The following is a 144,179-nucleotide window of genomic DNA, read 5'->3' as shown; positions in this document are numbered from 1 at the left end:
TACTACATTTATATTTATGAACTCAGAATTTTCTTCTCTTTCATTTGACACCCCACTCGATACAATAGCAAAAAAATTTTTTGGAGAACCCTACTTTCATTCATGTCGTATTCGTTAGGTCAATTTTTTTCGTATAAAATGTAGCCTATGTCACCCGGACCTTTATGACGAATCGATTGACACCTCATTCATCAAAATTGGCCCAGTAGTTTACGTGCTACGGTGGAACACACAGAATCTGGATACAAACATACACACATACATAGACTGCTAAAATCATAACCCTTCCTTTTGGCTTTGCCGCAGTCGGGTAAAAAGCATTATATATCTGTCTCCAGGAGACTAGTAATCTCTGAGCTTTCTGTCAAGATCGCGTTGGGTCATTTAAATGTAGCAGATAGACAGACTCTCTTTCGGATAAACCATAGTTTTATAGATATAACTTTAATTTAATTTCATTAGCAGCGCGAGTGAAAAGGCAACATGAAAGTATCAAGTTATAATTTTTCTACTCGGAAAGTTGTAATCAACTGTGCCTCTCAGAGTTTGCAAGCTTCAAAGGCTTTCTTGAGTTTCCATACAAAGTCAAAGTAAAAAGGTCGTTTCCTAGTTCTGAAGTCATAGGTACTTTTTATACATTTGTTTTTACCTAGGCATCTAGGCATGCTAGCTGGAAAGTTTAGAGCGTTTTTGTACGCATGTAGGTTTACCTACTTACATTTTTGTTTTGGTTAAGTACTGTTTGACGCGCATCTCGTACATCTTAGACGCGCTTATAAGTCTGAGCTCGTATACCTACGTGTGGCCCGCTTCCTCGTTAAAACCCATTATACTGATTGACCCGCAGATTCGAGCGAATACGTCGAAATAAGCGCATGCATGCATGTTTGATTTATTGAAGCGCGAAATGCAGTGCGCGTGGAAGCGCGTATCCTAAAATGACCGCAAACGAGCAGGGGAAACGCTAGCCTGTAACCGCATTGTAGTATTCTGTGCCTGTATGCAAGAATTCATATATTTCATATTTTATGACTCTAAATTTCAATTTTCAGAACGTATAAAAAACTATAGGGAAACTATGAATAAAAAAATATTATCCAGAATATTCCTATTATAGATAACTGTTTTTGGTGTATAAAATGTATCTCCATTCATAAAAATGTGCGGTCCATTTGTTAGACTGTCCTCCATTCAATTTTCCATTGTGGTCAAGGAATAAAGGCAGAAAAATGATCCAGCCTTTGTATACAGATTAAAAAAGCATTACTGCTATTGACGTGTCAATAAAGTGATTGTATTCAATGAAAGCAGGTGCTGAACATAACATATGTATGTATGTATGTATTTTTGTTCTCATGTTAGCCATAACTACATATTTACTAATAATATAGTTGACTCTTAGTTAGTATTTTTATATTGATGTACTCGAAGTCGTATTATATTGTCGCCTTTTTTGGTAAAGTAGGTAAGTAATTGCTGAGTGACTTGCCGGCTCTTCTGTTTAGAATCTTCATCCCACATCGGAGCTCGAGTCTATCTATCATAAGCGTAAATATTGAATTCATAATTTCTGAATTATTCGGGTCTGGGTGGAAGCTTTCGTATATCTACTATACCTACTGATTCTATTTTTCGCGGTGACTAAATTCTACCCTACCGATAAATCTGTGCCACCAGGTGATACTGTGCCATCAGACTGCATAGGTAATCACTTATTTCTATGAGATCGCAGTCAACCACTTACTTCACATTGAATAAAACAAGTGTAAATTAAAAATTTATAACAACACCGACAAGTGAAGGTTACAGTAACTAGAAAAGAGCTGATAACTTTCAAACAGCTGAACCGATTTTCTTGGATTATAGCTAAGAACACTGTCAATCAAGCCACCCTTTCAAACAAAAAAAATCAAATTCGGTCCAGGCGTCCTTGAGTAATCGGGGAATAAATACATTAAAAAAAAGATGCAGGCGAATTGAGAACCTCCTCCTTTTTTTTGAAGTCGGTTAAAAAAACACGTACAGTCAAGTAAAGTGCGAATGTTAACCGCACTAACTGTCACCTCTTTCAGCTTAGTGACACGTTTTGTAGCTAACTTGTTTGCGATTTATGGGTCATTTTCCAGCACTAAAATTTTCTATTTCCCATTAATATTAGATTTTCATCTTGAAGATAAAATTGAGTTACGTCCAAGAGTACTACAGTACGCTTTGAATAGAATCCAGGGAAGGCACTGCTCTACTAATAAATCTTTCTTAGATGAAAAGATCAGTCCAACTCTCCGCTCTCCGTAAACCGCTCTACACATCGAACGTTCCATAGACCACATAAATAGATCGATAGATCGACACAAAACATGAAATAACCAAAGCAAAACAAAGAAACTGAAAACAATTCAAACAAAGCAAAGGCGGCCTTATTGCTCAGAGCAATCTCCACCAGGCAATCTTTGGTGAATGGAAAAACTAGGTGTGTTGGATAGTACTTACACGCAATACACAGAATCTTATTTAGTCGTTTGATATTATATATGAATGAATATTAATTATATTATTAAACATAATAAATAACTTTAAATTATATTATGATATTTAAAGAAGTTTGTTCTTTAGTTAGTGGTGACGATAGAATTCGCCGTGAGCCTTTTATGAAACGATTTATTAATCCAACAGTAGTACCTACCTAACTTCTGTAACATTAACATAAAAGTTCTGTAACAAATATCTAATGCGAACATGAAAGCCCTGACCCAACGAGTTCTGGTAGGTTCGTTAGTATACTCATTCAATTTCAGTTTACTACAGATTTTAAACTGCATGTTTTTGATGTACGTCTCGCGATTTTACCCACCACTCTATAAAGTAGGAAATATATGAGAAACCGAGTGTATCACACACTAGAACTTAAAAGCAATCATTAATAACCACACACTGTGTATGGTTATGGTTAATAATAATAATAATTGCCATAGAAATAATGTTTAGAAATTCCACTGGCACGAAGCCGGACAGGGTCAGCGTTAAATGAATAAAGAGGATAAAAGTAAATATTTTTAATTGCATGTACCTACTTACGTTTTCTTTAGCGTTCATAGCGGGTTTGGGTGTATCTTGTTTAACTAATCGTATTCAAGTCGTGTTCTTAATTTAATTAGCGTATTCGGTAATAACTTCAGTGGATTTTAATATGGCTTTCGCAAGCTTTTAAAAGGAAGCTTTATAAAGTCGCAGGGAACTACTAGTAGTTACGAGTACATACTCTAGATTGACACATAAGACTTGCCACAGAGATTATTGTAACGGGATTAATAAAAAATCTAAAAAGTCGAAAGTTGTTAGCGAAAGCTCGTTAGGTATATTCGAAATGATAAATTGAATTATTTGGTCAGTCAATTAGTCGAGTGGCGAGAGCTAATTAACTCTGCCAACAAGGGCTAAAATCCGATTTATTTCTCACTAGATAATGCCCACGATTCTGTCCGCATGAATTTAGGTTTTTAAAAAATCCCTAGAGAACTCTTTGATTTTCCGAGATAAAGATCTAAGCTATCTCCGTACTTTTATGTCAAAATTGGTTAAGCAGATTTTTAGTGTTCCGTACCTCGAAAAGAAAAAAGGAATCCCCTATACACTTTGTTGTCTGTCTGTCTGTCTATCCGTCTGTCCGTCCATCTGCCCGTCTATCAAGAAAATCGACAGGGTATGTCGTTGACCTAGAATTATAAAATTTGGCAGGTAGGTACTTGTGCTATAAAATGTTGTTAAATGTACGTACGTTAATGTAAATACGTTGGTATCTGTTTCCTTTAGGAAAAAATCCAAGTACTGTTTTGAAGTTAAGTACATCATAAAAAAATTATTAAAATGTGTTCATGAAAAAAAATCAACTAAATCACATGTGCACTTCGTCATTTACTTGCAATGCTCTACATAAAAGAGTTAGGATATTACTTGTACGATGGTACGGAACCCTTAGTGTGCGAGTCCGACAAGCACTTGGCCGGTTTTTATCACATCAAATAGCTTTTAACTGTTTCTCTCTGAAAAATTTTCGGTCCCATCTCTGACATTTTCCTTTTCTGAACTTCATGAAATACGTAAGTAACTGTCTGATTACATAGGTTGACTGCTGGAAATAAGTGTCTTGAAAGCAGCCCAGCTGCTACCTGCGTCTGTTTGAAATGAAATAAATTTATTTCTTTCATGTAGGACAGATTCTGCCACTGACGACAAGATACATACTATTAAGTATGTCAAGACTGAATGTAATAATATGAACGTTAGACTGAGTCCACACTATGCGTTTTCGGTGCGTTGGGGTGCCGCTTCGCTGCGCGGTGGATTTTATTATTGGGTGCCGCACGGGCACTATGTTACCGCTCCCGGCAAAAAGTATGGCATTGCAACGCACCACCCCTGGTCCCAAGCCCGTTGCGCGTGCGGTGCGGCGCCGCACAACGTCATAACGCATCGTGTGGCTTGGCTTCACTCTTTCATGTCTGTGGTATGATTAAATGTCATTGGGGCTACATCATCTGACCTTAACGTGAGTATTCCATTCATCGAGTAATTTGATCTTTATTATCTTCCCAGCCCGGCTAGAATAAAAATAGATAAAAATTATATCCCCGATTATATCCACTGATTTCTATGACATCAGTGGATATAATCGGGGGTATAATTATTATAATTTTTATCTACTGCCCATGCTAGTCGGGCAGAGATATTATTTGGTATTGCTCTGCGTTATTGTATTGAGTTGGAATTGATTTTTCTCCTACTGGAATCTAGGATGGTTTTCACTTAGCAAAGCAGCACCGACCTGTCAGCGTTATTTAGCTACGTTTCGTATTATTGTGTAGTGATCGGTTAGCGCCAAACGGTTAGCTTGAGAATAAAACCAGCCTGTACTCAGTTACAATATAATAAACTCAGTACTAATCTGCCACGCAAATGCTCCATAAAACGCCGTCTCTTCATCCGCATCGAGCCCCATTTGCCAGCTTGGAGGAATTTTATAACACTTAAAACCTTTTTTTATTTCCCTTGCTATAAAAGCCCTCGGCTGCAGAGAGTTGTCATATTACTAGAGGCAGATGATGCCCCGCAAAATGGTTTTAACATAACCGATTTTTAGTCATTCAGTAAATTGAGTTCGCTAATATCGCTATTTTTTTAAATATGACGCAATTCACAGTTATGAGTATAACAAGACTAATACAATAGGCCTATATTAAAATAATGCATACTTAATTTCTTTATTAGTTCCAAGCTTGTAATTCTCTAAATGATTGCCGCCAAATATTTCAGTACTAAAGCATTTCAGGGGTAACAGAAGGGGTGTGATAATATAACAGTGCTATAAACCTTCCGAGCTATCACGATGGAAGCATCATAGAATGGGTCGTCACTTATTATTACCGTGAGATGAGCAAGCAAGCATTTATCATTGAATACCTAATAAAAATTTGCTTAGGGTGATGGAGGCCCCTTCTTTATCGCCTGAAAATATATATTATGACATTAACGCCTCCAGATAATAAACATCTCTCTGCTCGGCTCAGTGAAAAACGGTTTACGTTTAAACAAGGCGCGACCTCGCCGTTTATTGTTTTGTAAATTACATGATTGTTATCGGAATGCAAATGGCGGCTGGTAGTTTAACGATGCGATATTATAATGTTAGTGAAATTACTATTTAGGCTTTTACTGCGCGTACAAAATAACAAACTACTTCACCTGGACAGAAGAAAACTCAGGAAGGTGATGGGACTGAGCAAACTCTATTAAACAAATATTTTTGTTAAAAGTGTCTCCGACAGTAATTTTTTCAGAGCTATGGAGATAGATAAAACATCGATGTACGTGTTGCTGAGTGCATGGGCGTGGTAGACTAACGCGAGTGCTACTTGAGATCTCCAGGCTCACTCCGGGAAGCCCTCAGCAAACTGGGTAGTCTGATTGGCTACTGGAGCGAGCTTCGATTGCTGGAGTGACGAATCTGGTGGAGAGGGACATTACACATTAATAACTACTATACGTTTAAGGTCACAAACCTAAAAGTAGGAGATACTTCTGAGTAACCTAGAGCTTTTTGAGAACCAAGCCGATGACTACGCCGCCCACTCGCCTCATGACTTCAACAGGAAAAGATGGCATACTTTATCTTATAGGTACTATTAAAATTCTTTGAAGTAATCAATAAAATTGAACCCGATCCTTCCTTTTGACTAAACCGCCGCCGCCCGTCCTCAGTTCCCGTAAATACAATTCTTTTCTCGTAGCATTATTGGATTTCGTAGCATTAGAGGATCTCGTAGCTCGTAGCAGCTCCTTTATTTAGCTTTATTGAGGAGTTAGTTTATATAGAGGTACCTTGTGCCTCCTCCAAAATACATTGTTTCTTTTTTAATAATTTCTAAAGTGGCAAACACCCATTTACATAGAAAAAAAATTAATAACTCGAAAGCGATACACTTTTACATTAAGCTCTTTAGGAGTTGTTTGATAGCTAATGTCCTTTACTATAACTCTTTAACGGGATCGCAACATATTTCCCTGTAACCCTGTATATTGATTTGTTTGTAAACCATTGAAAAATTGAAGCTAATATTTTTTTATTTTTTGAATGGGATTTCGTACAGCATCGGTAGCTGCACTTGACTGCACTTGACGATTCAAAAGTTTTTGAATCGTCAAAAAGACAACAAAGACAATTGTAAAATTTTGTTGAATAAAAAGTCTTTCTACTTCTATTTCAATGACATGCAATCTCTGAATATGATTGCTGATAACATTTTGCAGCGTTTTCAAACATGATGAGCATCACGTATCGCCTCAATTGTTGCTTAGTGAGTTCATGTTTTAATTATGGTACTCAAAGTATTATAAATTAATGTTGAGCTAATTTTTTAGAGGTTTCGCCAACGATATCTTATCGCTTTTCATAATTATCGAATTATGTCGTGACCTGGCGCCCTCCGCTCATAAAATCGTTTAGTCTGCGGTTATCCAACCCTTTATAATGTACCCTCAATTTGCAAGATTAGTCAGCTACGGGGAAGATTAAACGACTAGGTATAAGTTTATGCAAAGCCTGTAATTGTGTTACGATTTCCATGCTTTGCTCTAGACAGATTTTAGGTGAATTTGCGTTTTTACAAAGTCATCTCAACCATCAATATTTATGAGGCTATTCAAAGAGCGTATCAAAAACTGCTGAAAGCCAGCATCAAATTGGTGGTTCTTCTGGTGCTGCAAATATTCATGGGCAACAGTGAATTAATATCAGGTCTGGATTGTTTGCTATAATTATTATACAAAACGAATTACGGTCACCCTGTAATTACAAAAGACGTACATACTTACAACTTTTATTTTATCAAGCTTTGCGAGTTTGCTTAGTTCTTCTGCAGGTTTAGCAGAACCAAGCAAAATCAGATTAACTTGCAAAAAAAATAAGACCAACTTTAAAAGTAGATGAGTGCTGGACAAGATTTGCATTTTCTCCTTTACTAAATTTCCATATTTTCAAAGTTTTTCTTTTAGTTGTTAATTTTCTTTACGAAGACGGAGGATTAGGTACAAGTTAAGCAATTTTTACATAGTGTATACCTATTTGAAGAGTTTTACTTGGGTGATTCATATTACTCCGCTAACATTCTAGACCAGCAAAAGAAGTCCAAGTTGAGTTTCAACTGAAATAATAAGAACAGCGTTTGGCTACACTGTGCGAAACCAATGAACATTCCAGTCCAATAATTGAATTTCATTGCCAGACTGATTTTCAATCATTTTTGTTACCTAATTCTACTGTGAGTTGTCTAGCCTGGACTAGATGGTAGATAGATACTGGATGAGGTATTTTGGCTGGTCTACTAGAATCTAGAGCATAGTGTTTTCAACTCAGTGACTTTAAGGACGGGATGCTGGACTACGCTGGTATAAACTTACGGGGTTCAGCTTAAAGAGTCATTCGAGGCATGGCGGAACGGTTGAGACCAAATATCTACAGATTTTAACTGTCACCTGATTACCGACTTGGCTCACCGTTGCTTGACTAGCCCAATCAATTGATATATTGTGATGTCACAACTAGGCTAAGCAGTTCTGAAACACTTAATACAAGTAGATTTGAGGGATTTTCTGAAACCCTATTCAATGTTATCCTCATTTAAACAGGGAGGGACCAAGGATTTCAATGTTTTTGTTTTGTGTCTCAGTTGTCCTTTGAGAGCTTACATTCATTATTCAAAGGCTTTTAGTCCGTGTTTAGATATTGGTTCACAAACTGAAGCTAATACATTATCATAAATGTATCCAAGCCCCTAAGGTGTTAAAATTGTATAAACTGGGCCTCGCACGTGACTCCATCTAAAAATAGTAAAATAGAGAAAATAATTTGATAACGTGTGGGAAGAAGAAGGCGAAAAAATAACATTATTGCAAACTCAAAAACAAAAAGCATCTAGCACCGATCCATTTCATCACCGTCAACCGACAAATTATTTTATTAGACAAGTGTAAATTAAAAATTTATAACACCCCCGATAAGTAAGGTTACAGTAACTAGAAAAGCACTGATAACTTTCAAACGGCTGAACCGATTTTCTTCGATTATAGCTGAGAACACTTTCGATCAAGCCACCTTTCAAACAAAAAAAAACTAAATTAAAATCGGTTCATTAGTTGCTGCGATGCCACAGGTAGATACACAGATACACACGTCAAACTTATAGCACCCCTCTTTTTAAGTCGGGGGTTAAAAAAAGAATATTAGCCATCTTAATCATGATTAATATTCCCCTTTCCCTTCCAACTAAGTGTAAAGCTTGTGCGACAAGTGAGTACGACAAGAATGCAACGGGTGGTGTTTGAACCGTCGCCGAACTTTCGGATTTCAGTCCACTTCTTAACCGTTGAGCTAATGAGGCTCTTACTCAACCTTACAAAAATTAGGTCTCGTTTGATGTCATCTGTCTATATAATGGGGTGTCTGCCAACATTGCACCACTACAGGGTCGCTATTCTGCCATTCTAGTACCTTGGGAACCTAACGATCGGTTTTTCATCTGTTTCTGTACTGCATGTTTAGCTGTTATATCATAAGATTACATAAAATAAAGGCCCACAACGACTTTTTGTATCGATACACCCACGCGTTTCTTGAACAAGATAGATGTGTCGCACTGATTATGCTTAAGCTGCTGACGAAACCTCATTAAGGCTTTACAGTTTTAAGTTTCGAGAAAAAAGCTAAATTCTATTTTTATTCAGGTCTACAAGACCTTTGTCCTGAATTCGTCAAGTTTTGTTGATTAAAATCAACAAACTTAATTAGCACTGATTATATTAATTTATGAACAGGTCACGTGAACAACTATAAGGTAATTCAGAATAAAAATAGACACGGGTTATTTCGACTTTCGAATCATTTTCATTTGGTAATAATTTTTTTCTTCACAGTGATTTCACAGGCGATTATTTTCATAGAAAATGATAATTTATTTATTTTAGCACTCACAATAGTATGTTACTTACGTTAATTTAACTAGGAATTATGATCAATCAAGATCAGTAGCGCTGATATTTTACCGTCGCATTTTCACGGAAAGTAAATTCCACTCCCATTTACAATCGTTTGTTACATTGATTTAATGCTAGATTGTTATCATCTTAGAAACTAGCATGAAAGATGGGCTTGCCATGGTGTCTGGTGGCTGGGCTACGGCCGCAGACCCGAAATATAGTACAATACTATATATTATAGTACGGTTGGCAACCCTAGCTACGGGATAAAACTCGTTCGAGCAACCCAGCCACTGGCGTCTGCTGAGGTAGACTCCCAGCACAAACTTGACGCTTTGACGGACGGATATTAGTTACGATTAACATGATTCATACTTATTCTTTAAAAAGTGCCCTTCATTTGACCTTTAACTTGAACTCTCAGCATTTAAAAACGTGTCACAATTTTTCATACCGATAACAATCACGTAATTTACAAAACAATAAACCTCGAGGTCACGCCTTGTTTAAACGTAAGCCGTTTTTCACTGAGCCGAGGGGATACTGACTTCTACTAACCCAAGTACACTGGACCTGCGATTGCCCATCTGTTTTTCAAGCTTGATTTTCGCCATTTTGGCGCTGAAAGCAGCACCTATTGAGCGTCATTAACTACTACACTCTCGGAACTAAATGTTACTGATGAGACCATAGACTTATATATTACTTCGTATGGACCCGGTCATTGAACAAACAAAATGGCACCGATTCCTCGGTGCTAAAATGTATAAGGAGCACCGAAGCGAACTGTGACGTCTGGATTTCTAACACGAGCAGACTAGCTAGAGTAGCTTTGCATTGCTCAAATACCGACTTCATATGAGTATTTGTGAGATGGCGCTGATTTATTAATTAATTAAACCGTGTTTTTTTGTCACATGTCAACATTGTATCAACCCGAAGATCATTTGACAGAAAGTATCAATTTTATTTAGCGGTAGGTACGCTTGGTAGGGCACCTCGAATCGGCACAAAAATAACCGTCATTTTGTATGATACATCTCGTCCAGCTTCCACTTGTATATTTCTATTTCAGTGAAAAGGAATAAAAAAGGTTTTAAGAGCTATAAAATTCCTCCAAGCTGGCAAATGGGAATCGATGCGGATGGAACGAATGACTCTTTTACTGAGCTTTTATGTGGTACTGGTGACGATGGTGAACTTACTTGTTCCGCTTGTCCTACACGTACTTTACCTAGGCTGCAAAAAGATTCCTCCTACTTTTAACGTTTCACTACTACTGTATACACGAGTTTGCTGTTATATTTACTTACAAATTTATTTCATCATTATAATCATCATTTTAGCGTGCAGAACTTTCCCAAAGAACACTACCACGCCGAGTTCCCAGGTTTCCTAATTCCGTCACTTCGCACCACCCCGTCTTTATATTGTCGGTCCATCTTAATGGAGGGCGACGCTTCCTTATTCGCGGTCTCCACTCAAGCACCACCGGTCATCACTTCTACGGCAACCATGACCTGCAAAAATATTTAAGTAGGTAAATATTTTATAATCTAGTGCTCAAATTATTGTGTGTACTTTTATATATTTTATAACAATATATCACAACTAGTTCTACGTGGATCTTTTTTTTACCTTTTAGATCACGAGGGTTACGTTCACCCGAAATATTAAATCTAGGGACTATTATTAGATTGTAAGAAATTAATCTATTTTTCTTCTTCGTCACAGTCTTCGCAGAGCAGCCGTGGTAAAGTGACATTTTTAGGGTTCCGTACACGAAAGATGCTAACCGGACCATATTACTAAGCCTCAGCTGTCCTCAGCGTGCCTCAGCTGTCTGTTAGTCCGTCATCTATTCATCAGTCTATCAGCGAGCTGTACCTCCCTATTTTATGAACCGTAATAGGTAGAGAGTTAAAATTTTCACATACTTAGTGTGTATTTTTATTGTCGATATATTTACAAAAAATAAAACTTTTTGAATGGACATCACGCAATTTTTTTTTAAACTTAGTGTTATAGTATCATGTACTCGTACGATGATACGGAGCCTTTCGTGTGCAAGTCTAACTCGCACTTGACTAAATATTGCCAGTTAAAATTATTCCTTAAAATATCTACTTGTCTAAATGTAAGAAGTCTACATTAGTATTTTCTGAGCTAGTTAAACAAGGATTAAAAACTGGGGTAACTAAGATTCTTGCAGTATTCAAAGAGAAATAACTTGAACCTCAAGGCTTTACCGCAAGGGTAGTTCTTGAGCGTACGTACGTGGTAAGTTTGCATTAAACGAACTTAACTAGAGTTTGTGTGCAGTCATGCACATTCAAATAGCTTGGATAGCTAAAGAGTTATTATTTTGTTATTCTTAAAAAAAAGAATATAGAATAGCCACGTTAATGATGACCAATATTCCCCTTTCTCCTCCAACTAAGCGTAAAGCTTGTGCTAGGACAATAGTGCAAAGGGTAGGATTTGAACCGCCACGGACCTTTCAGAATTCAGTACGCTCCTGTAAGCGAGGAGTTATTGAGGCTATATTGTTGAAGACTTCAAATATTCTTGCTTACTTTAAACAAAATAAAGTTCAAGAACTAAAATTTAGCGGTATCAAACTCGGTCTGTTTATCCCATTTTTATACTTGCTAAATCCGCCATATTGGATTTATCATGACGTCATAATTATAATAATATAATATATAACAGAACAATAAGCCGAAGTTAATGACATTTATCTATCAAATATTATCAGTAGTTTGGAGATCGATAGCGTACTTGACTTTACTTACCCAGACTTTATACTTAGAGATTGTTTGAATGAATAGAGTAAAAGGCCTGGAGAGTGCCATAGGTTGATGCCCGTGACTCCCTCCGCGTGGATTTAGAATTTTAAAATCCCGTGGGAACTCTATGATCTTCGATCGATATTGGCTCGATCCGATATCGGCTTGATCCGATATCGGCTTGATCCGATATCGGCTTGATCCGATATTGGATCAGAAAATGCTCGCATTGAAAAGCGTCGTCACGTCGAATATTACAGCACGTCCCGTTCTATGCTCTTATTTCACCGTTTTCCTCACACACAATCCGACGTGTTACTGGAAAGCACTCGTACTCGTACTACGAGTACATAATAGATTAAATTTTGCTAAAATATTGCTCGATCTAAAACTATGGCGGCGGCTCTTAATTTTCCAGGGTGACAATAATTATTAAGGATTCGACTCGCAGCTTGCTCTACCATGCCCGGGATTGCAACTACTTATACGGTTTTTAATTATATTGTAAATTAAATAATGAAAAAGAGCAACCGCTGAGTTTCTTGTTAGTTTTTCTCGGTAGGAAAGACATTCCAAATCAGTAGTTGATTCAGTGAAAATTCAAAAGTACTCGTAAATGACCACGAAAAAGGTACCACTCTCCAGTGACGCAGAAAAGTGTGGTTGATGCATGGTAAAGTGTAAAGTCTAGTTTAATTGCATGAACTTATAATAAAGTTAGGTAGAGCTAAACTTTCAAATTGAGCAACTGAAAACTTAGATTCAAACAATAATTACCAACAATTAGTCCTTTGTCGGTTAATGAACCATCCAAGTTCTAAACTATCCTGGACTCATCGATATTAGAAACTTTAGGTAGGTACGTCCATCTCAATTTGACGCCTGGGTTTATTTTCGAATAATTATTGATTATAATCAGCTGCACTTTATATGAAAAAAAGCGGCCAAGTGCGAGTCAGACTCGCGCACTGAGGGTTCCGTACTCGGGTATTTTTTCCAACATTTTACACGATAAATCAAAAACTATTATACACAAAAATAAATAAAAAATCTGTTTTAGAATGTACAGGTAAAGCCCTTTAATATGATACGCCACTTGGTATAGCTATCGTACTTTGAAAATTGTAACACATTTTAATTTTTTTAAATGATGTAACTACAAATTCGCAGTTTTCAGATTTATTCCTGTACTTGTGCTATCTACCTGCCAAATTTCATAATTCTAGATCAACGAGGAGTACCCTATAGGTTTTGATGACAGACTCGACGCGCAGCGGACAGACAGACAGACAGGCAACAAAGTGATCCTATAAGGGTTCTGTTTTTCCTTTTGAGGTACGGAACCGTTAAAAAAGTAGGTACCTAAAAAATATATAAGGTTCGTTTAGGTAAATTGATCGCCCGAAGCAAATTAGCAAGAAATACAATAGCCGTAATCCACGCCTACCTGAACGTAGGACAAGGTAAGTCAAATCAATTTTTTAATTGCAATATCATGTACTTAATTTTTGAATAAATTAGAATATATCCATAAGTTATTATTTGCCAAAGTATGTCTGTTTGTCTGCTAGCCTTTCACGTCCCATCTATTTACCTACTCAGGACACAGGCTAATTTATCCCGGAAAATTGAAAAAAGTTCTTAAAGTCCATCCGCTTAACCGAGTTTTCGGTATAGAGATAGCTTGCATCCCGAAGATTGCCATAGACTACTTAGTTTTTATCCCGGAAAATTAAAGATTTCTCAAGAGAATATCCGATTATTTAAAAACCGATATCCACGCGGACAAAGTCGCGGGCATTACTTAGTGTAAGATAATTTAGCTATTTGACAAACAAATTAGTAATAATTAAGCTGAATTAACAGTAATCAAATAATGTTTCAAGTAAATGCCGCGAGCAACACGCAATTCTTTCTAACCTCGAAAAAATGAATGATATTTTGTTATTTTGTGTGTCGGCTACTGGGGGACGATTTGATCTCGAATGTTCGTAACTACCTCTAAAAATCAAATTAAGTGGTAGTAGTAAGTCTAGCGTATATTCGATGCCATAATTACCACTTACTACTAATTAGGACTTTTCATTTCAGTACTCCCTTAGGTATTACTATACTGAAAATGTGTTGCTTGCATTATGCATAAGTATTGCCGTTTGTGACGGTGTTTCCTTAATTAAGTAAGTTTAAGGAACACCGTCACATTGGTTCTGGTGCATTAAAGGGAACAATAATAACCTGTCAGATCACTCAAGGTAGAGTCAGGAAGAGTCAGTTAACTCAAATTGCGACGATCAGTGTAGGATGATTGTCCACTTAAGACTGTTCCGACGATCGAGTAGACTTGCTATGCATTTTGTTTAAAAGAGATACGCGAGTATATTTACGAATGTTAATTAACTATGCTGTTGCTCAGAGATCGAATAATCATATTATACTCGTAAGCACCAAATGATGGCCGCAACTTCGTCCGCGTGGATTTGGGTTTTTAAAGATCATGTGGAAATTCTTTGATTTCCGGGTTAAAAAGTAGTCTATGGATATCCCCGACATGTGAGCTGACTCTGTACCTTTCATCAAGGCCGTGGCCCATGACGGCCGAGCAGACAGAAGGTGGACACGTTTTCTCATTTATAATAGGTATAAAACTATAGCATGAGAGAGCTGATTTATTAATATTATTTTAAGTACCTATGTTATAGGAAAACTATACGTTAAATCATTTTATTCTGTGTATTCAAGAAATGTTTGTACAAACTGCAACAAAAACGACACTTAAGACCCTTGTACGACTTGAAAGGCAAGTAAATAAAGCCAATTATGAGATAGTTTGTGTTAGAGTGAATGAAGCATAGCACGTTTTAGAATTCATCTAGATAAACGCCCTGATATATTGACTCAGACGAGCTGGCATTGGCTTCCAGTTTAACGTCTGTTTATATACAGGGTGGCCAGAGAAGTGACGTCCAAAAGCAAAATTTGGGTGCTTCATATGGAGAGGTATCCAAATCACCCCCATGTATGTTACGCGATTTTTTGTAGTTTTCAAGTTATGATTTTTTTTAATAGGTTTTTAAAAATTTCGACCAGCACGGCTTTAAACATTTTTTTTAAAAAAACCAAGACCATTTTTTGCAGTTTTTTTTTTGTAATTTAATCGTTATGAGCAGTGCTTTAATGCTCAAAAATAATCAGGTTCGTAGCGTTAAGGAAAACTGCAAAAACTTTGAACTAAATCAGAAAAATTTCGTTCAAGCGAGTAGGACTTGAATTTTCAACATTAAATTAAAAATTGAAAACGCTGGTTTTTTAGTTTTAACGTAACTTTAAAAACTGCGCTTGGCTCTTAGGTTTATTAATAATACTAAAAAAAAATGTACTTAATGGGTGTTATTTCGCTGAAATCAGGCATCAAAGGTACTGAAGTGGAAAATTCGTAAAAAAGGAATTTGATAAAAAATAATTTTAATTGCTGATTTTATTATTCCTGGCGCTAATTATGATAGAAAATTTGTAGATTACCAACAAATAAATGAATTAAATTAAGATTTCGAATCTTACGAATAACCGGTGCAAGCGCAAATAAGAATCACGTCCCTCAGTCGTTCTCACCTTGTGTTAACTGCTACTCGTCTCGTCACTTACTCTTTACCACTACGCTCGCTTTGCTTACGGATTTCGCTGCCTACTTATCTGACTATTGTGCTCGTTTATTGGACTCTGTTTTGCCTAGTGATTTGGACTTTGTTGACTTGGAAGTAGAGATGAGCTTTTTTGTTTTTTTTTTCGTTTTTTCGTTGTTTCTTTCGCTTACACCAGTTCTAGCCGTACCAGAGAGTGAGAGAGAAAGCAATATTCTTTACCTGGCCTATTGTTATTCTCGGTAAAAGGGATACCGTACTGCTAAATTTCCGAGAACAGGCCCCTCAACATTCATGATAAAATTAAGTAAAATTGAAAATGTTCAATCTTCATCTTCCTTCGAATCTTAATTTAATTCTTTTATTTGTTGGTAATCTACAAATTTTCTATCATAATTAGCGCCAGGAATAATAAAATCAGCAATTAAAATTATTTTTTATCAAATTCCTTTTTTACGAATTTTCCACTTCAGTACCTTTGATGCCTGATTTCAGCGAAATAACACCCATTAAGTACATTTTTTTTAGTATTATTAATAAACCTAAGAGCCAAGCGCAGTTTTTAAAGTTACGTTAAAACTAAAAAACCAGCGTTTTCAATTTTTAATTTAATGTTGAAAATTCAAGTCCTACTCGCTTGAACGAAATTTTTCTGATTTAGTTCAAAGTTTTTGCAGTTTTTCTTAACGCTACGAACCTGATTATTTTTGAGCATTAAAGCACTGCTCATAACGATTAAATTACAAAAAAAAAAACTGCAAAAAATGGTCTTGGTTTTTTTTAAAAAAATGTTTAAAGCCGTGCTGGTCGAAATTTTTAAAAACCTATTAAAAAAAATCATAACTTGAAAACTACAAAAAATCGCGTAACATACATGGGGGTGATTTGGATACCTCTCCATATGAAGCACCCAAATTTTGCTTTTGGACGTCACTTCTCTGGCCACCCTGTATAATCAAAGCAAAATAATCGGCTTAAATTTACAATAATTACAGCTCCTTATTATCGCTAACTTTCAGCATCACTCACAATTAATTTACCGTCTGAATTCCATAACAAACATTAGATTACTATCTTGATTCTGCGACGCTCGAGTTTATGCTCTGTTTTGTGACAGTTAAAGTTAATATTTCAATAATTATGTGATCGTTTGTTTGTTTTAGTGCACGTAGGTATATACTCGTAAGACAGTGTGGAAACGGCAGTGTCTTTTGCGTGTTGTTTGTTTATATGACTCTCCGCTCTAGCAATGGTGTTTACAATAACTAAAAATGTGAATATTTCAGAAGAAGATCGTGGTTGTCTTCTTAAGCAGTATGCGTTATCTTTTATAGGTAAGTGTGTTATGTATTTTATGAATGTAAAACTTGTTTTGTTTTATTAGATTTTACATTGTACGGTGATCAAGTGTATCTTAGGGAATGAAGGTATCCATATAAAAACGTCGGAGTAGGTAGTAAACAAAATACTGATAATGGTTTGTATCCATACACTTATTCCCTTCCTTATGTCTTATTTCTTGTTTGAGTGTTTTCAAAGTAAGATAACTATATAGCAAGTGGGATATCGTAAGAAAGGGATTTACCTGTACATTCTAAAATAGATTTTTATTTATTTTTATGCATAGTAGTTATTGAATTATCGTGCAAAATGTCGGAAAAAATGGTGCGCGAGTCTGACTCGCACTTGGCCGGATTTTTTGTTAAGGTATATCTATACCTACTTACCTATCTAATTCATAATCCATACAGGTTGGCAGGGCTAATTCACAATTTCCGATTTTTGATAAAATTTGGTGATCCAGTAAGTACATACTCGGAACGAATATCTGCATTCATTTTTTAATTTAAATTTTAAACAATATAAAATAATGTTATAATTTATCAACTATGACGCATTTTGGAGTGCGTCATAGTTGACATTAACTAGTTAATCTGCAGATTACCTACTAGTTGGGACGCTAAAGTGCGATTTTTTTTCATTTCCCAGATTACCTATTCATTGATGAGGTAATCTTCGTTATAACGACCAAGCATATTATATTAAATTAAAGAAAATCGGTTCTTTGTTGGAGTAATTCTTAGTTGAAGTGATCTGTTAACGAAGCACCCCAAGTCCATGCAGTCTGTCCTGCCCCTACAGTGTTTTTATGAGGCGCGAAGCTAGAACATAGCGAAGGAGGTCTATAGGTGTCTATAGTAAATATACCTACGTTTTGGAGACTACAAATATGTAAAGCTGCATGCACATCAACTAGGTGAAGTTCAGAAATTTACTACTTCACGTAAAATTCCGCACTTTAATAGGTTTATTGAACCTGGTAATCTCAAGATTGTCTAGTTATTTATGTACTAGAGTACCTACCGCTAGAGTACATATAATAGGTTCTCTCTTAACAAACATAGAATCCCACTAAGAAAAGATTTTGAGAAATATTAATGGGATCCTTAGAAAACCTAAATTCACACGGACGAAGTCGCGGGTAAACACTAGTTATTAAATAAGGTGACAGAGTTGTATCGAGTGCTCTAGATTGAATTGAAACAGCGGAATTGCTCCTGACAATTTGCAACACGAGGGCACCGAGTTCTCTTTGCGCGCTATTTCAAATTTTCTCACACAGACAGTTACATTTACATGACCTATATTTTCTGGCCAAATGGGGTTAAGTATAGCCAAAAGCTTGGTTAACTTGGTATACTTACTTAACATAATGTAACATCTATTTGCACCGCGGCAAAAAAGAAAAATACATATCTTGTCATAGAGGAGCGTACCCACCCACCCACCTTGTAACAAACCTTTTTTCAAGGTTTTATTTCCTGTTAACACAGTAACTATTTATTATTTTTATAAAAAAGCTTGCTTAAACACAGATTTGAAATTTCTAAATATTAAAAACAGCCCTTTCTTTATACCTACCTCTATAATTCTCTTACACTTCTTTTAAACTTCTTTTTGTTGCTCCGTAATCAAAAAAGTAAGAGACAGCACATTTATGAGTTGATTACCTTCAAGTCTGTCCATTTGTCCGTCACTGCAGTTATATTTCTATTGACTGGGTTTTATTAAACTCTAATAGATATCGCCTTGACCTATAAAAGGATTTATTATGTCACGATGATAGCAAACTAAAATGCGAAAAATGATACTAATAGCACCGAATAGTTCAGTAACATACATATGAAATAAGTCCTTATTTCTAAGATTTTAAAATACGACTTTCTTTGTTTTGCACTAGATTTTCTTTTCACATGGCACGAATACCATCAATTTAAAATATCATTTCGTTCTAGTCACTTTAACTCTAGATGTAAGTGAATCGCCACAGCAGCTGTGGGTGTAGCGTAGCATACCTACTCCACACAATCATACTTTATTTCGTGTCAGTTCCTTGATAATGATACATTTTATATCAAAAAATTATTAGTACTTAACTTAAACTAATTTATTTTGAAACTTACGACGACCCTTGAAATATCTTTATTAAAGGCCAAATTTTGAGTCAAGTTTGTGCGTAAATAAAACATGTAAAACAACAAAATCAAAACTAACGGCCTTTTAAGGAAAACTGTATGTACTTCATAATAATTTGAAATTCACAGATGAATGTGGACTTAAGGTCTCTTTAAAAGTTTTGATTAGTTGAAAATAATAACGTACTACCTACGTTAAAGAATTGTCCATTTTAATCTTGAGTAACATCCCGTTCGACTCGGAGCAACCATGGAGAGAACTTTAACCTTTTTATTTGGATATTGATGCCTGTATCTGCCCTTAAAGCTTTTGGTACGGCAATCGATTTTTCCTGAAAGCTTTTTTAAGTGATAACATGACAAAATGGTGGGCGAAAGGGAGTTTCCAAATTCAATTCTTGATTGGGTCAATTTTGGAATTTAATATTTCTTGGCTTATTTGATATCTTGCTTTTTCCTTTTTTAACCCCCGACCCAAAAAGAGGGGTGCTATAAGTTTGATGTGTGTATCTGTGTATCTGTCTGTGGCATCGTAGCTCCTAAACTAATGAACCGATTTTAATTTAGTTTTTTTTTGTTTGAAAGGTGGCTTGATTGAGAGTGTTCTTAGCTATAATCCAAGAAAATCGGTTCAGCCGTTTGGAAGTTATCAGCTCTTTTCTAGTTAATGTAACCTTCACTTGTGGGGGGTGTTATAAATTTTTAATTTACACTTGTTCTCTCTGCAGTGAGCCTACCATTCTTCACCAATGGCGTGGAGAGTCTTAACCTCACAATTTCAAGCCACGCGGGTCACTTCACCACACCTGAAGAAATACCTTGGACGCCTATGGGACTCATACTTGGAACTATCGTCAGCGCACTAATGTACAGTTATGTTATTGACAGGTGGGGAAGAAGATTGGGTATTTTCGTAGTTGTATTGTTGCAAGGGGTAAGTTTTTCTTTTCAAAATTTTTAACTAATTATTATCCATTATTAATAATTAAGAGCGGTGACAACCTAGTAGATAAGAGTCGGGCTCCTATTCGTGCGTCGGGGGTTTGAGTTCGGGCACGCATTTTTAACTTATCAAAGTTATATGCACTTTAAGCAATTAAATATGACTTTTTTTTTTTTGTTGACGCTGGGGAATACATTTACGCATCCCCCCGGAAGCTAGCCAGCCAGCCGAGGGAGGGTATGTGGGACTCGCCGGCCGAGAGGCGACCGGAATACCCACTAAACCCCAGCGGCGCTACTGCGCGTCGCCTGGCGACGGGGTCCGGACCGGCCCGAACACTGCTCTTCCCCTCGGATGCATCCAAAAGGGACCAGCAGCATCCAGGCACACTGGGAGGTTACCTGGCTGGCACCCCAATTAAATATGACTTGGATTAACGTGAAGAAAAAAATTCTAAGTTACGAATCTCTAAAAAGATTAAACAATGTAGAATTAGAGAAGATAATAAAACATACATTACATAGATGTAAGAGTCGAGTATGTCGAACAGTGATTCAGTCACGTATGAGATTACTAAATTATGTAAATAATTATTTTAGTTCATTGTGTTAACTACATATTGTATTTCCTATCGGTATAAAATGTGCCACTATCTACTACCGTTCTTTTGTCCTACAGTAGGGTTTTGCATGTGTGTATGTATGTTTGTAGCTACATATATGTATTGTTTTGACAGTTCATCGGCTCTTTAGCTTTATCCTTTGTTTCGTTGTTGCGTGAAAGAAGGTCAAACCACCAAACACGCTTTCACATTTTGTAATATTAATATTACGGAAAAATATTTATATAAGTAACTAACTTTTTCCCGTGACTTCATTCGCGTGATATAATTAATAGCCCGTAGCTTATAGCGTAGGCTGTGCGTTGAAAGATCAGTCAGTCAGTTACGCCAAGCCTTTTTATATAAAAAAATGTGTTCTATATTGTTTCAGGTTTCATGTATACCACTTCTGATACCACCAAATGACATAGCCTACATAATCCTTCACGTCTTATCGGGGATCTCAACCGCTGGTCTTTTCATATGCATACCAGTTTACATACGAGAGACATGTGATGTTAAGTGTCGTGGAGCCATGATGTCTATAATGGTGTTGATGACCACAGCAGGGTATCTGATGAGGCTGGCGCTTGATGCTGATAGTAGACTGTATTTGATAGCTGGTGTGGTTTTTGTGCAGTTTGTTTCCTTATTCATGATGGTAGAGTCTCCAGCTTATTTGGTCAAGGTTGGGAAGATTCAAGTAAGTAGAAGTGATTTTTTTTCTTCCCTCAAGCTACTCGACATTGTTTGATGAATAAGAGATTGTTTTCAGTAAATTCATGATGTCCGCGACTTCATCCGTGTGGAATTTAGGTTTTCAAAATCCCGTGGGAACTCTTTCATTTTCCGGGATAAAAACTAGTCTATGTCCGTCTACAGAATGCAAGCAGGATCCCGTTGGATCTCTACGATTTCCCCAGACCTTTGACTAAAAGTAGCCTATTTAAGGATTGAGCAAGTCGATCTGTGCTGAAATGGAGACCCTGATCTATGTTTTTGTGGAAAAAAACATTTTCCACAAAAAGATCGACCTATTTTAATCCTTAGTTTTAATGGGGTTTTCATGTTGTATTATTAAAATCGATTCCATGAAACCCGATTTGCAGTGTGCGAGAGTTTAACGTTCTACGTGCTGTAATGTAACTAAGGCGTAAAGTATATGATAAAAAATTACCGTAAAACGTAATAACGTCGTTATGTAATTATATTATTATATGTCTTAATTATTATTATTTCATACTAATCAAGTATTGATTCTGTAATATCCATTATTGTCTGCTGTAATATTCATGAAACGTAGGTAAGCTATATTATCTCTACATGAAATTAGTTACTGACTTTTATCAAATAAAAGTTGGATTTTGCGAATTTTCCTAGCAATTTTTGCAAAAATATTTAGCAATAAATAGAGCACTAAGTAGGTAGGCTTCGCATAATTTTATCGGACACTTTTATTAACAAGTTATTAAACGAATTTCATTTCAATAAAAAGTTAAAAAGGTTACGATATTCGACCGTGACAGGACTCGAACCTGCAATCTTCGGATCCGAAGTCCGACGCCTTATCCATTAGGCCACACGGTCGCTTGGTGTTAACGACGAATTTATAAAATAGTCGTGGAAAACGTTTTTCCTACACAATAGAGATTACTTAAACTTAAAATTGGACGCCCAGTTCCTTTGTTGTGAAATATTTGTTAACCCCTGACCCAAAAAGTATAGTTATAAGTTTGACGTGTGTATCTGTGTATCTGTGAATCTGTCTGTGGCATCGTAGCTCCTAAACTAATGAACCGATTTTTTTTGTTTGAAAGGTAGCTTGATCGAAAGTGTTCTTAGTTATAAGCCAAGAAAATCGGTTCAGCCATTTGAAAGTTATCAGCTCTTTTCTAGTTACCTTCACTTGTCGGGGGTGTTATAAATTTTTAATTTACACGTGTTTAATACTGAGGAGTATGTAGAGGGGCGCCGTTAGAAATAGTAAAAGGAAAAATTTAATCGTTAGGTATTCTCCTTAGATCCCAAAAATACTATGATAAATGATAATTCTGTAATATTTTCAGGCGGCACAAACAAGTATGGGCAAGTTAAAATGTCTATCTGAAAACGATACCTACATCGTTAGCCAAATAACACTTCTGAAGGAGGAAAGTGAACATGCCAAGCCAAATGGAGTCTTACGCTGGTATAAGATATGTAAGTTAATTCATCCAGAGATATTTAATAGAACAGTATTTTGCCCAAGCTGGAGGAACCTATGATTTATTCATGTATAGGCTTTTAAAAGCTCTTTTGAATCGTTCTGTCACTTTGCGAAACAGGGGAAATATGTCTCCTTATAAAAATAAGAAAGAGACTTCAAAAAATTATTAATTATTTTACCGTTGCTTTTAATCACAAATCACTGAGTTCATTGACTTACTATACCTGGTCTATTACCTACTCATGTAAGTCAATGACCGGGATAATTTTTTCCTTCACTTTAGTTAACTTTACCTACAAATACCAGAAATCGTCATGCTAGTTACAGTGTCATATCGTCAATGCAAAGTACTGGAATCCTTTAAGGGATCGAGTACATATTATACACTTTTTTACTAAATAACATGACTCCAAATAATTCTCAGATTTACCATTGCATTACACAATTGACGAATTTGGTTGCATACAACGGTCAGGTTAACATTCAGCAGTCTACGAGGTAGTGTAAATAGCCCCTTATTGTATTAATATTTACATTATTTATGTGTATTGATGAAATAAATGAATTCAATTTCAAATTTCAATAAACTCAATTGAACTTTGCATAAAATAGTACAAAATAACTTTTCGTAAGTAAGTATATTAAGTTGGTACATGAGTTAGTTTTGCTTTAAATGGACAAACATATTTCTGTAATAGATTCAGGAGGTACATACGCTAGCACAAAATTGAATAAGTAAGCGCCAAGTTTCTGATGTCGTTCCTATGAATTTAGCTAAAAATTCCGCTTCAACGTGAGTACTTCTTTCATATGAAATGATGTAGCGAGAATACAATTTTCCTGTAGCTTGAAATTTCATTAAAAACCTACGTTAGGATAAAAATATTTATATCATCTGAAAATATTTTTAACTTCCTTAAAATAAATAAAATTGGCAGTCAGTGGGGACTGCAAACAGAAGTGAAAACTTAACAGGGCTCTCTCCGTCCCTTACTCCATACAATCGTAGTTCCAATTTCATTTGAATACTAAGCAACCCAAGTCCATGAAACTTTGCAGACATATTCTCGAAACTAATATCTGTTCCTATAGTGTTTTAGATTTTTCTAAAAATATGTAGTTTAAAAATTACAGGGGCTCAAAGATTTGTATGTGAATTTTTAAGACCGCGTAACTTTGAAACCGAATATTTTAATAGAAATCTGGAAAACCACAGGCATAGATATTAGTTTCTAGAATATGTCTGCAAAATTTTATGGACTTTGGTTGCATAATATTCAAATGAAATTGGAACTACGTTTGTATGGAGCAAGTGACGGAGAGACCCCTCTTAAAACAACCACAAGCTGATTCCTATACCTAGTTCCATGGATACGATAGTCAGTGGCTTTTGGGGTTTCAAATGAATTGCGGTATCAAAAATTTTACTTTTGCTCGAAAGAGATATGAGTTAGTCGCACTTAAAGAAGTTTTACTTCAACAATCTTCACTTACCCATTAGGCTAGTACAACAGTTGAATACCAGTACCACTGTATAGTGCTATTGAGATATACGTGTAAGATGCTCTTTGGATAACAAAGTGCATACGTGGGTGTCACAGGCAGGTTGTCTACCATGAATAACTTCGTACATTGTTGGCCCAACTGTGCGCGAATAAATTGACAATTGCACGACCCCGGTACGGCATAGCTCGTAAACTAATCGTATCGTGCAGCACCCACTTTGGGAAAACTACCGGGCGTATTTAAAAAGAAAATATTGTTACAGTTATGTTATATGTACGCAGTTTTGAATGAGTGAACGACAAAGCATAGAAATATTCTGTGTGCTTCATTAAAGCAAAACGAAATATACCATTGTGTGGTGGGCGATGCATATACATATTCATAATATACTCTACCAACCACACGCGTCTTCAATCCGATTGTAACTTAATAACTGTCACTTTAAATTAGCCAATCAGCGGCCAGTGTCACATGACGTACAGTACGAGCCAATCATGTGCTTTTTCCAAATATACCGATTGGATAAAGTAACTTATTATATTATAACGGACGTAAGTTTGCAGCCTCTAAAGAAACTTGATTTAGGTATATGCTTTGTCGACTTTGCCATTCCTGTTGAACAAAATAGTATTGTAAGCTGGTGTTGTTATTATAATGCGAGTTTGTTTCAGTTAAAAATCAAATTTGGCGTGGCGAGATAAAAATAGGTATTATGCTTTTCACAACAATAATTCTTAGTGGATGCATTATATTCCTTGATCAAGACAAGGTTTTGATTCAGCTGAAGACCTCTACCGACCTTGAAAACATATTGGTGCCTATTTGTTTGTTTATGGGGGCGCTAGTTTGCGTAATTCTAGTAAGGATATTTGAGAGAAAAGTAAGTAAGTATTCCTTTAAATAATTACAATACTAATAGTGTAGAAAAGTCTAGAAAATCGCAACAAAAGAGGTTTAAAAGCGCATAATACCTGTCTCAAATGTGATCAACGGATTTTAGTTGTTACCGATGGATACTCTCACCAATAGATGGATAATGGACATACTCATTCTCAGAAAAGATTGCATAACCATCCCCAGCTTTGAGAACAAGTTTTCCTGAGATTGAGAAAGGTCTTAGGCCATGGTCCATCATGCTCGCTAAGTGCAGATTGGAAAATTTTATACAAACATACTAAAAGTCCATGCGGGCATCATCAATTCTACCTAGTAGATACATAGATACATATTAATCCTACTAATATTATAAATGTGACAGTGTGGATGTTTGAATGTTTGTTAATCACGCAAAAACGGCTGAACGGTTTCGGATGAAAGGCATGGAGATAGATTATACCCTGAATTAAGACATAGGCTACTTTTTATCCCGAAAAATCAATGAGTTCCCGCGGGATTTAAAAAAACCTTTATTCACGCGGACGAAGTTGCGGGCATCAGCTAGTATTTTATATTATCAATATGCTTAGAGCGAGGCCAGGGCATGCCAACTAGTTAGCTTGTACAGTAAAAGACAGATTGATGATGGTCAAAACTGTTTCAAGAACTTAGTAAAATTACTTACGGTAGGTACGCAGTATTCAGCGTTTCAATATCACAATGTGATCAACCGAAAACGAACCTTTCACAGAAGGTTGTCTGTAAGAGATTGCTTAAAGAAATAAAAATATTTTCTTTGAAAATGTTTTGTGTAGGAAGATATTTTCTTTTAGTTTAAAAACTCATTTGAATCACAGTTTTCGATTTTGACCTTTAACCTTATTGATTTCAGATGCCCGCGAACTCGTCCGCGTGGATTTAGAGTTTTAAACTCATTGATTTTCCGAAATAAAAAGTAGCCTTTGCTACTCTCCATGACTTAAATATATCCATGCCAAAATCACGCCGATTGAAGGAGAAACCAACCAACAAACACACTTTTGCATTTATAATATGGGTAGTGAATAGCAAGAGTTTTTCATTATTGTTTCAGTATCTTCTAACATTTGCCTTATCAGTAATGGTGTTAGCGATGGGCACCCTAGCGGTGTTCACGCAAGCTGATCTGACTGTGACATCATTGAGATGGTTGCCAGTTGCTGCATTGGGAGTGCTCGTATTTGGATATGGAGTTGCATGGGGCCTACCTATCATAATTATGGTAGAGATGCTGAATTTAGAGGTAATGCGGTGTACCTACATATTTTCTTATGCCTTGTCTTATTACTTACTGTACAAATCGTGGTCATGTGGAATGGTGCCCAAAATACTAGCGCTGCATTTCCGCGTCGGACAGCCATGCTGATCCTTTGCCCAAAAGATAAGTCAGACCTTCTGTCACCAGACTGAACATTTACACAGTAAAAACGGCAATTAATTAACACAGAATTAAATTATATTAAAGTATATTAATTTTAATGAAACGTTCATTAGTAATAATAATTGTACCTTAATAGGTTGCGGTTGTAATGGACGATTTTCGTTTGACCGGATAAACAAAATTTTCCGCTAAATATTCCATCCTAATGCCAGTCTAGTTGTAGTATGGCTAGGCAACAAGCACAAAATTCCATTTCAATAATTATCTATTGCCCGTTACGCCAAAACCCCCTTTTCCACGAAACGAGGTCGTTGGAAAGCTATCGTCCGTGAACCGCCCACATTCTACGAGACTACACTACACCCACAGAGTAAACTTTATTAAGAGCCCCGTTCATGGAAGCGACAACTCTTTGGTGGGAGCTTGAAATAGTGCTGTTTCCACAGATGAAGGAAATAACGTTATCTGTGCATGCCACCCTTTCTCTCCAACCAACGTCTAGCATCGCCTGGTCATCACCCGCTACCTACTGCACAATATTATGTAGGAAAAATAAAAAATATATAATATACCCACCCACTTCCCACCACATGAAGTGCCCCTCGTTAAAAGAATTCGTATATTCTTATTACCGTACATTACTCTGTTGAGTTTTAATAGTAAATATTTACTTTTTTACTTACAGATCCGGACCACAGTTTTAGCAATGGTGTACACATACTCTCAAATCTTAAGGCTCGCTCACGTATACACGTTCAAATACATAGAAGATTACGTGGGCATTTACACGTTGCTATATATTTTCGCCTGCATCAACTTATTTGGAGCAGTGTACACAATTTCCAATGTACCAGATATAAAGGATAAAAGCGTGAGACAAATAGAAAGACAGCTGAAGAAGATTCCTATTATAAAATAAATTGAATTAACATTTATTTATGAATTCCTTTATTTAATTTTTAATTAGTACCTACGAGTATCTACTAACTAGTTGGTATAAAACATTGGAGTGGAAAATGTTAAGGAGTAGCTATTGCCCGCGACTTCAAACACTTAGATTTGATTTTTTACCCAGTTCCACTTTATGTTTTCCCAAAATATAAAGTAACCTACATATATCACTTCTTGCATCATTAAAATATGTTTAGATACTTCTTAGCATCATTAAATTAAATCAACGAAAGAACAGCTATTTAGAACCGATATTGTTGTCCACAAAACTGTCAAACCGAATAGGTACGACACTGTCCATCAAATATCAGACCGCGATTACATCTGTAAGTTTTACTCACGTAAGTAAAAAATACTTAAATATGTGGAATGGATATGGCTAATCTAGCGCATAGTTCATAGTACAGTTTCCTAGCATAATTCTCTTACTCTGCCTGAAGCGAATGCCTTGTCAAAATCGGTTCAGCCGTTTCAAAGATTAGCCTGGACAAACTGACTGGTACAAAAAAATAAAAATGGATTTTTGAACTTCGTTTGTACCTAATTATAGTAACAAAGGTAAGGTACATACAAATAAAATTAGGTAAGTAAAAGATAGTTTTTATAAAATCACTAACAGACGCTTTAATTCAATTCGATTGTATGGATATTACAAAGAATTATTCATTAGTTTACAAATTGCAGCTGCTTATTTTATTTGCAAATCTTGCGACGTCGGAACATTTTCTCTTCCTACAAAGTTCGGCACAAAATAAACACGATTTCTCACTTAAACGTTTGCAGAAAACGTTTCGGATTTTCCTCGATATTTTGGCCTCTGTTTTTAATAAACAGACACGAAATTCAATAATACCTACTATAGAGATAAAATTGTAGATATTAAATAACTGCGTCATTTCACTATGGAAACTATGCAGATACAGCAAAAGCAAATTACTGTGACTCTTCGCAACTATCTTCGCACAGACGTGGGCTCACACAGTCCATGAATGTCTTATGTAGATATTATATTATACATAGGTACCTACTGTACATGTTTACTGAACATTTTTAACCCCCGACAAAAAAGAGGGGTGTTATAAGTTTGACGTGTGAATCTGTGTATCTGTCTGTGGCATCGTAGCTCCTAAACTAATGAACCGATTTTAATCTAATTTTTTTGTTTGAAAGGTGGCTTGATTGAGAGTGTTCTAAGCTATAATCTAAGAAAATCGGTTCAGCTGAGCTCTTTTCTAGTTACTGTAACCTTCACTTGTCGGGGGTGTTATAAATTTTAATTTACACTTGTTTATTATTGACCGATTTATATTTCAGACGGATGACAGTTATGCTATTAGGTATATAAACTTAAAATTTGTAAGCTAACTTAAATTGATAACAACGACAACTTACTTTAATTACTAGTTATTATGTTAGTTATAGATAGTAAGGTCTAGTGTTACTAACACTCTATAGATGAAATAACGGAAAATAAATGTTTTTATGAAAAGGCGTAGTTGGGTTTTAGTTTTGAACTTTATCTTGTTGACTTATTCTTTATTCTTTATTACTACTTATTGAATTCCTAGTTCGAGAATGTGGAAGATTTACGTGAAGGTTTCGCGTAGAATTTAAATTAGATTTAGGCGTGAAAGCTTGACGAACTTTTGCAGTAAACTAATTAAATAATGTGGGCAAACTTTACTTTTCCAACGGGGACTCGGAAAAGGCTTAAAGGCCGATTCACACCAATTGCGTACACGTGACACGTGCGTAGTGACGCGCGTAAACCCCTAACACACCGGGTTACGCATACGTCCACGCTTTACGCAAGTGGCGTGCTTATATAAAGCGTGGACATGCGTCATACAGTTCCATACATTACAACGCAATGGTACGCGCTACGTCTACGCTTACACAACCTGTGTGAACGAGCTATTAATAAAAATTAAAATGCTGTGAATTAAAAGTAGTTTTAGGATTTTAAAACATTATTATTTACTATACAATGCTAAAGTAGTTAGGTATGTCTGTCTTTCTGTCTTCTAGCTGTTCACGGTCCATCCGTTCAACCGATTTTGTTGCAATTCTAGGTGGTACAGAGTTAACTTACATTCAAGGTACGGACATAGACTACTTTTTGTCCTGGAAAATCAAAATATGAGATATTTAAAAAACTAAATCCAACACGGATGAATAAGAAATTAAGCCAATATCTTCTTTCTTTGGAATATGAAAGCTACTAAAGGCATTTAGATAAAACTTTTCTAATATATCATTCAGTTACGATATCGAAAAGCTGATGGGTGATTGGTGCGAACCTTCGACGTTGATAGATTTTCCCCTAAGGCGGTATCGAGGTTCTGAGGAAAAGTATAGATATTTAACCGCTAAGGGTGAGTGATTGAAAAAGAATAAATAATAGATTATTCTTTCAACCACCGCAACCACTGCCGCAGAAAAAATATTATGGTGCACAATCACGTACGCATGGGACGGCAATCCGACAGGATCGGAGAGAGATCGGTTGCAGAACCAACCGCTTTACGTACTTTCGGAGATACGATTTTTTGTACTTTTGCTGACTAGACCGAAATTTAATCACTCCGATTCCACGCAGGTTCGTCTTTCCTAACCTTAGTGCAAAGCCAGAAGAAAGGAGGTCTTGAATGTAGCAAGCACTTATTTACCTATTCAGTGGAGGCAAGCTTACGAGACAGTGGAGCGAAGTGTGTTTGCGGCTGTCTAAACACTTCCATTAAAATATGATAAACCTAACGCTGGCATCACGTTTTTTCCTATTAAATAACCCTTTGAAATGAAAATAATATATTTAAATGTTATACAGCAACTAGTGAGAAATAACATCGCATATTATTACAGTCCAAAACTGTAGGCATCAACGTTGGTAAGAAGGGACGTGACTGGAAATCGAAACAGACATAAATGTGTCATGTGGCGAAGTGTAGCAAAGTTTTGGAATGAACTGGTCATAAATAGCAAAATTGTCGCGTATACGTTATTTTATCTTTACGTGAATGTCTTATCCCATAGGAAATACGCAGGTGCTTGCCATTATGCAGAAATCAGGATGAGCCTGATGTACATCTGCGCCTTGCGCCTGTTCACTCGAAACAACCTGACAAAATATGTATGACTCAGATTGCTGTAGATCAGATTCTTGGCTGGGCAGCGTTCGGGAAGCTACGAGACGTCTGCTCGTCCAAAATTTTCTTGGTGTTAGAAGACCAAAGTCTTCGAATAGTGCATGTTGACAGTGATTGCATTTGGATCCGAGACATGGTAGCTTATTATGGGCTTCATAAGACTGCACAGAGTTACTCAGAGGACGATGGAGAGAGCTATCTATCTTTGGAGTTTCCTCAATTAAATCGGAAATGAGGAGATCCGTAGGAAAACCAGAGTAACCGACGTAGCTCAACGGGTGGCGAAGCTGAAGTGGTAATGGGCAGAGGGCACATCAAAACCGATCTAGTGCGAGTCGGGCCTCGCTTTTTTAGGGTTCCGTACATAAATATGAACATCATACTTTGGATTATTTCTTTTCCGACTTAGAACATCGCAATAAACTGTGAAAGAAAAACCCAAAAAAAAAAAAAATTCGTTTGTAAATTGATTACAGCTTACAAACTATTTAATAAATTGTTCTTTTCAGTATTTGTTGTTTAAACATACATAATATACATATTCCGATTCCTAGCTAATTACATTTTTGAGATAGCACCCGTCACAAAAATGGTCCAAAACTGACACCTTTGAAGGCCCCCATTTCTTTATTTTTTAAGAAAAAAAAAATATATATTCGTATTCTACTCAATGTACGTATTATACATTACTAATAGGTACCTATCTAATTTATAAAAACCTTTTGTGATTATCCCACAACAATCAATAAATTTATATTGTGCTCTCTTTTTGTTCGAAATTGGTTCTTAATTTAATTAATCCGGTTTGAACTGTAAAGTTAACTCGATCGGAATAATTTAAGCGGTAAGAAAGTCATTACTACAAAGGAAATTCGATTTTAGGGTGTTGGTTGGTTGATGAGGGCAGCTGTAGGCTTTTAATTTATTCAATCTATCTTTTCGTCATTAGACCTTTATCTCAGAAGTCCTTGTATTTCACACATTTTAACTTTATTGTCAATTGTTATGTCAAAAGTACGATTTTAGTCTTTATTTTAAGCAGACATAGACTACTTTTTGTCTTTTTTATTTTTATATGGTATGGTATTGGTATACTTTTATTATAAATGTGACGTGGCTATCGCAAAAATTTCACTTGAAGGATATAAAAATAGCATAAAAATAAAAATACTGTTCATCCGCTAAAAACCGTTTACTTATTCGAATAATCCGGTCGTTTTCATTAAATGAAATAACTACAGCAATCAAAAGGCTATAATTCGAAAAAAATATAGGTATTTCCTCAGCGCGAGAGTCAGCTTTACGATCTAAACGAATCCACAAATAGGTACTTCTTAGCGAAAGTAGGTTAATGTTATTAGCCATAAACTGTTTATTTGTGTGCGACATATCTCCGTAGAAATATAATAATTTAATCCATATACTTCCATACTTAATATTATAAATGCGAAAGTGCGTCTGTCTGTTTGCTTTTCGTGGCCCACCTGTTTAGCTGATTTTGACAGAATTTTCTACAGAGATAGACAGCTGGCATTCCAGGAATGGGCATAGGCTACTTATTATCCCGGAAAATCAAAAAGTACCCGTGGGATTTTGAAAAATCTAAATCCACGCGGGCGTCATTGAAAATTAAATAATTTATAGTACTAACCAATGAACTCTGTTCCAGCTACCAACCCTTTTATAAAAGGGGTAATTGATTGATATGGTATATCAACGTACTAGGTACATCGCAAAGTGCTAGAATTTGCATGTAACTTTCTTTACAAATAACATAGCCTCGGTTAAAAAAAAAAAATTGGAAATTCCAAAGTAGTAATATTTTTTTGAAAAACTGTAATCCAACTTTTCAGTCCAAGGTGTGGTAGAAAGTAAGTATAGTATGCTGAAGCCTGCAAAATTAAAGGCATGGAGAAAACTAACCTTTGTCATCAACACCATCATCATCAACTGATATATGTCCACAGCTGGACATAATTAAGTCTCCACCACGATCTTTCCTATTTTTATAACCGTAAAAAGTAATTTTTAATTATCTTAAATGAGGTCCCTCACCAATTATAATATCAATGAGTAGGTAAGTATTTCATTGCGGTTACGCCTACGCCGTAGTAAGCGCCGTAGACACTCCGCAGTATATTATTCTAGACAACAACGTCAGATAATCCAAACACATTATGTACCAACATCCCACTCAGACTATTCATGGTAAACCCATGGACGTATAAATACTACGGTAAACCATTATATCCAAGTCTTGCTGCAATCTGTTTAGTAAATAGAAAGGACTGTTTCCGTTACCACCTACTAAATATTATAATAATATGTCTCAAACTTACCTCAATAATAAGTTTCTATACTGAACAGTGAACACAATGCAGAACATCTGCTTTTAGTATAATAATATTTTACGCGCGTTTGATACCAAAACTAAAAATTAAAGCGCTGCGGAGACTATTTATTTATCAAACTGCTTTTTAGGGTTTTGTTCCCGAGAGATGATCCCGTTGGATCATATTAGCCTCAGCTGTCCGTCCTTTCGTCCGTTCGTCCGTCTGTATGTCAGCTGATTGTATCTCTTGGACCGTAATGGGTAGAGAGTTAAAATTTTCTCAGAATGTGTTTTTCTATTGCCACTATAACAACAAATAATAAAAATTTCAAAATTACTGCCAAGAAAATTATTAAAAATTAAAAAGTGTTATTTCTTGTACGATGGTACGGAACCCTTCATGTGCCAATCCGACTCGCACCTAACCGGTTTTTAAATGTGACGATACATTAATGAACATGATGAATGATAACAATGCGTGGACGTCATAGGCGAAAAAGTAGGTACATTTTTACGTAAGTCGTAGCATATCTAACATATTATTGTTATTTCACAGAAAATAATAAAAGTCCAGGCTGGGTAGACGTATGCTAAGTGATGCACATTCTTTACAAGGCATCCCACTTATTCTATTGATGTCTGACCGTGACTAGAAATAACTTTGGCTGCATATTTTTAATGACATACCCTTTTGAAATAAGGCATTATTTTTTTATCTCTCTAACTTCTTGTTCGTAGAACTCGAATGTTTCCTATGTAGTTATGTGTACAAGCATTGATCTTAGAAGTTAAAACTATATTTTTTAAAATTCCATTGCAAGATAACCCTTGACTACGATCTCAAATGGTGGTAAAAGATGATGCAATCTATTATGGAAACGGACTAACTTAGAAGGGATATGGCAGTTTTACTAAACCCATACTTATCAGTTTCTAGTTTAATTAGCTGGCGGCATGGCTTTGCGATGGGGTGGTAACTAGCCTTTCACCAGACTATACCAAAACAATTTAAAAATTATTAATGACCGAATTGCCCCTGCTCGGATTGGAACCCCAGACCTCCTACTAATAAGACCACAGGGACTACTTTGCCAAGGAGGTCATTATTAACGCCCACTGGCCCTCTACTAAGCACGGCTACGGCTATAATACGGCTTGCTTGTTAACCGACTTCCAAAAAAGGAGGAGGTTCTCAATTCGTCGGAATCTTTTTTTTTTTTTTTTTATGTATGTTCCCCGATTACTCAAAGACCCCTGGACCGATTTAGAAAATATTTTTTTTGTTTGAAAGGGTATACTGTGCAGGTGGTCCCATATAAATTTGGTGAAGATCTGATGAATATCTTCGGAGATGGAGAACAGAACTCCTCAATGGATAAAAGCAAATTGCTCGCGATCAGTGTAATAGCTTAGTAAACAGTAGGGTTTTAACTGGGCATAGCATATTATAGTACAGTGGGGCCACTAAAAAGTGTGAAATAAAAAAATTTCAAAAGAAAAATAAAACCGACTTCAAAAACCACAAACACTAAAAAGTACAAAATAATTTTTGTTTAGCTAGGTATGAAGTCGGGCGAGCTTCACTCTTGGATTTCTAATTTTGTTTTAATATGCTCGCTCGACTTCATACCTAGGTAGCTAAACAAAAATTATTTTGTACTTTTTAGTGTTTGTGGTTTTTGAAGTCGGTTTTATTTTTCTTTTGAAATTTTTTTTTTAAAAAGGACTGTCAACGGGTCGAACACGAGGACAGATTCATCGTTTTTGATATTTTTTTGATATTGATTTAATTTGTTTTGTGGCTTATTAAAAGTCACTGGTGATAGATCGTGACGACTTTGTGTGAAATCTAAGAGTTCTTAAACCCTTTATCTATGCTAATATGTACTATAAAGAGGTAAAGTTTGTAAGTTTGCTTGTAGGAACTAATCTCTGGAACTACTGAACCGATTTTGAAAATTCTTTCACCAGTAGAAAACTACATTATTCCTAATTTAATTTATAAAAAAAAAACTAAAGATCTTTACGAAGATTGTAATAAGCTTCCCGTGCGAAGCCGTGGCGGGTCGCAAGTTAAGGCTAAAATAAAATGAGTATATATCTAAATAATTTACGTACAAAAATTCATTCCTCATTGCTTGATTGACTCTTTAACACCCAGCCCAAACTTTTGGACCTAGAAAGCTGAAATTTTATACAGATTTATGATGTTGACAAGGAATAACCCCGAATTTCCCGAAATTCTCAGGGGATAGGGAATAAAGATTATTTCTTTTTTCGCTGAGCACAACCGCGAGCGTCGCTAGTATTCTAATAAAGGGAACTTTAGGAGACTGCCAAGTGTCAACGACCTCTGCAAATTAATTAACTTCAGATCAGGATCAGAGGATTTACGGGTAGGTAGATGCTAGCAGCTAGTACTAATTTAAGTTAAAGTATAGTAATTCACCGATCAATATTCAACTAAGTAATTAAATAATAAACTATAAATAAATAACCAAAAAATATATTTATGTTCTACAGCAGTGACACATTCATACCATAGACATGTTACGTTCATAATAAATGCTGTATATACCTAAATTCGTGCTTAGTAATGAGTAAGACAAAGGATGAAAACGCATGAATTCACGTGGATTTAGGTTTTAAGAATCCCGTGGGAACTCTTTGATTTTTCGCGATAACTCTATGTCTAAGACTATGTCACTCTCCAGATCTTCAAGTATTATATATGCATGCAAAAAATTTCGTCGATTTGTTGCTCCGTTGCTACCTGATTGTAGGACAAACCAATAAACCAACAAACAAACGCACTTTCGCATTTATGATATGGGTAGTGAGATAGATAGATAGATAGAACACCAAAATCTAATACGATTTATCCGATCACATAAAGAATATAAGGTGTTCTTAGCCTTTAATTTGTTGCGAAGGCAACGTCCTCGACTTTACGAGTGGTATAATGTTCACAGATAGGTATTCAATGGCACCCTCATCACTTGTCAGATCGTTCGAGCATCGCCGAACTTTATATAGGCAACAAATCTTCACCATAGTAAATCTCCACTTCGTATAGCAGAATATTTAAAAAAAGTTTTTAGCAAAGTTTTACACCTACCATCCTTTTCACTTGATAGATGTTGTAAATCTAACCAAAACCTTATACTAGGTATGTGTTTAAAAATGTTTTTTTCTTCACAAGTGAATAATCTAGGTACCTACTATGAAAATTAAGAAAAATCACAAAGAAATTTTGAAGTTACGTGTAGGTTACACACATACTTATTTAAAAATAAATGTTACGTATAAGTTTGACTCAGATTAGTAAGTCTGATATTACTTTTCAATTGTTCTTCCCAGTTGAAACGCAAGAAGGAACAATAGAGAATTTTAGGATGAGTTTTCAATTTTCATTGTCCTAGCGTAAAAAAAAGCTATAGATATAAAGTATAAAAGTTTTGTTTTGCACAAGTTAGAGCAACTTCAAAATAAAAGGTTCCTTTTTGTTCGTAATAAACTTTTCGTTACTTAGTACCTACTTCCGATTTTTATACTAGTTTCGTGTCCATTTCATGCATCAGAAAATTACATTATGTAAAATATTGTATGAGTTAAGGTTATGACGTATCCGGATCCGAAATTACCCAGAAACCTTGGTGAAACAAAAATAGCCGACAGCATATTAGATTTTTCACCGTAACACTTCAAACACAATATTTACAAAGGTCACAACGCGTTCTCAGATCTCATGTTTTATTAAAATGAACCCTTGAAAATGAATGCCTTGTACGGAAATTCTGATGTCTCATTCGTTTACCTTTTGGACGACGATATCTCGATGAAGCGTGTCAAAAGGGCAGACGTTTATTTCCTTTTCTAATACAAAATTCACAAGTGTTTCCATGCTCAAATTCATACACACTAAACCTGCAGAATGCTACGCTTTATTGCTTTTAATCATTCGTGTCAAAAGAGTGTTTAATAACCATGAAAAAAAAAACTCAAAAAACGTTTAAGAGAAAAAGAAAAAAATTTAAACCACCGACGGATGAAAATTATGAAAAAATCATAAAAAAATTCATATCTCCTAAACTACAAAAAAAACGCTGAACATAAGTACATGGAAGTGATTTGGATACCTCTTGATAATAATGTGTTTAAATTCTTTCAGACGTCACATCGCCAGCCTCCCTGTATAAAAGAAAAATCATATTGTAGAGCTTGTCTATTTTGAAATGACGCGCCCCACCACCGCAATTTACACCTCTAAGAGTAGAAAATAATGTAGTGGGGCGCGTCATTTTAAATAGATAAGCTCTAACGTACCTACCTAGGTGATAGAAAATTGCTATACAAAGCAATGAATATAAGCCAGTCACATAAATACTATTGGCAATATACATGGCTCCAAGATCTTTTTATATTCGAATAATAATCATTATTGGGTACTAAAGAATATTATTAACATGACTTATGTCAACAAAAGCTATATCGCGTCCCGTAAAAGTTGAGTTGTCTCCTCACCATGCATCGTAAACCTAACGTAAAGTAGGTACCTATGTAGTATGCGTGCCATCTCGTTATGACACTTGTGTTTTCATTGGCGAAAGACAAAATTCGGATGTACTGTAACCAGAACTAGATTTTCCCATGACTTTATCCCAGTTTATTTTTATTTTTCATTTGTAGGTAAAAAAATAGTTGTCAAAAAATAGATCTCTGACCTTGCTTTGGAATATACCTTATATTCCAAAGCAAGGTCAGAGATCTATTTTTTTTTTTGAAAATGTTCAATTCGTCGTGTAATACGAGTGCTTGGTTTTTAAAAGCTATAGTTAGCTCTGCCAGACAGATTACACTTTCTTTATAATAATAATTATTTATTGATATTGGATCTTATTGGTATGGAATAACTTTTTATTGGGTGGCAACTCTAGTTGTCGTTACATCATCATCACTAATCTGTACACTATTAAGTCAGTCGCTACTGTTTTTAACCCCCGACCCAAAAAGAGGGGTATTATAAGTTTGGCGTGTGTATCTGTGTATCTCTCTGTGGCATCGTAGCTCCTAAACTATTGAACCGATTTTAATTTAGTTTTTTTTGTTTGAAAGTTGGCTTTAAGAGTGATCTTAGTTCTCTATTATAATCCAAGAAAATCAGTTCAGCCGTTTGAAAGTTATCAGCGCTTTTCTAGTTACTGTAACCTTCACTTATCGGGGGTGTTATAAATTTTTAATTTACACTTGTATGAAAGTGCTTACCCGAAAAAGTGCGGAACGGATTTTTTTCAATTTTTCACCAATTAAAAGGGCGTTTTCATATGGGTAGGCATAATGAAAAGTATGGCTTCAAAGAGTTCAAAAAAATTGTTTTCGTTTTTGGTTGCGTTCTAAAACAAATTAAATCTAGTTAATCTAATTATTATTTTTAACTTTGTAGCATAGTGCCCTTTGATAGCATCCTATTAGGTACATAGGTACTTCAATAAATTGACTTGCTTTTAGATAAAGAAGACCACACGATAATATTGTTAAGGATTTTAGTACGATGAGGATTTTATAGCAAGGGACTGTTCAGTAGACAACAGTTCAAACGCACTTGGGGTTCAGAAGGGCACAATATACACCGAACTCATGTATTATTAAAACGATCCTTTGATACCGAACGGCGTTAAGCCAAGACGGAAATCGTTGGTAAAAATGGGAAAGATAGAAAATTCTTTTTCGTTTTAGAATAACTGATAAAGGTTGTAGAATATTTGAAATAGATCTCTCTTATATTTTATATATGTTATAAGTTTGACGTGCGTCTGTCTGTGGCATCGTAGCTCCTAAACGAATGAACCGATTTTAATTTAGTTATTTTTTGAAAGGTGGCTTGATCGAGAGTGTTCTTAGCTATAATCTAAGAAAATCAGTTCAGCCGTTTGAAAGTTATAAGCTCTTTTCTAGTTTTCTTATTAGACGGTTATTACTATCCGACCAATATAAATTAGTGTCCAGCCAAAATCTAATAAAAATGTGTTGGGGGTTTTTTTAATGTATACTTTAATTTTATAATAGTATTATATTTCTTCCTTTATCGAAATTAAAAATATACGTTCAATATAAGGCATAAATATACCTCCAGTAAGTTTCAGAAGCAGTTATATCACCAAAGTTATAAGGCCCCACGAGTGCCACTTATCGGACGTTCTCGAACAAATTCCAACCAACTCGATAAGTCAGTCAAACATAATCCTACATGACTTGAGTTATTGAGCATTGTTACATCACTGACCATTTTTGCACCGCATTATTTAAGCTTGAAAGAAACATAGTACTTAATATCCCATGGTAACGACTTCCAGGAAGAACTTCATTATTTACGGACGAAGTCGTCAACTGTAGTTGTCTGCTTGATGCACCTTTGCCTCGGTTGAAGTGCTTCAACACCAACCACGCACACACCACAAAGCAAAACTGGTGAGGCTGCTGCACTTACTGTAGAGCGGGGTCGACGGTAATTATTATTTCGTCGACAGGTGGTGACTACCGTTGCACTAACACGATTTCCAAAAGAAAAGAAGTGAAAAAAATATTCTATAACATCAATATCTTAATTTTCGAAAAACCTAAGTTTAGATTTGTCGAAAATTCAGTGAGACCTAACTTTCCAAAATAGAAGCTCTCTTTGTGCTAAATGTCAAGATCAGTTCAGTGGTTCGTTCACAAAATGATAACAGAGAGACTTTTGCATGTACAATATTATTAAGATAGTTATGGATATAAAATCGATATGTTCTGTGTACTTTTTCGGGTAAATGATACTCAATTAATAAATAATTCGACAATTTATAGCTTTTTTATGGCTTTCATGCTGCTTCACAGTAGGGGACCTAGTATCATGGTTGAAGGTTATGCAGCTATTTTTGCCTTTATTAAATTTATTATTTTATTATACGGTACGAAAATATAAACTATTCGAAAGCCTAGATGGGAAGGGAAAATGACGCCTATTGACCGCAATTTTCTCTAAATTGCCATCGCCATCAAGGTGTAAACGTAAGATCAGAGTAGCGACTTTTGTCTCACAGCTTTTTGTTCAGTCGCTTACTTTTAGCGATAACCATAACATAGGTAACACTTATAACCTTAAGATGTAATAATTCTTACTGAATTCATATCCTTACACAATTCACAATTATACCGAAATTCATTTCTGATTTGAACCAAGGTTATGGAACACCCTTCCAGCATCAGTTTTATACCTTCAAGAGAAATTGCATCTTCTTATCAAACGCGCTGAAATTAAGATTGCATCATCACTTGCTGGCAGGTCCAATTGCAGCTAATTGCTAGTCTATAAATTAAAAATTAGACAACTAAAAAAAGAAATGCCTAGCTTTACAAAATAACAAGTCCCATCGAATTACAAAATGTGCAGTGAGTGAGAGAGTTTTTTTCACAGAATAAGTACCTATGGTGATAACACATTACAAAACCAGCCACAAGAACCAAAATTACTGGAAAGTGGGAATATTGTGTGGAGGTGATTCGTACCGTCCGCGTCATAGCATAGAAGGCATGCCAATTTACAATGTGTGACTCAGCACTTATGTATACCTACTGGGATCAGCAATACACAATTTTTTGTCTCACGACATGACTCTAGCGTGGTCCAACACTTATGCCATACTGTGGTAATACCGTAAATTTAACCTTTACGAGAAAATGCGTGGCAGTCGGCCGTAGATAGTAGATACATCTTAATTTGAACTAAAATGAGAATCCTGCGTAGTTTCTCTGTCAACAAGAATGACCCCGACGGAAATTATAGCGAAATTTATTTCCCATGGGACCAAGTTGATGATGTGGAAATGGGAACAGCCACAGAAAACTGCCAATTTTAACAGGGATTTAATTTTTCAATTTTGCCAGTTTTGAACGTCTCGCCAGCCGTCGATATCATCGTCATTTCTTTGCATAGATGACATAGGTCACCTGTAGTGACCTCCACACGCCATGGTCTTGCTGCCTGAATTCAGCATCTACCTGTGACTCGTTTGGTGTCATTTACTCGTCTGTCAACATTTAGTGGGAGGTCTACCAACGCTGCACTTTTCGAGGTCGCCATTCCAGAACCTTGGTACCTCATTCCACAATGATTATATTATTGGTTCCTTCTTTAAATTATGTACCCCACCGGATGCCACTCCATCGCCCGTTCAGTGACTCTAAGCTTTCTGACGAGGCGCATCCGAAGTTGAACATTTAGATTTTTAAATAATAATACTTCTGTCTTTGTCGGGTGCGAGACTTCGGCCGTGGCTAGTTACCACCCTACCGGTAAAGCCGTGCCGCCAAGCGATTTAGCGTTCCGGTACTAGGACTGCATCATCACTTACTACCGAATGAGATAGCAGTCAAGGGCTAAATTGCATCTGAATAAAAAAAAAAAAAAAAAACTTCAGTACATTATGTCGTTTTTTTTCATCTCGTAAGATTTTTAGTCTAATACTTATCTCGCATTACTCTGACCTTCACTCACCTGTTAGCTAAATAAGTAAGTATTTTTATCAGGCAAAATACTGAAATTAATATATTTAATAGGCGCGAATGGATTTTGAATTTTGATGAAAAACTTCGAAAGCACCGATACGGTCCCAATAATTTAAAGCTAAGTCGCACTTTCGCTGGAATATCGAAAAAGTATTTTAATATGAAAAGTTAATTTCTTTGACTTTAAATGAAGTTCCAGTTTGACTTAATTCTACAAAGATTTGCAATTTCTTTTGATCTTTGAAAAAAAAATATGAAGTTTACAGCTTGGTAGTTAGGTCGGTACGCTGTGAACGATGTATCTCTACGTTTTACACACAATTTCTTAGCAGCAAAACATTAATAGATAATGAGTTCCTATAGAGAGAGCCAGCATGTGCCAAACTTTCGTTAAATTTTTATAAAAGCTGAATGAAAAATCCTATTACTGGATGTGTGTGCTTGGGCACAGTTATAGGGACCAATGCGCGCCTATCCTCCGATGAAAGCTTTGCTAGTTTAGAGGTTTAAGCTACGATGACTAAGCTCCGGTGTTCTAATTTAATTTTAATCAGGTGTTAAGTACGTACATGTTTATATTTTAACTCAGCACCAGGTACAAATTTCGCCTAAAATAACAAAAGCGATAATATTTGCATGCGAGTTTCGCTTACAGCTTTCGTGTCTTATCTAAGAAATTATTTAGTGTGGAGCTTATATTTTCTACACATAATATTTCAGAGGTTAGATATTTTTCAGTAAGTGGTTTAAAGTAGTTCTTATTCAGTACTAGGAGGTAGGTTTTTACGCTATGTTGGATAGCGAGAAGATTTTAAAGTTATCTTTTGAAGTGCTTTCAGAGTAGGTAAGTAAGTATAAATTGAAAAGGGATTTTTGAAATTCCTTTTTTTTTCATTTCCATAAAAGTTCAAAGCGTCGCGCGTCGGATAGTTCGTGCGAAATTAGATTAACGAGACACCCTACAAAGGGTTGCAAAGTAGGTACGTAACTCGGTTGGGATCTCTCAGCCTGCCTTTATAGGCTGGTAAATCAATTTGATTCGAAGATTGAAGAGATTTTCTACATATAAATTTTCCATTACATTTTGAAATTGTGTTTTCCTAACTTAAAAAGTCTTAACTCATGAATACGACCACGGAAATGGACATAAATACACAAGTAGGTACGCTGAAAGACGTGTTCCATAGAAATTGACAGTTATTGTTTGTGCCAGTTCGAAGCTCCAATAAAAATAAACAGATTTTTTCTATACATCGATGGTTTATTTATATATACCTATGCGTATTTCATGTGAATATTTTGTTTGAAAACGTAAATACTACAGCATCTTTGACCAAAATTGATCTATTGGAAGTTGGAACCAACACAAACAGAAAAGGTAATCATAAAACAAAATTTGTTTCATTTATAGAAACTTACTTGTCATAAAACATTGCCCTGATTAATTTGTCTGAACTCTGAAGTTAAGATCCGTTATTGATATTAAGATTACCTAAAGAACATTTTACCAAAGAGTCTTCGTACCTGCTTCTAACTCATTTCAATAGAAAATAAGCTAACCGTGAAATGTAAAGTTAAATACTTACAGAAGTATATTTCTTAATAATATAAGCAAGTTTCTGCCAAGTTTCAATTTATTTTACAGTATATTTGCTAGAGGTGGCGAAGGGTGGCCAGGGACAGAAATCAGTTAAATTCATTAGAAGAAGGCACACTGAACTCAGAGACATTCTATAGCAACAAAAACACAAAGCATTATAAGTAGAGTTAAATATGAAAAGGCTGATTTATCATCGTAATATTTTTAGATTATTTTGTTTGAGCGAGCAAAATATAATAAGCCCTGAATGTTCAAAATCACGCAGTAGCCAGAATGAACTATGGTTAAACTGGCAGCGAATATTCTATATCAATGGTTTAAGATAAAAATATTTCTTTTGCAAATATTATAAACTTACATTTACAGGTGGAGATAATAATTTAAGTAAAAAATGATTATATTATGTATTTTTCCAAGGTACGTAACGGAACCCTCACTTCGGAGTCCGACGACGGCTTGCACTTGGCCGGTTTTTTGAATGCTACTGCTACATTAGCTACACGATAGTAACTAATGTGCACTCTGCCGTAGAAATAGAAATAGAAATAATTTTTATTTTCTAGAGCAAAACTTCGTGAACTTTCGTGAAACATTGTAACATTTTCACGAAACAAACCAACAAAATTATTTTAAACTAGAGTCGCGACGTGCACTTTTAGCTCAATATGCGCGTAAAGTGTAATGGAATGCAAAAGTTATTATTTAAAATCTGATTTCCATGCATGATAAGTGTATCTGGCTGAAATCCAATTTTACCTTAATGGCACCATAATTCTCGGATGTCTATGTCATCAGGTGCTTTATGGTTTTTGGAATTTATCTGTTATAATTATGGTTGTAGCACGTAACGTTCGTATTATTATGTGCATTTTAATGCTACTTTTATTGAAGTGACGTCAAGTACCGCGTCGTGTTTTACGTGAAAATGCATGCGTTTTATTTTCAAGGGGTGAGAGAAAAGCACATAAAAGAGGCTGATGTGGCCTAGTAAAATGGCCTGGCCTACAATATAAACTGATAGCGCTATTCCAACCGCGTTTAGTCTTGATTTATTTCACATAGCGCTCATGCACGGGGCACAGTAGCAGGGGCTCGATTAAAGTACCTATAGATTAGTGATGCTGAGCTTTGCATGGTGGCACGGTCGGCGTAGATGCGCCTTAAGTGAGGCACGAAAAAATGATGTTTCTAAAAAAGTATACCAAATATATTACTTAGTTTTAAGTTTATTACAGATGCTACCATAGTGTTTTTAGAAACATTATCATTGGCGTTAGCCTTTTTAGGATAGCAGGTCGTCGGAATACGTCAGGTATGCGCCAGAGTCCACTAGGATGTGCCGCTATGAACCGACCGGCGCGCACGGTTGTGTATGTTACTACATATTGTGGGAGAATGGCCGAGTTACGCTCGCGGTACCGAAGGGGATTTTTCCAGTCAGTGTGCGTTAGCGTGGGCGGGCAGAGGATCCTCCTTGATACTCTCCTCTGCCGTCCACCGGTGTGCGCTAGCCATTAGGTGGGTCCTCGCCGTTTACTTTTCATTAAGAAGTAGGTATAATATTATCACGTATAGTTAGTTATTATTTGTAATGGAACCAAGCTTACAAACCCACAGAAATACACACTTATATCTGATGAAACTCTTAAGTAAAGTATGAAAATATAAAAAAAATCTCATTATCTTAAGGTTTGAAGAGAAAGCTTTCAAGATCGGGCGCAATTTCACTAGGCAAGGTAAACTCCAGCACTTTTGTTTTTAGTTAAGTATAACTTCAAACAATTATTAGAATTAATTTTACAAGAGTAAAAGATGGACTTGTACCAAATTGTCCTGAAAAATAGCCATAGATAATATTCATGTTTACTTAAAAATGTTTCAGTTTAAAAGCTTACGTCTTTACTTTGTCATCTAGGTCGTAATACTCTTTTAATGCTTTTTGTAATAAGTTTGCGCCTTTAATAATAGCTAATCTCGCTCTGGTAAGTAATGACTCTAAGACATAGGTACTTACTTATACCTAAATGCATATAATTTAAGCCTGTTAATATATTAGCGACATAAAAGTTTAAAATAGGTAGGTAGGTATTGTTACTGTTTTGATGTTTGCATCGTTTGCATGCATATTATGTTGCCCTCGTAGGATCAAGTGAAAAAACTCAAAAATAAAAATTATATTTCACCCACACAAAAGATTCTTCCACCATTGTTTAATTCCTTTGTGTGGCCAGCCAGCTTTGTTATATGAAAGTTTGTTATTTGATCGATCAGTGTGGTGTTGGCACATGTTGGGGAATGCTACCTACATATTAAGTGATTCTGCCCATTATATTTAGGGAGCACTTATGAAAAAACTTTGATCCTTGCACGTTCGCCTGTTACGTCATTTTCAATTTGCCCTCTGAAATACGAAATTTCGCTTATTCACGGACTAATTAGGATAAGAAAAGGTCGTGCGTACCTATCCTTGTTAAGTGTTTCCCCTAAAAAATTAAGTAAGTAGGTACCTACTACTAACTGAATTTTTTTACGGAAAAATCAGACCATAAATCGTACAGTAAAAATCTGCCATTGAGGTTGAGGAAAATTATGACACAAAAAACTATCATAAAATGAAATGGTAGAAGACCAGCACAAAACATACAACCCATCACTACCCATAATATAAAAAAGAAAGTGTGAATATTTGTTGGTTTACTGGTTTGTCCTTCAATCACGTCACAATGGATGGACTAAATTTTTTGTACGGGTATACCTATTTAACCTGGAGTGACATACTATTTGTTATTTTTGATCCCGGAACATCATTCACGATTTGATCACTTGATCAATTTGCCCAGCAGAATCGACTCCTGATGTGGGTATATTGGTTCCATTCTAGACTTAGAACGATCGCATCTGTCTAGGTAAATATTATAAACTTGCTTTAGCATGGCTTTAGCCAGAGTTAACTGCACTACAGATTTTAATCAAAGCGCACAGCTTGACAGTTTCTTAATCAATCATTTCCTTAGTTAAATTATTTAAGAGACTCATTTCACTACATACAAATTACATATAACTAATATATTCGTATCTTAATAATAAATTGTTGATCAAAATTGCAATATTATACAGAGGTATGGTTTGTAAGTTTGTTTGTAGGAAGTAATCTAGAACTTCTTACTAAAATCATTTTGAAAATTCTTTCACCAGTAGAAAGCTACATTATTCCTGAGTGACATAGGCTATATTTTATTTTCAAAAAAAAAATAAAGAGTTCTATGAAACTGTCAATAAGTAATTTATAAATATAAATATTTAGGAGTTCACCTTTCCTTTATTTTTAGTACCTGTTATGATTTAAATCATGCCTACAATATTTTAAAATTCGAAAAGTGGAATTCACCCTCTTCGACTGTTTGGATTTAATTAATCCTTCAACCATGAAGCGAATTAAATTCGCGTTTTATAGCCAATTGCATTCAGATGTTGATTGATTATACCATCAGCAGCAATAAATATTGAAAAAAAGTAAAAAAAAATGAATACCCAGATAATATAGGTCTATGACCCACACATAGTAAAAAATTAAATATACATATAATTATTATTAGCGATTTAGACGTACCTATCAACTAGGTAGTTAACTATGTTAGCATGGTTAGGTGGCAGTTTTCTTACTCTATTCAGACATACTATTAAGTATTCTATACTGTATATACCTACTATTATGTTATACACCGCAGTTCAACTGCGGAGTAACATAGAAAATGAAACGGGTTAACTGCGCCTGAGCAGTCGAAAGCTCGAGGAGTCAAGAGCACTGTAAGTATGGGCTGCAACTGCTCGACCACTCAGAGCAGTCGTGACTGCGAGAAGTCTCTTGTATGCAAGTGGTCGCAAATAGTATGAAGCAGCTAAGAAGCGTGAATGTTTGTTGGTTTTAAGCTGCAATCAACCCATTGCTGGTCCACTGATATTAATTACCATATTACTTAAAACGCACTGTATGACTCCGAGAAATCAAAGATACTCCGAGATGATCTACTAAGCTATCACGCATCGCTTTTATTTGAAGTACGTACTTAGAAGTTTTCTTATTATGATGTGGGCGCCCAGATCCTGTCCCATGACAGACAACCTAGTAGACATTTTTCAACATAATCTTCTAACTTTGATATAGCCACAGCTATACCAAAGGTTGGAACTTGTATTGGTGTACACATACAGCAATACAAGTTCCAACCGCAAAGAGAATTGAATCTGCGGTGTTTTTGTATAATAGTGCACTCTAACGTTGGTTGTTTAACCACTCGATCTAGAAATAAGCTCCAAAGTTTTTAATTATTTATTTATTAAGTAGATAGGTGTTTTTTATTCTATACTTACTAACTAGCGTTAGCTCCACGTAATTCTATAGTAGTTTTTTAGAAAATATGTAGATTCCTTTTGTTTCTTCCGGATATTTAGGTTTTGTTGAGGGACTAAAAAATAATTAAAATGGATGTTGACGTTTTAATAATGTATGTTTAAATAACCATAATAATTTTATGAGCGGATAGGCAAAGTGTAAATAAGAAAATACTATGGTTAAACATTAAAAAATCACAGATACTTCAATTTTATTTATTGACTAACGACCGCCCACCTGAAAATATAAATCGTCTTTATTCTAAAAGCCTGCCACAGCGGCTGGGTACGCAAGGTATGGGTTGCGTTGCGTGCGTATCACGTATGCGTAAAAGTAAACGTAGATATAGGTATGCGTAACCCGGTGTGTCGAGAGATCACGCGCGACACTACGCACATAATATCTACGTGTACGCACCGCATACTCAACTGGTGTGCTCTGTCCTTTATCCCATGGGAATTTCGAAAAATTCAGCCTTATTTCTACATTAAAATGGGAACTTCTGTTCAAAATTTCTGAAGAACAAACAGACAGACAAACAGCAAAGTGATCCTATAAGGGTTTCATTTTTCCTTTTGAGGTTCGGAACTCAAAAAGTATAGAAAACATAATTTTTTTTACTATATAGGCAACCAGGCACACAAAATTATGATTTTATTTAGTGTACAACATAACATTGTGAAGTACAAAACAAAATACAATAAACATTAAATTAAAATATAATTATATTGCTTATCTTACGTACATATTTTATTAGGTACTTTAAAGAACGTGACATTGAACGATGTTTGAAGCTTAAAAGATAAACCTAGTCGTGCCATTATAAAACAATTTATTTTTGAATTAAACATCTCTCTAAATCACCCGGTACTAGGTATTTTTTTTATAATAATGGACGTCTAGTTCGGAATTATTCACATTGGACCATGCCAGGTACAAGCCATAGTATGTATCAAGTCTTATAATATACTGATTGAAGTTTTTTAAGGATTAAAGTTGACAAGCCTTAATAGCCTAGTGGTTAAGATGTCAGCCTCCTCCTAATCGAGCGCTGCGGGGTTCGATCTCGGACACGCACCTATAACTTTTCAGAGCTGCTCTATGTGCGTTTTAAGCAACAAAATATGACTTTCTTTAACGGTGAAGGAAAACATCGTGAGGAAACCTGCATGCCTGAGATTCTTCAAAATGTTCTCAAAGGTGTGTAAAGTCTGACAATCCGCATCCGCGTTTGGGTCGGGGGTTAAAAAAAGGGTTTTAACCTCCGACCCAAAAAGAGGGTGTTATAAGTTTGACGTATGTTTCTGAGTGTCTGTCTGTGGCATCGTAGCTCCTAAACTAGTGAACCGATTTTAACTTAGTTTTTTTTGTTTGAAGGTGGCTTAATCGAGAGTGTTCTTAGCTATAATCCAAGAAAATCGGTTCAGCCGTTTGAAAGTTATCAGCTCTTTTCTAGTTACTATAACCTTCACTTGTCGGGGGTGTTATACATTTTTAATTTACACTTGTCATTCTGAGAGGAGACACGTGCTCAGTAGTGAGCCGGCGATTAGTTGATCATGATAATGATGACGAATTAATTGTCTCAAGTGATTGGATTGACTCGGACGGGGTTAATGATGAAATTTAAAATAGTCAAATCAATTACTAGGGGCTGTTTTTTCAATCGTCAAATAACTTTAACTGAGGAATTTTGATATTTTGACAGGTTTCCTATCCAAAATATGTCAAATTTTCAAATTTATTCCTCAGATACTGCTATCTGAGAAATAAATTTGACATTTTGACATATTTTGTCAAATAACTGTTTATTTGACGATTGAAAAACCGGCCCTTACTCAGAAAAATAAGTGAGTTGTCTGAAATATGCTAGTATTGGCAATAAAAGCTAAATGTTTAATAACCCTACAAAATCCACCTTCCAGGAGTTTTACAAATGGTTGAATTCGTTTTCAATTGTTTACAAAGGCCTCTGAAATAAAAAATCAGCAGTTTTTACTTTCAATATTAGATCTTGCTTGAGCAAATAATTCTTTCGTTGTTTAATGTATCTACTAAGTAATAAAATGAAAAATCCTGATTCACTCACTGACTGACGCCCAGCCCCAAACCTTTGGACCTAGAAAGCTGAAATTTTACAAAGAGTTTCCTTTTATAATGTAAACAAGGTATAAGGCCGGGGTTTTCGAAATTCTTGTTTTCAAAAATCCCGTGGGAACTCTTTGCTTTTGCGGGATGAAAGTAGCCAGTGCCACTCTACAGGTTTTTAATTACACCCATGAGAAAGATCACGTTATCCGTCGCTCCGTTGCGAGTGATTAAAGGACAAGCTAAAAAACTAAAACACTTTTGTATTTATAGTATGGATAGTGATTTAACAAAGCTACGAGTACACAAACTCATCTTGCAATTATTAGATAGGTATTTAAGTATGTATTAATGTAAAATAAGTAGGTATTTTAATGTACGTAAAGGTACATTTTATTATTGAGTCACATTTTATTATTGAACATAATATGAAATTATACAGTACATAAAAATGAAAGCCATTATACGCTCTAGGCTATTTATTCCATCTTCAAAAGCTCCTCGCCTTTAGTGAGAATCGAAGTTCTACATTTCTCAGTTCATTTTAAGGTGTCTCTAGGCTCTACACCCACAAAAGTAGTTGATCGCCTAGCTTAGGTTTATCTTAGGCTCTTTTCTAGACACGCGGCGCGTTGCGCGTCGCGTGTCTAGAATAGCGCGAAAAATCTAGATGCTTGATATACTATAACTGTATATATATAAAGACACTGCATAACACTATGTGCCGTGATTTGTAGTAAAAAAATTAATTATAATAAGATATTTTATTAATTTTCTTTTTCTTTTCTACAGATTTTATGAACACACGCGAAAATACAATCATATTATGGCAATTTATGGTCTCGTTTACGAATAACGTTGCGTGCTCCGCCGCTGTGGCCGAAGCGTCCATACTTCATGTTTGAATTAACGTCTCCAGAAAAGAGCCCTCAGCTTGCTTGTACGGGGCAAGGTCTAAAGTTACGTATTGTGATATTTTAAAATATTTACAACGTAGTAACAGGTTAAATTTTAGCGCGCCCGTGTCTTGGCTTTGACCGTTGCGTTATAGTGACCATTACGTTCCTCTACTTTTGAACTCAGAACTCTGCCCAATAATCTCTTGTAGGTATTTTTTTTTAGATATCTCGCTGTGGAATCGCCGCCTAAAGGTTTTTATTGTAAGCTCGACATGAATACCGGTAACATTTATCACCCTTTACCGTTGATTCTGTTTTCAGCATTTTCATTTAATCCACCGCTTACCAATAAGTCCGCATGACACGGGCCTTTTTGCGATTCCTGAAAGAATGAACAACGACAATGGTACCTAACAAAAGCGTTTGTAGATACAAAGACACAAATGGAAATAATGCCTTTATTGAATTGTATGCCTGTTTACCATTATTGTTATTAACTTTTTTCACTATTTTCTTTATTAATTAACAACAATAAATAAAATGTTCAACCTACCTATCTGCAACACTACATAGGTAAATAAGATATAAACTACGAAGGTAACATGTAGGTGGTCAAAAAATCATTAAAATGGGTTTCATTCTTCGTGTAACGAGTAACATAAAATTTTATTTTTCATACTTACTTGCAGGTTGCTCGAATAAGCACTTACAACTTTTTTGCAGTTTTTAGGGTTTCATACCCAAAGGGTTAAATAATAACAGTGCTGTCTGTCTGTCACAGATTTTTTTTATATATGAGAAAAATAAATAAATGAGAGTAAAATACAGTGCTGTTTGTCTGTCACGCTCTCTATGTCTTAGCCGAAATGAGTTAATCTGAAATCTGAAATTTCGGTATTTAGAGCAGAATGTTGACCGGAAACCGAATATTGAATTAGAAATTCAATAAAATTATATTTCAGGGGGGCTCCTATGCATAAAAAAAGGAGCCGGGCAAAAAAGGTTTACTTGACGATTCATACTAAGTAAGCTGTGACCAAAACACGACCATATTTTGGGTTTTTCTTTCACGGCTTGTTGTGATATCTAGCTCGGAAATGAAATAATATATTTCATACACCTAAAATATGTTGTCCAAAATAAAATTATGAAATATAATATGACTACCTTTATTTACGTAATATTATTATATATTATTATATTATATTGCCTATGTTACTTAATGTGGATAAAGTACTTGCCTAACTGTCTAATAGTAAAAAAAATATTTATACTTATAGGTTAAATCGATTGAAAACAAACAAATCTATCTTCTTTAAAATAATACTATGAAATTATAGGTACTTAGATTAACTTTATTCTCTTACGAGTCTTCTCTCTCTCTCTATTCTCTTTATACGACAGTCTACTTTCCTTTTCGACTCTGCAGTTTTCAGTCCACCCGTTGGACTCATGAGGCTTGAAAAATAACAAGGGAAGCCGCTGATAATATTTTAACGTATCGACACAGCATCATTGTTGAGCAAAACCAAGCATTCTGTTATTAGTTAATCTGTGGCGCAGCGTATTTCTGTCATGGGTGAACTTAGCGCGGGAAATCAGTTCTTCGCCGCTTACGTCTCGCAGTGCATGCCTGATATCGCAGCGCGAAGTGTTTGAATTCGAATGCCGGAAAAGTTTTCAAAGGATGAATAAAAAATAAAGTGCTACTTATATTTATGATTTTTTTTCTCAATCTGCTAAAAGGACGAAACTTATCGCACAGTTTTTTTAATTTATAGTAATAAAAACTGTGAATATTTTTTGAATGTTTTCATGAGTGCTTGGAGATTGATTTCGTAATTTTGCATTTGTGAAAATTTCTGAACTTTTGCCAGAGCTGTTTGTAACGTAAGTATGCACATTATTTCTTATCGCTGCTCCTACATTTACTTACCTAGAATGCGTTTTTTGTTATGATTTGCGATTGAAGTAAATTAGCGCGACGTGATTGTCGAACTTAATACTTATCTACCTAAGTAAAATAAGAAAATTACAAAGATTTTTTTTGTTTTTGTCTATCAACTTAAACATTTTCCAATAATAGTCCGTCAATAGACAATAGGTACCTACTAGATACTTATAGAATAGGAATTTATAAAAAGTTTAATTTTTATATTCCGATGTTCATTTTTTTTTTGTTCAAAATTTTACTTAGTACCTACCTACAATATAATTAATAGACAGAAATAATTACTGTAAAAATCGTCCGCGTGGAATGGTGGCTAGGATCACAGTCAGACCAGTCAGACTAATTATAGGGTGATGGACTGTAGTAGAAAAAAATTTGTGATGTTTTGTACGAGTATAGTAGGTAGAGGTACTTTATTGGAAATTTATTATTGAGACTATAAGGCTCCAGCACTCCAGGGCATCCACGGCAAATACTTAACTCTGCTGCGGCTCTCAAATACAGTGTAAACTCCCATGTAACTCGATGTAACGATAAACTCCTTAAAGCGTCGAAATCACAGGGCTTTGGTTGGTTTAGCTTGTCTTCCATACAATGATACACTCTACAGTCTACATAATATACCTAGTACCTACATCACACCCACTCTCAATAACGACAACAATTAAACAGCGTACGTTCTTTTGTCGTTTTATTATCCTAGCCCGTATTATTGGAAATTCCGGCTAAATTATTGGAAAAGTACTTTCTTTATCACCAAGATGCCTCGATATCGCAAGATATGAATAAAATAATTAAAAAAATACGACAAAATTACTCTTGCAGAAAAAGACGTCAGAGGAAAATAACAGTCTAACGCAATAGCGCTCAAACAAAATTTGTTTTTTGATGTAATAACTAACACTAGTCTGAAATAAACTTTTTTCTTTTTCTTCTTCTCTCCATTTAACGACATCTCTCAACAACGTCATAAAATGCGCAGTCCCTTCAGTATCGTTATATAGAGTTTATACTGTAGTTAGGCATGTGTATTTATTATCTTGTTCTACACTCATGTATACAATCATCTCAGCATCAACAGGAACTCAAAGCTACAGAGTAAATGGCTCTATTAAATGCCCTGATAGTTGTCACTTGCAACCTATGTGTGGACACAGAGATTTTGAGGGAATCATGCATAGACACGCTTGTGAATCTTGTGATAGGTTACTACATAGGTACACTGGGTACACTGTACTAAACATAAGTCAATACAGTGAGCCGTTAAGGAATAGGTAGGTATATGGAGTCGTCCGTCCAGAATCGTATCTAAAAATTATCTTCTTTCCTACGTAGTATCTGTCTATTAAGCATATTATGTACTAGCCTATGCCCGCGACTTTGTCTGCGTGGATTTAGGTTTTTAAAAATCCCGTGGGAACCTTGTGATTTTTCGGGATAAAAGTAACCTATGTCTTTAAATATTCTCATGCAAAAAATCACATCAATCTGTTGCTCCGTTACGTGATTAAAGGACAAACCAACAAACCAGTAAACCATGTATGTTATATACCTATATACATTCACTTTCACGTGGAAAGCTAACTTCATCCTCATTAATCCATATAATATGGATTAATTAGGATGTTATATGGAGTACGGACCATATTCAATATAATATTATAAATGCAAAAATGTGTCTGTCTGTCTGCTAGCTTTTCTCGGCCAATCCGTTAAACCGATTTTGACGAGATTTGGTTAAATTAAGGAGATAGCTTGCTTCCCGGGAATGGACATAGACTACCTCCTTTTTGCATTTATTATTTATATATATTTTATTTTAGTTTATATTCAAGATTCGAGACGAAGCTTTAGCGTTCATAGATGGTGGTTGGATTTAGGAGTTGCGGTAGCAATCGCTCCCTAATCAAATGAAAATTGCCGCTAGGCTTAAAGCTAAGTGAGATAATAAATTAATTAAGTAGATTAATTCTCTCGTAAAGTCTATACGTATATTGGACTTATGTACCCGCGCAAGCTTAAGAGCTTTGTGACATGCCTGCTTCTGGAATAATGTTACTAATAGTCGACTCCGAGTCGTAATAAAAATTTTACTTAGTTTATAATATCACTGACATATTACGGGTAAATATTACCATAGGACTTGGTTTCCGATGAACTCTCGATAGTCCAAACTCAAGCTTTTCCAATGAGCTTTCTATAGCTCATTAGAAAACCTTGAGTTTGGACTCAAAACCAAAAAAAACATTATGACCAGTTGGTTGTGTAATCAGGCAATACACAGCATCACACACACAGCACAGGACAGGCATCACAAACATCATTATCAGCTCGTCATAGCTAACGCGCAAAAATATAAGTAGGTACTTAGGTTTACACTTTTACAGAAACTCGTAGCACGGTGAGATCCAACTATATCGGTTAGACACAGTTTTGACTCGGACATATCATTATGCTTATTCATGAAATTCTCCCGTGCACTGTTAAGGCAAAGTTAGCAAACAGTTGCTCAATTCAATATAAGCGGGTCAGAATTAATTAACCGCAAAATGCTAACAATCCGCAATCAACTGTTACAAAGGTTAAATGTCATTTGTAGCAGGGCGGGCTACAATTTGGGGCTTTACAATGTCCCGCTTTTTAAAGTTGTAAAATGTAGAAAGATGAGGCAATATGAATTTAACTACTTATAACATATTATCTTCATTTGCTCTCATTTTTCTAAAGCAAAATGTATTAATTGTAAAATGCTAACGATCCATAATTAACTGTTACAGAAGTCCAATGTCATTCGTAGCACGGCAAGTTATAATTTGGGGCTTTCAAACTTTTTAAAGTCGGAAAATCTAGAAAGAAGAGGCAATATTTAATTTAATTATAGCATTCTCGTTTCCTCCCATTTTCCTCACGCTAAATTAATTAACCGTAAAATTCTAACAATCCGCAATCAACTGTTACAAAGGTCAAATGTCATTCGTGGTAGGGCGAGCTACAAATTAGGATTTTTTACATGTCCCGCTTTTTAAATATTTTTTTATTAGGAAGAAAAGGCAATATGTTTATTTTGATTAGCAGCTTTGTGACCTCTCATTTTTCTCTGAATGTAAAATTAAATGGACGATCTAAATTTTGATATAATAATTTTTTTTTGTCATAACTAACTTTAGATAAACACTTAGTGAATAGTCATCTTTTTTTAAACTCATCCCACCTGCCACATCATCATTTTCTATTACGAGTTATTGTGATCAAGCATGTGACCATAATATTATATAATAGGATAAAAGATAGCTAGCTATAATCTTAGCATAGAGTACCTATAGACTATGACACTGATTACAAGCCCGTCAGCTGAAAAAGGCAGGTACTCACTCCGTCTCCATTTTCCATAATCAAAGTAACAAATCCGGTCTTAGTAAACGCAAGGCTGTTTTCCGTGAGGTTAATTACTGTATTACAATACCTAGCTTAACGAACAAAAGAGCTCGTTAACTCTAACCATGGAGGTTACACTTAAATGCAATTTATTCTGTAGCGGTTTTCACTCCTTAAGCGTAAAATGTTCATCTTAACATCTACACCTGCAAAATAAAACTTATAGAACATAATATCGTATAGTACCTAGTACTTGCACGTTATTGTGGCTGCTTACATAATCGACTGACGGCTGAAGTTAGTAATAATATAATCGATCAGTCTGAAAAAATAATAATCTAATAAAGTAACAAAAAAATAAATAATAAAGACTACCAAATAAAATTAATAGTAATAAAATACCCGTAATAATTGTAACTGGGTGTGGTCGTAAAAAAATGTATAGTTGCATTCATGACATCGTAACAAACGTTACATACCTGACTCAATGATACGTTCATGATCAACATAAAGCGTAGTTCAGAATCATGCAATATTATGATTAGAATATTATATTATTTTTACAATATTATATTATTATTGAGACCGCATAACGATTTCGCGACCCTGGGGTCCCGGTCCTTTAGTAGGCGTACGAGGGGCCAAAGCAAACTCGCAGAGACCCCATCAGACATTATATACACTAGTTTTTTTTTACATTAGGTGATACCGCTAAGAATGGTGACACTTATTTTTTTGATTTTGATTTTGAGTTCGAAACTTTTCCCGATATTTCTTTTGCCTTCCGGCATTGGTCATTGGTGCCATCTGAAATATGAATTGCACTCTTCGCACTTTTGTGGTCAAAACGACGATAAAAGTTGGAGGAACTGAATTAATACAAGAGCTATTCTATATAATTAATAATTCAAAAATTATTTTTTTAAAGGAAAATTTTAATTTAATATTTTTAACTTTCCCAGCCAATCACAGACCAGCAAACCAGAAACTTTTGATGGACACCAAACACGATAAATATAAATAACTGTATGTACTAAGTAGTTCAGGCATAAGGAATCTTACGGTTATCATTAACAGGGCTCTCTCCGTCACTTGCTCCATACAATCGTAGTTCAAATTTCATTTGAATATTAAGCAACCAAAGTCCATGAAACTTTGTAGACATATTCTAGAAACTAATATCTGTGTCTGTGGTGTTTTAGATTTTTCTAAAAATATGTAGTTTTAAAATTACAGGGGCTCAAAGATTTGTATGTGAATTTTTAAGACCGCGTAACTTTGAAACCGAATATATTAACAGAAATCTGGAAAACCACAGCCGTTACATTAGTTTCTATTATATGTCTGTATGTCATGGACTTTGGTTGCTTAATATTTTCAAATGAAATTGGAACTACATTTGTATGAAGTGAGTGACGGAGAGACCCTTCTTAAGAAATTAAATTAAGTCAAAATCGAATTTCTAAAAAAGTGTACTCTCCGCCTTACAATCGGTCATGACCGTAACGTTACACATTTCGTTACATATGTTACAATCATGACAGAAAAAAGCGAACGACATAAGCTCAAATCAAAATATCACTGTACAGCGAATAATTACGGACAGAGGAGTAGTTTCATTGTTTTACGCGAAAACAAAGCTTTATTAACCTTTATTTATGAGTTCGAAAGAATGTCCAATACTCATCCTGCAATTCAACACAAGAAAGACAATTTTTGGCGACAATTCTCGCGTCAACACACACTAACAATTTTCCTCCTAACAAACATGGCCGTTTTTATTTTCTGAATGTTGGCGCCTTGTTCAATAGTGTTGCCAATAAATGAAAGGCAAAAGCAACCAAATTATTTATATAGTATGGCAAAAATAGGCGTTCTAATGTCGTTACATTCAGGACGTTACACACGCACAAAAAATTGGACACATTTTAGAAGTTGAAGAAAATTATGGTTATTGATAAAAGAATGGTAACCTTTTGTAAATACGTTGAAAAAGTAATCAGAACTCGAACCCAACTTACAAACGCAATATTAGGACAAAAGTTTTGTTAAAATGACATGTTTTCGATAATAGTGCAGTAGTTGGACAAACTGTTTTTGTATGGAGCAAAAATTTTGCCAATCGGAAAAAAACTAAAATAAATACAAATTTGTAAGGATAGCTGAGATTTCATGGTATTATCTAAACTACAGAGAGGTTATATTTAGATCAATATGGAACATATATTCGTAACTAAAACAGCACTGATTCTATGACAAAAATAAAACCAGGACAACAAAAAAAAAACTAATGTACATTTTTTTGCGACCGAACCCAACTATAAATGAAAGCTACAAAAAGTAATTGACTAAAAAAGAAGTAGATTTTACCAAATAAAAGTTATTAACTTACTGAACCACTTTTTCGCAAGCACGTATTATTAATGATGCTCTTACATCGGTATTTTTTAAGCAATTGTTGCTTGGTGAGACGTATATTAGATGGATCTGGAGCAATCTGGAGCAATTATTTCGCTTAATATTGCTGAAGTTTTCAGATATTGCTGCTGGGTATTGCAGTAAATTGTTTCATGCGGTCTTGACTTCATAATTGACAAATTGCCCGGAATTACGGAATTTCAATTGCCCCTGTAAGTGTAATATGTATCTATAGTTCGCGACTGGTTGAGATGGCGATCGGGGTATGAAGCGGGGGGCACCCCGATTGCCATCTCGACCTGTCGTGTACTATACGCGTATAATATACAGATAAAACGAACTGACTACCATATGCACGTACTACCATATGCCTACAGCTACCTACAGCTTAAACTTCTTGGACTAGAAACTTGTGATCATGCATGTAGATTTTCACTATTTCACAGAACTCCACTAAGATTTTCTGGAATTACACACGAATAAGGCTGGAGTGGATCATGGGATCAACTACATTAAAAGATAAATAATTATTCTCCTACAACCTGAAGATAGAATAGAGAATAGAAGACGTAAACAAGTGTAAATTAAAAATTTATAACACCCCCGACATGTGAAGGTTACAGTAACTAAAAAGATTTTCTTGGATTATAGCTAAGAACACTCTCGATCAAGCCAACTTTCAAACAAAAAAAAAAACTAAATTAAAATCGGTTCATTAGTTTAGGAGCTACGATGCCACAGACAGATACACAGATACACACGTCAAACTTATAACACCCCTCTTTTTGGGTCGGGGGTTAAAAATACAGCACAGTTGTACGTAATCACATTATTATAATGTTGTTTACAAAGACTTTATAATATAAAGTTGTTCTATCGTGCTTTCAAACAAAGTTGTAAGATTCAACACATTTTTACGCCCCGCGGGATTTAAGGATCACGCATGAGGACCGACCTTTCTAACTAAAATGTAATGGATCATCATTTCCTAAAATGTTACGGTGCAAAAAGCTTTTCTTAACATTATTCTTCACAAAAGCTTAAATTGTCATCATCATCGTCATCAACCACCGACAGACGTCTACTGATGGACGTAGGATTCTCGTAGGGACTTTCATGCACCATGGTCTTGCGTTTCATGAATCCAGCGGCTCCATGTGTTTAAAGGAAGGAACTAAATAATAATAACCAAAGATCCTTTTTGAACTGTGGGCATAAATTCACTTACAGACACTCTGACAGATCGTATTAAATTCTTTTGGAATTGATTCTATTTTCCGAAGAGATATTGAGATGGTGTCGTTTGATTACATTTGTTTAACTTTTGTTCGATTTCAGCGTCGCGTCGTCTATTTGCCAGAAAATGGCCAAAGTCAATTATAATGTAAATAGCAGGTTACGTACAGCGATCAATACGATGATTTTGAATTCTTATTATCAGTATTTTGACCAGTTGCATGAGTAAATCCATATACAACTGCTAACAATGTTGAGGTAGGCAACTAGTATCTGCCTAAATGTCATTTAGTTTATTGTGTAAGTACATAGACCGATACGATCGCGCTGTAAAACAAAACCAGCCTTGTTGCAACAGCTGATATTGGAAAAATTGATCAAGCGATCAATAACGTGAACTACGTGCAAAAAAAAGTAAGGAATGCGTGAATTTTTACCTATTATTGATATTATGTTGTTAATCTCACATAACGGACTCGTTGTAGTGGCGTAGGGACCACTGCCAAATGTTTTTGATACTTTTTTGTAGGTAGGTAGTATGTAGGTAAGTCACAATTAGCAAGCGATGATATTTCTTGGCAGGTAAGATATAATAGATAGGTTAGTGATGTTCCAATAAATTCCGAACATATTTCCGTCCAAATATTGCCGTTATATATTCAACGTAAACAAGCTTCATGAGAGAAAAACCTAGAGGTTTATCGTTCGTGAAAACTGCATACGAATGTCCCATAAAGTTGACAAACTGCGGTTTTACGGGCTGAAATAAGATGGGATACATAAATAAGCTAAAACATCCCAGGACTTCGAAGTGCACTATGAAACATATGAAGATTATAATATTTAATCAGTTTTTGGGTTCCGTTTTTGGGGCTGGCTGTCATTAACTTGTTGCACATTGTTGAGTATTGTACATAAAAGTGTTATACCTAGTAGAATGGTACGGAACCCTTCGTATGCGAGCCCTACTTTTTTTTTTAAAGAATATTAGCCATTTTCAATCATGACTAACATTCCCCTTTCCCCTCCAACTAAGAGTAATGCTTGTGCTAGGAGTGGGTACGACAACAGTACAACGGCTGGAGTTTGAACCGCCGACCTTTCGGAATTCAGTCCACTTTTATAACAGCTGAGCTATTGAGGCTTATTAACTTGTAGACAGTGTACCTACCTAGTAAAATAGTTCCTTAATGTAGACAAGAAACAAGACTTTTCGAAATTCCTATATGAGATTGTTTTCGCTGAGCAAAGCCGACGGCTGTGGCTAAATTATAATATAATAATATATCTCTGTTAGATTCCAGCATCAAACGTATAATAAATTGACTGTGAAATATGTGCAATTGCCCAATGATTCAATGTGCCCCTATTGTACAAAGCGATGTTTATAGAAAAATTTCTCTTCGTCTACGCTTATATAAATACAGAGTTTTATATTTGTTCAAGAGTTAGGGCTTCAGTAGGTGCATTGCCTCTTGTTAGACTATAACATCTAGGATTCTTTCAAAGCTTCTTTCAACGAGCACATAATACAAATAATACTTCTTTCCATAGGTACAGTAAAAATAAAGAATTGATTCTTTTTACTGTCTCCATTAACATTAACTATATATATAGGAAAGTATTATTTAAGGCTATTTTGCTAAAAACAAATTTTTGTTGACTGGTCACTGGAGCTTAAATTCGGTGAAAACCCGTGTTTAAAGGCCAGACTCTTACCCCAAAAATGTTTTTATAAGTAGAGAAAATAATATTTTCAACGAATTATTGGAATGTCTTCCCAAAACTTACGCAAGAAACATAGGTTCAACATGGGTTCAACGCGTAGAGGATTTTTGATAGTTTAATCTATAAAAACGAAAGTAATCAGTAATCGTTCCAAATCTCAGAGGGAGACTAAAATAAGTAGTTTAAAAATATGTTTATGATTGTATCTGCGTGTGCTTGCGTGCGCACTCACACCCACGCACACATACATAAAGAAATAATACCTGTTTGCGGAAAACGTAATAAAATTTCTTGGTTATTATATAATTTATATACATCAGCAATTTTCTTCACATAGCATGTAGTATCCGTCCTCCTTTCCTTTACCGTTTTAATATACTTCCAACATGGAACAGCGACAAGCCGTGAACGATGTAATAATCTATTATGTACCTCGACTTCACTATTCAAGGCTCTCACTGAAAACAAGCGCTGCAGCATGATGCTGAGTGGGAGACCTAGATTTGGTCACACGTGCAAAATGTTGGAAAAATACCCGACTCCGGACCCTCGGTGCGCGAGCCTGACTCGAACTTGGTCGATTTATACAAACTATGTACTCCACCCATTGTCACTTTAGCTTCGCAACCCCTTGAGCTATATCGGTTATTCTAGTCCCCGTATGGATCTCCTCATTTCTGATCCACAGTTAGTAGCGTTTCAATCATGTTTAAACCTAGGGCTCATCATGATTACCACTAGTCACAATTGTAGTTAGCTAAGTGTTATTCTAGCTTAAATAAAAATCTATACTTACTTATCTTTTACTTGTTTTATAAAGCTAAATATACCTAATAATACCTACCGCCCATTTCCTCTCAGCTAATCTATCATTGTCACGTAGGCAATGTTCCGTTAAACTCGACACCTTCATATGTTAGTCCGTTACGTTCGTACATGAAGTTTTTCAGTCCTCCTTTTTGAGGATATAGGCTTAGTAATTTGAGGGCAAAAAACATGCAAAATGACCAATTTAAAGAATCTAAAAACTTGTATTTGAATTTTCCCATCCGGAACGTCCAGAAAGAACAATTGAATGTATTTAGATATCCTTTTTCATGAAACACTAGCCTCGGAATAGTTACGGACAATTTTAGGCTAAAAATCGTAATAAATATACTTAATACATAATTATACTTAGCTGTGTAAAAAAATATTTCTTCAAAGTTAAAATGTCATTTTTTATCAGCCGAAAACATAAAAACGTGCCTTATCTTAAACATAATAACACCTATGTAGTAATAGCTTTGATTGAAGGTAATCAATTTAGTAGGCAGGGTGATGGCCTCTATTTACAACAAACAACAAAATTAATCGCCAAAAGTTATGATAATGTAAGAAGAGGGGTAAGGGAGCGCACTTTCACACCCTGCCTTCACCAGTACTCCAATAGTTAATCTCACTTATCCGCGGTACCCCTGCTGGGTTCCAAAAGAGGTTCTGGCGACTGACAAAATGGATGGATAAATCGTAAAGGCCTGCCCAGAGCGCGGTCATCACGGAAACAACTTTGTATGGGAAGAAGTCCTTACAAAAGACCTATATCAAATATGTAGACGTCTAATTGATTGACGATGCTGATGATGACGACCTGCGGGCTGATTCGCTGACTTGGTGTTAGCCAGCGAGCTCAACTTTTAATTCATTGAAGGTTTTCTACGAAACAAATCACACTATCACACTTCACACTGATATTATAAAGGCGAAAGTTTGTGTGTATGTGTGTGTGTGTGTGTGTGTGTATGTTTGTTACTCCTTCACGCAAAAACTACTGAACGGATTTGACTGAAATTTAGAATGGAGATAGATAGTATCCTGGATTAGCACATAGGCTACTTTTTATCCCGGAAACCCAAAGAGTTCCCACGGGATTTCGAAAAACCTAAATCCACGCGGGCGAAGTCGCGGGCATCGGCTAGTATTGTAATATCACTCAGTGAAGCAGCTATGTAGAACTAACCAACCTCGGTGACTATGATTCAGTGTTAGACACTGAGTTAGCGAATTACCCCGCGCAGGTCAGCGGTGTTTTACGCAAAAAGAAAAGCGGTTGGACGCGTCTTAGATGATTGTAGCCAGTGTGCGCCCAGCCTATGTCGTTTTGCTCCAAAACTTACACGAGTAGGTATAATTTATCTTGTTGTTCCATTTAAGTTTTAATTATAAGTCTTAAATTATAGTGCTTCGTGCAAGCAAAATTAACTTAACTATGTATATTAAAACTAGCGCGTGGTACGAAAGTTGATTATTTATGTTGAAACAATAATAAATTATTATTTTTGTTTTAAATCAAAACAATATTTTTATCTTATCATAATAATAACATAAAGTTGTTTTACCTATTGTGTGTTTAAAATTAAATTCATTTAACCGTAAATGGATTATTTACGGTCGTACAGAAAATGTTCACAAGTATTTTTATTTCGGTGAACAAGTAAGTAGGTATAAATTGGTTCAAGTCAATGACTTATACTAGTACGCTGGACTTGCGATTGCTGACTTGTTTTCGAAGCAACTTTATTTTTGCCATTTCGGCACTGATAGCATCAGTGAGCGTCATATGAGCGTACTCGGAACTAAATGTTAGTGATGAGACATCTGTCAAAATAGTGTCAATATACGACCATGGGCTCGATTGCGGTAAACTGACACCTACAATGTCACAACTACAATCACCTCTGATTGGTTGACACTCGCTCACTATCAGCTACAATGCATTATTACAACGAGAATGCCATAAATTCAGCCAAACACAACAATGGCGATTGTAATAATGGTTGATTTAGGTTTTCCGAAATGAACCTACATTTGACAGAAAATGTCAATTTTAATTCCCGGTACGCTCATTGGGGCGCTTCGAATCGGCACAAAAACTAACTGGCATTTTGTACGGCAAGCATACTTCTTCTAGTGTACTTATATATTTTTTTGGTTTGCATATTTTATACATTTTATGAACATGACAATAAAAAATACCAATCTCTCTCACAACTTTCCGTTTCCATTTCGTCCGTTTCGTAAATAATTAACTAATTTGCATGTGAAGACCTACGACTAAATATTATGGAATGTATGACAATGGCAATCGGGGTATGAGGCGGGTTATGACGCCCCGCACATCTGCACATCACCCGCCCTCGCCCGCATCGGGTTAGTTAGGGGGCTGTGCGGGTGTGTGGGACGTTCCCTCCCCGATTGCCATTGCAAGTTACAACCTGTCGCGTACTCTACCACATGTCACATCACGCAATACATCTAGCGTTCCAACCACGCCGGATCAGAAAAACAACAGTCATGTAATACTGGACCGCTGTGGTAGGCAATGAACGAATATCCAAACCACTCGGGCAAAGAGACAAATTACATTCAATCGCTAGTATGTATTATGTTCCCAAAATTTATGTGTATAACTTTAAACAAAACTTTGAGGAGCTAAAGTCAAACTTTTAAATGATAAAACATGTAGCTCTGAATTGCCTTTCCAGACAGAACTTTGCCGTTTCAGACAGTTTTCCACAAGAAACTCTGGTGAAATACTGAGGTGAAGTGGAATTGGACTCAAACCTTTCAAGGTTTGAGTGGTTTGCTAATTAAAAATCTTCTACTAAAATCGGAGTGAGTAAAGGTTGACAAACTCTTGCCAACTGAATCCAATTTTTGACAATTTGACAATGAAAGAACATACGAGTAAACCAAAACATATACTCTCCAAAGCAGCAGTCCAGTTCAGTTCATGAAATAAGATACCTACTCATAGGCTTCAGTTAACCATTGATAGATAAAAATATACCAAAAAGTACAAGGTGCGGCTGAACAGTATAGATCGTGATAGTAATTGATGCGGTATACCTAACTGAACCACGAACGTTCATGTTTGCAAATAATTGAATTTCTAGTTCGTTGGATTTATAAATTCAACGAGCTGTGCCAATAGCACGGCTCTAGCACGATTCTCGTGGGAATCTTTTTCGTCTTGGGCAGGCGTTACTTTGCGGAGTTTCTTCTAACAACAAGCTTTAAGTTGTATTCATCAGGTATTTAACTAAATTCACCATTGCAGCGTCATTGAACGACAAACCACCAAATTTCGCATTTGCATATTTTATTATGAATGCTGATTTCTAAATAGATTCTAGGAGTCGTGGCGCGTACGGCGTTTCGGGATAAAGTAAACATATTATTGTTGGAACATACCCCTATCGAAAGTGTAAACGTAAGGTCACGCTAACTCTCCATCCTGGAAATGGAATGTCCTATAAACTTAGAGCAAATATTTTCACAGCACTAATATGAAATGTGACCTCGTGAAGCTATACGTAGGTAAGTAGGTACTTACCTACCTGCTCGCTGTGTTTTACTTTGTCATAGGTTAGGTACATATTTTAAAGATTTCTTAGCAAAGTTTATAAAGCAAGGCAATTCTCGACAGCATCGTCCTAACCCATCGCCGGCTCACTACTAAGTACGGAGCTACTCTCAGAATGAGAAGGGTTCGTTCAATAGTCCGCCACGTTTGGCCAACTGCGGATCCGCAGACTTCGATTGCGGGAACATTATGGAAAACTCTCACGCATGCAGCTTTTTTCACGATGTTTTCCTTTACCGTTAAAGAAAGTGATATTTAATTGACACCTGGACCCCCAAATAGAAGGTCTACATCTTAACAAAAGACTATCACCACTTTTTTTAATTTTAGGCATAATGTGAGCTCAATTGTTTAAAATATTATGCGGTTAAGAGGATCATTGTCAACGATCCCCCGTCGATTTCCTACGTATGATATTATTGTTCTCATCTCTATCTGCCCTGGTTCGTGTATTCTCGGTTCCTAGATCGGTGCATTTGTGATAACCAATTCTAATTGCTGTGATTGGCTGAATTTACCATGTTCTTGCTGCGACAGTGAGTTTGAGCCACTAGCGGAACAATGTTAGCCGGTCAGAAATGATTGCAATTAGTCAACCTGTATGACGTCCGTGTTCTGTTTTTGATTACAAAAAAGAAAAAATTGTTGTTGCAATCATCAATTTTAGCAAATAGTGAAAGAGAGTCGACCAATCAGAGGTCACAACTACCGTCACACTTTCTGTGAAACTATGGCAGTAGGCTTACCGAGTAATGAAAACAATTTTTCATTCTGTAATGTCATGTGGCAAGTAGGGTTGCCACCTGCCTCTTTTTGATTTACAGGCTACCACCATCAAAAATACGGGGTTTAGATTTGAAGAAATTTAAAAATTTGAAGTATTTGAAGAAATAGGCGGTGGTTCTCTCTGAAATGCATGGAAAGCCTATTTAGATATTTCAGTTTATTTGTAAGTTTTGTATTTTTTCTCTGTATGTTGCCGTGTCTTGATTGGTGAACTGTGTTTGCAATGTGATTTTAAATAAAAGATTTATTTATTTAAATAGCTTTTAAAAACTCTAGTTTTGTAAAGCAAAATGTTATACATTTCATGCATACAATCTTTGCATTTTAACTTAAATTTACATTTAACTTGTAATTCCACCTTCACAGTATCAATACTATGGCCGTAGCCAGGAATCGATTTCGGGAGAGGTTTTATCAGGGCCGGAACTGAATCCTGTCATGAGGAAAAAAACATTCGCTCAACTTTATGGGCTAATTACCTGGTTAGTGGAATTTCGCCTTTCAATTTGACAGTGAGATAAAATACAACAATAAAAAAGCGCGAGCGCAGTGAGCGTAAGTGTTTTTGGTTCAATTACAGAAAGAATTAAAGTGAAAGGGAAACGAGTTTAGCCATAGCAAGATTTTATTTTTAAAGCTCCCTATCCATACTAATATTACAAATACGACAGTATATCTATTTGCCTATCTATTTGTTACCCTTTCACGGCCCATCTTCTTTACCAAAATTTTGGTACTTACTATTCAGAGGTAACTTGCATCCCAGACATAAACTTTTTAGCCCGGAAAATCCCCCACGGAATTTTTAAAACTCTAAATTCATGCAAACGAAATTGCGGGGCTTACACCAAGTAATACAAATTCAAAGCGCGAGTGAAGTGAGCGCGAAATGTTTGATATATTTCCAAAAAAAAATTGGTAAGCAAATGCAAGAAATAGTGTAAGTATTATTTTAGGCTTAGGTTTTTGACGGCTTCCCAGGCGCAGTCGCCATTTCTAAATTTCTGGTCTGGTGGGAGGCTTCGGTCATGGCTAGTTATATGGTTAGTATGGCCCTAACGGCCAAGAAATTAGACTGCATCATCACTTACCACTAGAAAAGATTAAAGTCACGGGCTAACTTGTATAAAAAAAGGCTAACATCCTCAAACCAAGCCCCGCCGCCTTGGCTACGACCATGATCAATATCGAGTGGGTTTCGGCTACGCATTGCCGCAAAAGGAAAATATTTTTTCTACTGGACATAACGTCAGTGTTCGGTTTCGCCAGCCAAGTGCGAGTCAGACTCACGCACCGAGGGTTCCGATTCGGGTATTTTTTTCGACATTTTACACGAGAAATCAAAAACTGTTATGCATTAAAAAAAATATGCATAAAAATAAATAAAAATCTGTTTTAGAATGAACAGGTAAAGCCCTTTCATATGATAACCCACTTGATATATGTAGTTATCTTACTTTGAAAATTGAAAATACTAATATTTGTTCATGAACACATGACAGACGGATAGAAGGACAGATGGACAGACGGACAGACGGAAAGACAGACAGACTGATAGACAACGAAGTGATCCTATAAGAGTTTTTTTTGCTTTTGAGTTACGGAACCCTAAAAATATTTAGTTTTATTTGCCCCGTATTTTATTTTCATAATTACCGGTTTCTCTATCCTGACATACGGGGTAACCAGTAAAATACGGGGCCTCTGGCAACCCTATTCGGAAAACACTGTCACATTCAAGTTAATGTCAAATATTTTGTTTTCAATTACAGAAAGCTGCATCAATCATTATTACAATATTTTCTTTGTTGTGATTGGCTGAATTTTTGAGTTTCAGCCAATAAACAGACTGTTTGCCAATTAAACGTCATAACAATATAAATGCCAGAAAGTTTAACCAAATAAAACAAACTTAATGAGAACCTAGTGAGAATGCAAACGGCACACAATTTATAATACATATTATGTTAGTCGTATATAATAGATATTATAGTAGTCGTTCACTTTGGTAATAGTCAGATTGTCATCAGTAAAATTGATATTGGTCGATGTATCGTAAATTATTGTTTCGGTGACAAATATTTTTATTATCTATTTATCTTTGAACAGAATGGAATAGAATGAAATGGAATGGAATACAATGATAAATTTTTATTCCTGTAAACTTTTAGGTAAACTTCAAAGTGTTTTTGGATGGTCAGAAAAATTTACCACTGGTTCGGAATGCCGTTCCTACGTTTTCTAGGGTTTCGTACCTCAAAATGAAAAACGGAACTCTTATAGGATCACTTTGTTGTCTATCTCTCTGTCTGTCGTGTGTGTCAAGAAAACCTCTAGGGTACTTCCCGTTGACTCAAAACCATGAAATTTGGCAGGTAACCTAACTGCGTAATTTTGGGTAGTTTTTTTAATCGATAAAGAAAGTTTGCGACATTGTTCAATAAAAAATTTGGATTCCAACTCCTCAATCCTGATGTTGCAGGGGACCTGACTACTAAAGCTAATGGGATTTAAAAAGTGTCGATTATTAATTGATATTGAAGGTATCTATACCAAGTAAACACTTTGTCGTTGACCTCAACCCTGATGCTGTAAGAAATTGCATTCCTAAATCCTGGTGATCCCTCGGGATTTGAAAAGGATAATCCGATTAAATATTCTTACGTGATACAGAAACAAGTTGCATCCCGGGGACGGGCTATTACGGAGAGGCAACTTTTGTTCTGGGAAATGAAAGGATCGGGATTTTTAAAAACCTAAATCCACGCGAGCGAAGCTGCGGGCATTAGCTAGTTGTAAATATGTTTAGAAGCTACTATAAGATAATAGATAAGGTACTTATTTCCTTATATTTTTAATGTATGGCAGCGCGCGGTTTTACATTATAAATTGCACGTCCTGTCCTTTTCTGTAATACATTTTTTCTCAATATCTACCGCTTTATCTCATAGCAAGAGTCTGTAAGACATAATACAATGAAAATAGTCAAAATATACAATTTTTGCAGTTTCCACGTCAGTACCTGTCGAATTTTTCTAACAGTGTAAGCAGCAGAGCTAAGTTTACCATCAAGTGTTGATATGTGGGTGTTCCATAGAAGCTTTGCATCTAACATTATACCGAGAAACACGGGGTTCTCCTTTATTTTCAACATATGATTATTTATCAATGAATTTATGTCATTTAAGGTCCTGGTATTGGGCAGTGTGAATTCAACACACTTAGATTTCTTTGCATTTGGAAGTAAATTGTTAGCAATAAATCAGAGAGTGACCCTGTGATATGGCATTACATATAGTATACATTGTCAAAAATTATAATATTAAAGCTGTGCGTATTGCGTGAGGAATAGGTTGCAAGAGAGTTGCAACTTGCAGGGTTTGATGCATACGCTATTGCCAGCAAACATGAGACATATTTTTATCTACAGGCAACGTCTCAGTAGGTAACGCATACGTCTAACGCAAGTTGAAATGTATTTAGTTAGACCTATCGACAAGTTTGGAGTCGGGTGCAGTCTAAATGTGGCCCGTGTGTTTAGACTGTCCGTTTCTGTCAGTTTCACGTGTCGTCCCCCGCACTTCACCACCCCGCTTGCACAAATCGAGACAGCACGAAATTTTCAAGATTTCTGGGTGTAATTTCTGGTTTTCGTAGTTCCCACATAATTATAACAATATAAAATATATAACGATAATTTTTTTACTACATAATATTCATTAAATTTTCTAGGTCTGTGGTTTTTCCAAATTTCATTAAATTGCTTCGTTGTCTAGAAAAACGAGCACAAAGTTGGGCCTTTTTTTAAAGAAAAATACAAATCTTTGAGCCCCTGTAATTTTAAAACTACATATTTTTAGAAAAATCTAAAACACCACAGACACAGATATTAGTTTCTAGACTATGTCTGCAAAATTTCATGGACTTTGGTTGCTTAATATTCAAATGAAATGGGAACTACGATTGTATGGAGTAAGTGACGGAGAGAGCTCTGTTAAGTAGTCATAAAGCTTTTGAACATTATTGAGATATTAAGTGCAAATGTCAGACCGATTTCGTTTATTCTAGCATAGTCTCTCCTTCAAGACAACTCAACTTCAAAACAAATCTCGGCAAATTTTCGTTTATGTCAGTTCCCATCATTCAGAATAAATAGGATCCAAAGGTTTGTCAACGATTATTTATTTTCATTCTGTTACCAACCGAAGCTGAACCGAACCGAAGGTACTTACTTATGTTTCTTTACACCGACCGGTTTCTTCGTATAAGCCGTTGAAATATAAATAGTCGTATTATAGGCAACTAACTATTTAATTTACTTTTATGACACGAACTTTCGGAACATGTGCACCAAACCCGAAAGCCACTTAATTCCATGAGGTATAAAAGCGGGTCCGCATACCAACATATTGTTGGAGCTTTTATCTGAGACTTCATACGCGTTTATTAAGGTTTTAAAAATCCCGTAAGATCCCTTTGTTTTTCCGGAAAAAAATGTAGCCTAAATTATTTTTTGCATAGCCCTCTACCTGTCTCCGAAAGACCCATTAAAAAAGCTCAGCCTTTCTCATTTAGCCAGGACAAACAGACAGACGAAAGAAGTAAATTATTTAGCTTTTGATAATAATATTATGAGCTAAGAAAAAGCAGACATAAGTAAATTAATTTTTTTTTAATTTAGATATTAAACAAACCCGTAAAGCAAACAATTGCTCGGCAGGTAGGTACTTACTTCAAAAAGGTGAATAAATTAATTTTCTTTCTTCTTTCTTTCTTTCAAAAATTAATACGGCCAAAATTAAAGATTCAAAAAGAAAAATATAAACACTGGAACACATCAATCCCCATAAGAATAAATATTACCTCAGCAACGTGCGGTGCGAGTGTGAATAGTGACCTCATAAAACTGAAAGTACTTACGCACTTAACTGAACTTTATTTTATGAGGTAAACTGTAAACACTGTAGCGGTCAGGCGAAGTATGGAGTGTGGAAAATGTGTCACTATGTTCACTATTGAGATACAAATTATCCCACATTAATTTGCATGGGCCGCGTTCGGGAAGTTTCGAGATGTATTTTCGTCCACTCAGTGCTTGAAGATCAAAATTTTCGAACAGTTCATATTGCCAATGATATCATATGAATCCGAGACATGTTCACTGACTGTGGAACTTATAAGAAGGCTCAGAGTCACTCAGCCGGGCAATAGAGAGAGCTTGGAGTTCCTTTACGTGATCAAATCGGAAATGAGGAGATACGTAGGAGAACCAAAGTAAGTATCTAACATGACACATAGTTAGAAAAACCGACAAGAGTCTGAGCCCCTAGGTGCTAAAATAGTGATCATGCTCCCGAGAACCCACTGTTGGCAGACTCCGACTTCTTCTTTGTCGTGTCACTCTTGACAGAGCGGTCGTGGTCATCATGAAGCAACGTCTTTGAGGGCAGATGTTACACGCCTCACGAGCATTCGCCACTTCTCCCTGCTGGCTGACAGCCTGGTACACTCGTGCAAGGGACCGCCCACAGCAGCTTTAATTTGGTCGGTCCATCGCATGGGCGACCTTCCTCGCCCTCTGGTGCCCTCCACCTTGCCCTGCACGACAAGACGCTCTATGGAGTTACTCTCACGCCGACTAGGTGATGACATCAAACGAGTCGCAGGGAGCCGCTGGATTCAGGCGGCGCAAGACCATAGCGTGTGGAAGTCCCTACAAGATACCTATCTCTGGCAGTGTGGACGTCTAAAGGTTGACTATGATGATAATGTGGATAGTTGCGTTGGCGCACCTTTATTAGATCGTGCTTCTCGATGTGATTATTATATAGACGTGAAGGAGTAATCACGTTTAATTATTTAACTAACTCCCTACGGCTTTGCTTAGGAGAAAATCAGAAAATCCTCTGCTACGCGAATACAATATTAGAAAACGTCAGTGCAAAATCTCTAAGTTGCTAGTCCCAGCGGTTTGAGAGTTCAGTCAATAGATGATGTTATGTGACGTTATCAATTTTTTCATTTCCGGACCCTCGCCAAAACTAGGAACATGCTCGCTCTACTGAAGAAGATTTTGTTTTTATTGTTTGTTATAGGTAGGTATTTACAATACTATCTCACTTTTTAATATGTAAAAGCTTGGATGTTTGGAACTTGATTACTTCGTAACACCATTATGACCATAATGATTTGGCTGAAATTTGGAAAAGATATAACATCTAGGCTACTTTTTATGCTGGAAAATCTAAGAGTTACCGCAGGATTTTAAAAATCTATCCACAAAGTCGACGTTGTAGGCATCACCAGCTTTAGTTTTGTCTAATATTGAATAAAAAGCAGAGCTTTAGTTTCTGATTGTTTCTACAGAGGCATTCCTTTGCTTTTGTATGAAATAAGGATCATGATGTGGATTGGAAAATTGCTTTACGCTGCACAATAATAAAATTGTAAGACTGAATATCCGTGGTATGCGAGCATTGACCTGCTGTGTAGTTATTCGCACAGACTTAACGTGTGATAGATGTACCAATTTTTAAAAAAATACGTGACATAATTTGTAACAGCTACGAGTATGTCAGTTACTCTGGTACTTCTACTCTTCTGATCTCCTTATTCTGATTTGATAACGTAGAAAAACTCCAAGCATAAGTAGCTCTCTCCATCGTCCGCTGAGTGACTCTGAGCTTTCTTATGAGGCCCATAGATAATAATTAGCGACCATTTCTAGGATCCATACCCTCCCCACTAAACTATTCACACCCACAATCAAATTAAAATCCTCAAACAAAAACGCATGACTAACAGTTACACGTTTGATCTGGAATCCAATTTTGAAATACAATTTCATGACGTATTAAACTCTGTCCGAAATCGCCAATACATTGGTGTCGGCTACGTCCATGGTCGGCTCACATAAAATTTATTAGTTTTTCAACTCCACACTCGATATATACAAATCACTAATGTTATTCTGTTTTCAATCAATCTGACAGTATGTGTTTTTCAAGATACTCAAACGGAACAAACAAAGTCCAAAAATAAACTTTCATCAATCAGCTAACTTTATTAATTAGTTAACATTACACAAAGAGAGTGAACTCATTCATTCTGTTAAGAAAACTCCGTTTCTTAGATCACTAGCAACGCAGATTCTAATTTTCATTGGCAATATAATGTTACATGAGAAGATTTCAGGTTACAGATCTCCAGATCCCCAAACTTGGAAATAGTTGAACAATAGGTAGGTATACTACGGGCATAGAGTAAGGATAATTGTAGGTAGTATAGGATGAAGCCAAAAGGTCGAAATGAAATCGATTGACGCGATTGACTGGCGAATGGGTACATGCGATTGGTTGATCAGTCGGCAAGGCTGCATGCAATTAATTGAAACGTCGACTTTCACTTCCCGGATACAATCAACTTTTACCCAAGAAGTCCAAGTTGTTTGCCGGTCAGAGGTTCGACGTAGACCATCTAGACAGAGCAATCGTGCGGTAAGGGAGCGACCATGACAGAGTCATGGCAGAGCCGTTGTGGTCGTCATTTACCACGAGATCAAAGGCGTCGGAGTAGGTACTGTGTGTCTCCTTATACTGTGCTACGGGTGTGAACAGGGCACGAGGCCAAATACAGAAACGTGTAGTCTGCTAACGATGTTGATAATAATAAATAATTGATCTCTGAAATCTATCGGTATTTTGGTTTGAATAAATTATACTATCGAATATTAGATTGATAATTATCCAATACACATTAGTATTCCTAGAGGATTTAATAGGATTTAACAATATCTCGATGCTTGAACTTCAGAAGCATTCAAAGCAATAATGACGTAAACAGATCGTATCGGACTTATATGAATGAGCTAACATCAATGCAATGTTAAAGATCAAAATCGCGTTTTCAATGGGAAACAAATGTAGGTAGGTACATACTACATACGTCAGAAATACCCAATCTTGCTAGATTATCTAAATGGAATTTCTGTGCATTTAGGTATGTGTTACGATTCTATGTAATATTTATGGTATACCTACTTACCTACTTATGTTTTTGCTTTAAGGTACCTATTCTTTTAGACAGATCATTATTTTCCATGTTTGATCGACCTCATAAGAAGAGGACAGACTAACAAACAGACACTCTTTCGTATTTATGATAACATGGGTATTGGGTAGTGATGTTTCCATGCCAAATCTAGAACAATACCAATAAACATGCTCAAGACAACGTTTTTAAGCAAATCCCAATGCGTGTATGTCAACCATAATTGCTAGGTATGCTCTCTATTATGAAGTTTGCTGAGTTAACGTCTTATTGCGCGGAAACCACAAATAGACCAAGTAGGTATTAATGTCTGACCGAAGATTGATTTCTGGCCGAAGTCAAAGACGAAGGTTTAATAATCCTATACGAAATTTAGTTAGAGATTGGCTAAGAAAGGAAAAAGGTAAATAGGTACTAACATCGTATGTACCAATATCGACGGCTGAAAGCGATAAGCGATTTTGTTTTATCTTGTTGAACTAGCCATTATTAATATGTAATACTTCGAAATAATGTCAATTTATAAAGTACTAGCGACCCGCCCCGGCTTCGCACGGGTGGACATTTATTTTTTCTATTTTCCGGGATAAAATATAGCCTATACGGATTCGGAAGAATCCCTCTAAGTAATGGTAAAATAAATTTTGAAATCGGTCCAGTAGTTTTTAAGCCTATTCAATACAAACATACAAAAATACAAAGGTTTCCTCTTTATAATATTAGTATAGATTTTCATCAAGGTAGGTAGGTAATTTAATTCCCGCACATTTTTAACAGTTTCAATTACGTCGCTTGCTAGAAACGTTAGGCAGGGGAGGTAATAGGAATTTTTGGCCTAAGGTAACCGAAGACAAAATCTAAGGTTCATTCGGACACTACCATAAGAATTAACACTAGGTCATATAATTTTGTACGAATACAAATGTAAGGGCAAACTGAAATCTCAAAGGACTTGCTTGTAGTTCGGAACTTCGTAATTACTTTTACAACAAGGTTAATTCCATAGGTTAATTCTTAGTTGAAGAGGAGAAGGAAAACTTTAGTCACGTGGATAATATTGTGTTTACTCATTCATACATAAGTGCCTTCAAAAGAGTCTAAATAACTCAAATTCGACACTTCTCTGGAAAGGCAAAAATATAACTTTATATACATAGAAGTTATAACAAAAATCCTTTAGAAATATACTTAATTCAGAAAAATGTTGTTTTTATTTAATTTTTATATTTTATAATTTAGTGATTATGAGAACAGCAACCTATACTCATATCACAAACATTGCGACATTTTTTTTAATATATTAAATTATATATCTTTTGTTCAAAACAATATACCAACATAAAACGTGCTCTATCTAACAAAAACTTAATAGAATTAAATTGAACACATTTTAATCAACATGATAAATTTATATTTATATAAAAAGAAAATCCCTGACTCACTTACTGACTGACCTAATACCTACTGAACCTTTGGACTGGATCTAGAAAGCTGAATTTTGCATAGAGGTTTCTTTTACAATGTAGACAAGGAATAAGGCCGGGGTTTTCGAAATTCCCACGGTGTAGGAAATAAAAGGGAGGTACCTATATATTATTATCGGTCGCTATAATAGTCCATACTAATAATATTATAAATGCGAAAGTGTGTCTGTCTGTCTGTCTGTATGTACGTTCACGGCTCAACCGTTAAACCGATTTTAATGAAATTTAGTGCAGACTTAGGATACATTCCGGGGAAGGACATAGGCTACTTTTTCTCCCGAAATAATTAACAGTTCCCGCGGGATAGCATACTATTTTTCATGCATTTGTCGTTCAATAACGCCGTAACAGAGCTATGAATTGACGTCGTTTTTTTGTATAGACATAGTGATATAGGCTACTTTTCTTTCCAAAAAATTGTTTACCAATGCAAAATTTTGATGTTTTGTTGCTATAGGTATATTAACTGAACAGAGCTAAACATAGTGGTATCCTTCATCGTAATGTTTTCTTTAGTAAGTAGGTAGGTACAGTCTTGTTATTTGAGTGTGGTTAACATTGTACTGCTGTTCTAACCACAGAATGTAAGTAATAGAAATGTTATATCTACGGGGTAATAAATAATAATCCAGCATATTTTTAGCTAGGCACCTACCTAATAATACTAAATTAAACAAGTCACTATGATGTCTCACTAGATATCTGCACAGTGACGAGTAGACAATCCTTTATCGCTTACGACATGCTTACAGCTGAAATTAATGATCAATCTATCTTTAATCTATCGATAAGTTAGGTACCTACTTAGGACGTTGCTAAGTAACTAATCGACAGTTTACAGATAGATTGACTATTTATTTATTCATATCAGCCGTTAAAGGATAAAGTGTAGGTTCTTAATTCGTTAATACTAATAATTGTGATTTATTAGTACAAAATGGCGTGCAATTAGCGCAAATTACACCTCAGTGCCCGCAATGTGTGTGTAACTTGGAAATAATGTGTCTACAGATTAACGAATATAGGGAGAAACGGGTAACATACCTTCCCTCTAAACGGTGCTTTACGACTAGAGTTTATTACTGCATAATCTTGTTCTATGTTAGACTAAGCCTCTAAGGGCGTGTTCACATATGAATCGCGGATGCGGTCGCGGTGTTTAAAATGTATGGGATAGTGGCTATGTAGATGTGGAGATATAATATAGACCCAAAAAGAGGGGTGTTATAAGTTTGACGTGTGTATCTGTGTACCTGTGTATCTGTGTATCTGTCTGTGGCATCGTAGCTCCTAAACTGATGAACCGATTTTAATTTAGTTTTTTTTTGTCTGAAAGGTGGCTTGATCGAGAGTGTTCTTAGCTACAATTTAAGAAAATCGGTTCAGCCGTTTGATAGTTATCAGCTCTTTTCTAGTTATTACTGTAACTTTCACTTGTCGGGGGTGTTATTTTGAAGCTTAAGTCTGAGCAAAGTCAAAATACGCTCTATAGATTTCAGTCTATGACGCGCTGCGTGGAAGAGTCAGTTGATTCTCTCCAATGACTGTGCAATAGCCGCCACTTGGCGCGTTGCACCTCTATTCAGCTGCACTCACCTCAACTCCCCTCGAGATGCAACTCTACTCACTTCCACTCCGCTCCGACGTCATATTCTTGCTCCATACGACGACAACAAGCGAACGTGCTTGCTACCGCTCTCGAGAGTTTATTTTTATTCCATTAGGTACCTACTAGCTGATGCCCGCGACTTCGTTTGCGTGGATATAGGTATTTAGAAATCCCATATTAACTCTTTAACTAAAAAAACCAGCCAAGTGCAAGTCGGACTCGCGCACCGAGGGTTCCGTGCTCGGGTATTTTTTCGTCATTTTGCACGATAAATCAAAAACTATTATGAATTAATACTACTATAATAAAAATCTATTTTAGAATGTACAGGTAAAGCCCTTTCATATTATGATACCCCACTTGGTATTAGTATCATATATCTTACTTACAGACAGACAGATAGACAGACAGACAACAAAGTGATCCTACAAGGGTTCTGTTTTACCTTTTGAGGTCCGTACCTCCCTAAACCCGAACCTTAAAAATAAATCTCCAAATAACAACAGTTTGATTTAAATAAACAAAATATTACTAACAAAGTGTTTGAGTGTTACAGTGTCCACAGTTGGTTGACCTCAAATTAATTTAAGTACCTATTTACCCAATAAAAACTCGGCTACCAACTTACTTGTCGCACGATTATTAGCAAAGCCTTTAAAAGCTTTAATAAAATTTTGATGATAGACTTTGTTTTCAGAGGTGTTAATAGGTAGATAGGCACCTTACCTATATTAGAATAAATTATTTGATAATTGTAATATTATTATGTAGTAATTTATTCAAAATATCCGCTGATATTACTGGATTAATTATATAAGTATAATCAGTTAATAGGCTATATTATAATATATGATACATTGAGCCAAAAACAATAGGTAGGTACCTGCCTGCTTTTGATGATAGCAGGAAGTACTTCAAAGCACATTAATATTATTAAGCTATTCATTTGGTTCAAAAGCCGTTATGCCTACCTACCTACTACGTAAGTGGTGAATCTTATGCGAACAATAGAAATACCTAGCCTTCATTAGATACTAATAACATAATAATGAATCAAAACTATAAATTCATATATCTACTAATATTATAAATGCGAAAGTCTGTCTATTTGTCTTTTTATCTACGAGTATCTGTTATTCTTATCGTGAAAAGTAATGCGAATTGGATGCAATTAACGAATTTTAATTACAAAATGAGGTACACGAAATAGCTTGCATCGTCGAGACGGGCATAGACTAATTTTTATTCCGAAAAATATTTTTCATCGGGATTTAAAAAAACTTAAATCCACCCGGGTAAAGTCATGGGTTTTATTTGATCTAGTAAACTATAAAAATGTAGAAAATGACTGGCAATAAGGGTCGCCTACTCATCTAGATACTATTTGCCTATACGGCTTAAGACAGTCGCGTCTCGACTCTCGACTGCAACAAACTGGTCGCGTCGCCTCGACAGTGAAGTGTGAACGAGGCCTGTATACCTGTATTATACAACCAGAAAAGTCATAAAGAATTTAAAGAACAAGCTATCAGTTTACTTGTCATTTCCAGAATCTCTATTTCCGATCTTACTCAGTCAATCTATTCTGCGCTGCTGGATGGAATCGACGGAAGATAGCAATTTTCAAACGGACAGAACTGCAAACGAAAGCCGGGTTTAATTCAAACACAATAGCATCCATTTCCGCTTGAGATTGACTCAAAAGACGGCTCGACGTATGATTGCTTCAATTATTTTCAACTCCATATCCAGATCCAGAAATGTTATCAACCTAGGTAAGGTCGTGTGTCAGCTTGTTTACGGATTCCATTAGTGTTTGAACATCAAATATCTATGCATGTAGCTATCTAGTAGAAGAATCAATTTGAATCGATAGATAGGTTGTAAGAGATTGCTTTAGAAAAGTCAGCCACCAAGCAAGCCATACGCACCACCACCACGCAGCACCACACAAATCCCAAAACCATTCGATGCACGTTTCGCCAAACGTGCACGGTGTCGGGGCGACGTTTGCAGTCTTCACTTTAGAAATTTAGATGCGTATATGTACTACATGCGTATATGTAATATATCTACCTCTTTTTGACCCCCGACCCAAAAAGAGGGGTGTTATAAGTTTAACGTGTGTATCTGTATATCTGTCTGTGGCAATAATGTACCGATTTTAATTTAGTTTTTATGTTTGAAAGGTGGCTTGATCGATAGTGTTCTTAGAGCTATAATCCAAAAAAATTGGGTCAGAAGTAACTTTCACTTGTCGGGGGTGTTATAAATTTTTAATTTACACTTGCTATAAATACTATATTATCATAGGTAGGTAGAACCTAATAGAATTACGAAAGTCAAAACATGTTGAAGTCGTAGACAGACGTAGCGGTAGATGTCTCCCCCAAATGTTCTATTGTCTTGAAAACCTCGCACGGAATAGTTTAAGCCACACTTGGTAATGTGGAGACTGAGGTTGAAATCAAAGTGCGGTCTTTAGATCTTAGCCTGAGATCTCACATTGTTCAAGATAACTAAGGAGTGATAGGGACTTTTGTACTAAAATCAATTGTAATTAGGGGGTATGCATATAGGTACTATTCTCTATTAATGTCTTACTAGCTAATTCCCGCCACATGGTTTACGTAAAAAATTGTATCAAACTTCTTTAAATATTCTGCGCGCACTTAGAAAAAGGGAGATAATATCTCAAAATGACGGAAACATCGTCCTTTGAGTAAAACATAACCTTCGAAGGGTCAAATAGGGTCCAAAAACATTATTTTGGTGAAAAAAGTCCGTGGCACCCACCAATGCCTGTAATAATGTATTTAGGTATTTAATTTCTTATCAGTCTTGTAGCAGCTTCCATGCCGAATTGGCTTATCGTAGATTTCATCGCTCATGGCCATAACAATCATTTTGTTCTAGATAAAATTTAACAGATATATTATTTATATACGATATATTTCTCGGGTCACGCGACCAAGTCTTTCTGGTTTGGTAAAGGTAAAATTAAAGCTAGCGTGGGCTTAGGTTTTAAAAATCCCTTGGGATTTTTTGATTTTTCCGGGACGAAAAGTATCCTATGTCCATCCCCAGGATGCAAGCTAACTCTATAATCATCAAAATGGATCTCAGCCACGACAGACATAAATCTGTCACTGACGAGACCGATTTATGTCTCTGGCATAAATCTGTCTCGTCATTTCAAGTAAATTCTGAGCAAAGTTAGAGTAAGGTCTATACATATCAGCCTAAGCTCCGCGTCGAACCAGGCAGCGGGTAAAGTTGGAATTTTGTGGCTTCAGTGCGTCATTCTTAGAAAGACGTAACTTACATTTCTAAGACGTAATTAAACTTAACAAATAGGTAACTAATTGCTTTCGATGTGATTACTTCTGGAGAGAACATGTGTGAGTGCACGTTGCAACATTGATTAAATTCCATACGGCACCAATTATAGTTTTCTTTTAGCTGATATATGAGTAGAACTATTTTAAGACGTACTTACCTAAGAAAAGTCGTATCAGGTAGCAGTTATATAAGGTTTATGAACCTCCAGTTTAGGTAAAATTAGGCCAACACAATCCATATACCTACCTAAAATATCATAAACGTGAAACTGTCTGTCTGTCTGCTCTAGCACACGACTGCTCTGTCATTCGATTAGCTGCAGTTGTCGTTGCACAAACTCACGGTTTTCGGATTTTCCCCTTTACTTATGCTATAAGACCTACAAATTTCATGGTTCTAGGTCAACGGGAAGTATCCTATAGGTTTTCTTAACGGACACGACAGACGGACATATAGACAGACAACAAAGTGATCCTATAAGGGTTCCGTTTTTCCTTTGAGGTAGGGAACCCTAAAAGTAAAAAAAAGTAAAGATAAGTAACTATATTTCTCGACTTTTATGAATTTTCAACAATCGTGATAGGTAGGACGGTTCAAGGTAGGTATATACAATCCTCAACCTACACGTTGGCCGGCAGTCGGCAAAAGCATTAGATATGTGCCATTATTGAAAAAGTTAAAGCCATTTATTTGAAGCCATTTCAAATTGATAGTGTATATTGTTGTTCAATACATCCTCAACTATTTTATAGCTGTTTTAACTTATAAGTCAGTTTCGTACGATTATTATACTTACAGTCCATATTTGAACTCTTATATCTATTGTGTAATAATTTTTCGACAAAATATGTATTTTTAGCTTTCAAAAGATGCTAACTATTGCCGTTGATGTAGGCAGGATATAATTGTAACTAATGAACAACGTTACAAAATTGTACGAATGATACAATTAAAATCATTTATTATCTAAATTCTAACCTAATAAATTATTATTTTTCATTCACATAAAATCCCTATCTCTTTCCAGATGGTAAATGTTAAAAAAATGTTTATATAGCTGCGATGTTTTAGTTTGATTATTATTAGTTTATTTATTTGTGTGAATATGATTTAAATATACAGGGCCGTGTTGATAAAAATCTCACAGTTCAAAGGCATAAACTACTCACCGTAAATATCGTACCTACATAAGTAAATACTCTTACAAGAAATTGTACCTACCTACTAGATTTCTCAGTATAACAACGTTTTCAATTTATGAAAGATTTAATTAGTATATCTTTTAATTGGCCAAAGAATTTTCAATTTGTGTTCGATTTACATATTATATAAGTACAAGTCAAGTACAAGTTTTAATATTAATTAGCTTCCTACACCTTGCTTTTGTTTTACGTTTTTAAATATTCCAGTACTTTAATTAATTTTATCTAGGTCTGGCATCGTAGGGCATTCAGACACGGCAAAATCGCGCGGATGCAAACTGCACTGATTGATCAGTGCGCGGATTTTAATTACCTTAGTGAATAGTAATATCCTAGTTACTGCGGATAGTGTGCAATGGCTCAACGCGACTAAAAAGTCGCAAATTATGTCGTCTCGTAAAGGTAGACTTGCGTAAGTCGCGGCTGAAGCGATTGATGCGCACACTATAAACCACACTACTGAACACTAGGTATATGCACTATGGCGCCGCTTCCATGCCTCCATGTCAAATGCGCGCGGCTCAGGCCATTATTCTTTTCTTAGCGTTTGGTACTTTCGCATCAGCCGCGGCGCGTCCATCGCGCAAGTCAGCAAATTCGGCATATTATCTACTCATGTGTTTTCGGCCGCGACCCACGGAAGTCTACAGACCTACATGATGTGAGAGAGGCTGGTCGAATCGCAGCCGGCGACCTTTCGACCAATGACAGGATGCAATAGAGTAATGGCTAACTAATGTAGAGACTGAAAAATCGCGGCAAATTCAAAAAATATCAGTATGGCAGCCCTAAAATTAGTATAACAGGCCTGGAATAACCTAATTTAATACTTTCTTTTCTATTTATTTGAATTTGCCGCGTATTTTCAAGACTCTACTCTCGTTAGCCAGACTCTAACACGGAACCTTCATATTAGTTCATCTCACCCTGTAGATACGCGTGGATTTTGCCCTGTATGAACAAGCCGTTAAAATTAAGTCAACAAAAGGTCATAGTAGTTAGGAAGTTCATCAAAGGCAACAAGGGACGGCTAAAGGCTGAATTGTCGGTAACTAAACAAAGTTGTTTGAACATGGTAGAGCACTCGTCATTTTGGATGTTTAGTTTAGGTGTTGGTGTGTTTAGCTTTTACGTGTTTAATCATAAAACATGAATCCCTAGATTTTACCCGCTATTTCATTTTGGTACATGGATAGGTTTATTTTAATTTTTAAATCCTATGGAAACCCTTTGTTTTTAGGGTTCCGTACCTCAAGAGGAAACATGGAACCGTTATACTAGGATCACTTTGTTGTCTGTCTGTCTGTCATGCCTGTCAAGAAAAGCGAATCAAAACCTATAGGGTAGTTTACCTACTTCCCATTGACATAGGATCATAAAACTTTGCAGGTAGGTAGATCTTATATCAAAAGTAAAGGAAAAAATCCGAAAACCGTGAATTTGTGGTTATATCACAAAAAATTTAAATTGTTCACGAAAAATAATTACTTAGTACAAAAACACATAGCGCTGTCCGTCAATAACTTTGCATACAAAAGTGTTAGGTAGGTATATCTTATACGATGGTACGGAACCCTTCGTGTGCGAGTCAGGCTCGCACTTGATATTTTTTTATTACCTTTGGTTTATTCTTAACTAGCTGACGCCCGCGACTTCGTCCGCGTGGAAATCCCGTGGGAACTCTTTGGTTTTCCAGGATAAAAAGTAGCCTATGTGCTAATCCAGGATATTATCTATCTCCATTCCGAATTTCAGCCAAATCCGTCCAGTACTTTTTGCGTGAAGGAGTAACAAACATACACACACACACACACACACACACACACACACACACACACACACATACAAACTTTCGCCTTTATAATATTAGTGTGATGCCCATTGAAGCATAAAAGTTTTTATAACAGCCTAACATAACATGCCTCTGAAAGTGCAAAACACCTCCGAAGGTAAAAACCTCTCGCGTTCGTGTGGATTTAGGTTTTTAAAAATCAAAAATCTAAATCCACGCGGATGAAGTCGCGGGCATCACTGCGTCATCAAAAAAAATTAAACGCATTAATTGGATTATATAAATAAAATTATGACACGTTAGCTAGGGACTTTTTTCAACGGGATATGAATGAAAATAATTCTGCGAACTGAGTTTTTACACCTTTGTGCCGCATCACTTTTTAAACTCATTTCGACAAAAGTTCATTCTAAAAATTTTTGTTAAAATTATGTTCGCCAGCTCCTCAAATGGCTATTATCATGTTATATCAAAACTTTAAATAGCTAATTTTAGGATTCCGTAAAATTAATAAATAAAAAACTGTACTTACTACTTACCTAATATTTTACCTAACTGCCCGACCTTCAGTCAATGTCAATATTAATAGTAAACAAATTGGTGTTATAGTGTTATTCTAGTACTAGTACCTACCTACAAATCAACCCTGAAAGGAAGCCTTTTTCTTTTATTTGTGAAAATATTTCTCTCTAGAATAATGTACCTTTTACAGCAAACTAATTTTCATGGCTCGCTTGACTTTATTCTTTGGTCTCCAAAGTAATAGTCATAGTTTTTAATTACAAATCAGTCCAAAGTTTCAGGGTAGGTACGTTTACATTTTGTTGTAAGTAAATTTGAAATTAATTAAAGATGTCCCTGAGATTAGCGCAAACATAATTAAATTATTATAAAAGGTATTTAACATAGTGTTTTAACCTGTAATAACTAACCTGCACAGGCAGTAGGTAGGTAGGTACTTTGACTCCCTATCAAAGACAGTATGCAAACGCCGTAGTTACCAAACAAATCGCTTTGCGACTCAATTACAATGGAGATTATTACTACCTCGTGCGATACATGTAAGGAACCACCAATAACCTATGTTATAATGCCAATAGTATACGATAGCTCAACGCGCTCGGCAAATGCACTCTACCGTAGAGGCCCTACGATGGACGAACGACAACTTGGCTTACACTGAGCGTCAGTTAAAAAGAACTATTTGACGTTGAACCTGACCGGCGTGATTTTTCAACCTTCTTCGCCAAACAAATTGATGCCTGGGATGTTTGTGTTATTAACTTTTTACTGCCCGGGCTGTGGAGAAATAAAATCCCATTTGAAGTTAAATCCCTTTCACTACCATTCAATCCCTTTTTATCTGCTGCAAACTATATTTATACTTGCTTGCCACATACACGCTGATCGGTTTGCTGGTATATGGGGTTTCAAGCGTGATACCATAGCCCTGTCAAAGGGACCGCCATTTTTCGAAGCACGCATGTAGATTGTAGATCTTATCTATGTATTTAGTCTGTGTCGCTATGCGTGTGTCTCTGTGTAATCTGACTTTGTCTATCTGGAGTTTTACAATTAAATATCTTTGCTTAATTTGTAACAAGAAATATTAGCAAGGAACATAGTCAATTATTTACAAATCGCATTTTAAAGTTAGCCAGAATCTGCCGAACGTTTTGGGCTAATGTGTACTGGAGGTTTTATTTCATAACGTGCACTACACTACACGTGTAGTTAGTTAAGCTTCAGGTAGGTACCTATAATAGAATTCGTTGTTTGTTATGCGTAGGCTACAACGCTTAGTTTAAAGCAATTAATTGGTTAATAACGAAACACAGAATTAGGAAAAATACCTTCTTTCTTGTTCTGATTTCTGTGGATAAAGCTTAGTTACTACGTGTTGCCTTTTGAAAAGAGTAAATTGCTGGGTTTTGCCAGTTCTATTATTAACTTGCAGCTTGCTTGAAGCAGTTTATGAAAACATACAATATCCTCTATCTCTGGCGGAATTTGAAGAGTAGCCAGGTCTAATACCTGGATGATGGAGGGAGACAATGGAACCCTATTGCTAACCCTCCGCTGTCCAGCCGTCCGCCCATCCGTCTGTCTGTTAGTCTATCTATCAGCGAACTATATTTCGCGGGCGGGCCTAATAGGTAGAGAGTTGGAATTTTCACAGTATATGTATTTCTATTGCCGCTATAACAACAGACATTAAAAATTTCAATATGCCCGCCATGAAAATTTAAAACAAATGTAAAAGTGTTATTTCTTATTCGCTGGTACGGAACTCTTCGTGTGCAAGTCTCACTCGCACTTAACCGATTTTATTGGATTTTATCTCGTTTTAAAGTCTCGCTCCTGCGTCACATTTATGTGGGCGTTACAGAAGATAACGTTCGAATAAAATTCCCTGTACTGACCCTTGTTAATAATTATTAATATCTAGATTCTAGAGTATGCTGCAAAATTGTTATCTTTATTAACATAGTCTTTGCATAATCTAATAAAAGGTTACGGTGTCGGTTCAGATTTTCTCGTCTTTTTAATAATATATTAATGACCATAGTTTAAAAAGGAAAAGAACTTAAAAATTATTTTCATTTCAATTTTCAATAATGCTTGTGCTAGGGACACCATGTTGATGTCCAAAATAAGACGACAGCTCTTTGGTCTGACATTTGGCATATAAAGCCGTACCTATCTACCGCTAGGCGATTTAGCGTACCGGTACGATGCCGCGTTGAGACTGACTAGGAGTAAGGGTTTTGTAAGAACCCTCCCAGATTAACTTTTTCTACATCATAGATTACATGGACGCATCTTAGGTGAGATCACAGAATATAAGTTGTATTGAAAAAAAAAACCATTGCGAAACCAAAAGTGCGAGTGGACTCATAATATGAAGGGTTACGTACCATCGCTCGTACATGAAATAACACTTTTATTTTGTGATGTAACCACAAATTCACGGTTTTCCGACTTTGCCCTACATTGCAGACTTGTGCTACGCTACATTGTGTGAGACATTGCTACGAGTATCTGCCTTTCAAGATTCTCAGTCAAAGTACCTTGTAGATTTTGATTCCCTTGACAGGTCTTGACAGACACGACGGACATGGATTCTTTTTCCTCTGGAGATACGGACCTCTAAAAACAAAACAATACGTCTTGCCTTTGAGGCAAAATTATTTTTTAACTCCTAATGAGATGAGATTCCTTTGTGAGAAAAGTCTTTATAATTTTCTTGCGACAAACAAAAATTTTTAATCACGAACGTTCCAATGTTTACAAACTACAATTTAATTACAAAAGTTATGGCCCATCGTAAACGTAACAACCTTTGCGTTTATATCCCTTTGAGTACGGAATCTAACAACACAGACACTTTTATTGCAGTATGGCTGTTTATTCAGATACAATGCTCTCGCGGTTCCTACCTAATTAAAAAATCGGCCAAGTGCGAGTCAGACTCGCGCACTGAGGGTTCCGTACTGTTTTTATACAGAGTTTTCTGAATAGGTACACTCTTTTGATTTTTTTAAACTCAAAATAAGAAAACTCTAAAGTAATTTTTTCCCTGATACCGATACATGTTATTAAATCATAAAACATTTTGCAAACATCACACAAACAAACATCAAACATGTTTTACTGCGTGTTGATTAAGGATGAATAATTGTACACGGTGTTGGCTATCTTACCAAGGTCTACAACAGTATAAAAGGAGAGGAAAATATTATGTTATGTAAGTATAAAAATAAAATTGTAAACATACCCTGTCCAATCAAGTAATTGCTTCTTTGATGTTTTTCATATGAATTTTTCAACAAATGAGAGAGATAAAGTTACTCAGCCAAAAACTGCAAAAAGGAATTGCAGCATTTTTATGGAATTTGTCCGATGTCCGATTTCATCAGTGAATTCCTGATTTGAATACGCAAACATAAACACAGCTATTAAAGATACTCGAATTTCAAAAATGTAGGTATAGACAACAACTAACTGTTGCCCGCCACTTCGTCAGCGTTGGTTTAGTTTTTATTTAAATACTATAGAGTATTACAAGTCCATGACCATAGGTAGGTCCCTACCTATGCTTTTTTTTCTGGGATTCAAGTATCCTTGGTCTTTTTCTTAGATAAAGCGAAGTACGTAGTCCGTACCGTACGTTGGCATAGGTTAAAAGTGGTTGAATAGCAAACTAAACAAGTGAAAGTTTGGATGTTTGTTACTCTTTCATTCCACAATGACTGAACTGATTAGGCTGTTTGGGATAGAGATAGCTCATACCCTGGATTAACATTATTATCATAGACTACTTTTAACCCGGAAAAATCTTGTTCCCGTGAGATTTTTAAAAACCCACATCCACAAAGACTAAATCGCGCGCATGATCTAGTAATAATATACTTACCAACGCATTTTTAACCCCCGACCCAAAAAGGGGGGTGTTATAAGTTTGACGTGTGTATCTGTGTATCTGTGTACCTATCTGTCTGTGGCATCGTAGCGCCTCAACGAATGAACCGATTTTAATTTAGGTTTTTTTTTATGTTTGAAAGGTGGCTTGATCGAGAGTGTTCTTAGCTATCATCTAAGAAAATCGGTTCAGCCGTTTGAAAGTTATCAGCTTTTTTCTAGTTACTGTAACCTTCACTTGTCGGGGGTGTTATAAATTTTTAATTTACACTTGTTGAATAATTAGCTTCCTTTCTCCAATTATATAGTCAAGAGTATGAGGTAGAAGTTATTAATTTTAGCAGAATGTCAAAATTAACTATCATCAGATTAACGAATATAGCTATAAGGTACCTAAATGCTAACTGTATGAAAAGCATCTCACGAAAAATAGATTATTCGTTGTTTAGTTAGAACTTAGAATAATTTTGTTTTCACTGAATGAATCCTTCATCCATGCTACCATAAAACAAATAAGTTACCATACTTTTAGTGATACGTGGGTAGGTAGGTATGTAACGGTTTTGTATCATCATAAAAATGTCATAAATCCAGATGTGTCGTGTGCCAACCCTGTGCTGGATGTTTCTTGGCATTATAGATACATACCTATCTGCTATTTAGTGTAGCTTTGTTGGATGATTTGTTTGCTCGAGTGAAATTCATAAAAATCGACAGGGGGATGGAATTTCCGAAAATCCTGAAATCATTCTGAAATCTGTAGGGAAAATGTAAAGTAGGTATTTACTTATGTATTTTTAACCGAGAGCCCAAATATCTATCAATTTTCATTCATATGCAATAGACAGAGAGCCAGTGCGTGCCTGACCTTCGTTATTTTACAAAAGCTGAAAGTTTCTCTGCGTATTGTTCCCAGCACAGGGAGGAACTGTCAGTGACTCTACAGTTTGGATCATGGTAGCTTTGGGATAAAGGTAAAAAAATCTCACGGCAAAGTATAAAGTCAAATCTTTTAATTTTTTTTTTTGTAATAGTATTAGAAATCTCGATCTCAGCCGCAAACAATACCTATTGATTGAAATATTTCAATACCTTTACCACTTCGAAGATCAAAAGGAAATCAAATCACAATATAAAGTGCGAGTGTAAGCGAATTTTACGATGACATATAAAAAACTGTAAAGAGAAATTGTGGTTAGGAAAAAAACTGCTCAATCTTGTCGATTTAGTGAATTGATACCTATCGATTTAAAACTGAATTACTTGCCCCTGACGTCATGTTGGCACCATTGCAAATCACACTATAATATACTTTAAATTCTAAGGAATAAAGCATACAAAGCAATGGTGCCAACATGACGGCAGGTGGTAAATTATAGTGAACGGTCTAATTTTCAGTTTCGATTTTGTCAGCATTGCGATGATTTTCATCGTTAGTGCATGGCCGTCGTTAGTTGAACAAATGAACTTCCCCATCTAAAGTTCTCTTGCACGGATTTTTACAGAACAGGTTTTTGTGCGGCTCCTATCCAATGTCTCTTGAAGACAATTTTTTTTATTCTTTATCTCGAAAGAACTCCATTGTTTTCCAGATAGAACCTATCAAATTCAAAGCACTTATCCAAATTGGGTACCATTGTACAATTTTCATTGTCAAATGTGGAATTTGTAAGATAATGATGTAATGGTGATAATAATTGATTAAGTAAACTTAAAACTCAAGTTATGAGGGTTCTAGACACGCCTGGGCTGAGAAGAACCCAACAAAAAACTTTGCCAGGCCCAAATTATCAATCCAGAGTATTATTGGTATTAGCATTACGTATTTAATGTTATAATGCCAAGATGCATTCAAATTCGTTTAGTAGTTTCACTGAGATGAGCGCACAGACAGACGAAAATTTTAATAAAACTGTTTTGGATTCTACATCGATAATTTAATACTTGCTCCGATAAAAAATTTCAAATCTATTATTTAATGTACAGAAATGATCCAGTAATTTTATTAAAATTAACTACCTACAGGGTACCTATTATAAATGTTTCGAATGAAGTAATTAATCTATATTTTTGTCATACAAACGTGTATGCTGCATCCCGAAAAGCCAGTAAAAAATTTAATTTTACTTCTTTTCTCTTGGAATTTCACGATGGAACAGAAAAGATCGCAAACTTACGTTAAAAGGAAATTCAAAATATAAAAGTACTCTTCTAATTTTCTACACGCGATTTGATGGAAGGGCATTTTATCAAAGCTTCTTATTAATTGTGTTTACTGTGTTTGCAAATCAGCCTGTCTGTAAAAATATTTTGTGAAAATAATATTTTATTTTTATGCCATAGAATCTTAGTATCATTCGTATATTATAAATGCGAAAGAGTGTTAGTTTGCTGGTTTATTGGTTTGTCCCTCAATTACGTCGCAATATTCAATAGAGCAACGGATAGACGTGATTTTTGGAATGGCTATAGTTATAAAGACCTGTCTAGAGTGACATAAGTTACTTTTTATCTTGGAAAATCAAGTCATTCCCATGGGATTTTTTTAAAATTAAATTAGCACAGCGCGGACGAAGTCGCCGGCATCGTATCGTATCTTACGAGTATGTATAAAAAAATAAACGGGCTGATTGACTGAACATTGTTCTCAAGTACAATTTTAACCGCTGGGTCTAGGAATATAAAGATGGATAGGTAAGTATTTACTTCAACTATAAATAATTTGTTAGGTATACCTATAACATTTGGTATGGTTTTGGTAATAGTAACTAAACGATATGGATAAGTAGATATGATATTAATAAATAAATTTTAAAATATAATAAGTATAGCCTTGATCGATTAGACAAGTGAAAGTAATATAAATTGTATGACTGAGCCTACAACATCGACTGTGAAAAATGCTATAATTCTTTGTATGCTAAACAGATTTTCATCAGATATAACTGAGTTAAAAAAAAAGGTAATTCTTGTGAACGCTACGATGCTACGAAAGATACACAGTCAGAGAAAACGTTTGTAACACCCTTCGGTTTCAGTGGCTGTAAATTGGGCTTATACATCAAAAAATATGGGTACAAGGACTTGTGATGATAAGACCCTTACATTCCTTTTACAAATGGGAACGACGAAAAATTAATTTAGCTGAAATTCACCTGAAAAATGTGTTGCGTTTATCTTAGCCAATCTTAGCATATTTTTGTGGTTAAAAATGGCTACATTTTTCCGGAAAAATGTCTTTGTCAGACACAAACAAAGACATACCTATTTCTCTGTAATAAAGAGATGAAATAAATATGACTGCTACATTAAACACAGAAATGATTAGGTGTTATGAAAATAAAGTTTCCTTCTTACGGCAAGAGCTAACATTGATCATGGTCATCATGATCAACCCATCGCCGGCTCACTACAGAGCACGAGTCTCCTCTTAGTATGAGAAGGGTTTCGTCATAGTCCACCACGCTGCTCAAGTGCGTATTGATAGACTTGACTTAGCCTTGAAATGCCACCATGAAGGTTTCCTCACGATGCGATGTTTTCCTTCGTTAAAACAAAGTGATATTTAATTGCTTAAAACGCAGATACTCCGAAAAGTTAAAAGTCCGTGCCCGGGATCGAATCCCGGACCCCCGAACAGGAGGCCGACAACTTAACTGCTAAGTTATTACCTCTTGCATATTCAAAATTCAAAATTCGTAACATTTTTATTCAATTAGACTTTTACAAGTACTTTTGAATCGTTAAGAGCATCTACCACTTGTTCGGAATGCCTTTTCTACCGAGAAGAACCAGCCACCACCAGGATTATAGATTGGAGAAAAGTAATTACGAGTATGTTCTCCATGCAAGTCATGGAATTTCACAAGGTAGAAACTTTATCCGTTGAAACAGTAGCTTATAATAACGGTAAAGCTAGGAACGTGTATTAAGATGATCGTGTTCTGACTTAACACACCTTTAACACACAGACAATTTAGTTTAAGTACCTACGTAACAAAATCCCACTACATCCGAAAACTTCTGCTAATTACTATTTGAGCTAATGGGTTTGCAGCTGCGTTTTCAGAAGTTCCGTGAATCTGAATAATAATCCAATTCCTAAATTCTTGCCTTTCGTGACTTTAAATATTAAAACAGGTGTGCTTAACGACTTTCTTCATAACAAAGCTTTTATTTGTTTACTAAATATTTCCTCACTATACGGTATCAAATCAAACCTCTATAGAGATTGCGATTAGCAATAAGGCAGTCTATGCAAGCTTTGTTCTCTTGTCTACTGACTGCCTATGAAATTTTTGCCTGTATTCAGTAACTTTTTTTTTGTATGCTAAAGTATCTTTTGTGATAAGGTTTTGTTACTTCAGCTTTTCAATTTTTGTGAATACCCATAAACATCTGCAGTAGGCACCCACAGGCACCAAATAAGTATACATTATCAATTTTTAAGAAAGTTTATCTCACGAATTTGAAGAAAACCTATAGATGGGAGCTATTTTCACTATTTGCACGTATGCAACATTTTCCGAAGCATTCATTTGTACAGTTGCGCCAGATAGTTGTAAGTTATTCAAGCTTTTAAAGAATGATAAAATCTTTTTCACAAATTCCTGAGGACGTTTAGATACTAGTAAGTAAAATCCGTTACATTTCGGGTATTACAAATAGCGAGGCGTGTGTTTTATTACTCACGTAGGCCATATATTATAGAGTGACCTCTCCCGTTATTACACCTTTCAAATAGACGTAACTAAGTCTAGACGATAGTTATAAAACTAGTTATAGTCGCTCGTGATTTCAAAGTAAGCTAAATAGGACACAAAGTAAAGTTTCTAACTAAGTTACAGGATATTAAGTATTTATTAAACATTATTATGTGTTACGAGTTACAACACATCAACGATTATTTTTAATTTATTTGGATATTGTATTGTCTTGTTACCTTTAAATAAGGAACAATTAAAAATGATTTGTTTTTGAGGTGGTAGATTAATTTAACCAAATAAAAGATACGGAACCTTCGTTGGATGAGTTCGTCTCGCACGTTGGTTTTATCTATTTCACAAAAATCACACTACTTTACAGATTCTAAATTTTGATTCAAGAAAAATTTAATACACCACCATCCTGCCATATATGTAGAATATTTAAAAAAAAAAATATAGTCAGTGTCACTCGGGATGATTTAAAGATTCTAGCAACACCTCTTAATCCAAATCTGATCAAGCATTTAGAAGTTACGGTAGAATAAAGAACTGATATACTTACTTACATACATGAACCATGAAAACATTGCACTCCTTTTCTTGGGCAGTCGTGTAAAAATTTGTGTTATCTATGAAGATAACACAAATTTTAAAATGATTTAAAAAGGTTCGTTATGTAAAAGATCCTTTCCCATTTTTTATGAAAACTTTTAGGTAATGAGCTGTAAGGCTTAGCTGCTAAGATAAGATTACGGATAAACTCTATGTAAATCAACTTAATTTGTTACTTACTCATGACTTTATTTTTATAATTTGCCTTTAATTTTAATTCCGACAATGGCTGTATCATCTGCATAAGATTACATAAAAATCTTTACTTGAAAGTGTTTAGTTTAAGAAATTAATCAAAATAATGAGTTAGACATGAGTTACTCACAAATTAGTCGATACTATAGCTAATTTCTTAAACTGGACCCTTTCAAGTAAAGATTTTTACATAAACCTGTGAGGATGATACTGCCATTGGCGCAATTCAAGTGCCATAAGCCTACTTTGTCGTATTAGTTTACAAATTGGTGAAGTTATTGATATCATACATTTTCTGTCACTGCCTGTTCAAACAAGAAAATCTATGGATATTAGATATTTAAATAATAATAAAAAAACTAAATTAAAATCGGTTCATTCGTTTAGGCGCTACGATGACACAGACAGATACACAGATACACAGATACACACCTCAAACTTATAACACCCCTCTTTTTGGGTCGGGGGTTAAAAAGATTCTTAACGCTATCTCTTATGCAATGTGCTCATGTTTCATTAATTTCACGATTTCAAATATTTTTTGAGATCTTGGAACTTGAAACTTGGGTTTTGGGTATTAGGAATGATGAAATAAAAAAATAAAACCCGAAAGCAACCAGAGAAAAACTTTTGCATCTAGAATACTCGGGCTGTGCGGCTAAACTCACATAAGTCATCACATTATTTTTTTCTCAATAACTTCATTTCTCTCCAAGTTATCCTAATTTGTTCGAGATTGCGCTCACATTTTAAATCCTTGCATTTTTCTTTTTCTAGAATCAAAGTTAAAAAGTTCGGGAAAGTTTTAAGCCATTCCGTGCCAAAGATTTTCAAACGCATTGGGCTGTGAACTTCTAATCTTGTTAAATGTTGCGGATGTTTTTATAGCATTTAACACAAAGTTAAAGCACATTTTACTGACGTAAACTTTCTTTTTTACAGAATACAACAATGGACGGGCTAAGAAAAGAGAAAATAGAAATTTGATGCAAATAATACCTACAGATCGATCAATGACCAAAACCAACTAGCAAAATGTCACTAAAAACTATATTAATAGCAATTTTAATGTTCAGCCTGTATATAAGTGCTCATGAAAGTATAAATATGAAGTCGAATCCAAATGACTATAATATTTTAAAAGATCTAGATAGTATATTCAATACTGAGTATATATTAGACATTAGTAAAGACGGAAGTTTAACAAACTTTGCGTATAAAGAAAAACCAAAGAATCATAATCACTTTAGATATAAGAGAAACATAAATACAACTATAGATAACATTCCTTTACTGGATTATAAAGACAACAGTATGATTTCTAACATCACGGATGAAAGAACATTAATAAAAGATTTGGAAGATAAGGACAAAATGGTAGCTAATAGATCAGAGGAAATAGAAGATCGTGGTACCACAGAGTTTTATGATGCAGATAATTATACTGAAGATTCTTGCGTCGGAGATCCAGAATATTGTAACATGACTAGAGAGGAATATTTTGAAATGCTGAATGAATATATTTATCCTCAACCGTACGAATGGGTGCTTATCGCAACTCATGCGATAGTTTTTGTGATTGGATTAATCGGGAATGCATTGGTTTGCATAGCTGTTTACAGAAATCATTCCATGAGAACTGTGACCAATTATTTCATAGTGAATCTTGCAGTGGCAGACTTTATGGTGATTTTGATATGTCTACCTCCGACTGTACTTTGGGATGTAACGGAGACTTGGTTCTTTGGTACTGCAATGTGCAGAATTGTGCTGTATTTCCAGGTGAGCTTAAATCTTTAATTCTTGTAGAAACATTAAATGGTAACTATTATGATTTAATTTATGATAATTTTGAATACATTCATATTATTATAAAATTTGCAGTACCGGCCAGATTCGAACTTGCGTGTCTCTTAGGTAGCGCGCTCGGAGCGCCTTTGACCCCTAGGCCAGAGTTTACTAGAAAATAGTTGAATAAATGTGTATAGAATATGGCTGTCTGTAGTTCATTATACACCTATAAAATGTATATAACTTATGATGTTCATTAAACCTAATGCTCTGAGCGCACTTCCGTGTTAATAGGTATTGTATTTCACTGCTCTAGATTCCACAAATGGAAGTAATAAAATCCGGTAAAAGCGGTCTTTATGTGTCTGAAATGAGAATCCGTGTCTGAAACTTTACATAATTTCAAAAAGGAAAATCACGTTGATTTTATCACGAAAGTGTCTTCAACTTGTATTCTTTAGTTTATTTCAGTAGGTAATATGTATTTGGTTTTGGCAGAAAAAAGTGCTGGTCTGCTAACAGCGGTTTATTAAGGCTGCGGCCTCCTTTTTGGATTCTCGCGGTCACAGGGGTCGCGTTTTGAGTAATAATATCACTTGCTTTAAGAGGGCTCGCTCCGTCACTCGTTTCATACAAACGTAGTTCCAATTTCATTTGAATATTAAGCAACCAAAGTCCATGAAATTTTGCAGACATATTCTAGAAACTAATATATCTATGTCTATGGTTTTCCAGATTTCTGTTAAAATATTCGGTTTCAAAGTTACGCGGTCTTAAAAATTTACATACAAATCTTTGAGCCTCTGTAATTTTAAAACTATATATTTTTAGAAAAATCTAAAACACCACTTAATATTTGGTTGCTTAATATTCAAATGAAATTGGAACTAGGATTGTATGAAACGAGTGACGGAGAGAGCCCTGTTAATGCTGAAGGAAAACAATGTGAGGAACCATGCATGATTCAAAGTGCTCCATAATGTTCTTTTAGGTATGTGAAGTCTGCCAATCCGTACTTGGCCAGCGTGGACAGTATAGCCTAATAAATTTTTTATGAATTTGTGTATGGACACAGAACACCTAATAGTATGTAGTTACCTTCCTGGTATGGGATTCCAAAACATGCTTTAATGATTCCTAACAATACGTTAGTAGGTAATTAATATATGCATAAATGGAGCTATAACGTTGACCAAGGCTGTAAATTAGCTCCAAGTTTCATTAGAATATTAATTGCGTACTTTAACGTGCCACATTTGTACCAAAATAATTAATATTCGAGAGACATTCTACGCAAACTTTAGCATGAAATAACTCATTTTTATTAACTTGCTCATACACTCTGTGTATTTTTTAGAGAGAAACTGTACCTATATAGTTTCTCTCTTTTTTACATTTTCTTTAAAAGCTTCAACCATTTTCAACTACTGAAATTGCGAAATTACGAAAAATATTTCAGAAAGTTATAATTTAGAATTGTTTTTTTCAATAGCCGTAAAAACTATATTATAACGTCATAGTACCTGTTGCAGTGTTAGATTTTTTTTTTAAATTCCATTACAAGTTAGCCTTTAACTGCGATCTCACCTGGTGGTAGGTGTAGGTGATTTTAGCCGATAGAAGTCCGGCACCATCCAATTCAGATATCTATGAGAATTTCCCCTACTACAGAAAAAAAAGTTCGAGACATAGCTTTATTATTAAATTAATCGAAATTTAAAAGTTGTTATTCTCTCTCTCTCTCCCTACGCCATTCTATGCTTTATAAATAATTATTATTTTTCATGTTAATGGTACAGATGAAATCATGTTCAAGGGCTAACTTGTCACCTAATAAAATAGGTGCTAGATACAATCATTACGGACAATCCATCATAGCAGCAATGGTTATAAATTACATCACAAACATAATCAAAACCGTGTGTAAGACATTAATAATATTGACAGGCGCTATAACTTCAGAATTTATCAACGTCCTTTGCTTGACAGATATAATAATTGTATCTTTCTGTAACACCTGTTACTTACAAGGTATTTTCACTTTTGGGTCGCTTAAAACCACGTCTCTCGATTGAAAGATTTATCACATCATCACACTTAATATTATAAAGGCGAAAGTTTGCTTGTATGTGTGCGTGTGTGTGTGTGTGTGTGTGTGTGTGTGTGTGTGTGTGTGTGTGTGTGTGTGTGTGTGTGTGTGTGTTTGTTACTCCTTCACGCAAAAAGTACTGGACGGATTGGGCTGAAATTTAGAATGGAGATAGATTATACTTTGGCACATAGGTTACTTTCTATCCCGGAAAATCAAAGAGTTCCCACGGGATTTTTAAAAAACTACATCCACGCGAATGAAGTCGCGGGCATCAGCTAGTGATATATAAAGTAAGTAGGGGTATACATAGTGATAGTAATTTGACAATTATGAGGAAACTGATGAACCGACAAACATACAAACCTAAAAGCATAAAAGTCTGTGTGGATGCTTGTATCTACACGTACATGGAGTGCTAAACTCATAAATAACTTACGTAGTCGATTAAAAATACATAATATCTGGCGCAGATTTGTACTTAATTAATATAATATCGTATTTCTCATGTACACACAAATAATATGAAATTCAATCAAATGCTGCAGCCCGAGCAGAACCAGTATGACCCACCTCTCTCACGAATTTTGAAAGAATAAAGAAATATCGTTGCATACTCGCAAAAAAATCTATAATGTACAAGACTTGTCTAGTCTCTAGATGTGTGTTCCCATTATAATCCGGGTGCGTGCAATTCTTGCGACTACAGCATAAATATTATGCATTTTCAAGTTTATATAAAGGTAGATATTAAGTGAAAAACTTTGGAACCTGCAACGCTACAAATGACCACTTGGACTAGTGTTGGTGCACTCTCAAGAAATGATCAGAATGTGAATTTTGAAAAATCAAATGCCCCAACGCCGGTTTTCAGTGTCCGCTGACGCTGTTTAGCAACGTTTTGTTGATAAAAATAGTCGCGAGAAAGTGCTATCACACTGATCGTGCTTGGGTAGGTCTATTTATTTTGAGGTTCATAGTGTGGTCATGCGTCATCGTTTATTTATCAACAAGCAGTAATGAACTCTAGCAGTCGCGTACAAAATGGGGCCGGATATTGCCCAGTAGCCTTCCGAATACTTATCGCGCAATCAAGAGTCTATTGGCTGAGAGGATTTATGATCAAGGCTTGTATTAGAATAAAAAATACGCTCCGAATGGAGGCTCTTCCTTTTTTGGAATTTGGTGAAAAATAAAGTATTGCGTCTATCCGTTGCGAAAGTGAAACCTCTTTGGTTTATATTCATAACACGCTTGTTACTTGGCGGCGGACATTTTTCTAAAGGCAACAGTTTCTCTTTTCTTCTTCTTTCAGTTCCTTTCTATGCTTTAATTCCCAGATATTGATTATGAATGCGTTCGTTCTAATAGCAAATGATTTCAATTTCCTTTTTTTCATCACAACATGATCATCACAGGGCACTCCAGATACTAATTTTGAAAGACCCCAGACATCGATCGATCGATCGAATAATTCAATGCAATAGCAAGTAACTTCAAAATGACATCTGGTGGACATCAAAATTTGGCATTTTCTTTTTTTATGATCCCAAGGCCAGATATGAATATTAAAAACATTCGGTCCCATGGAAAAAAATTAAAACAGCGTTTTAAACATTCCTTTTATATGTTCACAAGGAACTATATTTATATTCAAACTAATATGTGCGAAAGTATATCTGTCTGTCTATTTGTTTTTCTGCTAGCATTTCACGGCCCATCCCTTTAACCAATTTTGACGGAAGGTACCTACAAAGAAAGCTTGGATCTTGGGGAAGAACATATTTTTGTCCCGGAATATCAAGAAGTTTCTACGGGAATTTTAAAATCTCTAAAATCCACGCCGAGAACTTAAGGGATCCTTACTTAGTAACTTAGTAAGAAACACAGTGGTACAAAGTTAACAGTCTGGGTTTTAGACTTATCAAAATATAATGTTCAAAACAGGTTAAAAATGGTTATTTAGCGTTCGTTTCGTAGCACTCAAGTTATTTCACGCGGTTCGCCCACTTTTGATGAAAGCTTTTCTCATCTAATTCTGTGTGAACGACTTCTTAAGGCAGATTACAAAGATAAGCCGCAAATAGAGGTTTCGGTTGTTGAGGACTTTCATAGAACACTTCTTAATTTTCCTTTCAGACATAAATAATATATTTATTTATACAAAGAAAATTGGCGTCCTTTTCAAAGGGCGCGGTTTTATTTTTGGCTAATTGTTTAAATACTTTTTCCCTACATTATATTTTTTTAACTCAGTAGTCTTATAATATACACGTTTAGCTATTACAGCTTTAAGGCTAGCTAAACGTTTCAATTATAAGACTACTGTAATCCTCGGTTAATCGAAATGAAATACCATAATATTCCTTTTATTTAAATAACAGTTTACGAGTGCGTTAACTGTTAGGTGAACATTTGTCTACGGTTCTGTTTCTCTCTATTTATTGTAACTTTGTCCTTTACCATTTATCACGACTCAAAAAATAATTTCATAGAGGAAACTCTAATGATGCTTTATTGGAAAATTAAGTGCAATCCAAAACTAAGGAAGAGTCCGAATAGTTTAGGTCTAAATTAATTACTAAATAAGTCAATCTAAATTCTTCGCTGCATTAGAAATAAATATAAGTACATACATACTTCATATTATAAAGCAGTGAAATAAAAATATTACGAACTGATATGGAAGTGTACCTACCTATATAGGTAATACTCAGGTCTTATTCGTACAAGTTTTTCTCGTTTGTTAGATCGTTCCTTTGAAACATGTTTTTCAAAGATTGGATGGGATCAAGCGATACTTTGTAGAATGCATGATACAAGCTTAAAGGTAGATATGTAGGTACCATAATCCGCTGGAACAAAATTTTTTATCGTCACATCACGGAGTGTGTTATGTGGTATGGATAATTTAAGCCCTTAAATTATGTGTTTTGACTCAACATCTGGGGATGCTCGTTGTTGAAGTGAAACGTGTGTTAGAGTGTTTTGGAGAATCTGTGTGTTATTTGCTATTTGCTATTGCTATGTAAGGGGGTGGGCGATGCAAAGTGCACTGAATAAAGATTGATTTAATTTTTATTATAATAATATTTAGACTTTAACCTCAATCTCACCTTAGTGACCCTTCAGTTTAATTAAGATGGAGGCGAATTAATTTAGAGGGTGTATGGCTATTTAATCAAACTTTATACGGTTTGATGACTTTGTAAGGTCGAGTGGCAATTTGCGATGTCCAGAGTATTCCACCTGACCAAGCCAGAGACGCTTAAGACATTATGACTTCCCATTTGGTCCAGTCGGGAATCGAATACCGGATCTCCTACTTATAATAAACCACAACGTTCATCATTGCGCCCGAGATTTGTTGTCGTTATATTGTTTTTTTTTAAATAACCTTGTTTGTTTTACTTACAGTGAAAAAGGTAATTTCAACAATTTTAATTATACTCGTGCAACCACTATAGGAAGTGACAGAGTGAATGTCGTTATAGTCGGTCCAATCCCTCCATCAATGTCAATACTAATTAATTTACTGAATCTCCCACAAATGAACTTCAACCACCATCGCAAGGGATAAGGGCCAATTTAGTATGATAACTCAGTTTGGGTCATTCACTTTAACGTTGCGGTCAATAATTCACGTAAATAATAACCTTTGAAAATGAAAAGTAGTATTTGCACGAACAGTGTTACGTTATTTCATTTCCATTATTATAGGTAGGTATATGGAGCTACAGAAATATAATGCGTTTGTTTTTTGAATTTTATCTTTGTTTTAACCTACTTATTTAACAGCCTCTATTTATGTAAACATTTTTTCTTAGGACGAAGCGATAGGCATAAAAATATAATATTTTTCATAAGTAAGTACCTACCCGTAGTTAGTTTGGAAACATTGCACGGTTTTGCAAGACACCCTATCGTTTAGGAGCTTTAGAAGCTCAGTCAAAGTTAAGATGTGCGAGTAAACCATATTATGCTAATCTGAAAGAGACACCAAGAATAAAAAAATCCTAATTTGGCACAAAGATACGTTACGAAAGATACGAAGTACGTCTGGGTACGAGTTTACTGGATCCTTTTTATCCCGGGAAATCAAGCAGATTTTGAACAAAACTTTCGCAGAATTAACTTTTACTTATAGTTTTTTTATTAATAATAACATAGACCTATAATACTCAATAATACCCATAGTGCTCTAGATGAGTTATTTAAAAAAAATTGTGTTGTATGAAACTACTAAATTTAGTATGACCCAGCCCGCAAAATATTCTGTTCGGAATCCCGCTTTGTGCGTAGTACCACAGTTCCCGAGCGTTAGGTACCTTGTAAGAAAACGTCGAGGCTTCGACGTCAGTGGCAGGAATTAATGGGCCTAATAGTTGACGCTATATAGCATATGAATAGCCTGTTTTTAACCCCCGACCCAAAAAGAGGGGTGTTATAAGTTTGACGTGTGTATTTGTGTATCTGTGTATCTGTGTGTCTGTCTGTAGCACGATGCCACAGGCAGATACACAGATACACCTATAGATAGCATAGGGGCAGATAGCTCCTAAACGAATGAACCGATTTTAATTTAGTTTTTTTGTTTGAAAGGTGGCTTGATCGAGAGTGGTCTTAGCTATAATCCAAGAAAATCGGTTCAGCCGGTTTAAAAGTTATCAGCTCTTTTCTAGTTTTCTTATAGAGGTTTTTGTGTCGGGGGTTTTTAAATTTTGAGTTATCTTTGATTTCACGTCGCCCATAGCATAATATTTGAGATATCGTCGATTCAGGATCAAACCAAGAATTCCCTCACTCTATTTCACCCTAGCAGTACCTACTAGATAGAGGTCATTGTTTTTGTTGCAGTCAGTATCCGTGACGGTGTCAGTACTGACGTTGACTTTCATCTCCGTGGACCGCTGGTACGCCATCTGTTTCCCGCTCAAGTTCAAGTCTACCACCAGTCGCGCCAAGACTGCTATACTTATCATTTGGGTGCTTTCTTTGTTGTTCAGTAAGTATACTTTAGATTTATGTATTATTTTTCTACACACATACCACACTCACACCCCATATGCACCACATATGTACCACACACGCATCACACATTCACCATACCCGCACAACGCTCGTACCACATACGCACCACACACATATCACACATTCACCAAACCCGCACAACGCTCGCACCACACACGCACCACACACGCACCACACACGCACCACACACGCACCACACACGCATCACACATTCACCACATCCGAACAACGTTCGCACCAGACAAGCACCACACCTACACGACACATGCACCAGACCCGCACCAAGCCCGCAAAATAGCGGTTAAATCGTCTTTTCCACGCAGATTTCGAATAAAATTCTTTCCTAGCAAGATAAAAAATTTGGTACCTACTTAAAAGGTACTATGAAGTATTCTGTACTTTTAGTAAATAATATGTTATTTGTAAAGTAATAAATTGACCACTTCTTATTTTAACGAATGGGGTGTAAGAATTTAACGATTCTTGGATATCCGTCGGACTGAAATGGGTCTGACATGTGCCAACTGCGATTGGCATCTCAAATCTCGATATCCCTTATAGAGAAAGAGCCTGTGAGGGCCAGACATTCGTTATTTTTAAAAATCCGAAGGTTTCTCTGCGCATTGTCACCAACACAGGGAGGAACGATCAGCGACTATGAAGCTTTGATCGCGTGGCTTTGGCAGATAATTGATGATTAAACGAACTTACCTGAAGTGAAGTTCTATCCCAATTATACGAGTTGCTTCGTCCGAAGAGATTAGGTATACATTGTAGTAATACGTCAAAGTATTGCCTTTCTACCACTTGTTTGAAAGCAGAAAATCTGCACTTCTATTTTTTGTATTTTTTGTTGGTACCACTGGAGCGTTCCCATCTCATTTAGTTGAAAGCCTGCCTGGAACATTAATATTTCACTTATCAGGGGTCCTAGGGCTGGGAGGGACCTAATCTCTTCGGACGAAGCAACTCGTATAATTGGGATAGAACTTCACTTCAGGTAAGTTCGTTTAATCATCAATTATACCTCATTGCTTCGTCCTTTGAGATTAGGTATACATTGTAGATTTTGAAAGATAGTGAAATATTAAAACACTTCTAGGTTTAATAATATTGTATTTATATTATCAATTTTGACAAGCAAAATAAAGCCAAAAATAAATAAAAGATATTATCATAATTACGGTTACTTCATCCGTATTTAAGTAGATACTTAGTGATTTTTATAATCACTGTATTATAAGTAAAAATAAAATACTTTTAAAGCTGCTGATTCAAATTTATTTTACTTAAAATAAATTTTAATCAGCTGCTCAGTGTTCCAGATTGATTTATGAATAATAAATAATAATAAATAATAGGAGTGATAGAGCAATCTGATTAGATTGATCACATTGAATACCTCTACGATAAACTCTGGCACACAGCATAGAGTTGCCCACGCTAAGGCCGCTGTATTTCGTATTAGGTATATCAATATTGATACCTTTACTGTGAGCTGCGGAGGTAGCTGCATGCCTGACGGAATAAGCGAAAAAAAAAAATATAGAAGTATTATATTTTTATCCACTGACTGATACTGTTCGTAGATACCGATTTATGCGGACTCTTAAATCTTACTATTGTAATGGGGCATTTTTTTTTTTTTTTTTTTCGTAGGGGTTACATTCTATCGATGTATTCTAAAAATGTTTCTGCTGGATAAAGTTATCTTCGGTGAATGTTTATTAGAAAGGAACATTTAGGCAAGGTTGAGCTGAATCTGGGTATGACGATCTTGTTAGGTCATGTATTTCGACTGATGTTTGTTAAATTAATATTATTATTAACAATTACACTACGTATCTAAATTAATTTTCAAAATATGGTTTGCACCTTATGTGTAATTATACCAGCATGAGTAATGTGACGTTAATCAAATATTCTAAATTCAAATTGTTATTTGGATTCCAATTAACAAAAATTCTAAAACTATGGACAGATCTCATGGTATAACAACATCAAATCTTGAGAGTGGAGGACGATGAAAAAACAGACGTTACTCTCGAACCTAGGATCAACGATAGAGCTGAGCCATGGCTGTGTTTTATGAACCCATCAAGCTTATAGCCTGACCGGCTAATTCAGATAGACATTTTCATCGGAGTTGACGCTTCATAATATACAATATACCTTTATTTCAGGACACAGAGTTCGTTCTGTCGTGTGCACCTATTTTTTTTTTTTTTTTTTTTACAAAAAACTAACCCAACACCATCTTGCGAAGTTGATCATAATATATACAAAGATGACGGTGCTACGCTCCTCTCTACCTAGTAGTACCGTCTTGATAACTTCCATGCAACCAACATAATATGCAATCAACAGGGTGGCTGAAACAGATAATGCATTATCATTATGTCTAAATTGAATTTAGAACCGAACAGAGAAGGCTCTGAAATGGTGGAAACCAGGGTTTTTTTTTTTTTTTGCCAAAACCAACATGTGGTTGCCCTAAGGCTGGTACTATTACTTAAATACATGTTCTTCTAGTTCCCGTTTCCCTTGATAAGATCTTCGTGACTCCGCATTTCGTTGTTTTTTAAACTAATGTATGAAGCGAACACAAATCTCCTGTGAGCTTCACAGCATAATTATAGATTTTGATATTCTCGTAAGAAGTGGACATCTAACTCCATCTATATAGTTAAATAGGAAAGAGAGCACTTTATTGTCGTACGCAATAAAATGCCTTTTTTTTTTTTTTTTTATAGATTCCATTTTCTGAAAACCTGAAAGTCCAAAAAAAACAGTCAGTAATTTTAGCTACTTCATATGTTTGACAGATTCAAAACTAAACTCAGAATCCACTGGCCATCGGTGGTCTTCTCACAACGTGTCGCCCCTACCCTATATCGTTAGCATCCGAAAAAAAAATAATAATTCTAGACAGTCTATTTTGTCAAATAGGATTGACTGTCACTTCGATAGATTTTTACCATTATGTAAATAATCCTGCAAAGACTGTGCTGAATGCTGATGTGTCAATGCTGAGCTATCTTAGTGATTTGCATTACACAACAAGATATTTAAAACATCTTTCTGTCCGTTTTTGTAGGTGTACCGTATCTACTTACTAAATCGCGGGTAAGTCGCAGTAAGTCATTAACAACGAGTTTTGTATGTAAATTTAGCTCTTGATTGATTAAATATCATTTTTCTTCAGACGGGTCAACGTATTTTTTTTTTTTTTTTAATCAGGTAATTGCAATATTTGCGCACAGTAGGTACTCGGGCTGTACAGCTCTTTTTTACATTGATGATAAATCTTAAGAACTCTAAAGTATTTATTGTTTGTAAAATAATTTTAGATAACCCTGATAACTTTTAAAAATCAACTATATCTTGTAAATATATGTTATGTATATACCTAGTTGACAAGTAACCCAAAAAACTGAGTAAATACATAAATCACCGGCTTTAGTACTCGTAGTTTTGTAAAGACGAGAGGCGGAAAGTATATTCAGACCAAAATAGTAAACCATTAAATTGGAATAATTCTCGTTCATTTTAAATCGTAGATACTTTCTATAGATAGGTAGTAAAATCTTTTATAACTCCTAAGAAATAAATCTAACGTGGCCATCCAACTATTCATTGATGTAGTTGTAATTGACCTTAATGTTGTTATGTAAGCACCCACTTTAAGAATTTTTCGTTTAAGAATTTTAGACTTATTATAAGTCTGTTATTTCCATTGGATTTATAATAAAAAATGAAAAGAAGGAAACGATCCTTCACACGAATCACATTGTGATAAGTATAACTTCACTAAACATAAAGTCTATGATATTATATTCAGATGATAGGAGACATGCTGGGTCGTGAGATTAAGATACTGGTTTTAGAAATGGAATCCCGTATCCTCTTACCCACAATAGTATGACTGGGTCATAAATTAATTGCCATTAGTCCTAAAAGTAGAATGAACGTTCCTGCGGAACGTACCGGGTGCAGCGACGAGGGTCCCCGGTGACACTGCCAGAGCCAGCGGCGCGGCGACTGTCACAGCTGCCGTGAGCGCGGTGACTTCGTGGGTTCGTACTTCGTATATAATCGTTGCTCCCGCTTGTTGTATTGCCGGGAGCGGATGCTCCTGGTTTAAAGTCTGGATAGGAGCCGGTGTCGGCTTCTGCGTTGCAGGAGGTTTTCTTGCGGGTGGGATTATTCATATCTTGGCACCGGATCATAATATTACAAGCCCGAATGTATCGGCTAGCTTCACGCTGTATAAGACACAGTCTATTTCTGTATGAGCTGATCTTTAATATTTTTCTTTATTAAAAAAGAATATGAAGTTTTTTCTTGTCATAGATTCGTTGTGCTGGGTATCGCACATCAGTCTGGCTGGATCTTTAATAATAATTAATTTACGGACTGATCACTTTATTCTAAAGAGAAAAAATGAGTGAGAGCTTCCTCATGAGCATATCCGATAAAGCGAAGCGAAGACTAGTTTTTTCTTGACGATGGCTTAATTTTATGGTTGACGTGCTTGGCTGCGTTTCGACAACAATCATTGGCACTAACTCAGGTTCGAGTTGTAATCCGTCTGTACAATGGTATTTTAAACCATCTACCCTTAACTTTTCTATCAGTAGCGAAAGGGTACATCCTTATTAGAAGACCGCAACATAAATGTATAAACTATATGAAGGTATGAAGAAGGTATTTAATATGTGTAAATCTCAAATGATCTCATTTTTACTCGATAATAGCACTTGATATCTCATGATTCATGTAGACACATTTCATTCACAAATAATAATCAAAGTAAAGGTAATAATATTCCTTTTTAAATGTATTCCATCACGATAATATTTTCAAAGCTTTCGGAATTCCAAATGATGTGAAGGTAACATCCCCATGAGATGTACACAACACCGATTGGAAATTGATATCATTCCATTAGTCTGATACGGAAATAGTCCTAATAACTATTCACAATATCATTAGTAATAGGTAATGTTTTACTGTAAATACCTTCATGGTCTGGGCTTCCAAATGACGTGAAGGTTACATCCCCATGAGATGTACACAGCACTATTGGAAAGTGATGTCATATCATCACCAGTGTGATACGGAAATAGTTCTAGCAACTATTCACAATATCAGCATTTCACTGTTAAATACCTTCATGTTCCGGGATTCCAATTAACGTGAAGGTCACATCCCCACAAGATGTACACAACACAATAGGAAAGTGATGTCATATTCTCAGTGTGATACGGAAATAGTCCTTGCAACTATTCACAATATCCTAAGAAATAAATAACATTTCACTGTAAACACCTTCATGTTCCGGGATTCTAATTGATGTGAAGGTCACATCCCCACAAGATGTACACAACACAATAGGAAAGTAATGTCGTATTTTATTAGTGTGATATGGAAATAATCCTAGCAAATTTTCACAATATCCTTAGAAGTAGGCAACATTTCACTGTAAATACCTTTTTATTTCGGGATTCCAAGTGACGTATCATATATATCATATCACTAGTTTGATTCGTAAACAGTCCCAGAAGCTATTCATAATATGTTTAGAATTAGGTAACACGTCTTCACTGAAATACCTTATGGTCCGGAATTCCAAATCACGTGAAAGTAACATCGCCATGTTGTCATATGTCAAGGTAACATCGCAATGCACAAAACATTAATTGCATAGTGATATCATATCACCAGACACTATTATAATAAAACCTTATAACATAAAAATATGTAACAAATAAATAAATAAATAAATCACTATCGTTTTGGTGACTACGCTTTTGTAACGTTTTTTAAAACTTGAATAACGTGGTGATCGGCGAGGCACTAAAACGCGAATGAGATGGGAACGCTCCAGTGGTACCAACAAAAAATACAAAAAATAGAAGTGCAGATTTTCTGCTTTCAAACAAGTGGTAGAAAGGCAATACTTTGACGTATTACTACAATGTATACCTAATCTCAAAGGACGAAGCAATGAGGTATAATAGGTTAAAAAGATGTATAAAATCTTTTGTCAAAGTCATTTTTTTAATTCAGAAATCAGAAAATTATTTCACTAACACTGGAAATCATAGTCAAGATAGGGGCTTCTTTAGGGGATCATTCAGACGACAGTGTCATATTCAACTTTAATAACGGTTGAATAACTTGGATGAAGGATTATATACTATCTCTATGTTGAATAATGACACATGCGGTCTCAATGGTCAAAGAAAGAAGCCCCTATCTTGCCTATGAATTCCATTGTTAGTATTGTGGCAACCCCCTGCCAGACATCCAAGACATAAGGTTTTGAGAATAATCTATTATAAACTAGTGTCACCTACCATCGCTGATTGCGACAGCCAATCACTCCACAATTTAACAAAGATCTTATTAATTTACAAGGTGATGTATAGCATGTAGTCTATGAATGAATGAATATACTTTTATTGTAAACCATAAAATTGATACAGAAAAAACACATACAAAGCCAAACAAAAATATAGGCAGGTACAATGTACGTCTATCAGCATCGCCATAGAATAAGATGAAACCATTATCCTTTTTTCCTTTTACGATATTATGCAGTATAAAGCTATTTCAAAGGTTCCTAGAGAGCCGTTAAAGTTAAATGGGCCTGACATGCGACCTCAGTGACGAACGATTCAAGCGCTCTCCAGTTGTATCTACTGATAGAGGCAATAAAGCCTCTATCTCACAGATGCGATATTATTGCCATTATTATGTACTTATGTAGTACTACGAGTTACGATCATTTTACATTTCTTTGGCCTGAAGCCGTGAGACAAGTAAGTACATTCCTTTTCTCAGTTCAGAATTAATTGGAAATACGTCTACAGCGTAAATGCGTTGTTGTGCGTGTACGTAAGGATAGGTTGTAGGTACACTGCACTTCACTGAAACAGGAATAGAAAGATTTCTTATTCGAATAATCTTTAACGAGTGCTTTTAAATCGTCAAAATAATCTAGCCCCTGTTTCGAAATGCCTTTCCTAAAGAAGAACCAGCATTTCAATTACCCTATTTAAGTATTATGTTATGCCATATTATAAATATGAAATTGCCTTTGTCGGTTGGTTTGTCCATCAACCACGCTGCAACGGAACAACGGATCGATCTAATTTTTTGCATGGATACAGACAAAGATCTGCAGAGTGACAGGCAATTTAGTTCTCATCGGTTCTCTAAAATAGTTCTCATGGGATTTTTAAAAACACCCAGAAAAGAATCTACGTGAATAATGGTATCGGGCATCAGCTAAATTATTATTTCAGTACCAGGCTTAGTTGGAGCGAGTCACTGGACTGAGACATGGGTACTGTATTGCTGTAATGATGGTGTTAACTGTTAATATTATCAAAAATAACATTTCTTAACTTCAACAGATCTGCCAGAATTCGTTGTCCTTCAAGTACAACAGAGGGTGCAGCTAAGGTTCAACGCGCAATACTTCATGCAGTGCACCTCTACGTGGTCAGATAAAAGTGATCTCAAATGGCACATAATAAAGGCACTTTTCCTTTACACGTAAGTGAAAACTGTTATTTTAGGTGTTTATCTGATACATGTTTATGAACATCTTCAACATACATACATTTGAACATACATACCACTATTGAAGAGGAGGAAAGTTTGTATGAAAGTCCATCATTTTTCAAGTAATATCTATGAAAAATTGGTATTTGAGCTTTTAGTTATAACTAACAAAAAGGTTAGATAGGGAATGAAAATTTGTATCAATCTGTCATTAAACTCCGACCTAAAAAGAGGGGTGTTATAAGTTTGACGTGTGTATCTGTGGCATCGTAGCTCCTAAACGAATGAACCGATCTTAATTTAGTTTTTTTTTGTTTGAAAGGTGGCTTGATCGAGAGTGTTCTTAGCTATAATCGAAGAAAATCGGTTCAGTCAGACTAAGTTATTTGTAACTATCTATTTTGCCTGTTAAAAGGTGTAACTTTTTGAACTCTAAAAACAACGATTTAATATTAGATTATTATTATTCGTAGAGGTTTTAGGTTATGTCAAGACAAATTTCAGGAATGAGCCTTCGGTTCGAGGTACTAGGCGAGGCTCCTACTCCAAAGTAATAGGCTCAGATTGATTTTGCTTTAATCATAAAGTAGTTATACATGAGTAGTTCCTTACTAAACTTTTCGTAGGCAAAGTTGGTCTAATAGACATAATTGGAAAACTTTAGAACAGCTGTAAACTGTAGTAGTGGTTAAAATCAAAAGTTGTTTGAAGATTTTAAATTAAAATATAGACCATTTCTACGACTTCCAAATAGTTTTGTAACTTAGACAAGACACACACCGACAAACTTTATTAATAAACATCTCCTTTTGAGCTGTACCCAAATCAATCTTTGAGAGCTTCAATCGAAATGTACTCTGCACAGTAAATATAGATCGTAAAACTGTAGTAATACATACCTACCTACTAGCTGATAACCACGACTTCGTCCACGTTAGGTTTTTAAAAATCCCAAAGGAATTCTTCGATTTTCCAGAATAAAAATTTGCCTATATCCGTATACGGGATGCATGCTATCAGTACAAAATAGTTAAAAATATCTTTCCCTAGATTCCCGCTGTTGCTGATGATGATAGCGTACTGCCAGATCGTGCGAGTGCTGTGGAGATCAGACAATATTCCTGGTCACACTGAATCACACAAACTGTGCCCGCCTACCAGTGGACAGAATAACTGTAAGAAATTTTTATTACTTTTTTTAAAATATTTAGGTACCTTACTCGAATCAAACTGCTTTATTTAAATTTAGAATTTGTTTCGAGAGCCAGATGGATTACGCGTGTACGTACGCGTTTATGATTTGTAAGAAGAAGAACAAGAAACTATACTATGTAAAAATTTTCAAAAGAAAAATAAAACCGACTTCAATACCACAAACACTAAAAAGTAAAAAATAACTTTTGTTTAGCTACACTTGTAATGTGCCTAGGTATGAAGTCGAGCGAGCATATTGAAACAAAATTAGAAATCCAAGAGTGAAGCTCGCCCGACTTCATACCTAGGCACATTACAAGTGTAGCTAAACAAAAGTTATTTTTTACTTTTTAGTGTTTGTGGTATTGAAGTCGGTTTTATTTTTCTTTTGAAAATTTTTTATTTCACAATTTTTAGTGGCCCCACTGTACTATAATATGCTATGCCCAGTTAAAACCCTACTGTTTACTAAGCTATTACACTGATCGCGAGCTATTTGCTCCTATCCATTGAGGAGTTCTGTTCTACATCTCCGAAGATAATCATCAGATCTTCACCAAATTTATATGGGACCACCTGCACAGTATAACCTTTCAAACAAAAAAAAAATTTTCCAAATCGGTCCAGGGGTCTTTGAGTAATCGGGGAACATACATAAAAAAAAAAAAAAAAAGATTCCGACGAATTGAGAACCTCCTCCTTTTTTGGAAGTCGGTTAAAAAAGAACATCATACTTCTACTACATACCTACTAGGCCCGGCGCCACATGCCCCTAGAAATATACCTTCAGCAGCGCGCCTGTTCGACGGCACTCGCATTATTTCTTATGCGAGACAGAAAGAGAGATGTTTATTGAGTTTTAGGCCGCAGCATTGTTTGAGCTGAATTACGTGAATTGTGTGAGTTAATGTCCGCAACTTCGTCCGCGTGGATTTCGGTTTTTTTTTAATCCCGTGGGAACTCTGCTTTTCGGGATGAAAAGTTGCCTATGTGAAGTTCTGGTAGATATGCGAGCTACTTACCTCTGTATCAAATTTCATATAAATCGGTTAATCGGATGGGTTTTTAAGAATCCCGAAGGAACTCTTTGATTTTCCGGGATAAAATAGCCTATATCCTCCTTAGGGATGTAAGCTAACTATGTACCGAATTTCATTAAAATCGGTTAGACCGTGAAAAGCTAGCAGACAGCCAGACAGACAGACATACTTTCGCATTTATAATATTAGTATGAATTGTGTCGTAACAAGAATCGCTATTTATTGAAAAATATTTGCGAAATGATCCTTCTGTACTGCTACTATTAATTAGTAATATTCTGTGGTCATACATCTATTACAGCGTGAATTCAAAGAGCTTCGTAGTGTAAACGCATTCATACAGTTTCAGTACTCCAATTTCTAAAATACTGCATTAGATTTCCTGCTCGTTTTCTGAAATACCTAGCGCAACAGAAATGCCGCTATACCCACGAATCAACAAGTATTTCACCTCTAAACTTCAGGCCTTTGACATACATGAAGTATGTCGTGCACGAACATTTCCTTAAACCCTAGCTTTCAAGAAATAGTTTCTACTACCGTTTTACAGAATTCCATCCACGTAGGGCCAAAACTGCGATGCGACACCGCATCGTCAGAATCCGCGAGCTCGCACGATACTTCGTGAAAATTACGACTTGGTTCGCAATCTTCTGATTTTACTAGAGAAGATCCATTTTTTGGGATCCATGACTCAGGACCAAATATTTAAAAAAACAAATATGTCCAATACATACTACATACTTACCTTGTGTTCACGTTCCCTGAATGTTTTCGTTAGTTATCCGATTTACTATTACGAGTATGTCTTGTTGCGAAGTCAAATCACATGGCAGTTTCATGCGTTGTGAATTCGCAATTGCATTTTCGCAGTTCGCTTTTCCACAGTTTCTCGACTTAAAAACGGTCTTTTTAATAAGGTTAGTATAAATTAGTGGGGCTATTTAGCTTTTAGATGATAGAAGCTCTCCAGGGAGTCTACGCACGTTTTTTCCCCTGCAGCCTGAACACTCTCGTAACAAACGACATTAAACTTCGTTCCTACTCTCACAGGAGAAAGCCTGACCCTTGGTGCGGGTCATGTCAATACGCGTAGTGACTTCCTTACAGAATTGATCTAAATTATGAGACAGAAATACAACACTCGGATAATATAAAATAATAGTATAATAAATTGATTATATCAATATATACCTACTCCTGGAAGATTTCAAAGCAAATAATCTACGTCAACGTTTTAGTCTATGAATAGAAATAATACCCTTGTTTACCTTACCTATACCTAATGTCCATTAATAAATTATTTTTGTATGTGTTATAGTCCAAATAGGAAATGCCGGCACATCGCAATTGGTCTAGGCAAATCCCAGAGCACTTAATCCATAGCCAAAAGCCCACAACTTTTGCTTCTACTTAATGAGTTTTAGAAGTCAATTTAGAAGTTTGAGAACAATCTAGAATCACGAAAGCTTGTGAGGCCGAAGCCGAAGTTTTGGCTTTGGACTGAGCATTTTTCGGCATTCATGAGAATTGTCTAGGCGGCCAAACGCGGTGAGCCGGTATTTCAGCTTTGGAATGTAACACAATTATTGAGAAGGGTTTGTCACGATTCACTGTGGAAACAAATATTGCAATTAGTGTATTAAGTAACATGATAGTTTTCATGGCAGCGCGAAAACAACTTTCCATTAACGTTATCTAAGCCAATGGTAAACATCAATTTAATACAAATTGAAACCTCGTAAATATTTTTTAATCAAACAAACTTGTCCTAAGCAGAGCTTTTAAATATTTTAGTAAATCTTCCACTGATATGGAATGCCCTTCTTACTAAGAAAAACTAACAAGAAACTCGACTTTGTTACTTGTTATTATAACCAATTTTTCCTAAACTGACAAAAAAGATAAACAAGTAGTTTTTCGCTGAAATGCGAAGGCGCTCTATATGCGGCTCAGAGGATCATGTCACTGTAAACTGACTATGAAATCATGATATGAGTGAAAACCCTAACTACAGAAGGTCTAAAGCGCCGGGCAATCATGTCGCTTACGCGTTTCCCCGAGAAGGTTTCTGTAATTTGTTTATATAGAGTGTAACCAGAACGCTAGCAAAATTTTAGTGTTATTATTATACTACCTTAACCCGATCCAATGCAAATAACCATTTGCCTTATCTTGTAGTTATAGTAGTTTAGTATTTTTCAAACCCGCGTTGTATAGCGTGCAAAACTCGAGTCAATACCTACGACTTGACATTGACTTCGAGTGACCGATTTACGGAACGTTCGGTGACCTCCAACGTCAGACAAATGTTTTATTTGCAATATGTATAAGAATTGTGAAATTTTAAAAAATATCGTTTTTTTATAAATTTTTTTCGTAGTTTTCAGTAATCATCAGTCACCTGTCTTCGCTTTTGCTAGCGTTCGGGCTACACCCAGTATATTAAGTAAGCTAAGGAATACCAAAGTATAGCAGCTTATTTACCTATTCAGTGGTAGGTATAACGTCCGTTGCCAGTAGACGACGTTGCACACTGTTACAACATAATAAAGTGTGAAGCTATTCACTGGATAACAAAGAGACCCAATTAGGGTATCTACTTGTAAACGTAAACGTGATACGGATTTTAATTAAGGGCAAGTCATACAGTGGTGTCCTTTTAACGTTTCTCATTAATCATTACCCTGCTCAGCACTTATAAATAACACCGACGCGACGCGTGGAGTGGACCCCAGGCACTGCACCTTTTTTAAAAAAACAATGCTTAATCTTTGACATTATAAATTGATGATCATCATCACAGCCTTTCACCCTTCCACTATGGAGCACAAGTCTCCTCTCTGTATGATAACTCAAAATTAAAAACCCCCGACACAAAAACCTCTATAAGAAAACTAGAAAAGAGCTGATAACTTTCAAACGGCTGAACCGATTTTCTTCGATTATTGCTAAGAACACTCTCGATCAAGCCCCCTTCCAAACAAAAAAAAAAAACTAAATTAAAATCGGTTCATTAGTTTAGGAGCTACGATGCCACAGACAGATACACAGATCAAACACACACACGTCAAACTTATAACACCCTTCTTTTTGGGTCGGGGGTTAAAAATACACATAAAAGCGAAAAGTTAGAGGTGATACTTCAATAAAAATAAAAAAACTATAAGTGTTTTGTCTATGGATAAAAAGTAGCTTATGTTTTTTTTCGGGTGTTTAACTATATCCATGCAAAATATTATACTCCTATTCCTACCTACCCATAATCACTACCCATATCATAATGTTATGAGCATGGGGGGCGGGGGTTGACACTTGACATTAACGCGTACCCACATGGAAAATATGTTCTGGTAATTTATTTAACGCAAGGAGATCAATTTTTCAGACGATAAGCAATTTAAGAGCCTTGATCAATATGCGTCTCGCATTTCGAGAGATAAAAATAAACGGAATTAAAGGGGAAAATGTAGATAACTAAATGAAAAATAATTCGTTTGGCTTCGTTTCCATGAATAAAGGTAAAAGTTTGTATGTTTGTTAACTCGTTGACTATGCTCTTTCACATCAAAACTAATGGATTAACACAATATAGGCTACTTTTTAACCGACTTTCAAAAAGGAAGTGGTTCTCAAGTCGGCTCATATTTTGTTTATTCCGAAAAATCAATGAGTTCCCACGGGATTTTGATAAACTCAATACACGCGGATGAAGTCTCGGGTATCATCTAGTAATTTAGTAAAATGTTTAAAAAAAGACGATCGACCGTGACAGGACTCGAACCTGCAATCTTCGGATCCGAAGTCCGACGCCTTATCCATTAGGCCACACGGTCTCATGTGCGTGGTGACGAATTTATTTAGGAGACGCTTTAGAGATACGTGCGACTGTTATTTTTTAGTGAATAAAGAAGTTAACAGGGCTCTCTCCGTCACTTACTCCATATATTCGTAGTTCCAATTGCATTTGAAAAGCAACCAAAGTCCATGAAATGCAGACATACCTATTCTAGAAACTAAGAAAAAATAAGAATTCAAATTGGAACTACGTTTGTATGGAGCGAGTGACGGAGAGACCCCTCTTAATGACAAGTGTAAATTAAAAATTTATAACACCCCCGACAAGTGAAGGTTACAGTAACTAGAAAAGAGCTGCTAACTTTCAAACGGCTGAACCGATTTTCTCGGATTATAGCTAAGAACAATCTCGATCCACCTTTCAAACAAAACAAAAGAAATCGGTTCATTAGTTTAGGATCTACGATGCCACGGACAGATACACAGATACATAGATATACAGATACATAGATACACACGTCAAACTTATAACACCTCTCTTTTTGGGTCGGGGGTTATTTTTTACTTTTTAGTGTTTGTGGTTTTTAAAGTCGGTTTTATTTTTCTTTTGAATTTTTTTTCTATTTGGTTATTTTGGGATCCCACCGCATTGTTATGCGAACAAAACCTTTAACATTATATAATTAAGTGAAAAAGTCAAGACCCTCTAGCGAGCAATAAGTAATAAGTAGGTACTACGTCGTCGCAGAAAAGAATATTATATTATATGTATATTATATAGGTATACCCTGGTCTCACTAATCCGATTTTGCCACCCAATGTTGATAATTTTGATCCTCGAAATAGAATTTATGTTTGTGAAAATTAGGCAGATTGCTACCCCGTATCTATTTGCTTTTAAAATGCTTGGTACTCGCACACCCGAGTTAGCTTTGGGAGTCCAATTAACGTTTATCACCTTCCATCGAAATTCCAAATCAGCTATATTTCTTGTAATTGGGTTCAAAGGAGAAGTAATCGAATTTTTATGTTGTTGTTTTACTTCATCATGTTTATACTTGACTATCCTGTAATTAGTAAACGATATACTTACATAATAATATTATTATGAACGCAAAAGCTTTTCACGGCCCACCTGTTAAACCAAATACGACGAAATTTTGTACAGAGTATATCATGCAGTATAGTACTTATTGAAGTAAGTTTTGATTCCTATTACTTTTGTTCAGGGTTGGCAGCCAGTCGGCGGACCACACCGTCAATCCACGCGAATGCTTCCACAGAAGGACAACTGCGTTCCCGTCGGAAGGCTGCCAAGATGCTAGTAGCCGTGGTCATTATGTTCGCGGTTTGCTACTTCCCGGTGCATCTTCTGTCAGTTCTAAGGTAGGTGAATAATCATTTGTCTATTAAAACTCAAAATAAACTTGTAAAATGTACAGCAAGCAAACCACCAAACTGCGAAGCGCACGTCTACGCGCGTTTCTCAGTGTGCCAACCGATCCAAGTGTTTAAAGCAGTTTGCGCGTAACTCTATAGCATTGCGAACATCTTTACACCCTCAGAGCCTCAGTGGTTCTTCTAACGACTTATAGAATCGATCACTCATCTGGCAAGAGCGTATAACTAGATACATGAATTGTACATACAGTAATTATAAATACCAGCTTCATAAACTTATCCTTCTCTTTCTTTCACCAGAGTCGCCTTTGTAGTCCAGCAGACAGAAATAATGACATGCATCGCTTTGATCTCGCACGTGATGTGCTACGCTAACTCCGCGGTCAATCCACTCATCTACAACTTCATGAGTGGTGAGTTTTAAGGCGGGAACATACTTAGAACACGAGATTCGACTTGACACGAGGCAAATTATTTGACTCGACTCAAATCAAGCTCTCGCATTGAGTTGGGTCACGTGTTTTAAGTATGGATCCCCATCTGTATAGTGTAGACTATAATATAGACTAGTGATGTAACGGATATTCGCATTCGCATTCGCGAATATCCGCATATTTTTCAATATTCGCATTCGCATTCGCAAAAATTATGCTAATATTTAGCAAATAATCAAAAAGGAAATTATTATATGCATGCATATGAAATAATAATACAATAGATAACACTTAGATATTTTTATTAACTCATACTTCTACATTCTAAATTAAAGTCTCATTTATGAAAAAAGAACTTCAGAGATCTGATTAAATCTAACATTAATAAGCCTTGTTACAACTATGTTTTACTCATGTTTTTATGCCACTTTGTCCCTTAAATATCAGTTAAATTTGATAAAATAACATAAAACTAACCTCAAAACAAAACAAAACTTTTAGAATGAACTTTCTGTGATTAAATTCATTCAATTAACCAATATCGGCTCGGCTATGTTCAGTTACACATGGCCGACACGAAACTTCAAACCTGTCAAACATTTTACGCGCGCTTTTTTTGAAATTTTAAAATATTAGCAGTGCATTCAATTAAAGTAACTCGCGTGTTTGACTCTTATGTGTAAGTTTCAAGAAAAGTCAAATAAAAATGGTCATTTAGACATATTGAGTGCTGTTTTATATTTATTTTGCTCAAAATATCATATTTCATTTTGGAAGTTTTTATCGGAAATAATACATTCGTCGGATAGTATTTTAGCTTAATTATTATATCCATCGCTCTCGTTAATTTACACAAAACTAATTGCAAATTCTGTAAATAGATATAGCGCGTAAAGTAAATATTATTGTTCTAATTCATTCCAAAAACTTAGTCATTCATAAATAATAATAATTTATATTCTACAGCGAATTTCTATTTGTATTGTTAAAATATACATCACATGAGAATTTTACTACCGTTCAATGAAATAGATATAATATTTTCTATCCTTACAGCCTACATTAAAATTAATTGGTTACCTCACTGCTTTGTCTACCGACTCTATTGTTTTGTCTAGCTTATTGAACTGATGACTATGTGTAGCTAAAATAAAGTTATATTAAGTTGGCGTTTTTATGTTGACAGGGATTTAGGATAATTTGGGATAAAGTCAGGCAGTTACCCTATATTTAAACTGTTTTTTTATCTATACATTTTTTAGATTTATTCGAGAGAATAAAGCTTAACAAAAAGGCTGAAAAAGGACAAACTGAAATTGCAGAATAATAGCGTATTTTTATAGTATAACAACTAATTAGCTATGTATTCTTTATTCGTATGAGAAATTAAATTCCATTAATCTAAGTATTAAATTCCATTTTTTTTTTTAAATTATAACCAAACACCTAGATATCATAAGACTTAGGATTAAGGGTTTTGAAATGGTATACATACGTGAAATGATAATAATTAGGGAAAATTCCTACAGAAACTAGGATAAAATCAAAATCGTACGTGGAAACACTTACTTATAGCCGTAATCAAAATTCGGGAGAACAATACGCAATTATCTTTGTATATTATGATCTATATTATATATGTATGTGACTACAGCACAGGCAAACTTTAATACTGAAATAATATAGATAACCTACTTAAAAATAATATCGTTAAAATCATATTCACTACTGCCATAAAATAATTAGATTAATTGTTGAAGGGTGCTCTGCAAAAGCTAAGAAGGAATCAGGTTAATAATGTACTCGTAGGTTCTTATACGTCATGTAGATATCTGAGAAATCTTGAGGAACGTTTTAGCATAAGATAATAGAATTTCCGTACGCTATTAAAATGTATGGAACATGGCGTGAATTTTAAGCATTTCACTGTAGGTCCACGATCTTTCGGAAGCTTTTTGAAATTTTATTCCAACAAATTCAACTATTCTATTCTCGACTTCTTCTTTCTAAATACATGAAGTAACCATTTGAATTCTTAAACTCTGAAGACATACAGACTTAGGTGTTATAGTTTCAAAAGATCTAAACTAAACCTAAGTTATTTTACCTATTCTTTTTAAAATGCTCTTATAAACGTGATATTATACGTCTACAAAGAAGATCTACTCCAACTGATTAAAAACATTTTCATGTATCTACCTACCTAATAGGTACCTAGGAAGTATTCGCGATTTCTTTCGTTGTTTCTAATTTTAAAAATGTTTTAGATATTAATTTTTCAGATTTTTTAACCGATTTCACCCAAAAACCAACCATAACACATTAAAAATATTCAAATATCAACTACTTCTAAAATGATTTTAACAATAGCAATGTTAAATTATATAGAAGAGTTCTCTCATATTTATTTTCTTGTTTCATACGTCACAGAAATATTTTGCTTGCAGGTTTCCCAGGGTTTTCAGGTTAGTGCATTCGGCCCCAAACGGTTTGATTTTAATTCTTAAAATCTAGCTTTTCAAAAATACTTATTGTGTTTGAAATAAGTGGGAACCGCATGCATTTATTTTTGTTATGTATCGAAATATTTGTTTATTCACCCGCACTTCTTTAACTCATTTTTTTTATCACAAAACGATGCAATTTTTGGATGTATCATATTATTTGTATTTAAGAATTTTCGATGTACCTACTTATTTTGTACCCCTATCTCCTGATAAAAAAAATATCAATAAATGTTAATTTAAGTAACTATCTAGCAAATGCCTGGCATAATAGGTTGGCAATAGGTTCGCCTTTGTTAGACGCAGAAATATCTGTAGGTATATTGAATGGGTAATATCCAAGAAATAAAAAAACCGCCACAATAGTTAGTAAGCTTATGCACCTTTTTCTCAATTTTCATGCTGAGAGTCAAAAAATCACATACCTACACAGTTTTCTTGCACTTCACGCAGTCGGCTTTAACTTAATAAAATAGGTTATATTATCTTTAAAGTTAAAACAGTATAGGTAAGGGTTTACCATATTGTTTTAACTTGAGGCTTTAGGTTTTTAAAAATCCCATGGGAACTCTTTAATTGTCCATCCTCAGTATGCAAGTTATCTCTGCGGCCGACAAAACAGTTAAGCATATGGGCTTTTAAAAGGTAAAAGGCAGACAGACGCAAACTTTTGCATTTATAACATAAGTATGGATAGATATAGGATTATGTTAACTTATCTATTTGTTACAGGTAAATTCCGTCGCGAATTCCACAGATCCTATTTTAAATGCCTCTGCTGCTGCTTCTCTTCCGCTCCCGAGCAGAACGGAACCTCGTTTGCACCTATTGGTAGTTCTAGAGCAGGAACAACCAGAACTGTTGTCAGGAGAAATGACTCCTGTGTCAGCTACAGACTGACTCACCTCTCTCCATCGAACCATAACAACATCCATCGGGATGTAGTGAGAAATACAAATACCTCTTTCATAGAAAATATGAACGGCAATCGAAGACCTAAAGTAAGGGATGACTCAATTAGTGAATCTGCCCGATTCACCCTAACCACAGATGCTAGAGATTGACACTTAGGCAGAGATCTCCTCGTGTACACCGATAGGAACCGTGACGGAATTGGCTATATAGCAAGGAGCACGAATAGCATTGATTGTAAACCATACTACGATTGTTTTAAAGGCCAAGGGCCGAGTGGATGTGCCAGTGCTAAAAAAGTGAGCTTCGATAAAATAGAACTTGAAAGACATAGTGATACGCAAGCCGATTATCGAGAATGTGATAGTGAACTTAAAGAACTTTCCACTGATGACGACGAAACAAAAAACGGGTTTAAATTTAAATTTAATCGTAGTCTAAATAGTTGTCAGATAAAGAATAAGAAAAAAGTCAAAACTGTGTTTTAAGCATTTCAATTAGTGTAGGACGTAGGTTAAGTTCTAACGGTATCTTTATCTATTTTGTAAATACTGTCTTTGATATCGTTGTGTCATGTGGTTCCTCGTGACCTAGTAACTAAGAAAATGACAAAATAAACTACTTAATTCTCTGTGTATGATGCGATCCAAAAAATAATATTAGGTGTGTATTATAGGTATCTTCTGGCTGATAATATCTGCGACTTCGTCTGCGCGTGAATTTTTGGTTCTACAAATCCCGTGGGAATTCTAACTTTCGTGATAAAAAGTAGCCTAAGTCACTTTCCGAATTTTTATTGTAGTAGCGTAAAATAAATTTCAAAATACATTTTTTACAAAACGTTTATAAAATTACTTTTTCGTCGAGACTTCTGCCTAACATTTCGTAAAATAGAAAATCTGTACTTAGCTATAAGAAGACTATAACGAAGTTAGCGTAAGATAAACTGTCTCAATTGTAATACTTATTAAGTAAGTCCTGTAAAAATGTAACACAGCAAGTAAACCTATAAATATTAGACGAACAAATTGGCTAAATAATTTCGTAATTGCCACAAAGAAAGCAATCTAGCTTAGCCCCTTCTAATAGGTAATCCGATTTGTCTCGTCATTTAATCCAATTGCCTTTGATGAAAGAAAAGCTAAACATTTAATATCATTCAAAGGCGGTTTAATCTTGCCGATATTAAAAAGACTATCAAGATTAATTGGGATAATTTATTTAGTTCAATTTTAACTAAAAAACCGAGTGCAAAAACAAAATTTCTACATTTTATGGCGACAACTCAAAAATTATTTGTTCCACATAACGGATTTTTAGATAAATGGCGGCAAAATTCACTTCGTAGGTAGGCACTTTGTCTGTGAAAAGAGGTGCAGATCTTTACGTGGACTACTTTGAATGGACGTCTAGTAAAATTATGCAGCTAAAAATACTCTGGCGGTACAAAACTGTTGCAACTGTTTATTCTAAAAATAGCTTTATACCGTTTTATTGTACGTATGGTTGCCGACACTCAATACATTTATTGTAAACAAGTCGTTTCCTGTGTTTGCCTATTTCGTTTACTAACAAAGTAATTCGCGTAATATTTATTACTCGAGATAACTAGGTATGCCTCGTTGATCTCGTATTTAGCTTGTTCGACTGCGGATGATGAGGCATTGGTTCGATTCCTGGGTCAGGCCGAATAAAATTGGTAAAAATTACGAAGTACCGCTTACTGTTTCACGATTTTTGGAAGTGTCATCCCCTAACAATTTTCAAAAATTCCTCTTGACTAAGGCCGGGGCAGGTTGGCTAATTCAATGATGTTATAACTAAGTATCATGTAATGCCATGCTATATTATGATAAAAATGATTATCATCCTCCATTTCTAGGCTAAGGGCCTGTTTCACCGAATCCTGTAAGATTAGTTTCTTGGAATCCACATTAGGAGTCGCTTTCCGTCTATACAGCCATGTTTTAAGCGAACAGATAATTTATAAGTTGAGAGCAAAGACTTACAAGACCAACAGTGACAGATTAACGGTGTTACAAAAAACGAAACGTAAATGTGTGCGTGAAATAGAGTTGTCCTGACTTTAGCATTTGTATTATCGATAGTCTCACTGGCGAAATCATAGGACACTAATGAGTTAGTTTAACGAAGTGAAGTAAAAAGCATCTTATAATCTTAAAAAATCAAATACATTTCAAATACACAAATAGTAACAAAGCTAAAGCTAGGTAACAGATTATTATTTATTAATGAAATGACTTTAATATTTTATATAAATAATTTATTAATGAATTCTGAGATACTTATAGTTATTTTAACCCCTTATAACATTTTTTATTGATATTTCGATAGAAAACTATTAAAAGACGTTTTAAAAAATCTTTTTTTGATAAATAGAGCAATTTTTGGGATTTTCATATAAATTACCGGAATTTGTTGGTTTTCCACCTTTATTTTTTTAAAGGGTGCAAGTAAATTTAATTTGATTAATTACAATAACACTCTGATATAATGTCTAAGTGACAAGTTAATAAAAATAAATAGTATATATGGCGCTCAATTCATAGCTAATGACCTCCCCGATAAGCACTTAAAATACAGTAATGTACGGGTTACCCTTAACCCTGTATATGAAATCTAAGTCACGCTAAATAAAATAAAAATTAGTGAAAATATTTATTTCGTTCTTTTCTTTTATTGGAAAGTACCTAGTGTTTTATATTGTATTTTACATACATCACATGAAACCTATCACATCAAACCTACCGGTAGACACGATTATCGACTATCGATACTTGTGACGTCATTACTTTGTCAATCCCTATCGTAAACAAACGTTTTTAAATTTTACACAAAATATCCAAAAATTCTTCATTTAGCAATGTAATTTGATGATAAGTCTTAAGGGAAACCTATCATCTAAGCTTCCAATAGCTATTTTGCCTAATTTTCTAACAACAAATGATGAAATAATGATTATAAACAATTAGTATAAATAATCAGTAATTACCTGTGAAACGTGTATTTACGCGGATTATAACGTCTTGTAACGTCACATTCGCTCACTGAACAAGACACCATGGTGGCAGGACATAGATTTTACGTTTTAATCATAAAATTATTTAGTAAATGCAAAAAATCACCTCGACTTGGAACAGGCCGAACTCATAAGGACCGATACTCACGTAAACAATGACTTATCGGCATCTTGTTTCGCTATCTCGCTTTCGCTCGCGGCAGTGTATCTTATCTAACTACTCTCGCTCCCTCACTTTGTCAGTCTTTGAGCGAAGCGAAAATTGTATGTCTATGGTTGAGAGTAAATTGACCGAGCCTGGATGACAATGTCGAATAAGTACCTTGAGCTCCTTCAAGGTCAGATTAATTGACATTATCATCACAGTCCGCTAACAACAGTCCTCTCAACTTTTACAAACAATTGACGAAAAATTCACAGAACACGCTACACGTCAACGAGACTCAATGAGATTGATAACCACTAGAGCTACGAATAAAAATATCACTAGATACTACAAGCCCCTCCAACCTTAACCCTTCCGACCTTGAACCACTCCGACCTTGAACCTCTCCGACCTTGAACCCCTCCGACCTTGAGCCCCTCTGACCTTGAACCTCTCTGAACATGAGGCCCTCTGGCCTTGAACACCTCCGACCTTGAGCCATTCTGACCTTAAACACCTCCGACCTTGAGTCCTCCGACCTTGACACCTTATCCTGAGCTTTCTAGCGTCATCCGGTCCGAAGTTATGACAGTTCGAAAATACGACAAAACGCTTCCAGTAGGTAAGTAGTGCTAGTGCCCCTTCCTAAAGTTTGGCTCGACGTGGCACACATTCATCACATCACGATTTATTATTAAGAAATGTGATGTTTTGCGTATGTCTAAATTATACTGTGTATAATTGTATATCCTTTTTTGTGTTCTAATGACTTAGCGGTAAAAGTGCTCGAGGTCACAAGTTCGAATATCGGGTAAAAAAAAATTAAAACTACCTGGTTAGCTAGAGTTGTGTAAATATAATATTAAATGCTAGTTATAAGAATACACATACAAACAAACACATGTAAATAATAAACATTTTTACAGTAGGTATCTACAATTATGTATCAGAAAATATTAATATCAATTGGATGTATTATAAGTAAGTAGTACCTAAATGATATAAAAATTACGATAAATGTATGTAAAATTTATTTTAATTATCAATGTATAATGTATAACAATATTTTATGTATAGTAGAAATATTGTAAATATTTATTTGTTAAAAGATGTATAACTCTATATAGATATTAATAATTTGGAAATAAATAAATATGAATTTATTGTAGTTTGCATTTCGTTTAATACCTAAGTACATGTTTCGAAAAATATTTAGGTAATTAAAAAATAACAAAAACCTTGCATATTTACAAGTAAATTAATATAAACACTTTTTGAAGTGTTTTATTGGAGTCATCGAGGAATGAAACCCGAAAATGTAGGTCCTGATGATCATCATCCTCAAATACTACTTACCTAAAAAACTCAACCATATCATTCTTAGATGCTTATTAAAGCGAAGCTTCTTGTTTGATATTATTTGAAAGTAAGTTAGCGCCTGTATTTTCAGGCTTTGTGAGTAGGACGTAGTACTTTCGCTTTCTAAATCCTGCTGCCAACAAAATTACTTTCAAGCAAAATATTTTCATGATTTCATCATGTACTCCCCTATTTATTGCGTTTATAATGATCAATGTGCCCCAAAATCTGTATCAAATCAATGTACCTACCTGCCCCAAAAGGACATGTTCAAAACCTTTTGCAGCGATTCGCATTATTTTATTGAATGAACTACTTTTTTAAAGGAAAACATTTATATTATTATATTTATTTTCTGAATAGATTTTTATTTCATTGGTTAATGTGATCATTTTTTATTTGTAATAGTTACCTACATAATATTTTGTAACTACTATAAAAATTTACTACTTATATAAAATGTAAAAATTACAAAACAAAAATGTCATCCAAATTCCTAACCACTGTAACGAGGCAGGGTGCCCAGAACTCTGGCTGCGTTACCTCGTTGAATGGCCAGACTAATATTATGCTGACCAAGGTAACTGCCAGACCTCCGGTCACCCGTGGACTCCACAAGACGGGATGACAGGTCCTTAAAAAAGGATCTGGAATTCTCGCCCCATGAACCCATGGTCTCCACCCCAAAAGCCACAAATATGAAATTATTTTCTATATTTTCATATTTGCGCCTCTTTTTTTATTTTTTCACGTTAAATATGTTTACTCTAGCAGCGTTGTTAATTCTGTCTTCACACTAAAGGCAAGAACAACGAACAATCAATAGATCTTTCTATGATCAAGGGAAGTATATTCAGGTGAAATCCTCTTATAAAAATTCCAATATCATGAAACATTGGCGCTTAGTACAGTGATTAAAATAGAGATATGAAACATCAGCAGTGGAACAATGCCACATGCAAAGCAAACTTTTGAATGTACCACGGATTGTCATTTCGTTGAAGAGTTTCAAAAGTATAGATTGACCAATGGGTAAGTATTTTTATTTATATTTGAAAAACGAGCAGGAGGATCACCTCTGATGTTGAGTTACAAATTATCGCCGCCAATGAACATTTGCGGTAGCAGAGGAACCTCCAATAACGTTCGCGGTTTTTCAGTAGGTAGTTTATAATTGATCGGCGCTTATTTATAATTGTTACTTTTTAGGATTCCATACCGCAAAAGGAAAAAAGGAACCCTTATAGGATAGGATCACTTCGTCAACTGTCTGTCTGTCCGACTGTCGTATCTGTCAAGAAAACTTATAGGGTACAAACTTCGCGTTGACCTAAGCAGGTAGAGTTAGGCTTAGAGTTTGAGAAGTAAAGGAAAAAATTAGAAAATCGTGAATTTGTGGTTATATCACAAAAAAATTAAATGTATTCATATGAAAGGATTTATTTTTATGCATAATTGTTTTTGATTTATCGTGAAAAATGTCAGAAAATACCCGTGTACGGAACCCTTGGTGCGCGAGTCTGATTCGCACTTGGCCGGTTTTTTTTCTAAGGAGGAGGAAAAGGACACGGCGCCGGTCATGTTTGATAAGTGATAACATATCCCAGATAACTGACATTTCTGCGATTGATAGTCAAAATTAGGTCACTATTTTTACCGGTGCATAGTATTTGTAGGACTTCGTGGTTTCTTAGTTTTAGGACTCAACACTCGCTGCATTCTTCGGTAGCACCACGTTTCAAAGGCCTCCACTTTTTTATAAGTACCTTACCTACCTTAGACATTTAGATCAGTACAACAATACAATGCGAACAGGCGTCTGTGTCGTTTGTTAACTCTATGGTAGCTAGATTAGCGGCAGGTTTCATATCCGGCCCGATAGCGTCGCATCTGTTATATTGCGCGGTATAGACGGATCGACCTCTTTTCTGATATATCCAAAAACCTTTCAAGAGAATTTCAACCCTATTTTGCGGGTTTAAAGCTTAAACTTAAGTGTAGAGATAATACTGTAATTATGTTAAGAGTATTTTTTTATGTTTTAAGCAAAATGCTTAAATATATTTACGATTACATTAAAGGCTGTTCCTACGTAGTATTTTATTGCACAGTATGTACCTATATTCTAACCGTAAAAATGTAAGTATTTTAAAGTGTAATGACATTGAAATAAGAGCCTTTTTACGAGCTAATAATGTATTTTTTATAACAATTTACTAGCTGATGCCCCCGGCATGCTTTACAATGCAACTTTTGGGGCAACTATAATTAATTATACGTACAGAAATCTTCACGCAGTTGCCAACAATTACTACATCAAATCAATTTGGATGAACTATGCGCGAGCGTATAGCAAGTTCTTTACTTAGTAAAGAATAGACCTACAGATACACAATTATATAGATTTAGAATTAAAGAGATTTTTATCTACAAGAATTATTTATATTAAAATGATGATGCCTGCGAGTTCGTCCGCGTGGATAAAGGTTTTAATTTCGCGGGAAATTTTTGATTTTCCGGGATAAAAAGTTTAACCTATTTGTTATTAATTCGTACAGGAAATAAGCTATCTCTACTTTGATTTTCAGCCAAGTCAGTTCAGTCATGACTATGGCGTGAAGGAGAAACAGACATGCAAACAAAAATTTCGAAAATTCTAGGAATCCTTCGATTTTCAGGGATAAAAAGTAGCCTATGTCCTTCGTCGGGATGCAATCATCTCTGGACCTCGTAGCTTCAGTTAAGGTTAACGTAATTAATTATTATCACCACTACATCATTACCTTACACAAATCCAACAAGCGACAATCAAAAAGTGTTCTGTGCTATTTTTAATAAATGATTTGACTTTGATTTTGACTAAATTAACGAATCAATGCAAGGTCTGAACTGGTTGTAATATAGATGAATTAGGCAAATAAACCTCTATTTCAAAGAAAAACCTAAATTGTAATTTTAATATGAAAAATCCATTTCACTATTTCAATTAAAACCTCGAAACGAACGTATTTGAATTGTAAAATACAATGAAGGTAGGTAATAGCTATAGTTTCGTAACAAACTTTTCAAAACGTATGCCTGAAAAGTGATTTTAATACCTATAGGTCAAAGCCAACTTTTACTTCGAGCACTGAAGGGAACAATGCACTAGCTGCATTGTGGAACATAGGTGCTATCAGTGGCATAACAATAGCATGGCAAAACAGGCAAATTGCCAGGGACGCGGCCAGAGGGGCCCCCGGCCCTTGAAGGCCGCAAGCACAGTTTATCACAACTCCTAACATAGCTTATTATTACAAAATTAAGGAAAAATACTAGTTTTGTATTCAATTTAGTAATTTAAGTTTCCTAAAGTACAAAGTTACACGAATTAAAGAAATGTGGATATCAAGATTTTAACGCATTTGTAAGAAAAAGATAACGCCCAGAACGCATCCGGTACGTAGTAATTAAGTCCTCACCATATTGTTGCAACTCTGGTTACATAAGGAAAATATGTATCATTTTTTATTTAGTAGTTCGTATTTTCGCAGCAGGACCTTTTTTCGTGGCGCGGTCTCTAGTGAACGTTACGCTTGAGGAACCCCTGCTTTCTGTCGGGCGAGTTCCAAATCAATGAATAATGCACGCAATGGTTATTATAATAGGGTTTGTTACGTAGAGATTTACGAAGAAATTACTACTGTGTATGGTTGAATGACCAATATTGTACTGAAGAGGGGCCCCATCCCATGAATTTGTTAAGGGCCTCTAGATTCTCACAATACGGCACTAGTTACGCCACTGATAGGTACTATAAACTTCACCACAGAAGCTTTACATAGGTGGAGAGTTATTCACACATACTTCTATATCTCAATAAACTAGACATTTTATTCAATTTTTATTAGTTTTGTCTGCTTTGAAAACCTAAATGTTTTGTTTTAATCCTAATTGGTTGTTTTGTTATATAAAATTTGCAGCTCTGTCTCTATATTAGATTCCAAAGGGTGGGACTAATAAAAAGAAACATTTTAAGCAAATGTTTCTCTATACATCACACCGGTGAGCGCTGCGTTGAAGAATCTATCACTAAGATGGACAAACGACATCAAAGGACATCGTAGAGAGCTGCTGGATTCAGGCGGCACAAGACCGCGATGTTTGGATGTCTTTACCTTTGTCCAGCAGTGGACATCTGTCGGTTGACGATGACGATGATTTTACCGTAACAATTGAATAAAAAAAAGCTCACAGCCATGTTAAAAACAAGTCCATTGCCGACTGACGCACTGTTACACCATTAGGTCGAATCTATTTTTGGGGATATTGCTGCTCTAGTTAAATAACAACTCTCTGCCTGAATCAATCATAAATCCTTTGACAAATAAAATGTATGACTAGAGTTACCTTTCGTAGCAACAAGTTGCCTTTTCAAAATTGATCAAAGCAGTTTATTCAACGAAAATATAAGCTTCATCCTTTATTAACTTATTCCCTCAATACAGCTGCAGATAAAATCCTGTATTGTAGAGGAATTGACAGATGTTACATACGAAGGAAGTCTTTTATCCCGACTAATGATCCGTTCTTACAATGACCTACAATAAAACATGAAGTTTTAGTATCAGCTACTGCAATACGCATTGTTTATAAATTGGCTATAAAACTCGTTTTTGGACGAAACTCACACACAAAGGGTTCCGTATCATCGTACCTACTACTACTACAATGGTACGGAACACTTAGAAGTGTTCCGTACCACTGTAGTAGTGTCATAGATGACACTTTGCACTTTTTAATCTTTTTAATTGGTGGTCATTTTGGAGTTCGCGATATTGTTTTTTTTATTATTTGTATAAAGCGATAATATAAATACACACTTTGTGAAAATTTCAACTTTCTACCTATTACGGTTCGTGAGGTACAGACAGACGGACGGACGGACGGACGGACGAACAGCGGAGGTTTAGAATTGGGTTCCGTTGGCACCCTTCGAGTAGGAACTCAAGGTTAAAAGCTTGATTAATAATTTTCTTACAACTGAAGCATAAGACAGTCCAAAAGTATAAAATTATTTTCTACCTAATCACTCGTTTCAAACCTAAAACTCGTTTCCTAAAAGAAATGAAAATTCTTTAGATACATAATCCAGAAAAAGTTGACTGTTTAACTTTAAGTCATCCATATCATTCAATCAGCTCTTGACTACATAGATATAAATATGTATATTTATTTACTTATTAAAAGTTAAAACCACAAACACTTCGTAGCGTTTGTAGCTGTGTAGCCTGCGCCGTAGCAAACCAAGTGGTATGAAAATGAATATCATTCTACGTAGCGTCGATCACGCCGATATTATTTTTACGTCATGTAGATAAGGATCTCAAAAAATACGTAATACGTAATGTAAATCACTGTATTATAATTATACATAATAATACGAAGTATTTATTATAATGAACTAGGTGAATAATGTGGTCTCTGAAAGTTTCTAGTGTACAGACATACATAAAATAGCGTGAAACGAATAAATTTAATATATTTAAAAAAGTCTGCCATGCAAATTAAAAAAATAAAAATAAAAAGTACCTACTTACATATTTTTATTATAAGTTGTATGATGAGTTGTATGATAAGTTGTAATATAAAATGGTACAAAACTATTCGTGTGTGAGTCCGATTCGCACTTGTCTTGATTTAGAAAATACCATACCTAGTAGTTTTATTTTCCAAATTCTATATATAACAGCTACAAGTAAAACAGCAACTTACTTCATAAAACTCTAAACTTTTGATAAAAAAGTTTCTTAATGTTATTCTTAGCACGCCATTTTGTCAGGATAAATTATATTCTTAAAGTTTTCACCTACTTACAGTTTAAAGTTCAAGACTTTCAGATTCAGCTAAAAATAGAGCTCGTGTGAAATTTGAAGCTTATTGTGAAAAGAAACTGCGTCTCTCAGCGCACCAAGAACTAATCCTTCACTTGACACTTTTATCAGAGTGAACTATTAAGGCCAATTCACACCAAGCACGTACACGTGACACGTGCGTAGTGACGCGCGTAAGCCCCTAACACACCATACATACAGTTCCATAGATTACAACGCAATGGTACGCGCTACGTGTGCACTTACGCAGCCTGTGTGAACGAGCTATTATAGTGAACTTGAATCGACGTCCTGTCAACTACGAGTAAAATTTCAGAGAAAATTATAAATATAGAGTATAAAAATCAGCACTTGAAACACTTGACACAGAAAACTGACTTTTACGTATCCAGGTAAATTAAGCAGCTGATAACTATAAATTGGCCGTCGGTCGGTACAATAGCAAATATGCGTACGTTAACAGTAGGTATATACCACTATTCTACACATTATGTTATCCCACACATTTTGTTTCTCAGACATTAAGTAAGGGTCTGGCGGTGGTAGGATCTTGCTCTATATGAAAAGCTAATACCCGCAACTTTGTCCCGGATAGATTTAAGTTTATTAAAAGCCCTGAGTATTATATTAGTTTTATCCACCCATCTATCCTGGATAAAAATTAGTTTTATCCAGAAAAGACGAAGAGATATGTTCGCTTCCGGGATGCTAGACGGCTAGTTATTATGTTCTTATATTAAAATAAATAATATAATATGTAGGTATATGCTGTGTACTCTGTGTACTATTAAGTTAACTATCTCAGTACTGTACCAAATCAGCCGTGAAAAGAACAGATAGTCAGACAAACTTTCGTTTTATACTTAGTACTATGAGTAGTTACTAATAAGTATGGGAAAAAATATTTCAGTGCCTCTGAACAAACGACATTCAAACTTTCAAAGTTACTGAGTTATAACTAACTATATAACTAAAGGAGGACTTATCCCAATTAGCATCTTAATCTCTTTCAACCAACCTTTGAGTCCATTAAATCAAAAGGATAGATAACGTTCAAAAGAAATGAAAAACAACGTAGATCTTTGTTTTTCAACGCGCCTTTGAATTAGCTTTCAGTAGAAAATAAAGAAATACGCGTTTCGGTATTTTTCAAAAACTACATTGCCGACAAATAATAACCAAGCCTACCTGTTTAAAATGCAGGCACACAGTTCAGTCTCTCGTGGCAATAAAATTAGTATACAAGTAACCTTAGCTCAAAGTTAGTTTCAAAGTTAATTAAAACTGAAAGCGTTTGATGTAACCGCTACAAGGTCGTGATCGACAGGAATGGGCGGGAGTTTCAGTGATGTTAAAGCAAGTGCCTGCCAACAAAGATCTTTGATTCGCCAGCTAACTAAATAATGCCAAAGCTAAAGCCATGGATACCAGTCAAACAGCTCTATTGCACTTGTTTTGTCAAACGCCCGTGCCAGCGCAGCCCGAGCAAATTAAATACGGTAGGTATTTCGAGAAAATATTCCAGCACGTTCCAGCAATTGAAATAGAAACCAATAGAAGCAATAGAAAACCAACATTATTAAATTGAATATGGGCTGGTTGGGGTTGAATAGCAATCTCACACCGGAAAACGCAATTTTTAAAAACTCTACCCCAGGTGGATGGACGATCTCTACGATGACGATAATACTCGTATCTTGATATCTCGACGATAAATTTCAATAAAATATGAATTGTTAAAGTTTAACAGGGCTCTCTCCATCACTTACTCCATACAATCGTAGCCCCAATTTCATTTGAATATTAAGCAACTAAAGTCCATGAAATTTTGCAGATATATTCTAGAAACTAATATCTATGTCTGTGGTTTTCCAGATTTCTGTTAAAATAATCGGTTTCAAAGTTACGCGATCTTAAAAATTCACATACAAATCTTTGAGCCCCTGTAACAAAACTACATATTTTTAGAACAAGGGTAAATTAAAAATTTTCAACACCCCTGACAAATCATTTTCAAATAAATAATTATGTATATCTAGGCAACGTCCATCTTAACAGCTTAACATTTGTCAATTGACACTTGAATATTATGAACCTAAGGGTTATCTAACCTTCTTTTCTACAAGAAAACTAGAAAATAGCTGATAACTTTTAAACGGCTGAACCAATTTTTTTGGATTATAGCTAAGAACACTCTCGATCAAGCCACCTTTCAAACAAAAAAAAGTAAATTAAAATCGGTTCATTCGTTTAGGCGCTACGATGCCACAGACAGATACACAGATACACAGATACACAGATACACAGATCCACAGATACACAGATACACAGACACACAGATACACAGATACACACGTCAAACTTATAACACCCCTCTTTTTGGGTCGGGGGTTAAAAATCTAACACACCAAAGACACAGATATTAGTTTCTAGAATGTCTGCAAAATTTCATGGACTTTGGTTGCTTAATATTCAAATGAAATTGGAACTACGATTGAATGTTAAAGTTTAAGTCGGCAGGGGAGTAAAACGATACTAGTGAGGGGCAATGACCCAAATGATGATATAAACTTTATACTTAGTCGCTGATCGTTCCTCTCCTGTTTTGGGCACAATGCGCAGAGAAACTGTCAGCGTTTATAAAATAACGAAGGTCTGGCCCTCACAGACTGTTTCTCTAAATGTCATAAGACGTCTGATGATAGATGAATATCCTAATCAATGGAGGCCAAGCCCCACGTATTGGTTTCATCAAAGAAATTTAATAATTCGGGTGGTATTGAAAATAATTTTACTTATGTAAGAAAGAAGACTAAAAGCAACACTATTTTTTCTTTTCACTGCAAATTTTCAACTTCAGTAATAAAACATTCAGCGTTATTTGATTAATGGTCGATATTCAATAAGCCCGGTCCTTTGCACCAAAATCAGTAAATTAATCAAGCAAACCCCAGCCCACTATCACCATTCAGCCAACCCTTATTGCCATGCTTTATAATGTAGGAAGGCTTTTCAACGTAGGTAATTAATTTCAAATGTAATACTAGCTCATAATGAATATAATCATTAAATAATAAATAACATAATCATTAGTAATATCTATAGGTACCCATACTACCCATATCCATACTAATTCCATTACCCAATTAATATTGTAAATACGAAAATGTCTGCCTGCCTGTCTGTCTGTTTGCTATCATTTCACAGTCCATCCGCGAAAATCAAAGAGTTCCCACGGGATTTAAATAAACTTAAATCCACGCAGACAAAGTCGCAGGTATCATCTAGTATCTCTATTAAAGGCTGAAAAATGCCGCGTCAGTTCTGGTTAGCGACCAAAATAGGCTTTCCCTCTCTACCGCAGTAGGTGTGGTTAAACTTGCTTTTCCATCAAGGACATGACGCTATGTTTTTGGAGTAGGTATACCTCAACAAAAGGTTAATTGTTTTTTCTCGACTAGAACGTTAACGACGTAAACGTTAAAACAAGCAACAACAATTTTCAGTACGACGTTAACACATCTCGATCCGTACTAATCCATATCCGTATCCACCATACTAATATCCAAATAAGTATATTATATTATGCGAAAGTGTGTTTGTATGCCTGTCTATTTGTCTATCTGATCGCTTTTCACAGCTCATTCGAATGGTGAAGTTTGGTGCAGCTATATAGCTTGCACTGTATCCCAGGGAAGGGCCTGGACTACTTTTTGTCCCGGAAAAAAGTTCCTAGGAAATTTATAAAAACCTAAATTCACACAGTTGAAGTCGTGGGCATCGTATATACCTAAAAGTAGAAACCGACTGAATAACGTCAATGTACCACAAAAACAAAAACTAACACAAAAAATCTCTCCTTATCATTTAGACCCCTTCTACTATAAGTATAAGAATTTTTTTTCAGAAATGCCAACTGAGCGCAACTGGAACGGGTCAAATAGCACCTATTTTATTCGTAGATCATGAAAACTTATATTATACCAACCAAAGCATACCAAATCCAAGTACCAATAACGGAGGAAGTTTACGAAATAATATTTTTTCCATCTTATAATATGGAAATCTAGGACTTGAATCTGTTAGCGTGTGCTTGTATTGCCACATTAGAATACTCAACATAAGAGAGTCAAAGCTGAAGCAAACTTGAGCCACTAATAAAATGAGTGAGATAAAGAATTCCACTCAGTGGATTTTATTATGCTGTTACTTAAGCCTTTTTTATTCTCGCCCATCTTAAAGCACTCGCGATCCGTGATCTCTTCGGAGCGGTCACAGTTAAATAGAACCCTCTTTACGATCGAAGCGATTTATTTAAGCTCACACACGGTTGCAAGGAACTCTAAAGCCGTAAACGCCGCAAAAGAGACATTTTTCTATGTACTTTTGAAAGATATAATAAAGATTTATGATTAAAATAAGATTTATGATTAAATCCTTCAACGAGTGTGTCCTACCTGTAATGTCGTATGGAGCGGAAACGTGGGCATTAACTGTTGCCTAATCCACAAATTCCACAAGTTAAAAGTTGCTCAGCGAGCTATTTTGGGTATCTCTCCCAGGGATAAACTTTGGAACGAGGAAATTTGCAGAAGATCTACAAGCAACCAATATAGCTCAATGGATTAGCAAGCTAAAGTGGCAATGGCCAGTGGGGCAGACATGTTCTGGAGTGGAGACCACGTACCGGAAATCTCAGTGCAGGACATCCTCCGGTCCGCTGGACCGATGACCTGAAGAAGGTAGCGGGAAGCGGGTAGATGAGGAAGGCGAAGGACCGTTTTGCCGTTGCTCTTGAAAAAGCCTATGTCCAGCAAGTGATGGATACAGGCTGATGGATTGGATCTAATTGACCATCACTGTGCCACATATCCTTTTGGTCACTTTTGTTGCCTGGAAGAGGTTGCTTGAGTAGTGGTGTATCATGAAGTAAATCATTGTAGTGTAATTACGTCATTACATTTTTTGTTTTGTGGTGGAAGTGCCTAGGTCAAACCAAGCTCTGCTGATGTCATCAGCATTTCTTCAATAGATGCGATGAGCTCAACTCTTTCTTCTGACCGCACACAAAAATTCAGTATCAAAAAATGCCTTGCATGTGGCTCGCGTATCTGGGACGACAAATGGCGCGGAAAACAAAATAATGGAAACGAAAATAGATATTCTTGCATCTCTTGCACCTTAATTTGGAGGTCTTGTCGTGGTATGAGATCACCTTTAACTTCTCCTACTAACTTTTCAAGAACAAATACTCGCTGTTTGTGTGCCAAGCTTCTAACGTGCATTTAACTAGTGAGTAATTTCTGCTCGAATTCGAATTTAAATTCGACACTGAGTAATAGGACCGGAAAACAATTATTATCATTGCCACTAACAAATTGGATACTCACAAACATTATTAAATAGCATCGATCAGAGTATTACACTAGCGGCACGCTATGATGGCCGGTTTGACACATTACAATAGTGATGTGGAATGTCAATTTATTCTCGAACAAAAAACAATTAAGTTTTGTTTTTGTACCTGATTAAATAGGTTTAATAAAACAAAAATGTATATGTTTATTTAATTTATTTGAACGAACTGAATATTTGAACGAAAATGAATATACATACTTTATATGCACACAAGAAACATATGAATACAAAAGATACCAAAAAAGGTGCCACAAAAGGCCATAATTAATCAGATTCGTCCATACTACTATTTTCACTGTCGTCACTGCTATCATCACATACATTAATAATTATATGTTCGTTTTCTATAATATTATCTATTTTCACATCTCTTTCATAATCTTCCCTTATTAATTTAACAGTTCTATTCACAACCTTTTCCCAGTCTCCTTTAGTCACATGTTCACAAGCTTCTTCTAATAATTTTAGCATTTTTTTTTGTGGTAAATGGGGGTTCTGTATTGTGTCTTGCAGCATATCCCTTAATTTGAGCCCACACCAACTCAATCGCATTATACTCACAATGGTAAGGCGGTAACCGTATAACTCTGTGCCCATGTTCTAATGCTATTTCGTCAATGACGTATCGGATCTTGGTTGGTTTGTTTTCTTTTAAAAGACGTACTAATTCCGCTTTTAACATATTCATGTTTGCATCTACGCCATTTTTACGAAGCCATGCGACGATATCAGCTTTCTTTTGGGATTGGGCAGGTGGCTTGTCAATTTGCATCGAGTGGTATGGGGCGTTGTCCATAATTATAATAGATGGTTCAGGGAGGCTACACAACATTGAGGTAAACCATTCAGTAAACTTTTCTCCATTCATGTCTTCATGATAGTCTCCAGTGGTTTTTGACGCAAAAGCCATGAGAGAACCTTCGACAAACCCGTTGATGGTTCCGGCGTGACAAATTATAAGTCGCGATCCTTTTCCTACAGGAACTTTGGAAGTAGATGCTGCTGTGTCATCGTTCCAAGAACGGCCTACAGTATGGTTAGCATTAAGCCATGTTTCATCCAAGAACACAACATTTTGCCAATTTTTGATTTCTTTCACTTGCCGTAAAAAAGTATACCTTGCCATCGCTATATCAAATCTTTCCATCAATATTTTGCGTTTGTTACATTTTTTGTATCGAAATCCAATGGTCTTCAAAATCTTCGTTAAAGAACTTTCCCCACCGAAGAATAATCCAGCTTCCTTCAGTGAATGCACCAACTTTTTTCTTGTTGGATACTCCTTCTGTAAATAGTAGCCGTAAACATGTCTTCGGATAGCATCGGCATCAAAGCTATCGATGCCTACGACTGGTTTTGCTCGTTTTCTCTTTTTTGGTGTGTGAAGTTTATTTTCTTCTGTGCCAGTCTCGCCATATTTTTTTTTAGTTATCCGTCTAACAGTTCGTTGTCCAATATTAAGCGCATCAGCTACGCGTTCAACCACTGACGTTATAGGTAAAATTGGCCCTCCATTTTGAGCTTCACGATCGAAATAGTTACGAAGGCGTATTACGAACTCACGTGTCTGACTATTTAGAACAGTTCTCTGCGTACGTTCGGTCATATCGACGAAATCCACAACAAAGGGCTTGAACAGAGTCCAAATTAACGAGCAAGGGTCAACAGTAATGCAGTATCAATATTTGAAATCCAAAGCCAGGTCAAAACTATATCACAATCGCATTGCACTGACAGTTTATACTTTTCGAAGCAACGTCAATTCGAAACTGCTTTGTTTTGCATTGAGCATTGACGCGAGTTTGCCAGAGGTAGTAGTTGTGCTAGCCAGCGATCCTATGTGACGATCGTATTAGATTCCATTTTTAAAAATTTATTGATATTTTTTTGCGATTTCAGAGGTTTGTCCACATAGTGAAAATTGTTCATATTCACAAGTACATTCACCCCTTAAATGGTGCAAACTGATTTTTCTACACTTGTATACATTTAAGAAATCAATTTAATAAATAAATTTTGAGTCCTAAACCTAAAACTACATTCGATAAAATTTATGAATCTCTGCACATCACTATCGTCAATAAAGTAATACAATTATTTCCTTCAAAGTCGTTATCAATTAATACGGAACCCACTTTAATTTTTATAATATAGTTGATATAGGAATGTGAAGTACGAATCAACTCACAAAAAAAGAACGTGACGGGAGAATCTAATTGAAATGCAAAGTTTGTGAAATAATATATTTAACACTCACAAAATATTCTTCAAGTCCGTGCCAATTTATTCTACAAGAATACTTTGAAATGTTTAGAGTTTGCCAATTTTTGTTTTTAATACTTAATTATTTAGATATAAGCCCTGTTATATACAGTGTTTGAATATAAATAGGAACTGATACGCAAAAAAATATTAAATTATTACATTACTATACAGAAATTATTATATTATTAGATTATTTTACAGAAATAGGTAAGTTAAACCGTCATAATGTATAGGCGATGGTAATAAACAAGTAGGTGGGTACCTACTTACATATTATTCAAATGGCCATCCCGCACTTGGCCAGCGTGGTAGACCATAAGTAGGTAGGTATGTACATCGTAAAACTCTGTCTACCTCTCAGAATGAGAAGGGGTTGGTAGAAAGTTTAATTCTATAAGTATAATATTTTTAATACTAATAAAGTTTTCTTTAGTTAGATAATATAATGTTCTGCTTGATAAAGTGTATTTGGTACGCCAATTAGCCGTATTTATTTTATTGTTGGATAAAAACGCTTTCGTTTATTCGTACGGAATGTACGTAGGATCAGAACTAGTAAGGACAGTAAAGCGAATAGCAAAGTAACAATGATAAACGCGGAGGCCATCGACCGTTAAGTAACACTAAGTCGTACATTTTGTCTTTTATGTACAAAAGTTTTGTCTTTGTACTACTTGTTACTGCAGTAATTTCTTCAAATACACTTCTAATTATCTTCATTCTGCGTCATAAAAGTTTGTCTAGTGTAATTACATCGGGCTACAGAAAATATCTAAATAATATACAAGTGTAAATTAAAAATTTATAACACCCCCGACGATCCAAAGTATTTGAGTTTTCCAAAACATCATTTTCAAATAAATAATTATGTATTTAGGCAACGTCCATCTTGACAGCTTGACATTTGTCAATTGACATAATATTAAGAACCTAACGGTTATCTAACCTTCTTTTCTACAAGAAAATTAGAAAAGAGCTGATAACTCTTAAACGGCTGAACCAATTTTTTTGGATTATAGCTAAGAACACTCTCGATCAAGCCACCTTTCAAACAAAAAAAACTAAATTAAAATCGGTTCATTCGTTTAGGCGCTACGATGCCACAGACAGATACACAGATACACAGATACACAGATACACAGATACACAGACACACAGATACACGCGTCAAACTTATAACACCCCTCTTTTTGGGTCGGGGGTTAAAAAGGAAAAGTAAAATATAATTCGAGTTAAGAATGTAAAAAGTGAGTCAAAGAAGCGGAGAGATTTGATTGAAATCAATATTCGATGAGTATTTGATGAGAAAACAACTGATACTTAACAGGGTCAAGTAAATCCCCTTCGAGTACAAGTCAAGACAAAGCAATAACCCAAGGACCCAAGGACTACGTAATGTGTTGAGGGCACAATTTATACCTATTCGAACATACTAACAGATACCAGTTTACGAGTTTTGGTATGACCCATTAAATTTCATCAAACTTAGGTCTAAATTGTCTATTACAGCTGCGTCTGTTTTGTAAGTTGGCACTAACTTGTACGATTGCCTAAGTTATATCGGCTCCTAGCGGAACATTATGGCACTTGTCAATGTTCTTGTTCTATTAGGTATTGAGGTTGAACAATGTACTTTGTTGCCTACAAACTACTTAAATGGGGTTAGATGCACCTTAGGGCGGTTACGCATTCATCCGATCCAGATACGTTCCGAAGTAGTCATAGAACTTTGTATAGTAGCTTACGCACTAGATCCGACTTCCGTCATCCGATTTCTCTCCGTCCGTGAGAATATCTCGGATGTGCTTCGGATTCAAATAGAATGTATAACGTAGATGTGTTAAAGATGTCCACTGAATAGCTTGGATTTGGATCAGAGATCGGATTAGTGCGTAGCAATATCCGAGTTCGGTCCGAGTTTTTTATATCCGTATTTTCACGGACTTGGATCGGATGAGTGTGTAACCGTTCTAAGAGTAGAACTGTTAACATGACGAAAGTTTAGCTTACGCTCGAACTTACTGGATTGGAATAGTGTGGACTATTCCAATCCAGTAAGTTTATTCCAGTTAGTTCTTATTCGGGAGGTCGGGGGCTCGAACTCGGGCATGCACTTCTAACTTTTCGAAGCTATATACGTTTTAGGCAATTAAATATCACTTGATTCGTGGTAATGGAAAACATCGTGAGGAAACTTCGAAACTTCGTGAGGAACTGAAAGTTCTCCATAATGTTCTCAAAGATGTTTGAAGTCTGCCAATCCGCACTTCAACCCTTTTCATTCAGAGAGGAGTTAGTGAGCCGGGAGATGAATTGATCATGACGATGATGAAGTTTATTTGGACTGGAACTAGACTTCGTTTCCATTATTCCAGTCACCTGGATGGCTTCCAGTTAACTTGATGGCTTACTGAATTCTGTAGAGCACTCAAGAAGCTGTTGGTTTTTTTTTTTTTCCAGTAGCAAACCAACACTGGAGCGCATGACTGGATTGGAATGCCATTTGGAATAATGTGAGCCCTCTATGGTCCAAGCTGTGATATGGAGTTTTCATTAGCAATTTCGCCTGTAAATTCAAAATTTTATACGGAAAAGCATGTGCTGATTCCTGAACAGCCACAGACCTAGCATTGGCGTGCACCTACATTTAGGGTGAAATCTATAGAGTGCACCCTGACTTTGCTTCAACTTAAGACAGAGTTAAAAAGAGATAGCGGTATTCTATTGTGTAGTGGTTTAGCGGATGCCCGCGACTTCGCCCGCGTGGATTAAGGTTATTCGAAATCCCGTGGGAACTCTTTGATTTCCCGGAATAAAAAGTAGCCGATGTGCTAATCCAGGATATTATCTATCTTCATTCCAAATTTCAGCCAAATCTGTCAAGTAGTTTTTGCGTGAAGGAGTAACAAATATACACACACACATACACACAAACTTTCGCCTTTATAATATTAGTGTGATTAAGCTTTTGGTTCCTTGTAGAGGTATATCTCTCACATAAATCTGTCTTAACTCAATCTTAAGTTGAGCAAAATCAAAGTGCGCTCTATAGATCTTAGCCTTAAAGTATCGTATCCACTAGAGGCAGCCACAGATCCAAGCAGTATCTCGGCCTGCGGTAGCTGAAGTGTCCATCTATCTCAACTGGTTGCCATGAAGCAATATTATGATATTTGGTCACTGAAAGGATCCTCAAACTAAACCATGCATTTACTGGACACGAAAGAGATGTATTTCAGTAGTGTATCTACTTAAAGTTGAGGCTGCCAAGTTTTTTACAGGCATCTCTAATGGGTACCGAGCTTTACGTTTATGTGCCAACGAAATTGGCGTAGCTGACGCTTTAATTTGTCATACGAACGCTAGCGAGCGTTAGCCTTGTTTGCAGATATTTAGTTGATTTATCACTGTGATAACTGGGAAATATTATACCAGTAATTATTAACTATCTCAGAGACTCCGCTTTTATGTAACTTTGTGTCTCTAATTCTATGTTAGTTCTATGTCTAAGAGTAAGCTTAATGAGTAGTAGGTAGATTCTCGTCCCAAAAAATATTTGATTTATGAAAAATTAAAATGAAACGAATGAAACCTGAGTCTGGAATATAAAATGTGGGTACCTACTTAGATATCTAGGTATGCTTTTCTACTCATTCGTATTCGACTCGTATTTTCAAGGATTCGTGCAAGAACTACGAATACATTTGTCCGTTTTTTCGTAGGCGTTCTTATTGGTACAACAATTTAGAAGTTTAAACAAAATGTCGAACAAAGTAATCGACTGTTTACAATGTACGACATATTAAAACAAGCAAACTAAAATTGAACATGTTTACCGTCGACTGGAAATAGCGCGGGCTGAATCGTATCAATTTTTAATTTATACCTATCAGAATTTTTCGCCGTAATAAATATTACAGTGCGGTTAGATAACTACTAAAATAGCTAACTAGTTATAACTGTAAAACCATAGATAAATGATTCGCTACTCTAGCAAACCAATTATCTATGTGTAAAACCTAAGAAACGAAATATCTTTCTATTAGTGAGCTGTGAGTTGTA

General features: G+C 35.6%; 2 protein-coding genes and 2 non-coding genes across 8 annotated transcripts; 2 read left to right on the top strand and 2 right to left on the bottom strand.

The window, feature by feature from the left end:
- Positions 1 to 16,908: 16,908 nt before the first annotated feature.
- LOC123865682 (low-affinity glucose transporter HXT4-like) lies at positions 16,909 to 27,918 on the top strand. Of its 3 annotated transcripts, none has more exons than XM_045906879.1 (8): positions 16,909 to 17,123; positions 17,242 to 17,289; positions 20,160 to 20,365; positions 21,367 to 21,678; positions 23,042 to 23,174; positions 25,359 to 25,567; positions 26,657 to 26,845; positions 27,669 to 27,918. In XM_045906879.1, the coding sequence occupies exons 3-8, from the start codon at positions 20,261 to 20,263 to the stop codon at positions 27,900 to 27,902; spliced, it is 1,182 nt and encodes a 393-aa protein (XP_045762835.1). In that variant the 5' UTR covers positions 16,909 to 17,123; positions 17,242 to 17,289; positions 20,160 to 20,260; the 3' UTR covers positions 27,903 to 27,918. The 3 variants fall into 3 exon arrangements, with proteins under 3 accessions (XP_045762835.1, XP_045762834.1, XP_045762833.1); XM_045906878.1 differs by having other exon boundaries at positions 16,909 to 17,127; XM_045906877.1 differs by having other exon boundaries at positions 16,909 to 17,289.
- Positions 22,490 to 22,562, bottom strand: Trnar-ucg. Its single transcript has one exon. It is a non-coding gene; the product is annotated as a tRNA-Arg (tRNA).
- Positions 27,919 to 52,507: 24,589 nt separating the features above from the next.
- Positions 52,508 to 124,147, top strand: LOC123865678 (orexin/Hypocretin receptor type 1-like). 3 transcript variants are annotated; one of them, XM_045906872.1, is made up of 9 exons: positions 74,361 to 74,370; positions 80,094 to 80,099; positions 95,191 to 96,030; positions 102,986 to 103,133; positions 110,584 to 110,725; positions 111,785 to 111,909; positions 117,996 to 118,152; positions 118,468 to 118,580; positions 121,838 to 124,147. In XM_045906872.1, exons 3-9 carry the CDS (start codon positions 95,284 to 95,286, stop codon positions 122,167 to 122,169), a joined length of 1,764 nt encoding a protein of 587 aa, XP_045762828.1. In that variant the 5' UTR covers positions 74,361 to 74,370; positions 80,094 to 80,099; positions 95,191 to 95,283; the 3' UTR covers positions 122,170 to 124,147. The 3 variants fall into 3 exon arrangements, with proteins under 3 accessions (XP_045762826.1, XP_045762827.1, XP_045762828.1); XM_045906870.1 differs by lacking the exons at positions 74,361 to 74,370; positions 80,094 to 80,099 and adding an exon at positions 52,508 to 52,826; XM_045906871.1 differs by lacking the exons at positions 74,361 to 74,370; positions 80,094 to 80,099 and adding an exon at positions 52,508 to 52,830.
- On the bottom strand, positions 116,732 to 116,804 carry Trnar-ucg. Its single transcript has one exon. It is a non-coding gene; the product is annotated as a tRNA-Arg (tRNA).
- Positions 124,148 to 144,179: the final 20,032 nt, after the last annotated feature.

Source organism: Maniola jurtina, chromosome 5 (assembly GCF_905333055.1).
Source record: "Maniola jurtina chromosome 5, ilManJurt1.1, whole genome shotgun sequence".
NCBI lineage: Eukaryota > Metazoa > Arthropoda > Insecta > Lepidoptera > Nymphalidae > Maniola > Maniola jurtina.
The sequence above is the reverse complement of the archived record's forward strand: the minus strand, read 5'-3'. Positions and strand labels throughout refer to the sequence as shown.

Excerpts from the sequence above, each read along its gene's own strand:
- LOC123865682 (XM_045906877.1), top strand. The coding sequence starts at position 17,205 with ATGGTGTTTACAATAACTAAAAATGTGAATATTTCAGAAGAAGATCGT. Across the intron at positions 23,175-25,358 it reads CTTACGCTGGTATAAGATAT|TTAAAAATCAAATTTGGCGT; the intron begins GTAAGTTAATTC and ends AGTTTGTTTCAG. Across the intron at positions 25,568-26,656 it reads TAAGGATATTTGAGAGAAAA|TATCTTCTAACATTTGCCTT; the intron begins GTAAGTAAGTAT and ends TTATTGTTTCAG.
- LOC123865678 (XM_045906870.1), top strand. The coding sequence starts at position 95,284 with ATGTCACTAAAAACTATATTAATAGCAATTTTAATGTTCAGCCTGTAT. Across the intron at positions 96,031-102,985 it reads GAATTGTGCTGTATTTCCAG|TCAGTATCCGTGACGGTGTC; the intron begins GTGAGCTTAAAT and ends TTTTTGTTGCAG. Across the intron at positions 111,910-117,995 it reads TACCAGTGGACAGAATAACT|GGTTGGCAGCCAGTCGGCGG; the intron begins GTAAGAAATTTT and ends ACTTTTGTTCAG.